The sequence below is a fragment of the Salmo salar genome, chromosome 18 (assembly GCF_965601325.2).
Source record: "Salmo salar chromosome 18, fSalSal1, whole genome shotgun sequence".
NCBI classification, from domain to species: Eukaryota; Metazoa; Chordata; class Actinopteri; order Salmoniformes; family Salmonidae; genus Salmo; species Salmo salar.
The window spans coordinates 26,497,056-26,617,500 of record NC_138308.1 but is presented as its reverse complement, the minus strand read 5'-3'; the positions used below and the strand labels follow the sequence as shown (position 1 = coordinate 26,617,500).

Here is a 120,445-nt window from a genome sequence, read left to right as displayed (position 1 = left end):
CTTCACAGTGGAATTCAGTGGACTGGTGAGGATCACAGCTTCACAGTGAAATTCAGTGAACTGGTGAGGATCACAGCTTCACAGTGAAATTCAGTGGACTGGTGAGGATCACAGCTTCACAGTGAAATTCAGTGGACTGATGAGGATCACAGCTTCACAGTGAAATTCAGTAGACTGGTGAGGATCACAGCTTCACAGTGAAATTCAGTGAACTGGTGAGGATCACAGCTTCATAGTGAAATTCAGTGGACTGGTGAGGATCACAGCTTCACAGTGGAATTCAGTAGACTGGTGAGGATCACAGCTTCACAGTGGAATTCAGTGGACTGTGAAGTACCTGTGAGCGATGCATCCACCAATGATTACCTCATGCCCTGAGCCCAATGACCAAAGCCTAGCTGAAGAAGGTATGATGTACAGCTGAGTGATGAAGATCCTGAAAGAACATGACAAAGAATGAATAGCCTACTTCATAAATAAAAAGTTATGCAATTTTAAAGTGAATATCTCATGCACTGTTAGCATAATACTACAAAGTCATACCTAGGAAAGCTCCGCCAACTTGGCTCTAATCAATCATTCCTTCAGACAGAAACAACTGGTGAGTATTGCTTCTTCCTACAAAACACCACCACAATACAGCATCGCACTGTAGTAACACCCTCTCCATGCCAACAACAGAACCCCCAATAGGCTATTACCTTCCTATTTCATCGAGTGACTAGCGCCTACACATATTTAAGCAGCAGTGTGTCTAGACAGTCTATAAGTGCAATAGCAGAAACCTTGGGACACATGGTATATACATGAGAGAGCTGACACTGTAAAAAATATATGAAGGGGAGAGGTAGTCCCAGAGGAGTGGAGGTCTCTTGCCTGACGCCAGAAGACTTTGAGATGAGTCAGCACGATCAGTAACTCAATAATGTTCCTCCTACCCTGATATTAAAGAGTGAAGCTACACTGCAGAAGCTTGACAGACAAAGCAATACCAAACTACACACACACACTAGTACATCACCACCATATCTGCTCTGCTTCCATGTGCTCACTATAGATGCTTGCGGTTAACTCCCTTAAATAGAAACTAGAGAATTGATAACATTTCTAACATGTCCATCTGGAATGTGTGAGATTCAAATGGATAAATGAAAAAGCAGGAACAGGAACTGGCACCACAGCAAAGAAAACCAAACCCATTTTTCAATGTGTCAATAACCAAGCGTCCTTTTCTAGACTTTGAACAGCCACAGAGGATGTGGGTGGTGAATAATTGGGACCTGGTATGTTAATATATAGTGTTCCCTTTATTTTTTTGAGCAGTATATATATATATATATATATATATATATATATATATATATATATGAAAATGTAAGCACTCACTATTGTAAGTCGCTCTGGATAAGAGTGTCTGCTAAATGTAAATAATTTGGTGGGTGCTTATTTTGGCCTAATATTATTTGCATATCCTAACTCCCCCTGAGACACCCTCGGAGAATGGGGTCATGGCCAGGGTCTGACATTATCAACGGCGACCCTGGAGCAATTAGGGATAAGTTCCTTGCTCAAGGGCACAGACAGATTTTTCACCTTGTCGGCTCTGGAATTCGATCTAGCAGCCTTTCAGTTACCGACCCAACGCTCTAACCGCTAGGCTACCTGCCACCCATCCACTAGCCTGGCTTAGAGTCAACCAGGCCCACCAGTCATACAGGTTGATAACTAGCAGCACTGAAGAACCAGGATGAACCTTAGCCAGGGCAGAGATAACAACTTAAGGCTGGATAGTAGGTCATCCAGAGCCTAGGAATAAGAAGTATGTGCTGAAGGTGGCTTCAAGTCAGGACCTCACTAAGATCTCAAGGGGTCTGTTGACCGGCAATTGACCTTTGATCTGAGAGAATGTCTTTGCACTCTGTTTCTAAAAACATTATCCAAGATCGTAAGACTGAGCTGTTCTTGTTTCAGTGGAGCAATTACTGGTGTTCCCTAATCAGCTAAAAAAGTGACAACAGAAAAAGAAAAGCAGAGTGTTTGCTGACATCTGGATCACTCTGATCTACTAGTCAAGAACTGTTGTCATTCACACTAAAGGCCAGCCATCCATCCAATCTCAACCCGTGATGAGAGTGAATGAGGTAGTAATCAAGTGGATCTCAAACTGACAAGGCTCTGCTCATGTCTACTCCAACACCAAAACAACGCCACAAGAATCATTGTTGTCCACACAAAGGGAAAATGCCAAGGCGTTTCCAGTTAACTGGGTTGATTGTGGGTGCTAAAGCCTCTCAACTCCCATTGAGAGACTTGCTAGAAAAGGGCAGGAGGAACAGTGGGGGCTTCTAATGGACACTGGGCTGAATATATATATAATGATTCATGAGGTTAACACAAAGGCAGGGAGGGCCAGGAAAAGCCTGATGACACCCACCCTAGAAGCACAACACCTTCATTGTTTCGTTGTGCTTGAGGCTACTGCTTCCAGCCTGCCATGGCCACTCGGAGAGTTGATGTTCTTAACGTTTTAGTAATTTATCAGATACTCTTATCCAGAGTGACTTACAGTAGTGAGTGCATACATTTTTGTACTGGTCCCCCGTGGGAACCGAACCCACAACCCTGGCGTTGCAAGTGCTGTGCTCTACACAAGACCACAAGCAGCTACTAAGGGTCTTAAGGCTCTTGGCTCTGTGACAGATCATTTTGAAAGACATTTTGAGAGGGCCTAGCAGGGCTTTCTCAAGGCTAATGACCTGTCGATAAACAATGGCCCTGTTTCAATGAGATGTTCAAGGGATGTTTATATTGGACGTTCCAAGGTAATGGACATTCTTTCTACCCAAGTAGGACTGTTAACCAAGCTTTGACCAGAGCCTCGGCCATCATCCTACTCTTCAATATGGTATTTAGCAAATATTTGTCTTACCTTTTAACTCTGGACTGGTGGATGTGAGCTCGTAAGTAAGCATTTCACTGTAAAGTCTAAACCTGTTGTGTTTGGCGCCTGTGAGCAATAACATTTGATTTGATGATGAGCATTGGGCTTATTGAAGTGAGACTGCGTAGTAAGCGTTTCACTGTTAGTTCACACATGTCCTTTACGAAGCATGTGATGAATAAAATTAGATTGTATTTCAGTTGCTACTATGAGACTTGCTGAGCTGTAGATGATTATAGGAAGACCAATGACGGAGACTTAGTCGTGGGAAATCCTCTCTTCACTGAGACTGTGATGCTTGATAACTCCCACACCTTCAACTCCAAGCATTCCAGCAGTTTATGTTGTGCATGCTGGATCTCGTACTACCTGATCATCATTCAGAGTGCCAAGACACACTGAGACGACCAATTATCTCTTCCAGCAGCAACGCCTTCAGCAGAAACACCAAATTATCATGGCTGAAATTCTTTGTTGCCCTCTATGTGAAGTACTAAGTGTGTTCCCTCTTTACTGCGAGGTTGGCAAAAAGTTGCGGGACAGATGTGCTGACTGCTAGATAAGCTTTCCATGCTAGAGGTATCACTACAGACCCTGGTTCGATTCCAGGCTGTATCACAACCGGCTGTGATTAGGAGACCCACAGGGCGGCGCACAATTGGCCCAACGTCGTCCGGGTTAGGGTTTGGCCGGGGTAGGCCATCATTGTAAATAAGAATTTGTTCTTAACTGACTTGCCTCTCACTCAACATCAACAAAACAAAGGAGATGATCGTGGACTTCAGGAAACAGCATAGGGTGCACCCTCCTATCCATATCAACGGGACAGCAGTGGAGAAGGTGGAAAGTTTGAAGTTTCTTGGCGTAAAAATGTTAAATAAAAAATACATGTAGGATATTAAGACCAAAGCCCCTCCCCTCTGCAATCATGGCGTATACCAGATCTTGTCAGCAGGAAGCCCCCCCTTCCTTCTGTCCATCAGATTAATTGGAAGTCTCTCATTACTTGAGCAGAATGGAAATGATTAACTCTGCTCTGAGATTACTCTCACATGCAAGAACATGATATGATCTAATGCAGCAAAAACCTCAGCTGAGCAGCAAAACAGATACACTACAGGTAGACAGCTTTTAAAGCTACTATAGTGGGGAAGTAACTCCTACTTTTGTGTCCATTTTAATACTGTTCGGAGCCTTCACAAAACTGAAGCCAAAATACATCCCGGCTCTTCATTAGTGAAAGCGCGAGACCCACATCAGTGTGTTTAGTTTCAGCTCTAAACCTTTGACTGTCTGCATGCAGCTCCCGCCCATTTATAGAATCCTCTGTGACATCTGGATGGAGGTCCCCGTCCCACATCACACCAACCACAGACATCTTCAAATATGTGTGTTTATACTTATTTTCCAATGTGTGTGTGTATGTGTTTATAGGGTAGTTTAAATTTAAGTGTGTGTGTGTGTGTGTGTGTGTGTGTGTGTGTGTGTGTGTGGCGTACGTACGTACGTACAAGGCAGTCTCCACTGAAACTTGTCTTGCTGACAAACCTCAGAGACAAATACGTCATTGATCCCAAATAGCTAGGAGGCACATGGCTTAAAGAGCTCAGCACAACGAACCAGACCTCAGCACCAGATGCACTCTATCATTTTTCCATTAGGGCTTCAGGGTTCACTGTACACTCACCTGGTAATAGGACTTGATCTGTCGGATCAGGATGGAGAGGTTTTGTATGCGCAGTGTTGAGTCATTGTTCACTTTCTTGTTGGTTCTTTGAACAGTGGCTTTAGGATTTCTATGGAGAAGAAACAGATGAGAATAACAGCAGAGATTAGACAAATCCATTTGGAACTGTAAACTGTCTGTCTGTCAGTCAGTCAGTCAAATGCTGCATTAGCAATACCGTGATAAGTCAGTAACCAGGTTTCCATCCAACCTTTTTACGCAAGTATACTGAACAAAAATCGAAAATGCAACAAGCAACAATTTCAAAGATTCTACTGAGTTACAGTTAATATAAGGAAATCAGTCAATTAAAATAAATTCATTAGGTCCTAATCTATGGATTTCACATGACTGGGAATACAGATATCCATCTGTTGGTCACAAATACCTTATAAGGAAGGTAGGGGCGTGGATCAGAAAACCAGTCAGTATCTGGTGTGACCACCATTTGCCACATCTCCTTCATACACGTCAATCCAGAGCATCCCAAACATGCCCAATGGGTGACATGTACAGTGAGTATTCAGGCCATAGAAGAACTGGGACATTTTCAGTTTCCAGGAATTGTGTACAGATCCTTGCGACATGTGGCCATTCATTATCATGCTGAAATATGAGGTGATGGTCGTGGATGAATTGCACGGTAATGGGCCTCAGGATCTCGTCACGCTATCTCTGTGCATTCAAATTGCCATCGATAAAATGCAATTGTGTTTCTTGTCCGTAGCTTATGCCTGCCCATAACATAACCGCACTGCCACCATTGGGCACTCTGTTCACAACATTGACATCAGCAAACCGCTCGCCCACACAACGCCATACACGTGGTCTGCAGTTGTGAAGCCGGTTAGACGTACTGCCAAATTCTCTAAAATGACGTTGGAGGCGGCTTATGGTAGAGAAATGAACATTACACTCTCTGGCAACAGCTCTGGTGGAAATTTCTGCAGTCAGCATGCCAATTGCATGCTCCCTCAAAACTTGAGACATCTGTAGCATTGTGTTGTGTGACAAAACTGCACATTTTAGAGTATCCTTTTGTCCCCAGCACAAGGTGCACCTGTGTAATGATAATGCTGTTTAATCAGTTTCTTAATATGCCACACCTGTCAGGCGGATGGATTATCTTGGCAAAGGAGAAATGCTCACTAACAGGGATGTAAACAAATTTGTGTAGAACTTTACAGAGAAAAAGCTTTTTGTGCATATGGAACATTTCTGGGATTTTTTATTTCAGCTCATGAAATATGGGACCAACATTTACATGTTGCGTTTATATTTTTTGTTCAGTGTACATGTCGGATAAAAAAAATTTCATGACAGGCCTGATGGAAACGGAACATTTTTCGGTAAAATTTACAAATGTTGACAATGTGGGATCATTATGTGTCGGTAAAATTAATTGTGCAATTAACTTTTTTTTTATGGCTTTTATGAGTAAATATTGATATAATAACCATTTTATCGAAGTAAACTTGGAGTCACGCGATGATGTGTGGTCCTCCCACTACGACTCAGTTTATTGGGCTCCAGATTAAATACATTATGATGAACTTCACATGGTGGGAAAAGTGCAAGGTGATGAGCTTGATGCTCCTTTCCAATAACCATTGAGGGTCTTATTCTGGTTACATGATAAATCGATGCTTGGCTTCCGTTTAAACAAAAAAAATCTCACTCTTTTGTCCACAATAATTTCATCATGTAGGCCTTACATGCGCTTTAGCCAGCTAGACCGCACGTACAAATACCAGAGTGGGCACAGTTGCTATATAATGCAAACATTTTTTTACCACAAACTGTATTTTTATGTGCACTACGTCATCACACAAGTCAGTTTAATGGAAACATCTCTGTTGGGAAAATGTGCATATGGTTTATATGCAGATTTGAGAATGTTCGCATGACAATCTGTTGCCAATTGGATGGTGTTTGAACATATAGCGTATAGCCGGCACAGGTTGTACCGGAACGATGACACACCTCGCACGGCGAGTGCAAGGAGCTGGCACAGGACGTACTGGGCTGTGAAGGCGTACTGGAGACTTGGTGCGTAGAGCCGGCACAAATTGTAACGGAACGATGACACACTTTGCACGGCGAGTGCGGGGAGCTGGCACAGGACGCACTGGACTGGGGACACGCACTTCAGGGCGAGTGCGTGTTTGAACATTGACATTTCTCATGGTTAGGTTGAGGACCCCAGTACTGATAGAGCTAGGTCTTAACTATGTTGTTCGTCTGTGACAGTTTGCCACAAAAACAACTTAACTTATTACTTTGAGTCAAGTGCGAGACTGTAAGGGTCCTGTGTGTAGCTGGTGTAGAGAGTCAGGCGCAGGACAGCAGATATGAGTAGAACAACACCAGGTCTGTAAGGGTCCTGTGTGTAGCTGGTGTAGAGAGTCAGGTGCAGGACAGCAGATATGAGTAGAACAACACCAGGTCTGTAAGGGTCCTGTGTGTAGCTGGTGTAGAGAGTCAGGCGCAGGACAGCAGATATGAGTAGAACAACACCAGGTCTGTAAGGGTCCTGTGTGTAGCTGGTGTAGAGAGTCAGGCGCAGGACAGCAGATATGAGTAGAACAACACCAGGTCTGTAAGGGTCCTGTGTGTAGCTGGTGTAGAGAGTCAGGCGCAGGACAGCAGATATGAGTTGAACAACACCAGGTCTGTAAGGGTCCTGTGTGTAGCTGGTGTAGAGAGTCAGGCGCAGGACAGCAGATATGAGTAGAACAACACCAGGTCTGTAAGGGTCCTGTGTGTAGCTGGTGTAGAGAGTCAGGCGCAGGACAGCAGATATGAGTAGAACAACACCAGGTCTGTAAGGGTCCTGTGTGTAGCTGGTGTAGAGAGTCAGGCGCAGGACAGCAGATATGAGTAGAACAACACCAGGTCGTAAGGGTCCTGTGTGTAGCTGGTGTAGAGAGTCAGGCGCAGGACAGCAGATATGAGTAATCAACGTACTTTACTCAAAAAGACAAATTTACAAAGTAACATCGCGAGCCCACAAAGACGGACCAAATTACAATAAACAATCACTCAAACACAACATGGGGAACAGAGGGTTAAATAATAAACAAGTAATTGGTTGAGTGAAGCCAGGTGTGTAAGACAAAGACAGAACAAATGGAAAATGAAAAGTGGATCGGCGGTGGCTAGAAAGCCGGCGACGTCGACCGCCCGAACAGGGAGAGGGACCGACTTCGGCGGAAGTCGTGACAGAGACTCAGAGGGAGACAGCGTTCTAGTTCAGTCAAGGAGCACTATTGGGATGTGTTACCCTAAGGGCTAGCAGTGTGACTGCTGATGTTATCAGGAGTGTCAACCTGTGTTAACAACAGACGTTCCAAACACACTGGCACGTTTCACACCCACAATAAGATACTGATCTTTCATAGTGAATAACTCAACTCAGCTTCATCATAATTAGGGTATCAAAATCCCTCGAGAGTGAAGTTAACAGTAACACCTTTACCTAGTTGGTTTCCAATTTACTAAGCTTTTACATGGGTATGGTTCTGATACTGTCCTCAATGCACATGGCCAAAAAAAACTAAAAAACACACACTTCAGGACAGTCGGTTTTTTCCTTGTGTGAGGAATGCATTACATTTCAACAATCTGCCTTAAAGGGTAGAAAGCATGAGTTCTTACTCACCAAAGTAAGTGTGGTCAAAGACTTAGTAATTTAGTTGTTGTCACAATCTGCTTAGCTATAGCTACAAACATAGTTATGTTTTAGCGTTTATACATATTTATTAACTTATTTCCGGATATCTTGTAAACTACCCACAATGCACTATTTCTCAATGTCATATGGAGAACCGGTGCTACCTAGCTAGTTCCAGCTGGCTAACGTTAGCTACTAGCCATGCTAGCATGCAATTACATTCCAAACCAAGGGTTGGCACTAGTGAGCTACTATGCACATCCACAAAGAAGAAACCACATAAATGAATGCGAAAAAATATATCTCCTCTTCTCCTGTACATTTGGTATTGGTAGTCAAGTGATCGTTGTAGTAGTTTTCCGTCATCATTCGTAGCTAGTGCAGTAATACCCACAAGGACAGGGTTATGACTCATTTGTGGCCAAAAAACGAGAAGCTAGCTTTGAAGTGGGACCGGTTGGTCTGGTTGGAGCAAGTAGACTGGTGTAAGGGAACCGTGTGCACGTCTACTGTATGCGTGCTTATTTCACCCCGGAGGACTTTGATGGCTTAGTATAACCAGTGGAAGGCAGGATTCGGAATGTGTCACGAACGTCGTTGGAAGCATACTCGGACCAAAGTGCAGCGTGATCTGGGTTCCACATGTTTATTAAATGAAACTCTCTAAAAAAACAATAAGAATAAACGAACACGTGAAGCTACGGAGTGCTCACAGGCAACTACACATAAACAAGATCCCACAAAACACAGTGGGGAAATGGCTGCCTAAATATGATCTCCAAATCAGAGACAACGCTAAACAGCTGCCTCTGATTGGGAACCATACCAGGCCAACAAAGAAATCCACACACAAGATTACCCACCCTAGTCACACCCCGACCTAACCAAAATAGAGAATAAAAAGGCTCTCTATGGTCAGGGCGTGACAGTACCCCCCCCCCCCCCCCCCCCCCCAAAGGTGCGGACTCCGGCCGCAAAACCTGACTCAATAGGGGAGGGTCCGGATGGGCATCTAGCGTCGGTGGCGGCTCCGGTGTGGGGCGAAGTACCCACTCCGCTCGCGGATCCGCCAGCATCGGTGGCGCCTCTGGTGTGGGACTTTGCCCCTGCCCAGACCCCGGGTCCGGCCATGGAGCCGGGTAGAACGCCGTGCCCGGACTGGGCCTCGGCGCAGAGGGCCCCGGCCATGGAGCTGGGTTGAACGCTGCACCCGGACTGGGCACCGGCGCCGAGGAAGGCTCCAGCAATGGAGCTGAGTTGGCCGCTGTGCCTGGACTGGACATAGGCGCAGAGGAAGGCTCCTGCCATGGAGCAGGACTGGACGCCATGCCTGGACTGGGCACCTGCGCAGAGGAAGGCTCCGGCCTAGGAGCTGGACTGGACACCGTGCCTGTACTGGGCATCGGCGCAGAGGAAGGCTCTGGCCTTGGAGCTGGACTGGACGCCGTGCCTGGACTGGGCACCTGCGCAGAGGAAGGCTCCGGCCTAGGAGCTGGACTGGACACCGTGCCTGTACTGGGCATCGGCGCAGAGGAAGGCTCTGGCCTTGGAGCTGGACTGGACGCCGTGCCTGGACTGGGCACCGGCACAGAGGGAGGCTCCTGCCATGGTGCAGGACTGGGCTCCGGCCTGTGGACCGTCGTAGGAGGTTCCGGACTGTGGACCGTCATAGGAGGTTCCGGACTGGGGACCGTCGCCGGAAGCCTGGTGCGTGGAGCTGGCACAGGTGGCAACGGACTGGTGACACGCACTTCAGGGCGAGTGCGAGGAGCAGGCACAGGACGTACCGGACTGTGAAGGCGCACTGGAGGCCTAGTGCGTGGGGCCGGTACAGGTGGCACCGGACTGGTGACACGCACTTCAGGGCGAGTGCGAGGAGCTGGCACAGGAGGTACTGGGCTGTGGAGGCGCACTGGAGAACTGGTGCGTATAGCCGGCACAGGTTGTACCGGAACGATGACACACCTCGCACGGCGAGTGCGAGGAGCTGGCACAGGACGTACTGGGCTGTGAAGGCGTACTGGAGACTTGGTGCGTAGAGCCGGCACAAATTGTAACGGAACGATGACACACTTTGCACGGCGAGTGCGGGGAGCTGGCACAGGACGCACTGGACTGGGGACACGCACTTCAGGGCGAGTGCGAGGAGGACACACAGGACGTACCGGACTGGGGAGGAGCACTGGAGGCCTGATGCGTGGGACCGGCACAAGTTGCACCGGACTGGTGACACGCTCCTCCAAAGGCCTGCGTTGCCGCATACTCCTAGCCAACTCCATTCTCCGGTATCCCACCTCGCACTGTTCCATCGACTCCCAGGTGGGCTCTGGTACTCTCCTTGGGTCGACCGACCACCTCTCTATCTCCTCCCAGGTTGTCACTGGCTCACTCCCCGGCTCACTCCCCGGCTCCGCCGACCACCCCGTGTGCCCCCCCAAAAAAATTGGGGCTGTCTTTTGGGTTTTCAATGTGGCCGCAAACCCCGGTGTCGTCGCTGTCCTCCCTTCTCTCCTTGCGTCTGCCGCCAAGGAAGGCTTTCGTCTCCTGCCAAGATTTCCTCCCAAGTCCAGGATGTCTTCTCCTCCTTGGTCTCCTCCCAAGCCCAGGATACCCTCTCCTCCTGGACACGCTGCTTGGTCCTGTAGTGGTGGGATCTTCTGTCACGAACGTCGTTGGAAGCATACTCGGACCAAAGCGCAGCGTGATCTGGGTTCCACATGTTTATTAAACGAAACTCAAAAAAAAAACAATAAAGAATAAACGAACACGTGAAGCTATGGAGTGCTCACAGGCAACTACACATAAACAAGATCCCACAAAACACAGTGGGGAAATGGCTGCCTAAATATGATCCCCAATCAGAGACAATGCTAAACAGCTGCCTCTGATTGGGAACCATACCAGGCCAACAAAGAAATACACACACTAGATTACCCACCCTAGTCACACCCGACCCAACCAAAATAGAGAATAAAAAGGCTCTCTATGGTCAGGGCGTGACAGAATGAGACTAGGTGATATGCCAAGCGTGAATGTGAAGCCTTTCTATCGACCTACCGGCACATTGCATGTGTCAGCAGTGATGGATATAAACCGGGTAAATTCAATGTGGATTTACCTCACTATATCGCTACTGGATTAACCGACTCTCCCTCGGCCGGTGAAATGGCCTCTCCCTCTGAAGGCCTCTCCTTTGCTCTTCTTTGGTAGCTAACTCAGCCGTCAATCGGTAAGTCTCTGCTCTCTCTACTTGTTGTTGTGTTCTGTGGGTTCCTGCCTGTGCTAGACTAGTTGTTCTCTGGCTTACTACTTAGCTATGTTGAACGTGGTGGTGCGCTAGCTAGGCTAGTTAGCTGGCTAGGCTAGCTAAAATAACAAATTTTAGCTGGCTGGCTTACTGGTTAAGATAACTGCCTATACCGGTAACATTATCTGATAACTGGTTAGATGGCATTATGTATTTCCAAAACACTGGTTTACTATAATGTGCCTGTTCGCTAGGTGTTGATAGCAACTGGCTGACTCACGCAGTGCTAATGTAATGTTAGCAGGCTAGCAGGGCTAACGTTAGCAGGCTGGTTGGTTAGCAACCTTGAAAGCAGATTTGTAACAAATTCATAAAGTATTTGCTTGTAAATTGGCTGAAAATGACACTGAAACCAGTAGTCATGTTAAACGTTATATGTTTGATGTTATTTTTGTTGGGTTTAAATTCTAGGGAATAGGCTGGCTTGCCAGGTCTTCCATAAAACATTTTCTGACATGGCTTTGGTATTGTTCGGAATTCAGATTTTATGTAATAACTTGAAAAATAGCAGTGTAACTTCGCATTGGGACTTTTGATGCATATACTAATGCAAATCCATACGTTACATGTGGTAACATTTATGCTACCTACCCTTTAAATAAATCAACAGCTTAGTAATCAATCATGCATTCTAAATAATTTTGTGACATTGTTTTTAAAACTACTAGATAACACAATTTGAGGTATTCATTGTGTAGCTACACTATATATACACACAAAAGTATGTGGAAACTATTTCAAATTAGTGAATTTGGCCATTTCAGCCACAACTGTTGCTGACAGGTGTATAACATCGAGCACACAGCCATGCACTCTCCATAGACAAACATTAGCAGTAGAATGGCCTTACTGAAGAGCTCAGTGGCTTTCAACGTGGCACCGTCATAGGATGCCACCTTTCCAACAAGTCAGTTTGTGAAATTTCTGCCCTGCTAGAGCTGTCCCAGTCAACTCTCAAGTGCTGTTATTGTGAAGTAAAAACGTCTAGAAGCAACAACGGCTCAGCCACAAAGTGATAGGCAACATCAGCTCACAGAACAGAACCGCCGAGTGCTGAAGCTCGTAGCACGTAAAAATTGTCTGTCCTCAGTTGCAACACTCACTATCGAGTTCCAAACTGCCTCTGGAAGCAACGTCAGCACAATAACTGTTTGTCGGGAGCTCCATGAAATTGGTATCCATGGCTGAGCAGCCTCACACAAGCCTAAGATCATCATGTGCAATGCCAAGTGTTGGCTAGAGTGGTGTAAAGCTCGCCGCCATTGGACTCTATGACTGTGGAAACGCGTTCTCTGGAGTGATGAATCACGCTTCACCATCTGGCAGTCCAACGAACAAATCTGGGTTTGGCGGATGCCAGGAGTTCGCTACCTGCCCCAATGCATAGTGCCAACTGTAAAGTTTGGTGGAGGAGGAATAATGGTCTGGGGCTTTTTTTCATGGTTTCATGGTTCGGGCTAGGCCCCTTAGTTCCAGTGAAGAGAAATCTTAACGCTAGGGTTGCAAAGGGTCGTAAACTTTCTGGGAAATTTCTGGAAATTTTCCATGGGAAGTTAAGCCTGGGAATTTTGGGAATTCTGCTTAAATTCATCAAAAAAGTTAGCTTATAATAGTGAACCTTTTTGTGGGATACACATAAGGCAATTCTAGGTCTTGTGGCATATTTTGGTTAAACTATCCCCAATTCAATAGAATTTCAACCCTCTGCATGCATAGTGCATTCTTCCATCACATGTGCAGTGCACTCTTCCATCACATGTACAGCTGATTCTCAAGATCTTGCACACTATTGAGATGCTATTGAGCCCACACTACTACACTGTCTGAGCCAAGGACTACATGCTTTCTGGTCAGTTTTGATCACAATACAGGGTGGGGTGAATATATTTTATGACATAAATGGTTTGTTGTTAACTAGTAAATAGTAGCCTACAGCAAAGTGTGTTTAAATCATTTCTAACTTGTTAACAATTTCTGCTAGTAGGTTTTTGCTACCATGTGGGTTTTAGCTTGCTTGAGCCTGCTAACTGAAGAGTGTTAATTAATCTGTTTCCATACATGTTTCATTTTAAAACATTTGTCTTACAAAGGAGTTGTTTAATCTAACCGCTTAACTATTTATATGTACATTTTTTAACTCATTTTTTTCTAATCTTTACAGGAAAATGCCACGGGCACTATCTGATGTGTGGAGACATTTCACTGCAGCTAATGTAGAAGGAAAAGCTGTGTACATTTGCAAATACTGTGCCAAATCATATGTGAAGAATGCAACAAAGATGCAGAATCATCTGGCCAAGTGCATAAAGTTCCCTCAGCGCTCACAACAAGCAACCTCTGACACCTTATCGATAGCAACAGCTCACGGTCCTCCTGGAATCAGAAGATTTTTTGACTCAATGGAGGAACGTTGTCAGAGAAATGCTGATGAATGTCTTGCTAGAGTTGTGTATGCAACTGGTTCACCTCTGATGCTCACAGGCGATGTGTATTGGAAGTAGAGGTCGACCGATTAATCGGCATGGCTGATTAATTAGGGCCAATTTCAAGTTTTCATAACAATCGGTAATTGGCATTTTTGGATGCCGATTATGGCCAATTACATTGCAATACACGAGGAGACTGCGTGGCAGGCTGATCACCTGTTACGCGAGTGCAGCAAGGAGCCAAGATAAGCTAGCATTAAACTTATCTTATAAAAAACAATCAATCTTAACATAATCACTAGTTAACAACACATGGTTGATGATATTACTAGTTTAACTAGCTTGTCCTGCATTGCATATAATCAATGCGGTGCCTGTTAATTTATCATCGAATCACAGCCTACTTCGCCAAACGGGTGATGATTTAACAAGCGCATTTGCGAAAAAAGCACAATTGTTGCACCAATGTACCTAACCATAAACATCAATGCCTTTCTTAAAATCAATACACAAGTATATTTTTTTAAACCTGCATATTTAGTTAAAATAAATTAATGTTAGCAGGCAATATTAACTAGGGAAATTGTGTCACTTCTCTTGCATTCTAAGCAAGCAGAATCAGGGTATATGCAGCAGTTTGGGCCGCCTGGCTCGTTGCAAACTGTGTGAAGACCATTTCTTCCTAACAAAGACCTTCATTAATTTTCCAGAATTGTACATAATTATGACATAACATTGAAGGTTGTGCAATGTAACAGCAATATTTAGACTTAGGGTTGCCACCCGTTCGATAAAATACGGAACGGTTCCATATTTCACTGAAAGAATAAACGTTTTGTTTTCAAAATGATCGTTTCCGGATTTGACCATATTAATGACCTAAGGCTCATATTTCTGTATGTTTCTTATATTATAATTAAGTCTATCATTTGATATTTGATAGAGCAGTCTGACTGAGTGGTGGTAGGCAGCAGCAAGCTTGTGCTGCCATCCTGTTAGAAGGTAACAGATAATTTTATTACAGTGGTTAAGATGGATTTTCATTGTGTTCCATGGCGTTATTCACCCCCTAGTGGAGCATTCTGGAATTTCTATTTATTTTATTTTTTTATTTCACCTTTATTTATCCAGGTAGGCTAGTTGAGAACAAGTTCTCATTTACAACTGCGACCTGGCCAAGATAAAGCAAAGCAGTGTGACACAGACAACAACACAGAGTTACACATGGGGTAAACAATAAACAAGCCAATAACACAATAAACAAGTCAATGACACAGTAGAAAAAAAAGAAAGTCTATATACAGTGTGTGCAAAAGGCCTGAGGAGGTAGACAACAAATAGGCCATAGGAGCGAATAATTACAATTTAGCAGATTAACACTGGAATGATAAATGAGCACATGATGATGTGGAAGTAGAAATATTGGTGTGCAAAAGAGCAGAAAAGCAAATAAAATAAAAACAGTATGGGGATGAGGTAGGTAGATTGGGTGGGCAATTTACAGATGGACTATGTACAGCTGCAGGAATCGGCCAGCAGCTCAGGTAGCTGATGTTTAAAGTTGGTGAGGGAAATAAAAGTCTCCAACTTCAGCGATTTTTTTTGTTGCCAAATGAGGTGTTGGCTTTGGGGATGATCAGTGAGGTATACCTGCTGGAACGTGTGCTACGGGTGGGTGTTGTTATCGTGACCAGTGAACTGAGATAAGGTGGAGCTTTACCTAGCATAGACTTATAGATGACCTGGAGCCAGTGGGTCTGGCGACGAATATGTAGCGAGGGCCAGCCGACTAGAGCATACAGGTCGCAGTGGTGGGTGGTATAAGGTGATTTGCTGTAACGTGACACTTCCTACGGCTCCCATAGGCTCTCAGAGCCCGGGAAAAAGCTGAATGATATCGAGGCAGCCCCAGGCTGAAACACATTATCGCGTTTGGATAGTGGCTGGTCAGAGTACTCTGAGTCTCAGGCTCGTGCACGAGGGCACGAGATGTTTTTATTTTCTCTCTCTTTGTACGTATACACGCTTTCCCGGTCGGAATATTATCGCTTTTTTATGAGAAAAATGGCATAAAAATTGATTTTAAACAGCGGTTGACATGCTTCGAAGTACGGTAATGGAATATTTAGAATTTTTGTTAGCACAGTGTCCAAGGAAGGGCCAGAAGTATACAGAATTATGTCGTCTGCGTAGAGGTGGATCAGGGAATCGCCCACAGCAAGAGCGACATCATTGATATATACAGAGAAAAGAGTCGGCCCGAGAATTGAACCCTGTGGTACCCCCATAGAGACTGCCAGAGGTCCGGACAACATGCCCTCCGATTTGACACTCACACTTAGAAAGACTGTACGCAAACAGGAAGTAGAGAATTCGTTCTGCACACATAGCAGCAGCTAAAAACAACGCTACGGTGCAGGTCTTTCAGTGTAGCTATTTCATGTCACGCTTCAGCCTCGGAAAATATTTGTTTGTAAGTTCGATTCAAGCATTTAGCTAGTGATGATAATCTTGTTATTGATAGAATTGCTTACATATCAATGTTGGTTGGTTGTATTTACTCACACAAATTGCAATGCCTTTCATGTATGCCGTCAGCTGTATTACTTTGCTTGTGCGTCATGTAAACGAATTGTAAAACATACAATACTGAAATTCTGTTACTGTTTCTGGTGTAATATGCTTTGTTATTCTACAGAGATGGTTGTACATTGGAGTAATGAAAGGAGTTAGCCAATTACTATATGAGTAACAATTAGCTATATAGTTTGGCGTCGTGCCAGATGCATGGTACCTTGGCACGTGGTTTGTATTTTCATGCAACCTCAACTTGAAAGGTATAATGTACAGCTACAGTATGTCGATGTGAATTACATACTAAAATATATTCTTTTCTGTATTTTGCAGTTTCACAACATAAAGGTTTTCAATATATTCATTCAAGAAAAGTCACGCCTTGGGAGTTTTATTGAAGACTTTTTGAAGATTTTTTGAAGATTTTTGTTAGCTATCTGTCTAGTTTTGCATGGGAACGCAATTCAAGGGCAGAATAAAGCTCGTAAACATTCATTCAAACAGCACTTTCCAACGATTGCCAGCAGCTCTTTGCTGCAATCGGTATCGGCGGTGAAAAATCATCGGTCAACTTCTAATTGGAAGAGATTTCTGAATGTTCTTTGCCCAGCATACACCCCTCCAACCAGACATGCTTTATCTACTCTTTTTCTGGATGCAGAGTTCAACAGAGTTCAAGTGAAGGTCAAGCAAATCATAGAGAAAGCAGACTGTATTGCAATCATTTCTGATGGGTGGTCGAATGTTCGTGGGCAAGGAATAATTAACTACATCATCTCCACCCCTCAACCAGTATTCTACAAGAGCACAGACACAAGGGACAACAGACACACTGGTCTCTACATTGCAGATGAGCTGAAGGCAGTCATCAATGATCTTTGATCACAGGAGGTATTTGCACTGGTGACAGACAATGCTGTGAAGATGAAGGCTGCTTGGTCTGTGGAGGAGTCCTACCCTTACATCACACCCATTGGCTGTGCTGCTTATGCATTGAATCTGCTCCTCAAGGACATCATGGCACTGAAAACAATAGATACTCTACAAGAGAGCCAAGGAAATGGTTAGGTATGTGAAGGGTCATCAAGTTATAGCAGCAATCTACCTCACCAAGCAAAGTGAGAAGAATAAGAGCACCACATTGAAGCTGCCCAGCAACACCCGTTGGGGTGGTGTTGTCATCATGTTTGACAGTCTCCTGGAGGGGAAGGAGTCTCTCCAAGAAATGGCCATATCACAGTCTGCCGATATGGACAGCTTCATCAAGAGGGTCTTCCTGGATGATGTATTTTGGGAGAGAGTGGTAAGCAGCCTGAAACTACTGAAACCTATAGCAGTAGCCATTGCACAGATTGAGGGAGACAATGCCATCCTGTCTGATGTTCAGACTCTGCTTGCAGATGTAAGAGAAGAAATCCTTACTGCCCTGCCCACTTCACTGTTGCTCCAAGCAGAGAAAACTGCAGTTCTGAAATACATCAAAAAGCATGAAGACTTCTGCCTGAAGCCCATACACGCCACAGCGTACATGTTGGACCCCAAGTATGCTGGCAAGAGCATCCTGTCTGGTGCAGAGATCAACAAGGCCTATGGTCTCATCACTACTGTGTCTCGCCACCTTGGCCTGGATGAGGGCAAGGTTCTTGGCAGTCTGGTGAAGTACACCTCTAAGCAAGGGCTTTGGGATGTAGATGCAATATGGCAGTCATGCCAACATATCTCATCAGCCAGCTGGTGGAAAGGACTTTGTGGATCTGAGGCTCTTTCCCCTGTTGCCTCCATCATCCTCCAAATCCCACCAACATCAGCCGCCTCAGAGCGCAATTGGTCCTTGTTTGGGAACACACACACCAAAGCACACAACAGGCTGACTGATACAAGGGTTGAAAAATTGGTGGCCATCAAAGGCTTTTTGAGCCTGACAACGAACCATCCTCAACAAGGTTGGAAAGTGACAGTGAAGATGAGGCCTCAGAGTCTGATGTTCAAGAGGTGGACATTGAGGATGTCCATGGAGAAGACATGGAGCCTGAGAGCAAGACAACCAAAACTTTAGTTTGTAGACTATCATTTTACAGATGTATGTTGAAAATGTTTTCGGGAGATGCGATGGATCATTGGGGATCATTCAATATTCCCTTTCTTTTGTTGTTCAGGGAAAACATCCCATGTGAAGAGTCAACTAATTAAAGTTAAATTCGTAACTAAATTGTTTTTTTTTTACATTTCTATTGGAAGGATTTAATCATTTTTAATTGTCTACTTATGATAAGGTAAAATGTTTATGTTTCTGTCTCCATATGTTATGGTAAATATATCCAATGCAAAAAACATCTACATTTAAATGGTATTAATATTAATTTGCATATATTTCCGTAAATTCCCATATATTCCCGTTAATTCCGACAGAAAGTTTCCACCTCTGAATATTCCCCAAAATGTGCAACCCTACTTAACACTACAGCATACAATGACATTCTAGACGATTCTGTGCTTCCAACTTTGTGCCAACAGTTTAGGGAAGGCCCTTTCCTGTTTCAGCATGACAAAGCCCCCGTGCACAAAGCGAGGTCCATATAGAAATGGTTTGTCAAGTTTGGTGTGGAAGAACTTGACTGCCCTGAACAAAGCCCTGACCTCAACCCCATCAAACACCTATGGGAAGAATTGGAACACCGACTGCGAGCCAGGCCTAATCGCCCAACATCAGTGCCCGACCTCACTAACGCTCGTGTGGCTGAATGGAAGCAAGTCCCCGCAGCAATGTTCCAACATCTAGTGGAAAGCCTTCCCAGAAGAGTGGAGGCTGTTATAGCAGCAAAGGTGTGACCAACTCCATATTAATGCCCATGATTTGGGAATGAGATGTTCGACGAGCAGGTGTACCTGAAATTCAATAAAGTGGTATTGAATTGAACGATTGAACACTAACAAGACATAAGCATAGAAATATACTGTAACCTCATCTTTCTTCACAGACCATATGACCTAACAAACCATCACAGTTGACCCAATTTCTGAGTCTCTCCTTTACTGCCTGTCAGTTCAGACCTGTGCTTTGATGATCATCAACCAAAGGTTTTGGACCAACATGGTTTACGAGCTGAGAGATTCAGACATGCAGGCCTCCTTCACAGGTCAGATGTCTCTGGATACTCTCCTCTGACCTCCTTTCTCACTGAAGCCCATCTGATGGTGCGACCATGCAGCGCTGCACTGTTCTACTGGTCTGGAGATCTTAAAGCTTTGCTGATAAAGACTATGCATGTCCCAATGTTGGAGGACGGCAACATTACTCTTTATGACAAAATCTCTCATTAGTCGCATGGCCATTTAACCCTTAATGGCATGGTCATTAAATCTATAGTAAACAGGGTTGTGTGTATACATGCGTGTGTGTTTGTGTGCATGTATGCGATCCAAACTTTTTGCATTGATGTCTAACACAACCTCATGTGTATATGGTTGATTTCAAATGAAGCTTGACACAATTTCTTCCCTCACCATTAACTCTGTTCTAGATAATTCCACGAAAGACCACTCTACTCAGTATGGGATAAAACGGCCTTTAAATGAGTCTCAGTCATAATACCCATGATGGAAAAAAGAGGCCCATTGCCAAGCAACTGCAAAATGTAATAAACGAGTTTCCAGCGTCTTCCTAAAATCCCGTGTTGCTAAGGATAAGCAGTAGGCCTAGACAAAAAATGAAAGGCCCAATTCATGAGACCAGGGAGCTATCATTGAACTATGAACTCAGCTAAATAAAAAATGACAACAATGATGATTTTTAATGAAAGCCACCATCCCTGAGAACTGACTTGTCTATACAGCGGATGTGTTGAGGCCTTTTGATCAGCTGTGCTCCCACACACACTGCCGCCTCAGACTTGCAAATCAGAAAGACAGGGTCCTCTTTAACAGTGCTCTGAATGGCACTGGCCACGTGACCCTGCCGCTCATTCAGAGCCCTCTAGAGGAACCCTGTGGGGGGTCGTCTTAACCCCTTAATTAAATAGCATGGCGGGAGCTGTAATCCTGTCAGGCCGAGCTCTGTCTGCACAGAGAGGAAGCTGGGGAATGAGGATGCTAATTTAGTAACTCACATCTCTCTACATCACAGGGCCAGAAACACAGCCAATTCAATGTGCCATGAAAACACAATCCCAATCCTGCCACGGCTTAGTTTTTTTTGGCTGAGGCCCCCCCACCCCCTCATTGGACAACATCACCCCCAGTGTTACTGGCTGCAGGCGCCTGAATAGGGCCCTTTGTGAGGTCGACAAAATCCAAATACTGTACCACACTGATTAAATAGGCGTTGAAAAACGGAGAGTCAAAGCACAAGTCAATAGTCAATGCAGAGCACAATACGGCCCGGGGGGGTCCGGCGTGTGCTGCGCTGGGGAGTAACCTACTTCTGACATGCTGCATCAGAGGGTAGAGCAAGGAACGGCTGCCCAGTGGGCCTCTCAGTCCAAACTAGGGTTGGGCGGTAGCCAGATTTTCATACCGTTACTGTACCATACCGGGGTATACCTTATTACAAGAAGTTCACACAAGGGGCGCTATTTCAACAACAAAAAATACACACCATTTAGGGAGCAGGGATCTTGACACAGGGGGGATTGCATGTCTCTTTTGTAACCAATAAACTTGATCTTGACATCTAGCCAGCTAGCAGGTTAGGAAACCAAATGCTTGGCTGGAGCCCTGAGCTGGGTATCATTTATTTGACACATCTTAGATTTCTTATAGTTATACTTAACTTATAGTTAAGCAGTGGCTTAGCCCCCAACAACAGTATTGAAAATGACTGAAAGGTTGCAAGTTCAAATCCCCGAGCTGACAAGGTACAAATCTGTTGTTCTGAACAAGGCAGTTAACCCACTGTTCTGAGGCCGTCATTGAAACTAAGAATTTGTTCTTAACTGACTTGCCCAGTTAAATAAAGGTAAATAAAATAAAAAAGGAGGAGTGATGGCTAACTAGTGGAATTCCCAGAGACTAATGTGGATGATGACTTTAGAACGAAGTCTCACTGTGGTTAGTGTGGTGGGACTGTGTTCAGCACCGGTATCATGGCCACCTACTGAAATAGACTCTCTACAGGAGAGCACATACATGGTATATAATCCAGGGAGAGGGAACAGCAGCAGTAGGTACTGTAGCTTGGCCTTATTTTTAAACGCTCTAATGGATAGTTTGTTCTCTATGGAGCTTTGTGTCATTGCTGTACATTTCCATTGGGCCTTTCCTATTCCTGTGAGTCTCTGCATGGCCTGGTTAAAGCAAAAGCCTTTCAAGATCACAACAGCTGTTTCCTGCATGTATGACTCACATGGCTTTTTACAGCTCAACATCCTCAATAGTCTAGTGACATCAGACATGTCCACTGTTTTGGTGACCCTTCAAAGACAGAACAAACAGCTCTGTTGTGTTCACACCAACCATAGGTAAAGAGATAGGGAGATATGTCTCAGTTCAGGCACATAGATGGTAAGTAGTCTAGGAAGAGAGGGAGATCTGTGGCAAATAACAGCCAAGCAAAATGGTGGAGGATGCAGCATCTTCTGTCTGACTGGATGGCTGTCTGTCTATCTATCTATCTGGCTGGCTGTATATCTGGCTGGCTGTCAGTAACCTACGACTGAAGCATTTGATCTCGAAGGATAAAGAACCCAGCTGTGGGGAATTCAGCAAATACACACCAGCCATCCAGCAAGAATACAAATGATACCCCTTCTACCGATGCAGGGGAGAGAACAAAAGCAGGAGGCGTGCTGCTCAGTGAAAACACAGGGAGAGAGCGTGCAGAGAGGCGTGTTGTGTCTGGTTCAGCAGTGTGCAGAGAGGTGGTGGTGCTGACGCTGTTTCATCTTATAACCCGTTTTTCCAGGTGAAACAAACCCCGTCGGGGTGTGAATTGGGGGGCTGCTGGAGATTTTAATCCTATCTGGATTAAGATAATGAAACTGTTGTCGTTCAACAGATATCTTATCGATCTCATCTTCCTCGAAACTGTGTTAAGTGGCCATGTCGGCTTGGGAGTGGGCCGCGCCGGTCAGTGCTTAACACCTGACGGAGGTGTTAAGAGAGGGGCTCAGGAACACAGGTAGGGTGGTTTCCTTACAAATGCTGCATGGCTTCAGGTGGAATTCACGTGTGTGTGTATGTCACACATGCTCAATAGTCTCATTGATCTTAGCTTCATGGACTTTGAGGTGATTGCATATGAACACTGAAATGGGAGATATTAATGCTAACAATATCACTTCCAGAATGAGGGGGATGTAGTATGGCCTTGATACATAAATCTAGCTTCAATGCTTCTAGCTCGGAATTGGCCACAATTTGACCTTGAGGTCAACCTTTGCAGACACTATGAACATGCAGCCAGTCACCTTATTCCAAATGTTGACCTAAACCATTGTAATTTATTATGCATGTACAACCAGAATTATTTTTTACCACTGTAATGAGAAGAGGGAAATGACCGTTTTCTGTCCAGTCTGTGCTCCTCCCAAACAGGTCGCTGAAGGGTGGTCTAATTGGCTGGGCAGTAGTGACTGAGGGGCAGAACAGAGACACCAGGCCATCTGTGCCTCCAACTAGCCGTTAGATTATCCAGCCGGGCTTCCTGGACAACTGACGTCTGCCTGCCTCCCTGTCAACAGCTTGCAGAGAGAGCTATTACAAAATAACATACTACTACATACAGCTGCTTAAATCATTTGGAGACCCAATCTGTGTACAGTACGTGATGAATCACACACATACATTATTCAACATGCTTCAAATGGTAGTCAGGCAAACTCAGAATTTGGACAACAAGGTCTAGAACTTGTTTTATGTTAATTTCATGCAGTACATGATGCATCCTCTACTAGAAAGATGTGCAAAGCTAAAAGTCTTCACAGCCCTGTGATAGAAGGATGATTGCTATATGCCTTGTAGAAGTGTATTTTTAAATGGATAGTTTTAATCCTCTCTCGATAATGGCTGCTCATGGAAAAGACTGAGCCCCTTTACGAGGCTATATTGATCCCAGGCAGGACGATATCAAGTATGCCTACCATTACGCCCACAATAACAGCACTCTGCAGGAGTTTCAACACAGACACAGGCAGTGAGAGAGTTGGCTTGTTTGGCGAAGCCATTAGCTTTGCAAACTTCTGGGCGGTTAATAATGCTCCCTGCTCCACATGTGTTCCGAATCCGGCATCATTGCAGACAACATCACATTTGGTAGCTATGACCTGTTGAACAGGCTGAAGCCATATGAGCTGAACCAAATCAACCAGTAGCCTGGTTAACATTAACTTCATCTACTCTCACAACAACTCTATTGTTGGACCACTGTAAGCCCTGCATTTTGATATGAGCCAATCAAATAAATCACAGAACATGCGGGACTAAAATAAGTTAATCCAGCAAAAGGTAAATGTTTACCAGTAAAAGATGATATTTAAAAGAGCCAATGTAAGATGAAACTGCTGTAACTAAACATGTAGCCTTCATAAACTGAGACAAAGACCTGATTCACAACAGCTTCTGACAACGTGCCCTCTGTGTGAGAGTCTTGCTGGGCAGACTAGTGCCAACAGCTGCCCAAAAATGTACTACACACACACACACACAAAGCTAAGATGAAGTGACTGGCCTGCCCCAACATCCTGCCGACCAACAAGCACAGCTGAACTACAGTTCATTAAAAATGAAGTGTTCTTGAGCTGAGAATCAACAATTCCAAATATGAGGCTTCGACTTGTTATATTGGCAATTGTAAACTAGCCCTACTAGTATGACGACTGGGGTAATGGAAATGAATACAGCACCAAATTTGCTGAAACAGACCCGAGTAGGGTTTGCAAGGTCATTGGCAACCCAGTAAGACTAGAGAGCCTAGGACAGTGTTGCCAAGGCAGCATGAGGCCAGATAGTAGTAGGCCTACCTGGAAACTGTGAGATAATTGGCACAGTAGAGCTTAGATCTGTTAATAGAATGCATGATAAGTAACAAGTTTACAGTGAGCAAGGAGAGAGTGCTCGACAATAACACAAAGGAAATTCATGTGATGTTTGCCTTCTGATTTTGAAGTCAAAGGGTGATAATGTCCATAATAATAAATAACTGTCAGATGAGGCACTGGTTAATTGGATTAGGGGTGTCATTGTTATTCTACTGGTATAGGATTAATACGCCAAAATTGACACTGTATCATGCACACCTAGCCCAGACAAAAGCATGGGTGGAAACCGCCTTCTTATTTATCGTGTGTGTCTGTGATCATGGCAGAGATTGACGGATTCCTCATTTTGAATCCTCCTCAAGGGGTCGTGGGTGATTGAGGCAGAATAGACGCCCTCCGTACAGTTCTAGCAGGGAAGAAGAGCACGCACCAGGGAGTCTTCCAGTAGGCTGCAGATGACACTTCACGTTCTGACATTTTTTGTGACTGACCGCTCGAGTGGAAGATAAACTGCTGCCGACTCGAGCCATCGATACAGAACTCGAGGTGGTGGAACTGACTGCATAAAAATACCTACAATTCACACTGATTTCATTCTGATTACACCTCATCCTTGCATCGTTGGATGACATATTTCACTAATGAAATGTGTCATTCTAAGGAATTAATAAAAACATTGTTTGAATTTAAGTCCTGAATTTGTATCAATAATCATTTGTGTGTGCATGGGTGTTTGCGTCCACTGTAACCTACAGTGCAGGGCGAACGTTGACCAATGGATCAGAGAAGCATGCGTGGCCATTCATTCATTGATTCATGTGAAGAGAGTACCCATAAAAGACAAATACACTACTACTTACATCTCAAGCATGATCTCGTTTAAATAAATGCCATCCACTAATTCAATGTATTCCGATAGTTTGGTGCCATCGTTTCCAGATGAATGCCCAGCCGCCTTAACCTGAAAAATAGGACAATACGCCAAATCTGTCAGCAAAACCAAATCACTTTTTAACTTAGCATTTATTTTGGATACCCATCTTAATTAGGTGACTCAAATTCCCTGAGAATAGTTAATTAGGGTGCCTTACCCAGGCGACCAAAGGCGTGAGCAGAAATTGCTCCAGCAACGGCGTAAAAACCTCGCTTCCCATTTCCTTGTGGTGGACAGCGACAATTCCAGAGAATATGAATTAAATTGTGTTTCTCCTTGTCGGGGAATTTTCTCAACGTCGCCTTTCACCCCTCTGAACACGACCTTAATTTAGACGCCGTTCATGTGCTTGATTTAATTAAACATACACTCATTTCGCCGATGAAGAACACATGTCCATAGACGTCTGGTTTTGCTGAAAAATGTAATTAATCCACAATTCTCGGACCAGCAGCTACCTTAGATTGTCTTGCTACTTGCTTACTAAAGGACAAGGAATTCATCAAAAAAACATTAAACCATTGAATCCCATCTAGTCTGTGCCTGTAAAGGCAGCTGACCTATCTACAACTAAATAATGTGCTAAACTAAGACATTAGACCTGTACTGGTCGGCTAATAATATAGAAAATGGTCCATGAAACAAAAATCTAACGTTGAAGGATGACGAAGCACAGAGCTATAAACATTAACTGGTTTCCTCCAATGGACGTCGAGTTAGAATATTTTGTAAAAAAAAAATATTATATATATATGCTTTTCCCATCACGTTCCTTTTAGTCTTGAAGGTTGCATTTTTCCCCGCATAAAGCCAACGATTGTTCCAATTCTATATATGGCAGAGATGTCTTTCTCCTATCACTTAGTCACTTGGCTGGAAAAGGGGAATAACGGCTGTATAACCTACTCCTGGGTGATCTGAGTCTACTGATGGAGCTCCGCTCTAGACGAAGTATCGCCCCCCTTGACTCCGTTTCCATTCCAGCCTCCTCGTTCACCCGTAGAGGACGTGTCTTCTTCCGCCAAAATCAAATGCGCTCAAGAAAATAGGGCGCAAGCACATTGTCAGATAGAACAATGAGCTAGTTAGTTCTTTGACGTTGTCATGGACATTTCCCCATCCACATGAAATGCACTATGTTGTATGTAGACATAGAGACTAGGTTATCAGGGCATAACCTCAAATGTATTATGTTAGGTTGATTCACATTTTATGTGTCAGCTTTGTCAGTGATTATAGGGAAAGTGAGTGTGTCACTAGGCCTATGCATTGTGTGCAGCCTATGTAGGTTATGGGTTGTACTCATATAATAAATGATCTCAAACAAGACTAGAAAAAGAATTAGCGTTAACACATAAAGACCAATAAGAATGTCCAGACAAGGAATGAAAGTAAAAAGAAATAGCTGCCAAGCAGTGACTGATTATTCATTGAACTGACAATGGTTGAAGGCATTTCAGTGACACCTTGTGGATATCATTCAAAATGTGTACAATGAGGAGGATAAATCTAAGGTTTGTTCCCATACATAACCTGCAACATGTAAGACTACATGCAATTCCCGCTGCAACTTCAAAAACAAAATCTAGGGACAGCACAGCAGCACACCATATGCAACTTCATGAACATATTCAATCTCTCCCTATCCCAGTCTGCTGTCCCCACTTGCTTCAATATGTCCACCATTGTTCCTGTACCCAAGAAAGCAAAGATAACTGAACTAAATGACTATTGCCCCGTAGCACTCACTTCAGTCATCATGAAGTGCTTTGAGAGGCTAGTTAAGGATCATATCACTTCTACCTTACCTGACACCCTAGACCCAATTCAATTTGCTTACCGCCCCAATAGATCCATAGACGATGCAATCGCCATCGCACTGCTCTATCCCATCTGGACAAGAGGAATACCTATGTAAGAATGCTGTTCATTGACTATAGGTCAGCTTTCAACACCATAGTACCTTCCAAACTCATCATTAAGCTCGGGGCCCTGGGTCTGAATCCCGCCCTGTGCAACTGGGTCCTGGACTTCATGACGGGCCGCCCCCAGGTGGTGAAGGTAGGAACCAACACCTCCACTTCGCTGATCCTCAACACATGGGGCCCTACAAGGGTGCGTGCTCAGCCCCCTGCTGTACTCCCTGTTCACCCATGACTGCGTGGCCACGCACGCCTCCAACTCAATCATCAAGTTTACAGACGACACAACAGTAGTAGGCCTGATCACCAACAATGACGAGACAGCCTACAGGGAGGAGGTGAGCCCCCTGGCGGAGTGGTGCCAGGAAAATAACCTCTCTCTCAACATCAACAAAATGAAGGAGATGATCGTGGACTTCAGTAAAGAGCTGCAAAATCTGGATCCCTACAAATCAGCTGGGCTAGACAATCTGGACCCTATCTTTCTAAAATTATCAGCTGAAATTGTTGCAACCCCTATTACTAGCCTGTTCAACCTCTCATTCGTATCGTCTGAGCTCCCCAAAGATTGGAAAGCTGCCGCGGTCATCCCCCTCTTCAAAGGGGGAGACACTCTAGACCCAAACTGTTATAGACCTATATCCATCCTGCCCTCCCTTTCTAAAATTTTTGAAAGCCAAGATAACAAACAAATCACCAACCTTTTTGATTCCCACTGTACCTTCTCCACTATGCAATCAGGTTTCCAAGCTGGTCATGGGTGCACCTCAGCCACGCTCAAGGTCCTAAACGATATCATAACCGCCATCGATAAAAGACAGTACTGTGCAGCCGTCTTCATCGACCTGGCCAAGGCTTTCGACTCTGTCAATCACCGCATTCTTATCGGCAGACTCAATAGCCTTGGTTTCTCAAATGACTGCCTCGCCTGTTTCACCAACTACTTCTCAGAGTTCAGTGTGTCAAATCGGAGGGCCTGTTGTCCAGACCTCTGGCAGTCTCTATGGGGGTGCCAAAGGGTTCAATTCTCTGGCCGACTCGTTTCTCTGTATACATCAATGATGTCGCTCTACTGCTGGTGATTCTCTGATCCACCTCTACGCAGACCGCAGATGACACCATTCTGTATACATCTGGCCCTTCTTTGGACACTGTGTTAACAAACCTCCAAACGAGCTTCAATGCCATACAACACTCCTTCCGTGGCCTCCAACTGCTTTTAAATGCTAGTAAAACTAAATGCATGCTCTTCAACCGATTGCTGCCCGCACCTGCCCGCCCGCCTAGCATCACTACTCTGAATATGTGGACAACTACAAATACCTAGGTGTCTGGTTAGACTGTAAACTCTCCTTCCAGATTCACATTAAGCATCTCCAATCCAAAATTAAATCTTGAATCGGCTTCCTACTTCACAACAAAGCATCCTTCACTCATGGTGCCAAACATACCCTCGTAAAACTGACTATCCTACCGATCCTTGACTTCGGCAATGTCATTTACAAAATAGCCTCCAACACTCTACTCAGCAAACTGGATGCTGTTACAGTGCCATCCATTTTGTCACCAAAGCCCCATATACTACTCACCACTACGACCTGTATGCTCTCGTTAGCTGGCCCTCACTACATATTCGTCGCCAAACCCACTGACTCCATGTCATCTATAAGTCTTTGCTAGGTAAAGCCCCACCTTATGTCAGCTAACTGGTCACCATAGCAACACCCACCTGTAGCACGCGCTCCAGCAGGTATATTTCACTGGTCATCCCCAAAGCCAACACTTCCTTTGGCCACCTTTCCTTCCAGTTCTCTGCTGCCAATGACTGGAATGAATTGCAAAAATCACTGAAGCTGGAGTCTTATATCTCCCTCACTAACTTTAAGCATCAGCTGTCAGAGCAGCTTACCGATTACTGTACCTGTACACAGCCAATCTGTAAATAGCACACCTAACTACCTCATCCCCATATTGTTATTTATCCTTTTGCTCTTTTGCACCCCAGTATCTCTACTTGCACATCATCATCTGCACATCTATCACTCCAGTGTTAATGCTTGTCACGCCCTGACCTGAGAGAGCCTTTTTATGTCTCTATTTAGGTTTGGTCAGGGTGTGATTTGGGTGGGCATTCTATGTCCTTTTTTCTATGTTTTTGTATTTCTTTGTTTTGGCCTGGTATGGCTCTCAATCAGGGACAACTGTACATCGTTGTCATTGATTGGGAGTCATACTTAGGCAGCATGTTTTCCTTTGGGGTTTTGTGGGTAGTTGTTTTCTGTCTTGTGTGTGTTCACCTGGCAGAACTGTTGGCTTTCGTTTTCTTGTTTGTTTTAAAGTGTTTCATTAAATATAATTATGACCACTTACCACGCTGCATCTTGGTCCCCTCTTCCAGACGATCGTTACAATGCTAAATTGTAATTATTTCGCCTCTATGGCCTATTTATTGCCTTATCTCCCTACTCTTCTACATTTGCACACACTGTACATAGATTTTTCTATTGTGTTATTGACTGTACGTTTGTTCATGTGTAACTCTGTGTTGTTGTTCTTGTCGCACTGGTTTGCTTTATCTTGGCCAGGTCGCAGTTGTAAATGAGAACTTGTTCTCACCTGGCCTACCTGGTTAAATAAAGGTGAAATAAAAAAAACTACAAAAATAGGGACCGCAGTGGAGAAGGTGAAAAGCTATAAGTTCCTCAGTGTACACATCACTGACAATCTGAAATGGTCCACCCACACAGACAGTGTGGGGAAGAAAGCACAACAGCGCCTCTTCAACCTCAGGAGGCTGAGGAAATTCAGCTTGGCCCCTAAGACCCTCACAAACTTTTACAGATGTATAATTGAGAGAATCCTGTCGGGCTGTATCACTGCCTTGTATGGCAACTGCACCCCCATAACTGCAGGGCTCTCTAGAGGGTGGTGCGGTCTGCCCAACGCATCACTGGGGGTACACAGCCTGCCCTCCAGGACACCTACAGCACCCGATGTCACAGGAAGGCCAATAAGATCATCAAGGACATCAACCACCCGAGCCACAGCCTGTTCACCCCGCTATCATCCAGAGGCGAGGTAAGTCCAGGTGCATCAAAGCTAGGACCGGGAGACTGAAAAACAGCTTCTATCTCAAGGCCATCAGACTGTTAAATAGCCATCATTAGCCGGTTACCACCCAGTTACTCAACCTTGCACTTTAGAGGCTACTGCATATGTAAAGGGTGTGTACTGGCGGCAGAGAAGTCAGGCGCAGGAGAGCAAAAACTGTGTTCCAACGGAGCAGTTTAATAATAAATACCACCGTAAAATAGAACAAACAAACAATGGGTAACAAAACCTGTCACACACCAGCATACATGCACAAGCACTTACAATAAACAATTCCGGACAAGGACATGGGGGGAACAGAGGGTTAAATACACAACATGTAATGATGGAATTGAAACCAGGTGTGTGGGAAGACAAAACAAATGGAAAATGAAAAGTAGATCGATGATGGCTAGAAGACCGGCGACGCCGACCGCCAAAACGCCGCCCGAACAAGGAGAGGCATCGACTTCGGCGGAAGTCTTGACAGTACCCCCCCCTTGACACTCGGCTCCAGCAGCGCGCCAACACCGGCCTCGGGGATGACCCGGAGGGCGAGGCGCAGGGCGATCCGGATGGAGACGGTGGAACTCCCGCAGCAGTGAAGGGTCCAACACATCCTCCACCGGAACCCAGCATCTCTCCTCCGGACCATACCCCTCCCAGTCCACGAGGTACTGAAGGCCCCTCGCATGATGCCTCGAATCCAGTATGAAACGAATGGAGCGGGCCAGCCACCACCGGCCTGAGGAGAAACATATGGAACGAGGGGTTAATACAGTAATCGGGGGGAAGCTGTAACCTGTAACTCACCTCGTTCAGTCTCCTCAGGACTTTAAATGGCCCCACAAACCGCGGACCCAGCTTCCGGCAGGGCAGGCGGAGGGGCAGGTTTCGGGTCGAGAGCCAGACCTGGTCCCCCGGTGCGAACACCGGGGCCTCACTGCAGTGACGGTCTGCGCCAATTTTCTGGCGCAGCACGGTGCGCTGAAGGTGAACATGGGCGGCGTCCCATGTTTCCTCCGCGTGCCGGAACCAGTCGTCCACCGCAGGAGCCTCAGTCTGACTCTGATGCCAAGGAGCCAGAACTGGCTGATACCCCAATACACACTGGAAGGGGGAAAGGTTAGTGGAGGAGTGGCGGAGCGAGTTCTGGGCCATCTCTGCCCAGGGCACGAACGCTGCCCACTCCCCCGGCCGGTCCTGGCAATAGGACCTCAGAAACCTACCCACATCCTGGTTAACTCTCTCCACATGCCCGTTACTCTCGGGGTGAAAACCCGAGGTAAGGCGGATCGAGACCCCCAGACGTTCCATGAACGCCCTCCAGACCCTCGAAGTGAACTGGGGACCCCGATCAGACACTATATCCTCAGGCACCCCATAGTGCCGGAAGACGTGCGTAAACAAGGCATCCGCAGTCTGTAGGGCCATAGGGAGACCGGGCAGAGGAAGGAGACGGCAGGACTTAGAGAAACGATCCACAACAACCAGGATCATAGCGTTTCCCTGTGATGGTGGAAGATCGGTCAGGAAATCGATCGCAATCATGGTTAGATTAAGACACTGTGAGATATGGGTCAGAGCTGGTATGAGATATCGCGCACCGGCTCTGCAGTGTCTTATAGCTGATTTATGGTTGATCAGGCAATGCTTGATCTGGCAATGCGGTCCGGAGGCTCAATACGGAGGGTGTGACACAATTTCGGAGCCTCCGGAGGCTTGCGGAGGCCAAATTGAGCCCCGCACGGCAATGCCGAGCACCTCCCAAATTTTGTAACAATGCTGAGGGCTCCGTATAACTTCCTTCACAACAGCTCTGCTCAACAGCTCTGCTCCGTGAAGCGCAAGATGTATGAATGCCCTGACTTCTGCAGAGGCCGTATTGCCTTAAATACTGTACGGCCAATGCAGACCCCGGATTGACCATTCAGAGTCTTTTAATCTAACCATGATTGTGTTCTGACCACAGTGCAGCTCAGTGTAAACAAGCGTAACGGTAGGGTAGGAATCTGCTGGCTACCCATCAACCATCATGACCAATTGACCAGATTTCAGTTGCACTTGGGGGAAACTACCATGCCAGTGTGCCTGAGATAGACATGGTCTGCCTTGAAACAATGAATAAAACTGATAGCAACACAGTCAAAATAAAATAGCTACATTCTAATCAGATAGTCTTTAATTATATATCTATATGTCATTGGCCAAAAACATAGAATACCATTTGTGCCTTGCCAGTGCACATATCATTCATTCTCAAACACACGCAACCCTTTCATTAACCTATTTGGAATGCACTGATTTGTAGGCCCCGGAAATTGATATTGGATTTTTATTTACATTGTTATCAACCTGTAATTACAAACCTAATAGTATGAACTGTGTCTGCAGTTAGGAGGCATACTTTGAGTCCAGCCCAAAGTCATTAGCCTCAAGAGATAAGCCTCAATCAACCTAACTGATTAATTAGTCTGTCTGAATAAATCAAGAGAGGGCAATGCCACCAAAAAGGCAATTTAAACACAATCAATGACATGGAAATGGTTACGTCTGATGGCTTAGCTAAAATAAATGTATAGAAGCACACCCCTTTCCCTGAAATAATTACTTGAGGTAATTCATCAGTCTGCTGGGATAACAAAGGAGAGCTTCTGAACTCATTTGAATAACTGTCACGGTGACTTCCTGTGAACACTATCTCGTTCCCCTGGATGTAGGCCTATGTTTATGCTTAAAAAGAGGACGTTGGGTAGATATTCTATGTGTTCTCTGGTTTGGGCAGGACTTTGGACTAAGACGGATGTTGTCATACCATTTTTGTAGGAGGGGATTCCGATTCAAATATGCAGCAGGCCAACCCACAGGCCAGACTGAACACATAGATTCTGAAACACTTACAGCTAATTCATACTCATTAAGTCCTCATGACTCATGTAATACACACCTACCACAATCTGAATACAATTAGGTTTTTATGTGGAATTAGTCATGGAGGTTCTTAGCGGAGCTCCATCTTTGTGTTTTTTAAAGGGAGAGCAATGTGTGTTTAGCATAGACATTTGTTTTGAAAATGGGATTGTTCTCATCTCTTTTATTCATCCGTTATTCATCATGTTTATGTGGTGTGTCACAGAGCAGACTAATTCATTATTGGTGTTGCAGCGGTGTTGGTGCAGTCATAGAGCGACAGAAGCATTCCTTATGCAGCTTAAACACAGGGAGGGAAAACAACTCAACAAATTCTTTCAACTTGGCTGGCAACTTTCTTAAAAACGCAGACCGCCCCTTTGGCTAAGAAAACTTAAACTCCAATGCCAGTGTACTCAAACAGAGCTGCAGCAGAGGTGCATGGAAAATATTCACATTCGAAATCTTGTTAATTTAGCCTAAAGCAAAGATTCCACTGACCAAGCAATGCCGCAATTCCAAAACGCCACGTTTTCTCTGAACACCATAGGCCTTTCAACAGCAGAGAGGGAGAGGCATTTATCCAGGACTCCCTGACCTTGTGTCTCCCTTACTGAAACTACAGGCCTCTCCCTCTCTTTTCTCAGTTTTTTCTTTTATTCTGTTTTTTCTCTTTCTCTCTCTCTCTTTTTCTCCAGAAGGAATGACTGTTGTTTCCTGTTAGTTATTTATGCTTCACCACAAACCTTTTAGACTCTTTAGCCAATATGGGAACGTGTACTGAAATGCATCACTATAAATGTTACTCTAACACAATGTCAAATGATTGACATATGCTTTCGGAATGACTGGCCTATTTAGAACATCCTGTGGGGCTAATATAGGAAATCAAACCTAATGCATCAAATCCCTCTTCTGGTGATATAAAGCCCCTGTGGCAAAGGTCAGCCTGATTACAACAAAAATACCAATACATTCCCTGCTGCTTTCCAACAAGACTACAGTATCAACAGCCCAATGTCAAAATAAATATGTCATGTTAGAGTTTCCTAAGAACTTTCAATGATACCTACTGCTCTGGTACACTGCCATGCACTTCAAGCCTCAGTAATCAAAATGACTGACTGTGCCCAGGAGCTAATGTCTTTTTGACAGGTGAGAAATGAGCAGGACCAAGGATAATCACCACCACACGTTGTCTGGTAAACTGGGGCAGGGATGAAATTATGTAGAAAATGAAATCTAATTCCATTATCGCTCAGCAAAATTGATATTGTACCCTTTGAATCTCAAGCTATTGTAGACAGGCTATGGCCAATGTAAAAGCATTTTTATACGTCATATTTTATTCTATCACCTCAATATATTCTAAATATTTGTGCCTCAGACTTCCTGTTGTAAACATATTTGCACAGTATTTTCACAGCCTGGTCTAATGTGTAATCCCTAAAACGCAGTAATGATTTCCTGTCAAACCCCCTTAAACCCAAATTTTCACTCCACTGGTGAAAATCTCATTGGAGTTACCAAAAATGAATCACTGTGGTATTATACAGCCTTTCGTCAATGCCTAGCTCCACCACAGTATGAGCACTAGCAATGGGTTCTCTCTCTTCAACCACCGGAGTCCTTGAGTGACCTACCCCCATGCAGATTTGGGGGAGTAGTCTAGGCTACAGAAGAGCATTCTACACTACACAAATGCTTTCCCAATGCTTGAGCATGCCTTTCCCAGCACAACTATGATTTGATTTCAGATATGAGGAAAGACACTTTCCAGTCCCTATAGACTGTTCATTGTGAGTTGTGATACAAAAGGTCATAGTAAAGAAGGTTCAATATCAAATAGATGTTAAATAGATTACCGGTCAATTAATAAAATATTTATTTACTTGTATTCTGGTCAAAGCACACACATAATTTAGAATTGCATTTCCAAGACTATCTGCTTTAAGAAACAAACCATGAAACAATTATTATCTAAGTGCAATCTGATGGCAACATTCAGTGATTGGTCCATAAGACACTAATGGTCCTTGCCTCTGGATACTGTAAGGACAGGAGATCTCAACCTGTCCAAATCCATAGCAACTGGATAAACCTAATAGAATCTCTGGGGGGAAAAAAACTGCACTAATCTGTTGCCATACCAACCACAGCCTGCCACCCAATCCTCAGCATGGCTGCTCACACTAATCTCCTTTTTATTATACGCAGGATGCCCTCCTGAGGTACAGCAAGGGGATCTTTTTGACACATGAGGCATAGCGTGTTGCAGTGTGAAATCTGAACCCCCCCCCAAAAATAAAACAAACTACACCAAATGTCCAGTAGCAAGCAGTAATAGTCTAGATAGAAGATATCCATATCTACTGAATTAGTCCCCCAAAGAAGGGAATAATTAAATTGTGTATAGTATATCAACAATTGTATATTTTTTCGTCAATTAGATTTTTTTCAACAATTATTAATTTTACCGATGTATACGTACTTCAAATTTCTAAATTGAAAGAAAAATCTGGGGCCCGTAGTTTTTCCTGATCTGGTAACCAAACCAGCTAAAAATCTGGACCTTAAATGTTATTAATCTGTTGTAAAAAGGTTTAATATGGGCTATGATGGGATCAGAATTTTTCTTATCAGGTCACATGGTTTAAAAAAACTCCTGGATGAAACCCCTGTCAAACTGCAACAACCTTGTACTTGTTCATATGAATTATATGTTAAAGAAGAACGATACACAGACACAGAGAAAGAAACACTCACAGGGCTGAGCTTGCTTCATGCAGGTTTGCATTGTGTAGGCTTGCCCTATGCAACTGTCGGCCGAATAAACCATTTACTCACAGTCTATGTCAGCTATTGTGTTTATTGACTAATTCCAGTTAATAATTTTGGATTTAAAAAGTCTAGCCTTGTCAACCCAAATTTGAATATAAATGAAATTTGATCCCATTCACATTTTATCACAAACAAATAGGCTATAAACACACAACATTACCGGTTAATTTACCCTTGCCAGTGGGACAGGGCACATAGTAGGTTCGACTATGCAGCTGCTGTAGTTAGTAGCCTACAGTCGATCAGACAGAAAAATAGTATTGTTTCCATGCAATACAGCATCCCAGCAAACAGACGTTCCCATTAGGTCCCTTAAGGGTTTTGGCACAACGTTATTGCACTGACGTTCTGAGAAAGTTGCGTGATGGTCCAAGAGAACGTTTTCTGGGGGATCTTTGTCAAGTTCCCTGTAAGTTCCCAGGACATCACTGAGAACCATGTCAGGACCTTTTTAGGAGGTTTTCTAGATTTTAACTTTACAAGTCCTTAGGACATTGCATGAGGGTCGCAAGGGAGCATTCTCTGGGGGACCTTTTTATAGTTCCCGGTTTGTCCCGTTTTTAGGACATTCTTGGAATGTTGTGTCACAGTCCCATGGAGGTTTTGTCTAGTTTCCAGTTCGTCCTGGGGACGTCCCTGAGGATGTTTTTAGGACATTCTTAGGACCTTGTGTCATGGTCCCCTGAAGGTCCCCTGAACGATCTAGGGACGTTGTGTCATGGTCTCCTGGAGTTTTTTTCTAGTTCCCGGTTTGTCCTGGGGATGTCCCAGAGGAAGTTTTTAGGACGTGTCATGGTCCCCTGGAGGATCAAATCAAATCAAATTGTATTTGTCACATTTGGGTAGAAGCTGCTAAGGATCATTTTGGTCCTAGACTTGGTGCTCCAGCACCACTGCCGTGCGGTAGCAGAGACATCAGTCTATGTCTGGGTGCCTAGAGTCTTTGACAATTGTTTGGACCTTCCTCTGACAGCACCTAGTAAATAGGTCCTGGATGTCAGGAAACTTGGCCCCAGTGATGTACTGGGCCGTACGCACTACCCTCTGTAGCGCCTTATGTTCAGTTGTCATAAGTTGTGATGCAACAGGTTAGGATGCTCTCGATGGTGCAACTGTAGAACTTTTTGAGGATCTGGGGACCCATGTCAAATAGTTTCAGTCTCCTGAGGGGGAAAAGGTGTTTTCGTGCCCTTTTCACAACTCTCTTGGTGTGTTTGGACCATGAAAACTTCAAACTCTCGGCCTGCTCCACTTCAGCCCCATCGATGTTAATGAAGGCCTGTTCAGACCTCGTTTTCCTAGAGTCCACGATCAGATCCTTTGTCTTGCCCACTTTGAGGGAGAGGTTGTTGTCCTGGCACCACACTGCCAGGTCTCTGACCTCCTCCCTATAGGCTGTCTCATCGTTGTCGGTGATCAGGCCTACCCCTTTTGTGTCGTCAGCAAACTTAATGATGGTGTTGGATTAGTGCTTGGCCACGCAGTCGTGGGTGAACAGGGAGTACAGGAGAGGACTAAGCACGCACCCCTGAGGAGCCCCAGTGTTGAGAATCAGCGTGGCAGATGTGTTGTTGCCTACCCTTACCACCTGGGGGCGGCCCGTCAGGAAGTCCAGATCCAGTTGCAGGGGGAGGTGTTTAGTCCCTCGGTCCTTAGCTTAGTCTTGAGCTTTGTGGGTACTATGGTTTTAAAAGCTGAGCTGTAGTGAATGAATAGCATTATCACATAGGTGTTCCTTTTGTCCATGTGGGGCAGTGTGGAGTGCGATTAATATTGCGTCATCTGTGGATCTGTTGGAGCGGTATGCGAATTGGAGTTTGGTTTCCGACATGATGGTGTTGATGTGAGCCATGACCAGCCTTCAAAGCACTTCATGGCTACCAACGTGAGTGCTACGGGGTGGTAATCATTTAGGCAGGTTGCCTTCGCTTTCTTGGGCACAGGGACTATGGTGGTTTGTTTGAAACATGTTGGTATTAGAGACTCGGTCAGGAAGAGGTTGAAAATGTCAGTGAAGACACTTGCCAGTTGCTTTGAGTACACATCCTGGTAATCCGTCTGGCCCCGCGGCTTTGTGAATGTTGACCTGTTTAAAGGTCTTGCTCACATTGGCTACAGAGAACGTGATCACACAGTCGTCCGGAACAGCTGGTGCTCTCATGCATGCTTCAGTGTTGCTTGCCTCAAAGCGAGCATAAAAGGCATTCAGCTCGTGTGGTAGGCTTGCGTCACTGAGCAGCTCGCAGCTGGGTTTCCCTTTGTAGTCCGGAATAGCTTTCAAGCCCTGCCACATCAGACAAGGGTCGGTGTAGTAGGATTCAATCTTAGTCCTGTATTGATGCTTTGCCTGTTTGATGGTTCGTCTGAGGACATAGCAGCATTTCTAATAAGAGTGTGGATTAGTGTCCCGCTCCTTGAAAGTGGCAGCTTTACGTTAACTCGGTATTGCCTGTAATCCATGGTTGCCGGTTGGGATACAGTTCAAGTCAGAAGTTTACATACACTTAGGTTGGAGTCATTAAAACTAATTTTTCAACCACTCCACAAATTTCTTGTTAACAAACTATAGTTTTGGCAAGTCGGTTAGGACATCTACTTTGTGAATGACACAAGTAATTCTTCCAAAAATTGTTCACAGACAGATTATTTCACTTATAACTCACTGTATCATAATTACAGCGGGTCAGAAGTTTAAATACATTAAATTGCCTGTGTCTTTAAACAGCTTGGAAAATTCCAGAAAACGATGCCATGGCTTTAGAAGCTTCTGATAGGCTAATTGACATAATTTGAGTCAATTGGAGGTGTACCTGTGGATGTATTTGAAGGCCTACCTTCAAACTCTGTGCCTCTTTGCTTGACATCATGGGAAAATCAAAGGAATCAGCCAAGACCTCAGAAAATAAATTGTAGACCTCCACAAGTCTGGTTAATCCCTGGGAGCAATTTCCAAACGCCTGAAGGTACCACGTTCATCTGTACAAACAATAGTATGCAAGTATAAACACCATGGGACCACGCAGCCGTCACATCGCTCAGGAAGGAGACGCGCTCTGTCTCCTAGAGATGAACGTACTTTGGTGTGAAAAGTGCAAATCAATCCCAGAACAACAGCAAAGGACCTTGTGAAGATGCTGGAGGAAACAGGTACAAAAGTATCTATATCCACAGTAAAAAGAGTCCTTTATCGACATAACCTGAAAGGCCGCTCAGCAGGGGTGTCACGCCCTGACCAGGTGAACTCGGGTATTTTGGTCAGGGTGTGTCATGTTGGGTATTTTTCCTTGGTTTGTTTTCTATGTTTGCGTTATAGCCTTTGTTAGCTCTATGTGGGTTATTTCTATGTTGGGTTCTGTCGATTCCCAATCAGAGACAGCTGTCGCTAGTTGTCTCTGATTGGGATCACATTTAAGTTCCTTTTTCCCCCACGCTGTTTGTGGGGTGTTGTCTCTTTGTTTTGAGCAGTTAACGTATCGGCATTTTTTTGGTTTTGTGTACGTGTTTATTTCAGTGTTAAGAATAAACATGTGTTCGCTCCCAGCTGCGCTTTGGTCCTCTTCCTCATCACCCGACGACGAACGTTACAGAACACCCCACCAAACAAGGACCAAGCAGCGGGAGGATAAGGAGCGCGAGAGATGGGCTCGCGAGGGGAAGGAGTTCTGGACCTGGGAGGAGATCATGTCGGGGAAAGGACCCTGGCGAAAGGATTCCCAGGTCGAGGAGGTAATGCCAGCCGGTGGATGGAGTCGCAGGCGGCGGTCGAGGAGGCCCGGAAGACACCCCCAAGAATTTTTTTTGGGGGGGCTAATGGGGTGGTCCGGAAGGGCAGAGGAAGAGCCCAGACCACTGCTCTCGTGGGGGATGACGGCGGAGGAGGAGACGGAGATGAGGCGGTTGATTGAGGACCTGCTGAGGGAAGATCTGGAGGAGGAGCCATGGGATGAGGAGTTGCGCGCTGTGTTGCCAGTGCGCCCGCACAGCCCGGTGCGTCCGGTGGACATGCCCAGCACATGCCGTGCTAGGATGGGCATCCAGCAAGGACGAGTGGCTAAACCGGCTCCACGCTTCAGTTCACCAGTGCGTGTTCACAGTCCTGTCTGGCCCGTTCCTGTTCCCCGCACCAAGCCCACGGTGCGTGTCCACAGTCCTGTCCGGCCCGTCCCTGCTCCCCGCACCAAGCCCACGGTGCGTGTCCACAGTCCGGCCCGGCCCGTCCCTGCTCCCCGCACCAAGTCAGTGGTGCGTGTCCACAGTCCTGTCCGGCCTGTCCCTGCTCCCCGCACCAAGCCCACGGTGCATGTCCACAGTCCTGTCCGGCCCGTCCCTGCTCCCCGCACCAAGTCAGTGGTGCGTGTCCCCAGTCCGGCCCGGCCCGTCCCTGCTCCCCGCACCAGGTCAGTGGTGCGTGTCCACAGTCCTGTCCGGCCCGTTCCTGTTCCCCGCACCAAGCCCACGGTGCGTGTCCATAGTCCTGTCCGGCCCGTTCCTGTTCCCCGCACCAAGCCCACGGTGCATGTCCACAGTCCTGTCCGGCCCATTCCTGTTCCCCGCACCAAGCCCACGGTGCGTGTCCACAGTCCTGTCTGGCCCGTCCCTGCTCCCCGCACCAAGCCCACGGTGCGTGTCCACAGTCCTGTCTGGCCCGTCCCTGCTCCCCGCACCAAGTCAGTGGTGCGTGTCCCCAGTCCGGCCCGGCCCGTTCCTGCTCCCCGCACCAAGCCAGTGGTGCGTGTTCCCAGTCCGGCCCGGCCCGTTCCTGCTGCCCGCACCAAGCCAGTGGTGCGTGTTCCCAGTCCGGCACGGCCCGTGTCCGGTCCACCGGTGCCCAATCCTGTTCCGGTCGACGGCTCCGCTCCGGAGCCTGAGCATGCCGCTCCACAGTGGTCCAGTCCGGGCCAGAGGGGTAGGGCTAAGGTGGAGGCGGGGGAAAGAACACGCCCGGGGCCAGAGCCTCCACCGAGGGTGAGGCGCCCACCCGGGTCCCCCCCCTAATAGACTTAAGTTTGGTGCGCCGGGAGTACGCACCGTTGGGGGGGGGGGGACTGTCACGCCCTGACCAGGTGAACTCGGGTATTTTGGTCAGGGTGTGTCATGTTGGGTATTTTTCCTTGGTTTGTTTTCTATGTTTGCGTTATAGCCTTTGTTAGCTCTATGTGGGTTATTTCTATGTTGGGTTCTGTCGATTCCCAATCAGAGACAGCTGTCGCTAGTTGTCTCTGATTGGGATCACATTTAAGTTCCTTTTTCCCCCACGCTGTTTGTGGGGTGTTGTCTCTTTGTTTTGAGCAGTTAACGTATCGGCATTTTTTTGGTTTTGTGTACGTGTTTATTTCAGTGTTAAGAATAAACATGTGTTCGCTCCCAGCTGCGCTTTGGTCCTCTTCCTCATCACCCGACGACGAACGTTACAAGGGGAGAAGCCATTGCTACAAAACCGCAATAAAAAAGCCAGACTACAATTTGCAACTGCACATGGGGACAAAGATCGTTTTTGGAGAAATGTTCTCTGGTCTGATAGAACTGTTTGGCCATAATGACCATCATTATGTTTGGAGGAAAAAGGGGGAAGCTTGCAAGCCGAAGAACACCATCCCAACCATGAAGCACGGGGGTGGCAGCATCATGTTGTGGGGGTGCTTTGCTACAGGAGGGACTGGTGCACTTCACAAAATAGATGGCATCATGAGGTAGGACAATTATGTGGATATATTGAAGCAACATCAAGATATCAGTCAGGAAGTTAAAGCTTGGTCGCAAATGGGTCTTCCAAATTGACAATGACCCCAAGAATATTCCAAAGTTGTGGCAAAATGGCTTAAGGAAAACAAAGTCAAGGTGTTGGAATGGGCATCACAAAGCCCTGACCTCAATCCTATAGAAAATTTGTGGGCGGAACTGAAAAAGTGTGTGCGAGCAAGGAGGCCTACAAACCTAACTCAGTTACACCAGCTCTGTCAGGAGAAATGGGCCAAAATTCACCCAACTTATTGTGGGAAGGTTGTGGAAGGCTACCTGAAACGTTTGACCCAAGTTAAACAATTTAAAAGCAATGCTACCAAATACTAATTGAGTGTATGTAAACTTCTGACCCACTGGGAATGTGATGAAAGAAATAAAAGCTGAAATAAATAATTCTCTCTACTATTATTCTGACATTTCACATTCTTAAAATAAGGTGCTGATCCTAACTGACCTAAGACAGGGAATTTTTACTAGGATTAATTGTCAGGAATTGTGAAAAACTGAGTTTAAATGTATTTGGCTAAGGTGTATTTAAACTTCCGACTTCAACTGTATGTAATTACGGTCACTGTGGGGACGACGTTGTTAATGCACTTATTGATGAAGCCGGTGACTGAGGTCGTATACTCCTCAATACCATTGGATGAATCCCAGAACAATGAATCCCGGAACAAAGACAAAGAGCTGTGACTGGATAACTTGTTCACCAATCAGGGATTTGATGCCAAGGGGTGGTGTGTAATGAAACAAGTGTGCCTTTTGGGGGGGAGGGGGGGGACTGACGCTTCCTTGAGACCGTAAGGTGACGTCCCCGGGACAAACCGGGAACTAGAGAAAAAACTCCTGGGGACCATGACACAACGTTCCAAGAACGTTCAAGGGACCATCATAACGGAGGAAAGTGTAGCCTTCAGCTTAGAGTGTTGTACCCGGGCCCGCGCCATCTGCAATTACCTTGAATCGGATTGGTCAAGACATGCACAGAGCCTGCAGCAGCACTCCAATGTGAAGGACAGAGAAATTGTTTGCGAGTTGACAAATCATGAGGCAAATAACTTTTTTAATTATGCACTTTGCCCTTCTCTCTTTGCATCAATGTATTATATTAAACTAAATCAAAAGTGGTGTGGCGGTGTCACACCAGATTGAAAAGTGCTGGGGCAAATGCCGCCTCACCACACGTTTTCTTGCTGCCCTGCCATAGTTAATACTTGGTGGAAGCCACAGGAGGTTGGTGGCACCTTAATTGGGGAGAACGGGCTTGTGTTAATGACTGGAGCGGAATATGTGGAATTGTATAAAATACATGATTTCGAGGTGTTTGATGCCAGTACATTTGCGACGTTATTATGAGTCGTTCTCCCCTAAGCAGCCTCCTGTGGTGGAAGCACCATTGGCAGTCATTACAGGTGTGAATCATTTTTAATAAGATGATTATTGTGGTGGCAGCATCATGTTATGGGTATGCTTGTTAACGGCAGGGGCTGGGGAGTTTGTTAGGATCAAAATAAATATAAAAGGAGAAACAGTTAAAAAGTTAGAGGAAAACCTGCCACAATCTTCTGAAAACCTAACTCTGTGATAGCTTTATTTTTCAGCAGAACAATTACAAGAATTCTAATGCCTTTTTACAAGAGGTGTTGAGTGTTCCTGAATGGTCTAGTAGTCACAGTCCTGACCTAAATCTTCTTGAAAATCAGTGACAAGCATTGAATATTGTCATCCATCAATGATCCCCAAACAAATTTTGACCCCAAAAAACATGGATATGTTGCCCAAAGAGTAGAGGTTGACCGATTATGATTTTTCAACGCCGATACCGATTATTGGAGGACCAAAAAAAGCCGATACCAATTAATTGGCTGATTTTTTATTTATTTTATTTGTAATAATGACAATTACAACAATACTGAATTAACACTTATTTTAACTTAAAATAATACATCAATAAAATCAATTTAGCCTCAAATAAATAATGAAACATGTTCAATTTGGTTTAAATAATGCAAAAACAAAGTGTTGGAGAAGAAAGTAAAAGTGCAATATGTGCCATGTAAGAAAGCTAACGTTTAAGTTCCTTGCTCAGAACATAAGAAAGCTGGTGGTTCCTTTTAACATGAGTCTTCAATATTCCCAGGTAAGCTGTTTTAGGTTGTAGTTATTATAGGAATTATAGGACTATTTCTCTCTATACGATTTGTATTTCATATACCTTTGACTATTGGATGTTCTTATAGGCACTTTAGTATTGCCAGTGTAACAGTATAGCTTCCGTCTCTCTCCTCGCTCCTACCTGGGCTCGAACCAGGAACACATCGACAACAGCCACCCTCGAAGCAGCGTTACCCATGTAGAGCAAGGGAAAAAACTACTCCAAGTCTCAGAGCGAGTGACGTTTGAAACGCTATTAGCGCACACCCGCTAACTAGCTAGCCATTTCATATTGGTTACACCAGCCTATTCTTGGGAGTTGACAGGCTTGAAGTCATAAACAGCGCAATGCATTGCGAAGGGTTGCTGGCGAAGGGCTGTTTGAATGAACGCTTACGAGCCTGCTGCTGTCTACCACCGCTCAGTCAGACTGCTCTATCAAATCATAGACTTAATTATAACATAATAACACACAGAAATACGAGCCTTAGGTCATTAATATGGTCGAATCCGGAAAATATCATCTCGAAAACAAAGCGTTTTTCCTGTCAGTGAAATACGGAACCGTTACGTATTTTATCTAACGGGTGGCATCCCTAAGTCTAAATATTCCTGTTACATTGCACAACCTTCAATGTTATGTCATAATTACGTAAAATTCTGGCAAATTAGTTCGCAACGAGCCAGGCGGCCCAAACTGTTGCATATACCCTGACTCTGCGTGCAATGAACGCAAAATGACACAATTTCACCTGGTTAATATTGCCTGCTAACCTGGATATCTTTTAGCTAAATATGCAGGTTTAAAAATATATACTTCTGTGTATTGATTTTAAGAAAGGCATTGATGTTTATGGTTAGGTACAGTTGTGCAACGATTGTGCTTTTTTCGCAAATGCGCTTTTGTTAAATCATTCCCCGTTTGGCAAAGTCGGCTGTCTTTGTTAGGAAGAAATAGTCTTCACAGTTCGCAATGAGCCAGGCGGCCCAAACTGCTGCATATACCCTGACTCTGTTTGCAAGAGAAGTGACACATTTTCCCTAGTTAAAAGAAATTCATGTTAGCAGGCAATATTAACTAAATATGTAGGTTTAAAAATATATACTTGTGTATTGATTTTAAGAAAGACATTGATGTTTATGGTTGGAGCAACGTGTACCTAAGTGATTATATGCAACGCAGGACAGGCTAGATAAACTAGTAATATCATCAACCATGTGTAGTTAACTAGTGATTATGATTGATTGATTGTTTTTTATAAGATAAGTTTAATGCTAGCTAGCAACTTACCTTGGCTTCTTACTGCATTCGCGTAACAGGCAGGCTCCGCGTGGAGTGCAATGTAAAGCAGGTGGTTAGAGCGTTGGACTAGTTAACCGAAAGGTTGCAAAATTGAATCCCCGAGCTGACAAGGTAAAAATCTGTCGTTCTGCCAAAGAACAAGGCAGTTAACTCACCGTTCCTAGGCCGTCATTGAAAATAAGAATGTGTTCTTAACTGACTTGGCCTAGTTAAATAAAGGTAAAAAAATAAAATTAAAATTAAAATCGGCCAAATCGGCGTCCAAAAATACCAATTTCCGATTGTTATGAAAACTTGAAATCGGCCCTAATTAATCGGCCATTCCGATTAATCGGTCGACCTCTACCTAAGAGTTGTGCAAAGTTAGTAGAATCTTATTCAAAATTATTCACAACTGTAATGACCACCATGAAGGTCATTATCATATAATTTGTTTATATAAAAATAATATTATTGATATTAGAAATTTGAATTATTGATGGACCCTCACCACCATTCACCACTGACAGTAAATAAATAATAATGATCTGTTGAATACTGCAAAACAGTGGTTGTCTAATTTTATTTTAAATCCAGGGAATTAAAATAGGTTTTCAAAGTGCAATAAAAAACAGACTGGTCACTCTACATAACCTTAGAACAAAATAGGGTATAGCCTAAATGCCTGGGTTGTATAACTGACTAATAACGGACTATAAAGCAGGTAAATATACAGTGTAAGGGACAACCATTATTTCCTGATGTAGAAGCTAATAGTACTGTGTTGACCAAAAAAACATAATCTTATCTTACAAGTCCTTCAACATATACTCACATTGTGATTTAGGCTACTACAGTACAATTACAGCATGGCTGGCAAGCCTAACATTGTACTACCACAGACTTCTGGTTTATCATACCTCATTATCCCTGTGTGCTTCCCAATGATATATAATTTCTTCTGCAGTGTGCACTCGTTTACTACTTCCCCAAAATGTAAAAGCATTGGATTGGTGGAGGCATGGGCTAGTGGGAGTTTCCACAATATTTCTTATACCAGTCATTTCCTTTCAAACCGGTGAAGGGAGTGCACACTTTGGGAGGAAGAAGAGATCATTGGGACATGACCCGGTGGGTATCGTGTTAATTGTGAGAACATGCGCCCTCTTGTGTTCACATTTTTAAACAGCACAGTACCAGAGATGGTTTATAATAATGTAGGCTATGTACCACTCAACAATCCACATTAAAGGGTACTATCTATCAATAGCTAGGTTTCCATCCAATTTGTGACAGATTTTCATGTGAATATGCTAAAATTATATGCGAATTTCCCCACCAGGAGATGTTTCCATCAAACTTATTTTTTTTGCGGATAAAGGCGCTGTGCGTGATGACGTTGTGCACATAACAATTACGTTTACTGTTAAATTCTCATGTACCGAATTACATTTGTGTTAAATGGGTTTCTATCGCATTTTCAACTCTACTGGTGGGTTTGTCACAAAAACTGTGCTATATAGTGCGGAGAAAAAAAATGTATTAAATGAAATGTATGCATTCACTAGTGTAAGTCGCTCTGGATAAGAGCGTCTGCTAAAATGGCTAAAATGTAAAATGTATATAGCCAATGAGCCCACATGCGCTCTAACAAACAGCTCGCAGATACAGTGCGTGTAGGATTTAGAACGTTATTAGTTGTATTGGTCAAATGGCAGCCAAGCATTAATCATCGTGTCACCAGAATAACACCTTCGATATTTATTGAAAAGGAGCATCCAGCTCATCACCTTGCACATTCACCAGCCTGTGAAGTTCATGCTATTTCATCTGTACCTAATAAACTGTATGCTTTCTCGAGTCTTAGTGTGACTCCAAGTTGACTTCAATATTTTATTTAACTAGGCAAATCAGTTAAGAACAAATTATTATTTACAATGACGGCCAACCAAGCGGCCTCCTGCGGGGACGGGGGCTGCGATTAAAAGTAAAAATATATAGGACAAAACACACATCATGACAAGAGAGACCTAAAGACAACAACATAGTAGCAGCACAAAACATGGTACAAACAATATTGGGCACAGACAACAGTACAAAGGCAATAAGGTAGAAACAACATTACATCATGCGAAGCTGCCACAAATGTCAGTAAGTGTCCATGATATGATAGTTATTCTATACATATTTGCGCATAAGGGCGTTTCCACCGCCATTTCTCACAATTTTACCGACACAAAAAGATCCTACCATGTCGAACGAACAAATTATCTGTCGGCATTTCATGCTTCAGATAATTAATGAGCATTGTTCACACTTGCAAGTTGAAGTGGCGGAAATCCTATTATTTTGCATATCCGATTCAATTATATTTTTATTGCATTCTGAACAACAAAGCACATTAAATCAGGTATTTCAAGCCACATTTCAAACCACATTCGTGGGTGGTTTTAAGTATACAAATCTGATTCGGGGCCATGTCCATACATTTGGGCACTTGTAACTTGCTGTTTGAACAGTCAGTATTCCAAAACGGATTTGATTATTAAGGCTTGCAGTGTGAACAAGGCTTAAATGGGTTGGAGCTGTAAAATGCTTGCGCCTCAACGCCTTCTTCGATGTTTAACGGCTGGCGGCATGCAATAAATGTTGCGTTACCGCCCCCTACTAGAATGGAGTATAACTCCCTTATACTTTGCTTTGAAAAGTTTTATTTTTTAAATACAACAAATACCCTCATATCTAACGCTACACTCACAAACATTTTTAAATAAATACCATACTCCACTATATAAATCTATTTAGTCCTACTTCAGGCCAACAGCCTCTTCTGATGTTAAGTCTCGCACACCCAAATACCTCTCTGAAGCTGCCACAACCTCTATTTTCTGCGACTTAAGTTCCATCCCTGCAGTACAGTTGATAACCATTGCTATAAATGGCAAAAATCCAATCTTGCTGAAACATATATCACTTGTTGGTTTATCCCTCTGTATTGGGTAATCACACCACCCTCAGGATCCCTCCCCCTTGACCCATCTTCCTCTACTTTCTTCACTGCCTCAGCATATCACAACTTCTGCTCTACTCTAACCCTGGAAACCTCAACCTGCCTCTCTCGCACGGGACATTTCTGATCCCCAGCCCCATGGGCACCTCTACAATTAACACATACCACTACTTTGCCCAATGCTACACATTCCTGTCTCTCATGCCCTTCTGCACACCTAGGAACCTCCCTCCTTCCTACTGCTGCCACATGCCCATTAGCTTGACACCTGTAACAACGTAATGTATTCGGCACAAAAGCCTGTACAGGATAACTTATATATCCTACCATCACTTTGTCAGGCAAAGACTCAACATCAAGACTCAAAAGAACAGACAATGACTCTTCTGTTTCACCACTCACTCCACCCTGTCTGCGTCACACCAAATGACGAGCATCACAAACACCGGGAATCTTCCCCTTCAGTTGGTCAACTTTCACATTTACCGCTACCCTTGTAAATCACTCCTTTCAATGGCGCCCTTTTCTTGAGAGCAAAACAATTCACATCTCTTACCCCCATTCGTTTAACAAGGAGCACCTGCTCCCTCTGTCCAGCAGAAACGCAAACAATTATCACAAGACCACTTCTGGTTACCCTCAACGATTCCACAGCACCTGACTCTTTTCACCCACCCTGAAACCACAAATGGATCAGCCAAAAGACAAGGGTCCACTTTTTCCAAAAACTTCACTCCTACTGTCAGACTCATCTTTATCCTGACCCTCAGTGCAAGCCCCAGGGTCCGAGTTCACCATACCTACCACCGCCGATACTTCGCCCTCATTCACTTCCATTTCTCGTCCTGTCTTCAACTCACTGTGCTTGCACTTTCTACCATTCTTTAACAAACCATCTCACTTTTTTTCTGCCATTTTTAACCGACTCAAGCTCACCCTCCTCCCTCTCTTTCTTAGACCTCCTCTGCCTCTCTTTTTCCCCTCCATTCCTCCTTCATATTCCAAGTTTGGCTCTCCTTATGATAATACTGCACTTCTCCTGACATACATCTTGTTCTTGTCTTCTCAAGGGACGCCATTTAACCGGCTGTCACAATCTCCGTACAATCAGCACGAACCCCTCGGGATGTAGCGCTCAACAGTGCATCCCACTTGTAAATCAGCTGCTTCATCATGATGTTCTTCTTCATCAATAGCAACCGCGACGCTTTTCCATTTCAAACAAGCGCGCCCTTTCTCTCGGATTCGCTTGCTCAGACCCTATGACCCCCGGTCATGCGTTCTATCGGCAAATCACAGATTGTCCTCCCAGTTGCAACGCCTTGTTTTGGAGATGCACAAATAATGTCCAATCAGATATGGTGGAACGTCTTTTGTCCAATCACAGGACACTATTTATTTGTGACGTACTTCCGTGCATGTGATGAACTGTCATGGCAGTAAAATTGTGTAAAGGCTTCATGTTCAATTGAAAAATCTATCTCATGGTAGCTTGTACTTGAATATGAAACATTTACTGAGGCTTGGGCCCACGCTGGCCAGACTAAATGTGCGGTTGTGCCACCAAAGTGTCTGGAACAGCCATGGAACGATACAAAAAGTGGGTGTGAACTTGGGTGAGAAGTAAGTATACGTCTGACTTAGCTAGCTAGCTAGCTACTAACATAACGTTACACAGTCACAGCCGGTCAAGCCTGTGGGCCAAGGCTTCAAGTTCATTATTCAACGCAGTGGTGTGCATAGTCTGAGTCAGATATATTTGTAAGACGGAATATGCAAAGAATATTTGTCCGAGTCCTCCTAAATCTGCGTTGCAGTTATGAGTGGTTAATTGACTCCCATCAATTCACTCTAACTTAAGATGTGTTCTGATTTTCCCTCTTTTGGAAGAAAACTTGAGATCTCAACAGGGAAACTTGCCAGATTTGCAGATGGGTCGGTTGTTGTGCAGGTATAAATCGTAAACATTTTTTGAGAGTTTGTAAGTGAATATGCACAAGATGCTCAGACCAGTTACTCAGATGAATTCCACCTCTTTTTCCAGCTTGGGGATACAACAGTGATGGTGACAGCTGTCAGCAAAACGAAACCGTCCCCCTCCCAATTTATGCCACTAGTGGTAAGTAATACTTAATTTTTATTGTAAGTGGGGTCATATCATTTTTTTCAATGCACTTCAAACATAATTAAAAGCTGCTTTTTGTCTTCCTTGTGGGATGGTTCATTGTGTGTGATAATCTCTTTAGTGTAGTAAGCTATAACATAGTGGTTTTAGGTCCCTTAGAGTGATTCAGGTCCCTTGGCTAGAATGGTGTGTTTTTGATTGACAGGTGGACTACAGACAGAAAGCAGCTGCTGCTGGTAGAATCCCCACTAACCACTTGCGGCGGGAGTTGGGCACCACTGAAAATGAGATTCTGACTAGTAGGCTAATAGGTGAGAAGATGATTCTAACTCCTTTGCCTTAATAACTCTTACTCCAGTTCTATATTAGATTTAGTGCAATTACCTTTAGCAGACTTAACTGTATCTGTTTTTTTATTGTCTCACCTCAGACAGGGCAATCAGACCCCTTTTTCCTGCTGGTTATTTCTATGACACTCAGGTGAGTCAGTATTTGTAGTTATTGTTGTACTTATGTAGGTTCATTACGGATATGTTTACACTGTTATTACAAGCTATGCTCTTGATTTTAGTCCTGCGGTGTATATTTTCAGATCCTGTGTAACCTGTTGGCAGTTGATGGTGTTAATGATCCAGATGTACTGGCTATCAATGGAGGTGAGGAGAGATTGTTTCTACAAGGAAATCATTCACATGATCTTTGTTTGACATCCAGTGATAACATTAACTATTTAACTTCCCTACAGCCTCTGCTGCCCTTACCCTTTCTGACATTCCCTGGAATGGGCCCATTGGTTAGTATCTCATAGACCTTTGTCCTTTTGTTTTTCTTCGCCTGTATGTGGCTTTTACTATATGATCTGTGTTTCGTGGATGTTTTAGGTGCAGTGCGCATTGGCCTGGTGGATGGCGAGTTCCTGGTGAACCCAACACGAAAGCAAATGGCTTCCAGCACTATCAATCTGATAGTGGCTGGAGCACCTCTCAGCCAAGTGGGTTAGTACTGTAGTCCAGCTATATCACACATCCCTTTTTCCTACAGGATCCTCTCTACCACCCCGAAAAAATGTTACATATTTTTTGTCTTAGTGATGATCGAGGCATCTGCTGAGAATGTGTTGCAGCAGGACTTCTGTCATGCAGTCAAGGTTGGCGTGAAGCACACACAGCAGATCATATTGGCTATTCAGCAGATGGCCAGAGAAGCGAAAGTGACCAAGCGCACCCCTCCCAAAATATTTTCTGCGCCCGAGGAAATGATTGAGCACACACGACAGTAAGACATATTTCTTTCTGACTTGAAATTTCTAAAAAAAATAATAATTATGGTTACATGACAGCACACGGTTTTGCTTTCAGATTGGCCTCTGAAAAGGTCTATGCTGTTTTCACGGACTTCACTCATGACAAGGTAAGTATTTATGTCTGGGTGTTTTTGCTATTGTATTTTGGTGGTGCTTTTTCATTCAATAAAATCAGTAACTTATTGTGTTTCAGATTTCCAGAGATGACGCCATTAACAAAGTGCGACTAGAAACCGAGGAACAAATAAAAGGTATGTGTTATTGCTATATACAGATGTAGGATCTTAATTTGAGCCAGTTTGCTACAGCAGGAAAATAATCCTGCAGAAACAGGAAATGTGAATTATAACTAATGGACATTTTTGTAGGGAAAGTGAGGTCCAATTTCAAAGTGGAAATTACAAACTTCAGAAGCATTTACTGAATTGCAGGAAAGTTGTCTTGCAACATGGTGACACAAATAAATGTTATGTTACGAGATGTTTGCAACATCCAAGGTCTTGTGTGTGTTCGTTTACTGTCTAACCGCCTACTTACAGTATGTCTGTTTTCTGTAGAGAAATATCCTCATGCAGAACCTTATGAGGTGATGGAATCCTTCAACATGGTGTCCAAAGAGGTCTTCCGTAATCTGGTTTTGAATGAATATAGGAGGTAAAAAATAATGCATGTCTCAGTAGTATTTAGAAAAGTGTCATTAATGTCATTAATAATGTCCTTGTTTTAAAGGTGTGATGGAAGAAACCTGACTTCATTAAGAAATATTTCCTGTGAGGCAGACATCTTTAAGCCCCTTCATGGGTCTGCACTTTTCCAGAGGGGACAGACACAGGTAGGGATCTGGCGTTATAAAGAAGTGCTCAGTGTAGGTGTGCTATTCATTTTGGGGACATTGGAAAGTTGAAGAGAGGAGAAATATATTTGCGGAGTCTGATTTGTTTTGGGTTGTTTTTCATTGTATCTAGCCTAGTTAGTAAAGCATTTTCTCTCTAGGTTCTGTGCTCTGTAACATTTGACTCCTTGGAGTCCAGTATTAAAACAGACATCATTACTACAGCATTAAGGTAAACTTATACATTATTAATTTACAGTCCTCTTGAATGAAAGTTTCAAGCAAGTGTTAAATGTAATATGTGTGTATATATAGGTTAGCTGAAACGAGTTGCTCTCTTTTAACAGTGGAGTCAAAGACAAGAATTTCATGCTTCACTATGAGGTGAGTATCACAATGTAAATAATAAGGATTCCAGTAGGATTTGCTTATTGGTTTGGTATTGAGGAACAAAATCTGCATGGGCTGAAATTAACTTTTTCTGTTTCAGTTTCCTCCTTACGCAACCAATGAGATTGGAAAGATGAGTGGAATGAACAGAAGAGAGCTTGGTCATGGTTAGTATATTGGTATGGATTAAAATATGCCCATGGGTAGTGTGTGGGTGGCATGCCTAAGTTCATGTGACTATTTCAATAATATTCTGTTTCCATGTTGACAGGGGCACTGGCGGAGAAGTCTTTGAGACCTGTCATCCCAAAAGACTTCCCTTTCACTATTAGAGTCACCTCTGAGGTTTTGGAGTCTAATGGTGAGTTCTGTGGATGACCTCCATTTTGCTTCTACATTTTTTTTTAGACCACTTCTTATTATAAGCTTAGTTGCCAAATCTTAGTCATTTCAATGATTGTATGATGAGCGCACTCTCGTTTTCTCAGGTTCCTCGTCGATGGCGTCAGCATGTGGAGGCAGTCTGGCTTTGATGGATGCTGGTACAATACTTAACGCTTTTACATTTTTGTTGATGATTCTTTCATTTACAGTGAAACATAGCACTTCTGTGTTCCAGGTGTGCCTATTACATCAGCTGTGGCAGGTGTAGCTATTGGACTCATCTCCAAGGCAAACCCAGAGAAGCCATCGGTAATCCAGGACTACCGAATACTGACTGATATTCTGGTACCCAATATTACTAGTATTTTTCTCACCATTCCTAAAGTGAACTACATTTTCTATGGAATACCACGTGTACTATAATCATAAGATCCCCTTTCTGTAGAACTGTTTTATTTGTGTTTTCTGTCACAACAGGGAATCGAGGATTACCTAGGAGACATGGACTTCAAACTGGCTGGAACAAATAAGGGTATCAATGCCTTACAGGTACTGTAGCTGAACATCCATTGGTTTCTCTCTGCTGTCGTATTTTGATGACTGTTTCTTTTTGCTATAAAGTATGCTTCTTCCTAGGCTGATGTGAAGATTCCAGGGTTACCTCTGAAACTTGTAATGGAGGCTATTCAACAAGCCACAGGTAACATGAAAGACATGCCCCATATCTAGCTATCTATTCATTCTCTAGAGAGATAAATATCGAAGTCACCACCCTCATTTCATTCTCATATCCTTACAGTTGCCAAGAGGGAGATTTTGGGCATCATGAACAATACCATTGCCAAGCCCAGGGCTAACAGAAAGGAGAATGGTCCGGTTGTCGGTAAGACTCTTGGTTGCTAGTCCTTTTTGATTCCCATTATTTATGTATTTTGCTTTCAAGGTATGTTTGGTGTCTGTTGTAGAAAATGTCAGAGTCCCAGTCTCCAGACGAGCACGCTTTGTTGGGCCAGGGGGCTATAACCTCCGCAGACTACAAGCTCAAACAGGTAACATTTACCCCAACACATTAGCGCTCTTCATCGCTGCATAGTGTATGGCTGGGTTCCCTGTTCCAAAGTGGGTTTTTTAAATACATTTTTTTCTCCACCTTTTTATTTAACCATGTAGGCTAGTTGAGAACAAGTTCTCATTTACAACTGCGACCTGAACAAAATAAAGCAAAGCAGTGCGACACAAACAACAACACAGAGTTACACATGGAATAAACAAACATAGTCAATAACACAATAAAGTCTATATACAGTATGTGCAGATGAGGTAAGATAAGGGAGGTAAGGCAATAAATAGGCGAGCGAGCCTCCTCGCTCGCACACGCTTTTTCAGATCTGCCCACAAAGGATTGAGGTCAGGGCTTTGTGATGGCCACTCCAATACCTTGACTTTGTTGTCCTTAAGCCATTTGCTACAACTTTGGAAGTATGCTTGGGGTCATTGTCCATTTGGAAGACCCATTTGCGACCAAGCTTTAACTTCCTGACTCATGTACTGATGTTGCTTCAATATATCCACATAATTTTCCTTCCTTATGATGCCATCTATTTTGTGAAGTGCACCAGTCCCTCCTGCAGCAAAGCACCTCCACAACATGATGCTGCCACCCCTATGCTTCACGGTTGGGATGGTGTTCTTCGGCTTGCAAGCATCCCCCTTTTTCCTCCAAACATAACGATGGTCATTATGGCCAAGCAGTTCTATTTTTGTTTCATCAGACCAGAGGATATTTCTCCAAAAAGTATGATATTTGTCCCCATGTGCAGTTGCAATCCGTAGTCTGGCTTTTTTATGGCGGTTTTGGAGCAGTGGCTTCTTCCTTGCTGTGAGCGGCCTTTCAGGTTATGTCGATATAGGACTCACTTTACTGTGGATATAGATACTTTTGTACCTGTTTCCTCCAGCATCTTCACAAGGTCCTTTGCTGTTGTTCTGGGATTGATTTACACTTTTCGCGCCAAAGTACGTTCATCTCTAGGCGACAGAAAGCGTCTCCTTCTTGAGCGGTATGACAGCTGCGTGGTCCCATGGTGTTTGTACTTGCGTACTATTGTTTGTACAGATGAACGTGGTACATTCAGTTATTTGGAAATTGCTCCCAAGGATGAACCAGACTTGTGGTCTACAATTTTTTTTTCTGAGGTCTTGGCTGATTTCATTTGATTTTCCCATGATGTCAAGCAAAGAGGCACTGCGTTTGAAGGTAGGCCTTGAAATACATCCACAGGTACACTTCCAATTGACTCAAATGATGTCAATTAGCCTATCAGAAGCTTCTAAAGCCATGACATCATTTTCTGGAATTTTCCAAGCTGTTTAAAGGCACAGTCAACTTAGTGTATGTAAACTTCTGACCCACTGGAATTGTGATTAAGTGAAATAATCTGTCTGTAAACAATTGTTGGAAAAATTACTTGTCATGCACAAAGTAGATGTCCTAACCGACTTGCCAAAACTACTATAGTTTAACAAGAAATTTGTGATGTGGTTGAAAAACGAGTTTTAATGACTCCAACTTGTGTATGTAAACTTCCGACTTCAACTGTGTGTGTATATATGCATGCATGCATGCATGCATACAATCTCACACACAGAGGGTACCAGTCAAAAGTTGACATACCTACTCATTCAAGTGTGATTATTTTATTTTTACTATTTTCTACATTGTAGAAGAATAGTGAAGACCTAAACTATGAAATAACACAAAAGTGTTAAACAAATCAAAATATATTTTAGATTCTTCAAAGTAGCAACCCTTTGCCTTGATGACAGCTTTGCACACTTTTGGCATTCTCTCAACCAGCTTCATGAGCTAGTCACCTGAAATGCATTTCAATTAACAGGTCTGCCTTTTTAAAAGTTAATTTGTGGAATTTCTTTCCTTAATGCGTTTGAGCCAATCAGTTGTGTTGGCGCCGAAGGAGATGGCTGCCATTTTACGATCCGTAACCTATTGTGTATGTTTTTTCGTGTTATTTGTAAGTTACTTTGTACGTAATGTTTCTTCCATCGTGTCTTATGACCGAAAAGAGCTTCTTGATATCTGGGCAGCGATTACTCACCCCGTACTGGAGGAATTCTTCAACGTGTCGAACAGGAAGGATTTACTTCGGACGACCGACAGGGCCCTCCTCCCCATCATTCGCAGGAAGAAAAGGAGATATCGTGGGCGACCGTCCGGGTGCCTTGTAAGGATCCGTCGCCGAGAGGGTAATCTACCTTTACCATCGGTCCTATTAGCCAATGTACAATCAATCAATAATAAAATGGATGAACTACGAGCACGTATATCCTACCAACGGGACATTAAAAACAGTAATAACTTATGTTTCACCGAGTCGTGGCTGAACAACGACATGATTAACATACAGCTGGCGGGTTTTAAGCTTTTTCGGCAGGATATGTATATTTGTAAACAACAGCTGGTGCGCAATCTAAGAAAGTATTGAGGTTTTGCTCGCCTGAGGTAGAGTTTCTCATGATAAGCTGTAGACCACACTATTTACCAAGAGATTTTACATCTATATTTTTCATAGCTGTCTATATACCACCGCAGACCGATGCTGGCACTAAGACCGCACTCAATGAGCTGTATACGGCCGTAAGCAAACGGGAAAACGCTCATCCAGGGGCAGCACTCCTTGTGGCCGGAGACTTTTTAATGCAGGGAAACTCATCTGTTCTACCTAATCTCTACCAGCATGTTAAATGTGTAACAAGAGGGAAAAAAACTCTAGACCACCTTTACTCCACACACAGACTCGTACAAAGCTCGCCCTCCATTTGGCATATCTGACCATAATTCTATCCTCCTGATTCCTGCTTACAAGCAAAGGTCAATAAGAAAGTGGTCAGATGAAGCAGATGCTAAGCTACAAGAACTGTTTTTCTAGCACAGACTGGAATATGTTCTGTGATTCTTCCGATGACATTGAGGAGTACACCACATTCAGTCACTGACTTCATCAATAAGTGCATCGACGACGTCGTCCCCACAGTGACTGTACGTACATACCCCAACCAGAATCCATGGATTACATGCAACATCTGCACTGAGCTAAAGGGTAGAGCTGCCGCTTTCAAGGAGCGGGACTCTAACCCAGAAGCTTATAAGAAATCCCGCTATGCCCTGAGACGAATCATCAAACAGGCAAAGCGTCAATACAGGGCTAAGATTGAATTGTACTACACCGGCTCTGACGCTCGTTGGATGTGGCAGGGCTTGCAAACTATTACAGACTACAAAGGGAAGCACAGCCGCGAGCTCCCTAATAACACAAACCTACCAGATGAGCTAAATTACTTCTATGCTCACTTTGAGGCAAGTAACACTGAAACATGCATGAGCGCACCAGATGTTCCGAATGACTGTGTGATGACGCTCTCCGTAGTAAGACCTTTAAACAGGTCAACATTCACAAAGCCGCAGGGCCAGATGGATTAGCAGGACGTGTACTCTGAGCATGCGCTGACCAACTGGCAAGTGTCTTCACTGACATTTTCAACCAGTCCCTGACTGAGTATGTAATACCAACATGTTTCAAGCAGACCACCATAGTCCATGTGCCCAAGAACACTAAGGTAACCTGCCTAAATGACTACCAACCCGTAGCCTTCACGTTTGTAGCCATGAAATGCCTTGAAAGGCTGGTCATGGCTCATATGAACACCATTATCCCAGAAACCCTAGACCCACTCCAATTTGCATACCGCCCTAACAGATCCAAAGATGACGCAATCTCTATTGCACTCAACATTGCCCTTTCCCACTCGGGCAAAAGGAACACCTATGTGAGAATGCTATTCATTCACTACAGCTCAGCGTTCAACACCAGGGTGCCCTCCAAGCTCATCACTAAGCTAAGGACCCTGGGACTAAACACCTCCCTCTGCAACTGGATCTTGGACTTCCTGACAGGCCGCCCCCAGGTGGTAAGGGTAGGGAACAACACATCTGCCACGCTGATCCTCAACACGGGGGCCCCTCAAGGGTGTTTCCTCAGTCCCCTCCTGTACTCCTTGTTCACTCATGACCGCATGGCCAGGCAAGACTCCAACACCATCATCAAGTTTGCAGATGACACAACAGTGGTAAGCCTGATCACCGACAACGGCGAGACAGCCTATAGGGAGGAGGTCAGAGACCTGGCCGTGTGGTGCCAGGACAACAACCTATCCCTCAACATGATCAAGACAAAGGAGATGATTGTGGACTACAGGAAAAAGAGGACCGAGCACGCCCCCATTCTCATCGACGGGGCTGTAGTGATACAGGTTGCGAGCTTCAAGTTCCTTGGTGTCCACATCACCAACAAACTATCATGGTCCAAACACACTAAGACAGTTGTGAAGAGGGCAAAACAAAGCCTATTCCAGGTCAGGAGACTGATAAGATTTGGCATGGGTCCTCAGATCCTCAAAAGGTTCTACAGCTGCACCATCGAGAGCATCCTCACTGGTTGCATCACTGCTTGGTATGGCAACTGCTCAGCCTCTGACCACAAGGCACTACAGAGGGTAGTGCGTACAGCCCAGTACATCACTGAGGACAAGCTTCCTGCCATCCAGGACCTCTATACCAGGCGGTGTCAGAGGAAGGCCCTAAAAATTGTCTGACTCCAGCCACCCAGTCACTGTTATCTCTGCTACGGCAAGCGGTACGGGAGCGCCTAGTCTAGGTCCAAAAGGCTTCTTAACAGCTTCTACCCCCAAGCCGTAAGACTCCTGAACAGCTAATCAAAGGGCTACCCAGACCCCTCTTTTACGCTGCTGCTACTCTGTTTATAATCTATGCATGGTCACTTTAACTCTACCTACATGTACATATTACCTTGACTACCCGGTGCCCCCGCACATTGACTCTGTACCGATACCCCCTGTATATAGCCTCGTTTGTTAATTGACTGCTGCTGTTCACTTATTTGTTGCTTTTATTTTCAATTTTTCTTCCTAACTTGAGGCATTGTTGGTTAAGGGCTTTAAGTAAGCATTTCACTGTAAGGTCTACACCTGTTGTAATCGGGAAATATGTGACAAATAACATTTGATTTTGTTGTGACAAGGTAGGATTAGTATACAGAAGATAGCCCTATTTGGTAAAATACCAAGTCCATATTATGGCAAGAACAGCTCAAATTAGCAAAGAGAAACGACAGCCCATCATTACTTTAAGACATGAAGGTCAGTCAATCCGGAAAATGTCAAGAACTTTGAAAGTTTCTTCAAGTGCAGTCGCAAAAACCATCAAGTGCTATGATGTAACTGGCTATCATGCGGAACGCTACAGGAAAGGAAGACCCAGAGTTACCTCTGCTGGGGAGGATACATTCATTAGGCTTACCAGCCTCAAATTGCAGCCCAAATAAATGCTTCACAGAGTTCAAGTAACAGACACATCTCAACATCAACTGTTCAGAGGAGACTGTGTGAACCAGGTCTTCATGGTCGAATTGCTGCAAAGAAACCACTACTAAAGGACACAAATCTGTCCTTTGGTCTGATGAGTCCAAATTTGAGGTTTTTTGTTCCTACCGCCGTGTCTTTGTGACACAGAGTAGGTGAATGGATTATCTCTGCATGTGTGGTTACCACCGTGAAGCACAGAGGAGGAAGTGTTATAGTGTGGGGCTGCTTTGCTGGTGACACTGTCAGTGATTTATTTAAAATTCAAGCTACACTTAAACCAGCATGGGTAACACAGCATTCTGCAGTGATACGCCATCCCATCATCGTCCCACTAAGTGGAATCATTTGTTTTTCAACAGGACAATGACCCAACACACCTCCAGGCTGTGGTAGGGCTATTTGACCAAGGAGAGTGGTGGAGCGCTGCATCAGATGACCTGGCCTGCACAATCACCCGACGTCAACCCAATTAAGATGGTTTGGGATGAGTTGGACTGCAGAGTGAAGGAAAAACAGCCAAAAAGTGCTTAGCATATGTGGGAACTCCTTCAAGACAGTTGGAAAAGTATTCCAGGTGAAGCTGGTTGAGAGAATGTCAAGAGTGTGCAAAGCTGTCATTAAGGCAAAGGCTGGCAACTTTGAAGAGTCTCATTTTGATTTGTTTAACTTTTTTTTTTTTGGTTACTACATGATTCCATATGTGTTTTCATAGTTTTGATGTCTTCTCTATTATTCTACAATGTAGAAAATAGTCAACATAAAGAACCCGTGAATGTGTACGTGTTAACTTTTGACTGTTTGTGTGTTTTATATATATAAAAGAAACGTCCCCTTTTCAGGATCCTGTCTTTCAAAGATAATTCGTAAAAATCCCCAAAACTTCACAGATCTTAATTATAAAGGGTTTAAACACTGTTTCCCATGCTTGTTCAATGAACCATAAACAATTATTGCACCTGTGGAACGGTCATTAAGACACTAACAGCTTACAGACGGTAGGCAATTAAAAATTTAGGACACTAAAGAGTCATTTCTACTGAATCTGAAAAACACCAAAAGAAAGATGCCCAGGGTCCCTGCTCATCTGCGAGACCGTGCCTTAAGCATGCTGCAAGGAGGCATGAGGACTGCCGATGTGGCCAGGGCAATAAGTTGCAATGTCCGTACTCTGAGACGCCTAAGACAGCGCTACAGGGAGACAGGATGGACAGCTGATCATCCTCGCAGTGGCAGACCACGTGTAACAACACCTGCACAGGATCAATACATCCGAACATCACACCTGTGGGATAGGTACAGGATGGCAACAACAACTGCCCGAGTTACACCAGGAACGCACAATCCCTCCATCAGTGCTCAGACTGTCTGCAATAGGCTGAGAGAGGCTGGACTGAGGGCTTGTAGGCCTGTTGTAAGTCAGGTCCTCACCAGACATCACCGGCAACAACGTTGCCTATGGGCACAAACCCACCGTTGCTGGACCAGACAGGACTGGCAAAAAGTGCTCTTCACTGATGAGTTGTGGTTTTGTCTCACCAGGCGTGATGGTCGGATTTGCGTTTATCGTCGAAGGAATGAGCGTTACACCGAGGCCTGTACTCTGGAGCGGGATCGATTTGGAGGTGGAGGGTCTGTCATGGTCTGGGGCAGTGTGTCACTGCATCATCGGACTGAGCTTGTTGTCATTGCAGGCAATCTCAACACTGTGCGTTACAGGGAAGACCTCCTCCTCCCTCATGTGGTACCCTTCCTGCAGGCTCATCCTGACGTGACCCTCCAGCATGACAATGCCACCAGCCATACTGCTTGTTCTGTGTGTGATTTCCTGCAAGGCAGGAATGTCAGTGTTCTGCCATGGCCAGCGACAAGCCTGGATCTCAATCCCATTGAGCACGTCTGGGAGCTGTTGGATTGGAGGGTGAGGGCTAGGGCCATTCCCCCCCAGAAATGTCCGGGAACCTGCAGGTGCCTTGGTGGAATAGTAGGGTGACATCTCACAGCAAGAACTGGCAAATCTGGTGTAGTCCATGAGGAGGAGATGCACTGCAGTACTTAATGCAGCTGGTGGCCACACCAGAAACTGACTGTTACTTTTGATTTTGACACCCCCTTTGTTCAGGGACACATTCCATGTCTGGAACTTGTTCAGTTTTTCTCAGTTGTTGAATCTTATGTTCATACAAATATTTGCACATGTTAAGTTTGCTGAAAATAAACGCAGTTGACAGTGAGAGGACGTTTCTTTTTTTTTGCTGAGATTGTTCAAAAGTTTGGGGTCACTTAGAAATGTCCTTGTTTTTGAAAGAAAAGCACATTTGTGTCCATTAAAATAACATAAAATTGATCATAAACAGTGTAGACATTGTTAATGTTGTAAATGAATGTGTGTATATATATATATATACATATATATATATATATATATATATATATATATATATATATATATACACACACACTTGTATACAAATGTAAGCAAGGTTTGAAATTATTGTTTTAGTCAAATGTTATGTCTGTTTGGACGACTTGTGGTCAATTTACTAATTATTTGCAATTATGTTCCGGCCCCCTGACCATCCACTCAAGAAAAAATCTGCCTGCTCCTGAATCTAGTTGATGATCCCTGGTGTATGGGGAAATGACAGGTTGTTGTGTGTGTGTGGTTGTTTTGTGTCATTGGATAGGTGTGACGATAAGCCAGGTGGATGAGGAGACCTTCTCTGTGTTTGCACCTACTCCTGGTGCCATGAATGAAGCCCAGGAGTTCATCACAGAAATCTGCAAAGATGACGTGAGTCCAACCTAGTCTAATTCTACTGTATTGCCTAATTTCTTACAATTCCTCATTTTTATTTACACCTCATTAAACATCATTGTACTATATCCTCCAAAAAGGCAGTACTTACCCACCTCATTACTGATATGTATCTGAGGATGTCTTTTTTTAAATATTTGTTTTCAGCAAGAGCAGCAGCTGGAGTTTGGTGCTGTTTACACTGCCACCATCATGGAAATAAGGTACACACTGCTGCGTTATTGGAGGCTGCCGTTTCATCTGTGATGCAGCTGCAGTCTAGTTTTTAAACATTTTGTTCCATTGATTTAAATATTGGATTGCTAAACAGGTAGCTAGCTTCATGACTTGCTGCACTTCTGTCTTCTTTCCTCCACAGGGACATTGGTGTCATGGTGAAGCTGTATCCCAATATGAGTGCTGTTCTGCTCCATAACTCTCAGCTGGACCACAAACGGGTAAGAGTCAAGTCCCAGAATACCATGCAGGGATTACAGGAACTTTAACATATATTATGTTTTACAGATGTTACCAGTTTGGAAAGGGCTGCATGTGTTGGCTTGTTTTCAGTTTTATTTACAATAAATTGTAATTTGTGTGATTTTTAATTTTTTTTTTTTTAAAGTAATCCATTAAACAATGTTTCAGCAAAAATTGTTGGCAGAGTGAAATAATTGTACACATTGAATTTGTCCAGATAAAACACCCAAGTGCTATTGGATTAGAGGTTGGACAACAGATTCAGGTATGTATTGCAGTCTTCTGACCTTCTTAATTTGCTTGACTTCTTGACTAATATTCTTTCTTTGATGGAACACTATCAACAGGTTAAATACTTTGGGCGAGACCCAACAGATGGAAGAATGAGGCTTTCAAGGAAGGTGTTACAATCTCCAGCAGCAACAGGTGTTAAGACACTGAGTGAGAAACAGAGCATCACCATGGGCACAGGGAATGGCCAAGCAACCAGCAACTCGTCTTGACTCCCCTTATCCTCCTAGACCCTGACCAACTGTCCAGTCTCCATCCACAGTCTCTACCCTGACTTCTCTGAACTACCATTTGTCATTTACTCACCAACATCCTCCAAGCACTGGTTGCTGTACTCTCATTCTCTGTTGGTTTCAGCAATGATATCAGCTTGGTGGCCATTGGATTTTGAGTTGTCAAATAACAATATGCTGTCAGTTTGTTTATCTATTTTATACAATGTGTAATAAATATGTAAACCAAACATTCCATTGTTTTACATTCACTTGACTTGAACCTGTGACTGCTTATGCCATATTCCAATATTCTACATACTCATTGTTAGTGCTACAATATTTAGTTGGCTGTTTAAATTGAAATCAACAGCATTCTTTTTCCTATATTGAAAGCAAAGCAGAGAGTAACAGGTCTGTATCCCACCAATGCTGTAATAGTTTCGATATTAACGCCATAACACTGGTTTCCGTAGCCCCTCAGAGGAGACCCCGCGGCGGTAGCTGTTTGATTGACGTAAGGGAAGAAAAAGATCGGATTACAAGATGGCGGTCTGTGGACGATAGTGAAGAGGCCGTCGTAGTTGTTTTCAACGGTGAATTTTACAGTTCGATAGATATCCTGCTTTCTGCGGTTAAAAAAAAAATCAGCCGTGTAATATGTTCATTAATTAGCACATTATTGTAAATCATACTCAGATGTATGTCTGGGACATGCGGGTAGAAACACGTTTGAAGCTCGGGGATAAGAACATAGCTAGGCAACTATTTTAAAGATAGTTCACCCTAACGTTAGTGTTGGCTTGCTAACGCGTTAGTTTTTCCTCAAGGTAACTATGTCGGATACTCGGCGGCGTGTGAAAGTATACACGCTGAATGAAGACCGACAGTGGGACGACAGGGGCACAGGACATGTCTCATCTACCTTTGTCGAACGACTGAAGGGAATATCATTATTAGTTCGGGCCGAATCCGACGGTGAGTTGCTAACTAGCATATCTTATTAGTAGACGATGGCTCGTCACGTTTGTTTTGTTAGTAGTTAGCCAGCTAGCTGGTAGCTAGCACAGGCCTCCCATTCAATAATTCCACATCGCTAGCTAGTTTGCGAACGATCACCTAACTAACCAACTAGTTAGCTAGATCAGTTGGCAATCTATTATTAGTTCACTAGCTACAAACGTAACTGCTGATGTCGACGTGTATGAGTTATTCTAGCCAACTACTGTAGCTAACTAAATCACTATATTGCTAATACTGTCTAATTAACGTTATGTAGCTTATGTTTTACGTTTACTTGTAACGGTATGGGCGATTGGACTTGAAGATAACTGATTTACGTTTAAATTACCGATGTAACGCTAGCATAACGTTAGCTAGCCAGTGCTTGCAATATAAATGTGGTTGAACTGACTTCCTTTGCAACTCTTTCCGTTTCAATACTTTTAAGGTTATATAATGAACATTGGTACATTAAAAGTAGTGTATCCAACTTGCTAGGTAACGAGATAGCCAGCCAACTAGCAACCAGGTCAAATAACTGTTGCACAGCTTGCTAGTTTAACGTTAACTAGGTAACGTTACTAGTAAACTCACTTGGCTAACTCGGTAGTAAATAAAGGGATAGTTGTTGGCCAGCCCAAAACAAATTGTCAGCTAATTTATGGCATGTTGTCTTTGTTTACATGCAGTTTGTCAGTAAAAGTGTAGTGTTCATGTTTCAGCAGTATCGTCAGTTACAACAGCCATCTTGTTGTTGATATTGAAGGCTTATTTGACGAACATTCACACCATGTTAATGAATTATTCAGTTTATTATATAGTTGGGAGCATTTAGACAGCAAATAATTATTTCAGGTATGGTAGTGGTTAGCTAACTAAATGTCCTCATGTCTTTTAGGCTCACTTCTTCTGGAGTCTAAAATCAGCCCAAATACTGCATATCAAAAACAACAAGTAAGTATTCTGACTCTATCGAGGCCTGCTGTGTATCTTCAGTGTACATTCAGTGTTTTATTTGTTCTGGGGAAGGTCCATTTATAAAGGTAGCCTATGTATCTAAATAATTGTGAATGTGTACAGTTGTGGTTAATTTGACAATGCAAATACTTGAAAATAGAATTGTCTGAACTTGATCATGAGAACTGTCTTTCCCCGCTCAGGATACCCTGATTGTGTGGTCTGAAGCAGAGAACTATGATCTGGCTCTGAGTTTTCAGGAAAAAGCTGGCTGTGATGAAATCTGGGAAAAGATTTGTCAGGTATTGTACGGTGTTTACTCTATATGGTTGTGTCAGTCCGTGTAAGGTTTATGAGTACTACTATGCTATTTATAGTCATTTTATGGCACCAGAAGCATACTTTTTAACTGCAGGAACAACATTTATAGAACATGTCACAACTGTTGGTGACACACACACAAGTAAAAACATGCCTTGTCTGGAGCAATTGATTGTACCATATTTGCTTGTTATTTGAAGCTCCAGCCCCCAATACTATGAATAACCATGTATGTGCATAGTAGGTCGCTGCTTCTTTAGAGGCCAGTAAACATACATTTCCTTTGTATGCCCATATAAGACTAAGCCAGTAGTATTTAATCATTTTAAATTATAGAATATCATGTTATAGAAGTTTGTCCTTTGCAATGGGGACTAGAGATCTTTTCTGTTGTTCTTACCTTTGGCCTGTGTCTAATTTCCACCCCAGGTGCAGGGGAAAGACCCTGCGCTGGAGATCACCCAGGACCCAATCGATGAGTCTGAGGAGGAGCGCTTCGAGGAGATGCCAGAGACCAGCCACCTGGTGGAGCTGCCTCCCTGCGAGCTGGCCCGGCTGGAGGAGATCGCTGACCTTGTGACTTCTGTTCTGTCCTCGCCCATCCGCCGGGAGAAACTGGCCCTGGCCCTTATGAGCGAAGGTTACATGAAGAAGCTGCTGCAGCTCTTCCAGGTGTGTGAAGACCTGGACAACCGGGAGGGCCTACATCATCTGTATGAGATTGTGCGCGGCGTGCTCTTTCTCAACAAGGCGGCTCTATTTGAGGTCATGTTCTCAGACGACTGCATCATGGACGTGGTGGGCTGCCTGGAGTACGACCCGGCGCTGGTGCAGCCCAAAAGGCACCGTGAGTTCCTCACCAAGACGGCCAAGTTCAAGGAGGTGATCCCCATCACGGACTCAGAGCTGCGGCAGAAGATCCACCAGACGTACCGTGTGCAGTATATCCAGGACATCATCCTTCCCACTCCTTCCGTCTTCGAGGAGAACTTCCTTTCCACCCTCACATCCTTCATTTTCTTCAACAAGGTGGAGATAGTCAGCATGCTGCAGGTGAGTCACTGCAAACCAACAGTGCCAAACAAGATTTTGCCATTCTTAACTACAAATGTAAGTATTTATTTATTTCACATTTTGCAGGATGAAATCTCGAGATGCACAACTCATTTGAGTGTCCAAAAAAAAACATACCTAGTAACAAGAATAAAATGGCAACTGTCTACTAATAAGTGAAATAATAATAATACAACATTTAAAAAAGTACACTAACAGCATAGGAACATTGTTGTACAACTACTACTGCTACAACTAATAAAAATACTGCAACAACTAATAAAATACTGCTACAACTACTAATACAACTAATAAACTAAGTACCTATAATATTTACAAATATCTTCACATGGTGATGTTTCTATTAGTGAAAAACACAAACGGTTTGTCCTTAACATTTGAAAAGGGGCTTTATATTCACTGATTTTAATGCCCTGTTTTCTATAGGTAAATTATTCCAATCAGTTGGGTCTTTGTATCTGAAAGATTTTACAACAACCATGATGTAGTGCGAGTCTTGTGAAGTTAGGTGTTCCTTATATACACAGTGCCAGTCAAAAGTTTGGACACACCTACTTATTCAAGGGTTTTTCTTTATTTTTACTATTTTCTACATTGTAGAATAAGTGAAGACATCAAAACTATGAAATAACACTTATGCAATCATGTAGTAACCAAAAAAAGTGTTAAACAAATCAAAACATTTTAGATTCTTCAAAGTAGCCACCCTTTGCCTTGATGACAGCTTTGCACACTCTTGGCATTTTCTCAACCAGCTTCATGAGGAATGCTTTTCCAACAGTCTTATAGGAGTTCCCACATGCTGACTACTTGTTGGTTGCTTTTCCTTCACTCTGCAGTCCAACTCATCCCAAACCATCTCAATTGGGTTGAGTTGGGTGATTGAGGAGGTAAGGTCATCTGAAGCAGCACTCCATCACCCTCCTCAGTCAAATAGCCCTACCACAGCCTGGATGTGTGTTAGGTCATTGTCCCGTTGAAAATAAGTTATAGTCCCACGAAGTGGAATCGTGATGGGATGGCATATCACTGCAGAATGCTGTGGTAGCCATGCTGGTTAAGTGTGCCTTGAATTCTCAATAAATCAGTGTCACTAGCAAAGCACCATCACACCACCACCTCCATGCTTCACGGTGGGAACCACACATGCAGAGATCATCCGTTCACCTACTCTGCGTCTCACAAAGACACGGCGTTTGGAACAAAATCTCAAATTTGGACTCATCAGACCAAGGACAGATTTCCACCGGTATAATGTCCATTGCTTGTGTTTGTTGGCCCAAGCAGGTCTCTTCTTCTTATTGGTGTCCTTTACTAGTGGTTTCTTTGCAGCAATTCGACAATGAAGGCCTGATTTCACGCAGTCTCCTCTGAACAGGGATGTTGATGTCTGTCTCTAGAACTCTGTGAAGCATCTATTTGGGCTGCCTTTTCTGAGGTTGGTAACTCCAATGAACTTATCCTCTGCAGCAGAGGTAACTCTGGGTCTTCCTTTTCTGTGGCGGTCCTCATGAGACCCAGTTTCATTATAGCGCTTGATTGTTTTTACGACTGCACTTGAAGAAACTTTTTTGCATTGACTGGCCTTCATGTCTTAAAGTAATGGACTTGGTATTTTACCAAATAGGCCTGTCTTCTGTATACCAGCCCTACCTTGTCACAACTGATAGGCTCAAACGCAGTAAGAAGGAAAGAAATTCCACAAATTTAACTTAACAAGGCACGTCTGTTAACCTCTCTGGGGTATGTGGGACGCTGCGGGACACACTTGCCAACAGCCAGTGAAATAGCAGGGCGCCAAATTCAAAACAAATCTCATAATTCAAATTTCTCAAACATACAACTATTATATCCCATTTTAAAGATACACTTCTCGTTAACCTCTTACATCTAGACATTCCGCTAGCGGAACACCTGCTCCAATATCCAATGATAGGCGTGGCGCGAATTACAAATTCCTCAAATACAAAAACTTCAATTTTTCAAGCATATGACTATTTTACAGCATTTTAAAGACAAGACTCTCCTTTATCTAACCACACTGTCCGATTTCAAAAAGGCTTTACAGCGAAAGCAAAACATTAGATTATGTCAGCAGAGTACCCAGCCAGAAATAATCAGACACCCATTTTTCAAGCTAGCATATAATGTCACAAAAAACAAAACCACAGCTAAATGCAGCACTAACCTTTTGATCTTCATCAGATGACAACCCTAGGACATTATGTTATACAATACATGCATGTTTTGTTCAATCAAGTTCATATTTATATCAAAAACCAGCTTTTTACATTAGCATGTGACGTTCAGAACTAGCATTCCCACCGAACACTTCCGGTGAATTTACTAAATTACTCACGATAAACGTTCACAAAAAAACATAATTATTTTAAGAATTATAGATACAGAACTCCTTTGTGCAATCGAGGTGTCCAATTTTAAAATAGCTTTTCGGTGAAAGCACATTTTGCAATATTCTGAGTACATAGCCCGGCATCACGGGCTAGCTATTTAGACACCCAGCAAGTTTAGCCTTCACCAAAGTCAGATTTACTATTAGAAAAGTTTGATTACCTTTGGTGTTCTTCGTCAGAATGCACTCCCAGGACTGCTACTTCAATAACAAATGTTGGTTTGGTTCAAAATAATCCATTGTTATATCCAAATAGCGGCGTTTTGTTCGTGCGTTCAAGACACTATCCGAAGTGTAAATAAGGGTCACGCGCATGACGCATTTCGTGACAAAAAATGTCTAAATATTCCATTACCGTACTTCGAAGCATGTCAACCGCTGTTTAAAATCAATTTTTATGCCATTTTTCTCGTAAAAAAGCGATAATATTCCGACCGGGAGCGGTGGTTTTCGTTCAAAGATAAAACATGGAGTCCACTCGTGCACGAGCCTGAGTCTCACAGTACTGTGACCAGCCACTATCCAAACGCGCTACTTTTTTTCAGCCAGAGCCTGCAAAGCCACGATTCAGCTTTTTGCCGCCTTCTGAGAGCCGTAGGAAGTGTCACGTAACAGCAGAGATCCCCTGTAATGGATAGAGATAATCAAGAAGGCCAAGAAATTGTCACAGGGCACTTCCTGCATGGAATCTTCTCAGGTTTTGGCCTGCCAAATGAGTTCTGTTATACTCACAGACACCATTCAAACAGTTTTAGAAACTTTGGAGTGTTTTCTATCCAAAGCTAATAATTATATGCATATTCTAGTTTCTGGGCAGGAGTAATAATCAGATTAAATCGGGTACGTTTTTTATCCGGCCGTGAAAATACTGCCCCCTAGCCATAACAGGTTAATCCAACCACACTGTCCGATTTCAAAAAGGCTTTACGGCGAAAGCATAACATTAGATTATGTTAGGACAGCGCCTAGACAAGAAAAACCACCCAGCCATTTTCCAAGCAAGGAGAAGCGTCACAAAAACCAGAAATACAGCTAAAATTAAGTCACTAACCTTTGATCTTCATCAGATGGCACTCATAGGACTTCATGTTACACAATACATGTATGTTTTGCTCGATACAGTTCATATTTATATCCAAAGATTTTACATTGGCGTGTAATGTTCAGAAATGTTTTGCCTCCCAAAACTTCCGGTGAATGAGCACATCAATTTACAGAAATACTCATCATAAACTTTGATTAAAGATAGAAGTGTTATGCACAGAATTATAGATACACTTCTCCTTAATGCAACCGCTGTCAGATTTCAAAAAAGGTTTACGGCGAAAGCAAATTTTGCAATAATCTGAGTACAGCGCTCAGATATCAAAACAAGCCATACAGATACCCGCCATTTTGGAGTCAACAGAAGTCACAAATAACATTAAATATTCACTTACCTTTGATCTTCATCGGAATGCCCTCCCCGGAATCCCAGTATACCAGATGTTCGTTTTGTACGATAAAGTTCCTCTATGTCCAAATACCTGCATTTAGTTTGCGCGTTCAGTCGAGTAATCCAAATCCACTGTGCTCGCGCAGTAAGTTCAGACGAAAAGTCAAAGTTATTACAGTTCGTAGAAACATGTCAAACGATGTATAGAATAAATCTTTAGGATGTTTTTATCATAAATCTTCCATAATATTCCAACCGGACGATTCCTCTGTCTTCAGAAATGAAAAGGAACACGCGTAACTCACGGGAGCGTGTGCGCGATTGAGCTCATGTAATTTTCTCAGTCATCTGACTCCATATACTCTTATTCTCTCCCCATTCACAGTAGAAGCATGAAACAACATTCTAAAGACTGTTGACATCTAGTGGAAGCCTTAGGAAGTGCAAAATGACCCCACAGACACTGTGTATTAGATAGGCAATCACTTAAAACTACAAACCTCAATTTCCACACTTCCTGGTTGGATTTTGTCTCGGGTTTTTGCCTGCCATATGAATTCTGTTATACTCACAGACATCATTCAAACAGTTTTAGAAACTTCAGTGTTTTCTATCCAGATCTACTAATACTATGCATATCCTACCTTCTGGGCCTGAGTAGCAGGCAGTTTACTATGGGCACGCTTTTCATCCGGACGTCAAAATACTGCCCCCTACCCAAGAGAGGTTAATTTAAATGCATTCCAGGTGATTAGCTCATGAAGCTGGTTGAGAGAATGCCAAGAGTGTGCAAAGGGTGGCTACTTTGAAGAATCTATTTTGATGTAACACTTTTTTTTGGTTAATACATGATTCCATGTGTGTGGTTTCATAGTTTTGATGTCTTCACTTATCCTACAATGTAGAAAATAGTACAAATAAAGACAGCATTGAAATGAGTAGGTGTGTCCAAACTTTTGACTGGTACTGTATATACGTTGAAATTTTAGTTGGTATATTTACAAGAAATTGGTACCTATGCAGTGTTATCTTAACTAATGCCTCTTCAGCTCTGATGATCTCAGTTTAACAGTTGTGACATTTTGGTGTATGAAATAAAGCACAAGCACTAAATTTAACTGGCTACATATACCAAACTTTCACACCATTGTCAATGTACATAATGTTGTGACTGAGTGTCTCTTGGTGCTTTTATTTTCTTGTGAAATTTGCCCCATCTGAAGAGAAATTGTAATCCGTACATGTGATATTCTGCTGTTGTAAACAACCTGGAATGGATCAACTTTATGAATAGGGATGCACTGATATGACATTTTTGGCCAATATTTTCCTTGCCCCAAAAAAATCGATGCAGATATTAATTTATTTGCGCCCTTTTAAGCATTCTAGTACAGTTAAATAGTTGAAACACACACACACACTGACATTTACGCATGTCCCCATTTACCAGTAAAACTTAAACCTATTTCTTTCACTTACTTGCTGTGCTGTTTCGTTGTTCATTTGTTCAGTCTCAACCATTTCATCATTACATGTCAACAGTGAAGTTTCACTTTCTTACTCGGTGCGCACTGTCACTGTGTCCGTTTCCGTCTTGTCCAGCTGTGTCTAACATTTCATGTAAACCCTGTTTCTTGTCTGCATCGAAGTAGCGGTCCTTGTACCTAGCATCGAGCATGGTGATGACACCGTAGAGGCTCAGAGAGAATGCCACCGACTTGATTGTTAACAGCCTCTACTACAGTACTTTTCCAAGTTAACCCAACGGTCTGTGTTGGCGTTTTTGTTGAGCAGGTGTTTCAATGCCATGACAGGGTATCACGTCTGCTGCAGATGCAGTTGAGCTTATTTCTCGAGTCAGTTGTTCGAATGGAGCTAAGAGTGTTCATGTTTAAAACATATTCTGAAATGCCATTGAAATGGCAGCAGCGGAATGAGAACCAGCACATTCTTGAGCATGCAATACGGCTTTCCTCAGTACGAAATCCTCGTCGACCCACTGTGCTGACTCAATGCTCATGGGGCTGACGTCGCTGGTCCAAATGTCAGTCGTGAAGCAAATAGCAGTGACGCCCATAACAAGTTGCTCATGGAAGTGAGTTTCAACAATACTGTGTAACTCCGGAAGGGCAAAATCGGAAAAATAGCGCGTACTTGGTAGTACCGGTGCTCGACCAGTCGGCGAAAGCCAACATCACCCACAGAGAACAGTTGATTGTCAAGGGCAATATGTGGCTCAGTTGGTAGAGCATGGTGTTTGCGACGCCAGGGTTGTGGGTTCGATTCCCACGGGGGGCCAGTACAATTTTATTTAATTTTTTTTAAATGCATGAAATGAAATGTATGCATTCACTACTGTAAGTCACTCTGGATAAGAGCATCTGCTAAATAACTAAAATGTAAATGCAATGAATTCCTTTATCTTGGCTTTAATGGATTTCGCCTTAGTTGTCTCTCTGAAATTCTCTTACTCTTTCAAATGACTGCGCGATCCACATAGCAGACATTGTGGGCTAGGTTAGGAATGCTGTGTTGCATGTGTAGTGCAATATTTTTCATGGCGTCATAACGTCATCTACCTACGGTTATAGGTATGCAAGTCAGCTTTTACATCGGTTTTGCACGTTGGGCTGATGTTGGCATTTTTAGCTAATATCAACTGATTCCGATATGCTTACTGTTTCTATATTTTTTTTAAAATATTGTGCATCCCTACTTATCAATGTATTTTATTTTACTTAAATAGAATGTCATGAAACGTTATAAAATACTCATGCCACTTTGTTGTCTTCAGTATTGTAAATCGATGCTTGTTACTTTAAGGATTAGTTCTCGATCAAACTGTTTGTCTTTGGCTCTGATGTTAGTGAACAGGTTTGTAGTTGATGGGTAATCTTCAATTTAAGAAGGGAATCTGTGAAGCCAACATACCAGTAAGCCCTGAAGTATGTCTTGGTTCTCACATTGGTAACAACGATAAGGTTGTGGCGTGATTATTTTTTACTTCCCTTGGCAGTATAATTATACATGTTTAGAAGCTCAAGAGGGACTTGGCCTTGTCTGTTGACCCCTGTAATACATTTGGGTTCAGGCCTAGTGCTTTTTAACATGACCTCTCACCACAAAACCTCTACAGACCACAGAGATCTGAGATGTAGTTGAGTATGTTAACTTTATATCCCTGCCTTACACTACAGGAGGATGAGAAGTTCCTCACTGAAGTCTTTGCACAGCTAACGGATGAAGCCACAGAGGATGGTAAAAGGAGGGAACTAGTAAGTTTAATGATTAACTCTATTTATTAAATGCTGAGTATTTGTATGCTTCTATGTCATGAATGTTTCAGTACTGTCCTGTGTTTTCCTTCCTCTTCACAGGTGAACTTCTTCAAAGAATTTTGTGCTTTTTCACAAACCTTGCAACCACAAAATAGAGATGCTTTCTTCAAGACTCTGGCGAATCTAGGCATTCTTCCTGCTCTTGAAATAGTCATGGTATGAATTTTTACATTTACATTTAAGTCATTTAGCAGTATGTACATTTTAAATGTCTTCTTTTTGCATATTTAACCTAGACATTTGTTTGTGTTTGATGTGGCAACATTCTCTCAATCGCTTGAATGTGAAATCTCATCTCAACTTTAAAGGCTGCATCTTGCCAGCATATGTCAAAATAAGTGGAATGAATTTAAATGTACCAGAGTGTCTCTTAAAGGGATGCTTCAGGATTTGGGTATAAAGCTCTTTATCTACTTCCCCAAAGACAGATTAATTTGTGGGTACCAATTTTGTCTCTCCGTACAGTTTGAAGGGAGTTGATAACTAGCGTTAGCGCTATGATTGGAAGTCTATGGTAATCGCTAGCATGCCATTAAATTCCATAGACTTTGAGTCATTGCGCTACAGCTAGTTAGCATTGGCTCGCAAAACTACCTCTAACATCATTCACACTGGATGCATACAAAAAAAATGTATCCGTGAGTTATCTGACTGGGGATGTAGATAAAGGGATTCATTGCCTAAATCCTGAAGAATCCCTTTAATCCTGAATTTAGGAAGGTCTAGAAAGTTAGTCCAGATTGCACCAAGACTCCTGAGCCCCTAAAGAAACACGTGGATGGAGCTGAATTCGCTATTAGTTTGAGCTCACTGTGTGTACCCAATGTGTGACTAGTGTGTCTCTGTCTCCACAGGGGATGGACGACCTGCAAGTGAGGGCTGCAGCCACAGACATATTCTCATACCTGGTGGAGTTCAGCCCCTCCATGGTCCGAGAGTTTGTTATGCAGGAGCCACAGCAGACTGATGATGTAAGTATATCATATAGCTAGCCCTACGTGATACTAGTGGGCCAATTTCTCAAATTTCTCAGACACATGTAGGTGCCATATGGAGCTGTGATTATGTAAATGAAATGTTAATTTATAAAATGTACATTGAACTGTTTCTTATAGTAGGTGTTTACTGTTAACCCAAGCATAGCTTTTCTGAGCATTTAGATTGGATGAGTCTGAATTCTCTAGGGTGTTCTAGGTTTCCTGTACTTGACGCTACTCACAGTTCCCCTCTATGTTCATTAGGATGTGCTGCTGATCAACGTGGTGATAAAGCAGATGATCTGTGACTCGGACCCTGAGCTGGGGGGTGCTGTGCAGCTGATGGGGCTCCTACGCACACTGATTGACCCAGAGAACATGCTGACACCCACCAATGTAAGACCATGTCCAAATAGACACGCACTCTGTCACAACACTGGGAGTAATGATTATTATGCAAGAAAACAGAACAGCTAGCTATACCTCATGAGTTGTTGTAAAGATGAATGAAAGCCTTTACTTTGAATCCCGTCAGAAAACGGAGAAGACCGAGTTCCTCAGCTTCTTCTACAAGTACTGCATGCAGGTCCTAACAGCCCCTCTATTGGCCAACACTGTAGACGAGAAGAAGTCTAAAGGTGAGGAGGGGGATGCTTTTTTGTATTTTAACTTGTGATTATAGATCTAAATGGTCCGTGCTATCCGGAATCCTTGGGACGTCCCTACCTCATTAAAGTGTTAAGGCAAGGTTTAGCTTAGGGACGTCCCAAGGATCCCGGATAGCACTGATAATATATGCATTGTGTGTATGGACTCTGGTCTTTCGTAGAATTTGGTGTGTTTAGGTCCAGCTCTATGTGGATATGCATATCTTTTTGGTGGGCAGGCCAAGATGTCTTGGTTTGGATCTGTTTACATGCACCTTTTCCGTTTGTATGACTGATATTCATTGTTTTTGTCTCTCAGCTCTGCAAGAGGGGTCCACCAAGATCAACCCAGTGTGTCCTGGTATTTAACCATACATTATCACAATCGTAATTCTCATTTGACTAAGAGTGTCTCTCCCTATTGTAAATGCATGCCCTGTCTTCCAGATAATTTCCAGACAGCTCAACTCCTGGCTTTGATTCTGGAGCTGCTGACATTCTGTGTTGAGCACCACACGTACCACATAAAGACATACATCATGAACAAGGACCTGCTACGACGAATCCTGGTGCTAATGAACTCTAAACACACCTTCCTGGCGCTGTGTGAGTCACCGGGGAAACACTACAGAGGAACATGGGTTTTAGAATATGGGGAGCACCAAGCGTTGACATGACACACAGAATGTTTTCAGTAGAGTGAATTCGTGTTTTCATGATTTGATTAATGAAGCACGTCAAGCTGGAACCCAGACCTTTGGACCCTTGGCTCCTGGGTATAATCCATTGATAAATCCACAACCTAAAATGTACTGCAAGTAATTGCTGGAATGGAGTTTCCTCAGCCTCTTTTCAAAGTGGTGATTGTACTGATTTTAACAGGTGCTCTACGCTTCATGAGGAGGATAATCGGGCAGAAAGATGAGTACTACAACCGCTATATTATCAAAGGGAACCTGTTTGAGCCAGTCATCAACACTCTGCTGGACAATGGAACTAGATACAACCTCCTAAACTCGGCCATCATCGAACTCTTTGAGTTCATCAAAGTAGTAAGCCCACATTTACCCTTAACATGTCTGGTTACCATTTTACCACATGCACACACTCTCATGACATCTATCTCTACAGGAGGATGTCAAGTCCCTGATAGCACACATCATAGACAACTACTACAAAGCACTTGAATCCATTGAATACGTTCAGACGTTCAAGGGCCTGAAGGGCAGATATGAGCAGGAGAAGGACCGACAGACCCTGAGGCTCAACAGGTCAGTGTTTTGTCATCTCCCACAGACATGGACAACTGGAATGGCGTTAAAGTGGAACATTTGATTTGTTTGATTCAGCCAAAGAGGATAACTTGGAATATAATAGCAGTTGGTTTGTGTTGAGCAAAGTAACTTAAGCAGTGTTTTAAATGCAATGCTTTTAAAGCAATGTTTCATTGTCAAGTAACTTATATTTTTGTTATTTATATAAAGCCTGTTAAAATTAGTCTTGACTGTATCGAAGCAGATATCGTAGGGATGCCCGAACGCTGGACGAGGATGAGGAAATGTGGTTCCATGAAGATGAGGATGATGACGAAGGAGAGGCTGTTGAGAAAAGCAGGCCAGAAGAAGAGTTCCCGGAGAGCTACGGAAAGTATATGGAAGCAAAAAAAGGTAAGTGCCGCCACTCTGCTCAGTGTGTTCAACCCCACAACTTGTGGAATGGTATGTTCACAATATGTATTTCCATCTCTTTGCAGTTAAAGAGAGTGACGACAAAGAGAACTTCCCAAAGCAGACCCCAACTGGCAGCTTTAAGTTTACCTTCTCTCATTCTGCAGGGGCTGCCAACGGTGCCAACGGCAAGCCAGCTGCCTCGCACGCCGCCGCAGCCAGTCCCAACGGCTCCCCAGCAAAGTCGGACGCGCCACCCGGCACCCTGGTAGTCAAGGTGAGCTTTCCCTGTCAACTGCCATTCTAATTGCCAAGGTGAGCCATATCCTCTTTCTACCTGTCAATCTGTAGTAAAAAGCCCCATTTGCCTGCCACCCCAGTAGTAAAAATTATCAAACCCAGGGTTGAGTCACTTGAGTTCTAATGTGACCTGTGTTCTCGTTGACAGACTGCGATGGTCGGCCTTGTAGACTATCCTGACGACGAAGACGAGGAGGAAGAAGACGAAGAGCAGTCGCCACGGAAACGTCCCCGTCTGGGCTCCTAAGCCAGTGAAGTCGTCTGGTCTTGGTCAGCTGTGCCACAGTCACAGTCCACTGGACAGAGACCACTCCCACCTTCCTACCCTGCCCCCCTGCTCCTACGTCCCCATATCTGGCCTGTGGACCAGAGAGGTTGAACAGTGCCACGGTTTCCCTGTTGGTCCGGCAGGGACGCAGCACTTCACCCAAACCTCAGCCGCTCTACAGAAGGGGGAGCAGGTGCTAATGGGAGAGCCAGTCAGGCTAGCAGGACTAGCCGCTTAGTAATGGAAGCTTGATTGGCTGACCCTACAGAACTGTTCCTTTGGGTTGGGTGGAGGGAACTAGGCAAAAAGAGGGGGTAAGTAACAACAAAAAACGAACCTACAGAAAACAAAACTTTCTTAGTTCTGAGGAGCAGGACTCAACCGTCGAAGCTGGGGCTGCATTGCCGAGGCTCACACATAACTAGCCAGGAATCCTGTATTAATGAGTTTTAAAAGTACTGTACAGTTTTTTTTTTTTTTCATATGCCCCTTAAGTGATTTTAAGGGGAGAGCTATACCTGCCAGTGTATTTTATTTTTTTTGCTGCACAAATGGTGGGACCACTGTTCACCCTTAATTACATTCATTGTAGAAAGCAAGAGTTGCAATGCTGGTATTAAATTGCAGTAAAGTCATTTTTGCAGCCCACTGAGAATGTCTGAAGTTTGTGTATTCAGTGGCTGTGACTCCCTTTCAACGGAGGTACCAGATGTGTTTGTTCAGAGAAGTCTGTTTTCCAGCAGGTATGTATATCTTGTTTTAAAAGAACACAAACCCTTCTCAGTGGTACATACTACCGGTGATCCAGTTCAGTACTCCTGATGGGTTGAGTTGATAGCACACTTCCTTTGGGTCAGAACATATTTCAATTCTAAATTGCAGCAGTGGTGGCTAGACCAGCTACTGCCATTTATATAGACCAGGGATGCCCCCTCACCCCCATGTTTGTTGTTGTTGAACAGTGTGGGTCTCAATTTACTTTTGGGTTAGAATAGTAGAATACACTAGGTGCAATTTTGTTGCATCAGTAGTTTCTCTTCTGACAGTCACTCAATTAGCAAATTAGTCTAGGCCATCTATCTAAACTTGTGGTCATGGTTGAATTACCTACCGGGTGCCCCCATTAATATATCTGATGATCAACTGCAAACGCATCCACCCTTTTACAAAATGTGTAGAATAGCATGAAATTAAAACTTCATTCTCTGTCAAGATGGGGGCTGCTAAATTGTTTTGCTCGTAAGGTGGGTGGGGGGGGGGTGCAACAATTTTGCTTCGGCACCCAAAGGGCTAGGGCCTACTCTGACTGCATCTGTGGGTATGGATGTGTGTAAGCAGATCTGTGAGCCGTTGCGGCCCCTACCCCCATCTATTGCCTATCCCTGATAGACATTCCTATTGACAGATATAGTTTGAGATGTCAGGAAGAGGTGGAAAGCATTTGTCGGAGTACGTACAGCAGCTGTGAATGCCCAAATGTAACCATTTCAAATGTCTGTTTGTTTTCTCCCTGAAAAATGTGTACAAAGTGCATTTACTACCACTATCTCCATTCTAAAGTTTTGTATACAGTTGATACGTTTTCAGATTAAATGTGACCCTGGCATTAAAGTTGTGGATCTAGCTTTATTTTACTCTGAAAACTAGTTGGATTTAACCTGCAATCTTTCTGAATTGTTAATGCTACAACCATTACATTTTGTTATATACAGTAAACTTTCTCATTTGGTTTGAGTGCTGAAAATTTCCAAATGCCTATTCACTCTTATCCAGTAGGTTTGCCTCTGAGGTACCCATGCTTGTAGATCTAAACAGGATGTACAAGTTAATTGCTTCTTTCCATGCTAACCATCTGTCGCAGATCAGTAGGTTTATCACACAAGATCTCTGGCAGAAAGTGTATAAAATAATAGGATTTATTAAACAGCATACATGATCTTACATAATATTAATGCACCACTGATTCTAACTATATCAAGATCCATTTTAATACACCTTTCCTTTCGCCCCTTCTCAAGCACAGTCCTGCTCAGTTTCCAGGTCCATTTTGACTACAATTAAACTCTGGGGGGATATATTGCAGTTGCGTTTACTTCTTGATGACTTCCTCTTTCAGTTTTTCTGCCAGATGTTTTCTTTTCTGTAACTTCTTTTTATCTTCGACAGAGATCTCCTTTGAAGGGAAAACCAAGAAAGTGTATCAAATGTTGAACAGTAGAACCACTAAAACTTAAGTCACAAATCTGCTACAGCAAGGGCTTTATTCACGCCGAAGTTCAGCCTGATTTAAAAGCGATGTTAGTGGAGACTGCATTCACGGTAAATGCTGCATATGCCAGCTCAATTGGAAATTACCTTTGCGCAATATGAAATCTCAAGCTTCAGCGATCTAGACTGAATAGAGCCCTAAGAGTAGAAGCACACGGGGCAGCAGCGCTACAAAGTGGAGACAGTCGTCACTCCAACCCAGATCACCTTGGGTTTATGTCCCCCAATGAGAGAGCTCGCAGGCTGTGAGGCCAATTGACCATCTCTTCCTGTACGCTACTAGCACCACCCCTGTTCATTTTGGGAACATAGTCCTTTGATTGGCAAGGCAGCAAAAGAAGAGGGGAATAAAGAGCAGGTACAAATCAACACTTAAAAAAGGGAATAATGTGAACAGACAAAATCAGGGGAAACCAAGAGAGAAGATTGCATTTGAAACTCACTAAAAACATGACACAGGCAGACTAGTTGACCCCAGGTTCTTTGCTAGCAGAGTTCTACTTGAATTTGCAGTCATCAGCCGAGGTGTGGTGCATTGTTATCTACCACTAATGAAAGCTGTTACCGGTGTGCTGGGAGTGGGTGCAGGGTGGGCTGAGGGTTCCTCTGGTGTGGCAGGTTTGGGTCTCTGCTCTCTCTTCATGGCCTGAAGTTTGTCCCTCTGCTGCCTCAGGTACAGCGCCCTCTGCTGGAGTTGCACCTGCTGCTCTGCTGACAACTCCTGAACACACAGAAACACAATCCATCAGTCTTCTCATGTTTCCTTTATGATCCGTTGCCTATTCAGAGTGCATGACTTATGGTTAATGTCACATGACCTGGATTTAAAGCTTTTTCATCAAACCCCTTTTCTTTTTATGTCTGATGCTTCAGCACCATCCTCAAAATGTAAATTGTCTAATTCTCATTTCTGAGAAAGCCTTAATGTTAAAATCTATGTCATGTGACATGATTAACCAAAACACAAAGCCCTATGTATGCAGTAGGAGAGTCTCACTGTGAACGGCTTGGAGATGCCAGCCTCCTTGCGTGCCTCCTCTATCCAGCCCTCTACTGCCTGGCTGCTGCCCTTCTCCCTGGAGACAGCCGGAAGCTCTGTGCCCTTCACTGGAACCCTCACAGCAGGAAGGACTCGTGGCTCTGCACTGCCCCGCTCTGCATCAACACATAACCCTCCATTAGTCACACAACCTCTGAAGTACACTACCTGACCAAAAGTATGTGGACACCTGCTCGTCGAACATCTCATTCCAAAATCGTGGGCGTTAATATGGAGTTGGTCCCCACTTTGCTGCTATAAGACTCCACTCTTCTGTGAAGGCTTTCCACTAGATGTTGGAATTTGCTTCCATTCAGCCACAAGAGCATTAGTGAGGTCGGGCACTGGTGTTGGGCGATTAAACCTGGCTCGCAGTCAGTGTTACAATTCATCCCAAAGGTGTCAGGGCTCTGTGCAGGCCAGTCAAGTTCTTCCACACCAATCTCAAACCATTTCTATATGGACCTCACTTTGTGCACGGGGGCATTGTCATGCTGAAACAGGAAAGGGCCTTCATCACAAAGTTGGAAGCACAGAATCGTCTAGAATGTCGGTGTATGCTGTAGCGTTAAGATTTCCCTTCACTGGAACTAAGGGGCCTAGCCCGAACCATGAAAAACGGCCCCAGACCATTTTTCCTCCACCAAAATGTACAGTTGGCACTATGCATTCTCCTGGCATCCGTCAACCCCAGATTTGTCCATCGGACTGCCAGATGGTGAAGCGTGATTCATCACTCCAGAGAACATGGGTCCAATGGCGGCGAGCTTTACGCCACTCCAGCCGACACTTGGCTTTGCGCATGGTGATCTTAGGCTTGTGTGCAGCTGCTCTGCCATGGAATCCCATTTCATGAAGCTCCTGACGAACATTTCTTGTGCTGATGTTGCTTCCAGAGGCAGTTTGGAACTCTGTAGTGAGTGTTGCAACCGAGGACAGAAGATTTTTTACACGCTACGCGGTCCCGTTCTGTGAGCTTGTGTGGCCTACCACTTTGCGGCTGAGCCGTTGTTGCTCCTAGACGTTTCCACTTCACAATAACAGCACTTACTGTTGACCGGGGCAGCTCTAACAGGGCAAAAACTTAATGAACTGACTTGTTGGAAAGGTGGCATCCTATGAAGGTGCCATGTTGAAAGTCACTGAGCTCTTCAGTAAGGCCATTCTACTGACAATGTTTGTCTATGGAGTTTGCATGGCTGTGTGCTCGATTTTTATATACCTGTCAGCAACGGATGTGGCTGAATCCACTAATTTGAAGGAACATGTAGTGTATATGAACCTTTTAGCATTCATGTGCTATATCTACACTACAGGAAATGCTTCAAGGGGAACAGACTAGTGTATACTATAAACTGAGGGCACAGAGTAAATCCAGTGAACTGTAGGGAGGGCAGGAGAAGGGATGGTACCGAGACATCACTACAGACTAGGAATAGAGCAGATGTACTGAGAACATGAAACAGAGAAGGCTGTTTCAAGCACCAAAGTATATGGAGGGGAAACAGTCAGTTAACAGTATTGGAGACAATGTAACAGTTATTACCTGATGCCAACTTAGAAGGGGCAGATGTGCTGGTATTGGCTGGACTCATCTGCCCACTACCTCCAGCAGCCTTCAGCTCCCCTCTCTGAGGAGATGTACTGTTCACCTATAGGAAAGGCATAGGGCAGCCATGTCATTGCATCTAGCGGTTCCAGTTATAATGCCACACTGATGTTCAAGTTGTACAGCTAACATTTATGGGCGACCACAACAGACTACAGGTCTAACATAGTACAGTGCACACAGTCTGCTATTGCACTACTAGGAGAGTTACCGTTGCGTTGCCATTGACCAGAGGGACAGAGGGCTGGTGGCTACCACTGTCCCACACCTTCGCCTCAGCCTTGGGCTGAGCATGTGCAACATACAAGAGGGTTGTCACACACCCCACTTTAGGTTAATATACAGGCTAAAAAAACATATTGTAATGATAATGCGGCAAAAACAGTGTTACAAGTCAAACCTTTGGTTAATAATGTGAGTCCATGTCCTAGAACAGGGCTGGATATCTGCCAGATCATGTACTGCTCTGCATTAGTTGATTGAAGACTGTCTAGTAACATGATATGTAGGGACTGTAAGCTGCTGCACTCATCACTTCCCCTTCTTTCGTGTTGCTGCTAAACTACATAGCTCAGAAGAATACTATGGCTCTGAATACATGAAATAGGAACCATTTATCACATTCTACAGACAGCCAGGCAGATAAAAAGCTATGTTCAGTATTTTTGTATTACAACACTCTGATGGGTCAGTATTAGGTTCATAACTCACCTTGGTCTGTTGAATGGAGGTGGGTCTCTGGATGCTGACTGCCTCTAGAACTGGCCTATCAGAGCAGCTTCTGTACGTGGAGCCTATCTCCTCCACTGCCTGCAGTCGCTGAGCCATCTCTAGGTCATAGTCCTCCTTTGACCTCCTGTACAAACACACATCGGGGAGATATGTTTACTAGCGGTAGATTCAGTAGATAGTCGTTTAACTCGGATGATAAGAGTGAGGTTACTTTACGTCAAACACCACCATGGTTTTATAGGGTTGTACTAGTGTGTTTCAACGTGTTACTTGTAGTTGAATACAAAGCGGTCTTAAATAACACAGCCATTATTGAGAGACTATAAAATAAATAAATACCGAGCTATATTTTATGCAAAATAAAATGTTATTGTACCAATACAATTTCTCAGAGAAAAGATTGTTTAAAAAGTACAACTTTTTTTCTCTCCCAAAAGATGGGGTTCAAAATTATTGGCACCCGTTTTCAATACTTCACCTTGTGAGGATAACGGCACTGAGCCTTTTTATTAAATGTTTTATGAGATTGGAGAACACTTAGACCATTCCTCCATAAAGATTTTCTTTCCCAGATTCTTGATATCCTTCGTATGCGCTTCAATTCAAACCACAGGTTTTTTGACGGGGTTCAAGTTATTGTCTTGCTGGAAGGTCTACTGCAACCAAGTTTCAGCCTCCTTGCAGAGGCAACCAGGTTTTTGGCAAAGATTTCCTGCTACTGGGTAAAGCAGGACGCACAGGATGTACTGCTAACACCCGACAAGGCCAACATCCCCGTTATTGGCAAGAGAAAGAGACGCGGGTACAGAGGACAGAGCGGGGTGCCTCGTAAGGATCCGCAGAAGGCGAGTGGGAAAGCTGCCGTTACCGTCAATATTACTCGCCAACTTCCCTGTGGCTCAGCTGGTAGAGCATCGTGTGTGCAACGCCAGGGTTGTGGGTTCGATTCCCACGGGGGGCCAGTACAATTTTTTATTTTATAATAATAATAAAATAAAAATGCATGAAATGAAATGTATGCATTCACTACTGTAAGTCGCTCTGGATAAGAGCGTCTGCTAAATGACTAAAATGTAAATGTAAACGTACAATTGGACATTAAATTAGACGAGGTACGATCACTAATATCCTACAACGGGACATCAAAAACCGTAACATCTTATGTTTCACGGACTCGTGGCTGAATGATGACATGGATATTCAGCTAGCAGGATATACGCTGCACCGGCTTGATAGCACACTCCGGTAAGACGAGGGGGGGGGGGCAGTCTGTGCATATTTGTAAACAACAGCTGATGCATGAAATCTAAGGAAGTCTCTAGATTTTGCTCGCCTGAAGTAGAGTATCTTCTGATAAACTGTGGACCACACTATTTGCCAAGAGAGTTTATCTATACTTTTTGTGGCTGTTTATTTACCACCACAGACAGATGCTGGCACTAAGACCGCACTCAGTCAGCTGTATAAGGAAATAAGCAAAACAGGAAACCCCTCACCCAGAGAAGGCACTCCTAGTGGCCAGAGACTTTAATGCAGGGAAACGTAAATCAGTTTAACCTAATATCTAGAAACATGTTAAATGTGTAACCAGAGGGAAAAAAATTCTAGATCACCTGTACTCCACACACAGAGACTCGTACAAAGCTCTCCCTCGCCCTCCATTTGGTAAATTTGACCACAATTCTATCCTTCTGATTCCTGCTTACAAGCAAAAATTAAAGCAGGAAGCACCAGTGACTCGGTCTATAAAAAAAACTGGTCAGATGAAGCAGATGCTAAACTATAGATGCTAAACTACGGGATTCTTCCGAATGCATTGAGGAGTACAAAACATCAGTCACTGGCTTTATCAATAAGTGCATCGAGGACGTTGTCCCCACAGTGACTGTACATACATATCCCAACCAGAAGCCATGGATTACAAACAACATTCGCACTGAGCAAAAGGGCAGAGCTGCCACTTTCAAGGTGCGGGACTCTAACCCGGAAGCTTAAGAAATCCTGCTATGCCCTCCGACGAACCATCAAACAGGCAAAGCGCCAATACAGGGCTAAGAATGAATCATACTACACCGTCTCCGACGCGTGTCTTATGTGGCGGGGCTTGCAAACTATTACAGACTACAAAGGGAAGCACAGCCGCGAGCTGCCCAGTGACACAAGCCTAACATGAGCTAAATCCCTTCTATGCTCGCTTCGAGGCAAGTAACACTGAAACATGCATGAGAGCATCAGCTGTTCCGGTCGAATGTGTGATCACGCTCTCCGAAGCCGACATGAGTAAGACCTTTAAACAGTTCAACATTCACAAGGCCGTGGGGCCAGACGGATCACCAGGACGTGTGCTGCGGGCATGTGCTGACCAACTGGCAGGTGTCTTCAATGACATTTCCAACATGTCCCTGATTGAGTCTGTAATACCAACATGTTTCAAGCAGACCACCATAGTCCCTGTGCCCAAAAACACTAAGGCAACCTGCCTAAATGAATACAGACCCGTAGCACTCACGTCCGTAGCCATGAGGTGCTTGGAAAGGCTGGTAATGGCTCACATCAACACCATTATTCCAGAAACCCTAGATCCACTACAATTTGCATACCGCCCAAACAGATCCACAGATGATGCAATCTCTATTGCACTCCACACTGCCCTTTCCCACCTGGACTAAAGGAACACCTACATGAGAATGCTATTCATTGACTACAGCTCAGCGTTCAACACCATAGTACCCTCAAAGCTCATCACTAAGCTAAGGATCCTGGGACTAAACACCTCCCTCTGCAACTGGATCCTGGACTTCCTGACGGGTCGCCCCCAGGTGGTGAGGGTAGGTAGCAACACATCTGCCACGCTGATCCTCAACACTGGAGCCCCTCAGGGGTGAGTGCTCAGTCCCCTCCTGTACTCCGTGTTCACCCACGACTGCGTGGCCAGGTATGACTCCAACACCATCATCAAGTTTGCAGATGACACAACAGTGGTAGGCCTGATCACCGACAATGATGAGACAGCCTATAGGGAGGAGGTCAGAGACCTGGCGGTGCCAGAATAACAACCTATCCCTCAACATGACCAAGACTAAGGAGATGATTGTGGACTACAGGAAAAGGAGGACCGAGCACTCCCCCATTCTCATTGACGGGGCAGCAGGGGAGCAGGTTGAGAGCTTCAAGTTCCTTGGTGTCCACATCCCCAACAAACTAGAATGGTCCAAACACACCAAGACAGTCGTGAAGAGGGCACGACAAAGCCTATTCCCCCTTAGGAAACTAAAAAGATTTGGTATGGGTCATCAGATCCTCAAAAGGTTCTACAGCTGCACGATCGAGAGCATCCTGACTGGTTGCATCCCTGCCTGGTACGGCAACTGATCGGCCTCCGACCGCAAGGCACTACAGAGGGTAGAGCGTACGGCCCAGTACATCACTGGGGCTAAGCTGCCTGCCATCCAGGACCTCTACACCAGGCGGTGTCAGAGGAAGGCCCTAAAAATTGTCAAAGACCCCAGTCAGACTGTTCTCTCTACTACCGCATGGCAAGCGGTACCAGAGTGCCAAGTCTAGGACCAAAAGGCTTCTCAACAGCTTTTACCCCCAAGCCATAAGACTCCTGAACAGGTAATCAAATGGCTACCCGGACTATTTGCATTGTGTCTACCCCCCAACCCCTCTTTTACGCTGCTGCTACTCTCTGTTTATCATCTATGCATAGTCACTTTAACCATACCTACATGTACATACTACCTCAATTAGTCCGACAAACCGGGGCCCACGCACATTGGCTAGCCGGACTATCTGAATTGTGTCCCGCCACCCACCACCCGCCAACCCCTCTTTACCTCTACTGCTACTATCTGTTTATCATATATGCATAGTCACTTTAACCATACCTACATGGACATATTACCTCAATTAGCCCGACTAACTGGTGCCTGTATGAAGACTCGCTACTATTATTTTTCTATGTCTTTTTACCGTTTTTTTATCTCTTTACTTATCTATTGTTCATCTAATACCTATTTTTTACTTAAAAGCACTGTTGGTTAGAGCCTGTAAGTAAGCATTTCACTGTAAGGTCTACACCTGTTGTATTCGGCGCACGTGACAAACTTTGATTTGATTTATTTTGACACCAAACCTAACACTGGTGATATTGAAAAAAGGTGTGGCAATCATTTTGACCTCTCTCTTTTTGAGAGAAAGAAATATGACTTGTTAAACAAAATCTATATCTGAGCAATTGTATTAGCATACAACATTGCCATTTGCACACACTATATAGACTTTCTTTTTTCTATTGTGTTATTGACTGTGCACTTGTTTATTCCACGTGTAACTCTGTGTTGTTGTTTGTGTCGCACTGCTTTGCTTTATCTTGCCCAGGTCGCAGTTGTAAATGAGAACTTGTTCTCAACTAGCCTACCTGGTTAAATAAAGGTGAAATAAAAAAATATATAGCTCAGTATTTGTATTATTTATTTTATACTGTCTTTTTTGCTCATATTTATCAAGGGTGTCAATAATTCTGGACCTGACAGTACATTAACCTACAGCGCATTTGGAAAGTATTCAGATCCCTTGACTTTTTCCACATTTTGTTACGTTACAGCCTTATTCCAAAATGTATTAAATAGTTTGTTCCCCCTTATCAATCTACACACACTACCCCATAATGACAAAGCAAAAACAGGTTTTTAGAAATGTTTGCAAATGTATTAAAATTTAAAAACGGAAAATGTCAATGGTCTTAATACTTTCCGAATTCACTTTACATAGTACTGTATTATGAGTGGTATAAAGACACTAGCAGGCCCAGAGCTGGCATGAGTCCAAGTAGAAATCAGCGTGGGACTGATTTATTCATCACGCTCCTGCCGCACCTTTTCATACTGCACCCGCTGGCTTCCTGTCCAACTCCCACCCGCAAGAACTGTTCCTGTTATTTTAGGCGTATGTGACTCAGGTCACTTGTTAAGGATGGGCCCAGCAATTTTACGCCCTATAAGCAATATCAAAATGTACAAAAATAACCTAAAAAATAGGTTAAATGACCAGAAATTCTCACGTGGCCCATTATATTAGAAAACATTTTTTGGGGGTCCGCGCTACAGACAGGCGGTTGTATTGGTCCTCTAATACAGGACTAGTAAAGGCCCAGTGCACTACTTTTGTGAATAAATAGCATTTCCCCCCCATTAATATACACTTATTTTTCAGGGGCTGCTGCAGAAACCTCAGCACCTCCACTTCCCACAACTTGCTGCCACTCACCATGAAAATCTCTTAATTTAATTGATTAGCAACTTAATTCAAATAGGATGACACTTTCCATCACACAGGATTTTAAGACCACACAAATAATGCAACATTTTCAATGATCATAGCTGAGAACGTTACATAACATGAGAGCATTGTGGGCTAAGTGGTCTCCATGCACTGTGCTATAAAATAGGCCTAACTCTGCATGAACTAGGGATCTTATATCTTATTCATCCCTTACATTTGTGTGTATAAGGTAGTTGTTGTGAATTTGTTAGATTACTTGTTAGATATAACTGCGTTATCGGAACTTTCGCGACACTCGCATTAACATCTGCATGTGACCAATAACATTTGATTTGATCTAATGCCCCGATTATACCAAAGCCTGAAGATGCATCACATAGATGTATAACAAGTCCCTCTGACACATCAAATAGACTTCAACTAGACAATCAAGACCAAAGAATGGTGGGTGTGGCCAGCCCTAAGACAAAAGGATAAAATTACATTTTCTCCATTGCCAAGGAGTGTAAACCCCTCAATATTAGTGTAACACTAAGGAGCTTAGTTCCCATGGACACACAGCTGTGCTGCACTTGGCTTAGCTTCAAATGCAGAAATCCCAATTAGAGGTTGACCAATTATGATTTTTCAACGCCGATACCGATTATTGGAGGACCAAAAAATGCCGATATCAATTAATCGGACGATTTTTTAATTTTTTATTTGTAATAATGACAATTACAACAATACTGAATTAACACTTATTTTAACTTAATATAATAGATAAATACTATCAATTTAGCCTCATAAATAATGAAATATGTTCAATTTGGTTTAAATAATGCAAAAACAAAGCGTTGGAGAAGAAAGTAAAAGTGCAATATGTGCCATGTAAAAAAGCTAACGTTTAAGTTCCTTGCTCAGAACATATGAAAGCTGGTGGTTCCTTTTAACATGAGTCTTCAATATTCCCAGGTAAGAAGTTTTAGGTTGTAGTTATTATGGGAATTATAGGACTATTTCTCTCTACACGATTTGTATTTCATATACCTTTGACTATTGGATGTTCTTATAGGCACTTCAGTATTGCCAGTGTAACAGTATAGCTTCCGTCCCTCTCCTCGCTCCTACCTGGGCTCGAACCAGGAACACATCGACAACAGCCACCCTCGAAGCAGCGTTACCCATGCAGAGCAAGGTGAACAACTACTCCAAGTCTCAGAGCGAGTGACGTTTGAAACGCTATTAGCGCGCACCCGGCTAACTAGCTAGCCATTTCACATCGGTTACACCAGCCTAATCTTGGGAGTTGATAGGCTTGAAGTCATAAACAGCGCAATGCTTGAAGAATTGCGAAGGGCTGCTGGCAAAACGCACGAAAGTACTGTTTGAATGAATGCTTACGAGCCTGCTGGTGCCTACCACCGCTCAGTCAGACTGCTCTATCAAATATCAAATCATAGACTTAATTATAATATAATAAACACACAGAAATACGAGCCTTAGGTCATTAATATGGTCGAATCCGGAAACTATCATCTCGAAAACAAAACGTTTATTTTTTCAGTGAAATACGGAACCGTTCCGTATTTTATCTAACGGGTGGCATCCCTAAGTCTAAATATTCCTGTTACATTGCAAAACCTTCAATGTTATGTCATAATTACGTAAAATTCTGGCAAATTAGTTCGCAACGAGCCAGGCGGCCCAAACTGTTGCATATACCCTGACTCTGCGTGCAATGAACGTAAGAGAACTGACACAATTTCACCTGGTTAATATTGCCTGCTAACCTGGATTTCTTTTAGCTAAATATGCAGGTTTAAAAATATATACTTCTGTGTATTGATTTTAAGAAAGGCATTGATGTTTATGGTTAGGTACTGTCGTGCAACGACTGCGATTTTTTCGCAAATGCGCTTTTGTTAAATCATCCCCCGTTTGGCGAAGTTGGCTGTCTTTGTTAGGAAGAAATAGTCTTCACAGTTCGCAACGAGCCAGGCGGCCCAAACTGCTGCATATACCCTGACTCTGTTGCAGAGGTGACACATTTTTCCTAGTTAAAAGAAATTAATGTTAGCAGGCAATATTAACTAAATATGCAGGTTTAAAAATATATACTTGTGTATTGATTTTAAGAAAGACATTGATGTTTATGGTTAGGTACACGTTGGAGCAACGGCAGTCCTTTTTCGCGAATGCGCACCGTCTTCCCTGTGGCTCAGTTGGTAGAGCATGGTGTTTGCAACGCCAGCATGGGGTGTGCAACGCCAGGGTTGTGGGTTCGATTCCCACGGGGGGCCAATGTATGCATTCACTACTGTAAGTTGCTCTGGATAAGAGCGTCTGCTAAATGACTAAAATGTAAAAAAATGTAAATATGCAATGCAGGACAGGCTAGATAAACTAGTAATATCATCAACCATGTGTAGTTAACTAGTGATTATGATTGATTGATTGTTTTTTATAAGATAAGTTTAATGCTAGCTAGCAACTTACCTTGGCTTCTTACTGCATTCGCGTAACAGGCAGGCTTCTTGTGGAATGCAATGTAAAGCAGGTGGTTAGAGCGTTGGACTAGTTAACCATAAGGTTGCAAGATTGAATCCCCGAGCTGACAAGGTAAAAATCTGTCGTTCTGCCCCTGAAGAAGGCAGTTAACCCACTGTTCCTAGGCCGTCATTGAAAATAAGAATGTTCTTAACTGATAAATAAATAAATACAAAAATAAATAGGCAAATCGGTGGCCAAAAATACCGATTACCAATTGTTATGAAAACTTGAAATCGGCCCTAATTAATCGGCCATTCCGATTAATCAGTCGACCTCTAATCCCAATAGAGCTAGAGCGGCTACAAGGAAGTTATAATCTTGATTCACTCACTGATTTACTACACAGCCATCTACCACCAAGCATGCCGACACAGACACAAAAATAGTGAGTGTACACTAACAGCTTCTACCCCCAAGCCATAAGACTGCTGAACAATTAATCAAACGGCACCCGAACTATTTGCATTGACACCGCCCCCACCTTTGTTTTTACACTGCTGCTACTCACTGTTTATCTATGCATAGTCACTTTACCCCTACCTACATGTAACAACTAACCTGTACCCCCGCACACTGATTTGATACCGGGGGTACCAGTACCGAGTCAAACTTTATTTGTCACATGCGCCAAATACAACAAGTGTAGACCTTACCGTTAAATGCTAACTTACAAGCCCTTAACCAACAGTGCAGTTCAAGAAGAGTTAAGAAAATAATGACAAAATAAACTAAAGTAAAAAATAATAAAAAGTAACACAATAACGAGGCTATATACAGGGGGTACCGGTACCGAGTCAGTGTGCGGGGGTTGAGGTTAGAAGTAATTTGTACATGTAGATAGGGGTGAAGTGACTATGCATACATAATAAACAGCGTCATAGCAGCAGTGTACAAAACAAATGGAGGGGGGGGGTCAATGTAATAGTCCGGTGGCCATTTGATGAATTGTTCAGCAGTCTGGATTGCAGGAATCTTGGCCCCAGTGATGTACTGGGCTGTACGCACTACCCTCTGTAGCACCTTGCGTTCAGTTGCCATACCAGGCGGTGATGCAACCGGTCAGGATGATCTCGATGGTGCAGCTGTAGAACTTTTTGAGGATCTGGGGACCCGTGCTAAATCTTTTCAGTCTCCTGAGGGGGAAAAGGTTTTGTCGTGCCCTCTTCATGTGTTTGGACCATGATAGATCGTTGGTGATGTGGACACCAAGGAACTTGAAACTCTCAACCCGATCACTACAGCCCCGTTGATGTTAATGGGGGCCTGTTCGTCCCACCTTTTCCTGTAGTCCACAATCATCTCCTTAGTCTTGGTTACGTTGAGGGATAGGTTGTTATTCTGGCACCACCCGGCCAGGTCTCTGACCTCCTCCCTATAGGCTGTCTCATCGTTGTCGGTGATCAGGCCTACCACTGTTGTGTCGTCTGTAAACTTAATGATGGTGTTGGAGTCGTGCCTGGCCATGCAGTCGTAGGTGAACAGGGAGTACAGGAGGGGACTGAGCATCCACCCCTGTGGAGCTCCAGTGTTGAGGATCAGCGTGGCAGATGTGTTGCTACCTACCCTCACCACCTGGGGGAGGCCCATCAGGAAGTCCAGGATCCAGTTGCAGAGGGAGGTGTTTAGTCCCAGGATCCTTAGCTTAGTGATGAGCTTTGAGGGTACTATGGTGTAGAACGCTGAGCTGTAGTCAATGAATAGCATTCTCACATAAGTGTTCCTTTTGTCCAGGTGGGAAAGGGCAGTGTGGAGTGCAATAGATTGCACCATCTGTGGATCTGTTTGGGCAGTATTCAAATTGGAGTGGGTCTAGGGTTTCTGGGATAATGGTGTTGATGTGAGCCATTACCAATCTTTCAAAGCACTTAGCCTTCAGCTCGATGTGGATGTTGCCTGTAATCCATGGCTTCTGGTTGGGATATGTACGTACGATCACTGTGGGGACGACGTCGTCAATGCACTTATTGATGAAGCCGATGACTGAGGTGGTATACTCCTCAATGCCATTGGATGAATCCCGGAACATATTCCAGTCGGTGCTAGCAAAACAGTACTGTAGCATAGCATCCGCGTCATCTGACCACTTCCGTATTGAGCGAGTCACTGGTACTTCCTGCTTTAGTTTTTGCTTGCAAGCAGGAATCAAGAGGATAGAATTATGGTCAGATTTGCCAAATGGAGGGCGTGGGAGAGTTTTGTATGCATCTCTGTGTGTGGAGAAAGGTGGTAGAGTTTTTTTCCCCTCTGGTTGCACATGTGACATGCTGGTAAAAATGTGGTAAAACTGATTTAAGTTTGCCTGCATTAAAGTCCCCGGCCACAAGGAGAGCCACTTCTGGGTGAGCATTTTCTTGTTTGCTTATGGCCTTATAGAGTTGGCGGAGTGCGGTCTTAGTGTCTGCATCGGTCTGTGGTGGTAAATAGACGGCTATGAATAATATACCATGTATATAGCCTCATTGTTATTTTATTGTTCCTTTTTTTGGGGTGGGGGGTGGGTTTATTAGGAGCTGGAGTTTTTCCTGGTCTAATAATGTGCTCAGGCAAAACTACGGGCCCTACGTGTGCGCCAATGACTAAAGGAAACGACACAACAAAGCCTACATCATTGATGAGAACCTGATGAAAACCCTATTCTTATAAAATGACAGTGCATGTATGAGGGCTGGTGTAATGGCCCCAGTTCTGAGTCTCTTACTTCAGAACCTCCTGTATAATCTTCATCTCCTGCTGCTCCAGTTCACTCATCACGTCTGCTCCATCTGTGAGACACTCAGGCAGGGCACCTATGCACAAAGGAGGGGAGCATTAGAACAAACGGTTTTGGACTGGTGTAGGCTCAGAGGTGCCATTGTGCCAAGTGTGTGTGTGTGTGGGCACACCTGCATGATGGAGTAGTGTGTAAGCTGGTACAGTAGGCAAGCATTAGGATTGCAAAAAAATCCAGTAACTTTCCCAAATCAGGAGGGAACACGCAAGAAATCCGGAACCCTACAATCAAGACTTCTGGAAAATCTGAATATGTTGGGAAAGTTACCAGATTTCTTCAACCCTAATTAGGAGTTGTGTGACAACAGTGAAAAGGTGTACCGTTTCTCTCTTTAATGACCTGCAGCGCCTGGAGTTGGAGCTCCATGTTCTTCTGCACCATGAGAGACCTGAACATCTGGAAGTCGTCTGTGGCCAGGACGGGCTGGAATACAGTCTGTACAAATGGTACAGTTAATAATAAGCATGAATACTGTTCTACATCTGCTAACCATCTTGCCAAGTCCAATGAATTATTCAAATTTGTACTTGTTTCTTTGGGTTCTCTGCCTCTGGGTTGTGCAACCTTGGCAGTTGGCACTGTAATTGAAACTAGGTCAGCTCTGAATTCTCTTCCTCTCTCTGTCTCTGTCCCGAGGCCTACATTATGTGCCTCCTGGTAACTTAAATCACAACCGAGGTCTTTTTCTGGCCCAGGTATGTCCCAGAGTGCACCGCTGGCTCTGAGACTAAGTAACACTCTCCATCAGAAATAGCTGTTCCTGTATCTTACTAACCCGATTTAGGCCTGGCCCACTAATCTGGTCATAGATCAGGTCTACCTGAGCTCCGGTATGTTTAACGGTCTCAGGTTCACAACACCAGCAGATGGAGGAGAAACAGAATGCATCATTGTGTACCTGAACTATTTCCTATTATGTATTTTTATGCAGGGCCATGCATTCTTTGACCATGGAGTTGAACATGATGGAGCATGCTCCTCAGTCCATGACGGAAGGACGCATTTCAAGAAGATCTAGGCTGCAAGTTATCTTGAATGTTTTTTCATGAGAGCACACCCAATCCTATCACATTTCCCCACTCTGACAGTTCATATTCCCTACCATTAGAAGGTAAAGGGTCGGGAAAGGTGTGGATTAGGCTCAATGGTGATAAGTCCTCAGATTCAGACCTCAGGGAAATGCTTCAGCAAGGTAATTAAGTAGTATCACAAAACAGTCGGCATGGAGACAGCAGGTAACAGCATGAGCAGAACTGAAAGGAGCTTGCCTTCAAGTCATTAATATGTAGCCTACCTTTCTTCAAAGGTAGTTCAATCTGTACCTTCCTTGTTCTTGATTGCTTGCCATGCAACCGAAGTGGCCTGGTCAAGCATACTGACCACTGTGGCCTGGTCAAGCAGACTGACTGCTGCGCTCAGCTTGTTCCACCAGGCTACAACCGAAGTGGCCTGGTCAAGCAGACTGATCGATGTGCTCAGCTTGTTCCACCAGGCTACAACCGAAGTGGCCTGGTCAAGCAGACTGATCGATGTGCTCAGCTTGTTCCACCAGGCTACAACCGAAGTGGCCTGGTCAAGCAGACTGATCGATGTGCTCTGCTTGTTCCACCAGGCTACAACCGAAGGCCCATTTCATAAAATCAGTAAACAGGTCTCCAGGATAAGTGAGTATTCTTGCACAAAAAGAAACACTGTAAACATTGTTTGTTTATCTACACACATCAAATGTGCATAACCTAGGCCTACTTGTAGTGCAAGAAAAATAGTTTGGGATTTACCCCAGAAACCTGGTAATTGAGTTTGATTGGATAGGGCCCAAAGTTAAATTGTAACAATATCACAGTCCCTGTAGAAACCCATCCCATAGTAAGCTACCTCATTGGAGTTGTTCAACTCTGGCACTGTCCACTCCTCCTTCCTCACCTGCACTGTGCAATAATTATTCCAAATGACTTGGTTAGCTTCCAGTTCAGTTCATCCCTGTGAGCAGACCTGAACCTTGTAGCCCTTGGCTTCATCAAAAGGCAACTAGGCCTTTGGGATGTCAAAGAGCTCATCTCTACTGTCAGAGACGTCAGGTAGCCTACTGTGTGTAACATTACATTACTTGATGAGTCATCACAAATTAACTCCATCACATACAGGAGTCATTACATTGATGGTGCATTAAATGAATTGTCCTGAGATGGAGGCCATTGAATTCTGCCCGGATACAACATATCATTCAGGATGGCCAGAGTCCAAAAAAAGAGACCAATAGCTGGCAAGTTTCCAGCAACCATTAGACGTCATCATCATAATACAAATCCCCTAGATATGTCATCACGGCAGGCATGATGAAGCAAGTGACAGATCAGAGTGGCATTGACATGCTGTTATTTTTAGGGACAGCCTTTAATGCTGTATCCAGAGAGAGCTCTTGGCCTGGCCCAAACATAGACCTAGGTATTTTCAGAGCAATGGTTTACATTTTCCTTCCACTGACTTGTGTAAAGCACTGAAGGATATGTAAGAAAAATATCTAGAGGTTCTGTTATCTCAACCCATTTGCATTGTAAAGGTCTACGTAGCTGGCATAATTTGTGGCAGCATATGGGAAAGATGATCGAGCTTACCTGTAAGGTTTTGGACTTAGCTAAAGGAGAGGAGCATGCCTCCAAAAACTGCTGCTCATCGATGCCAACCTCTTGCATGTAGGTTTCTAACAACTTCTCCACCTGGAAATAAATGTAGCTAGTTGCATCACTGTTTTCCAGAGACAAAACATTTGATGTTAAGACACTGACAAACTATTCATGACTAACTCAGCCATTCCACATCTTGATTCAGGTCTAATTCATGGAATTGTAGACCCTTCCAGAATATGTCTATCTAAGATACATGTGTAACGTTAAATCGTCATAATAAGAAACCCAATGCATAATAATGTTGCAGGCCATTCTAAAGACTGTAGCTAGCTACTCACCAAATGCTTGTACTCCTGATGGATTTCTGTATAAGTCAATTTATTTTCATCTTCGTCATCAAAAACTGAAAGAAAATGCAAAATTGGTCAACTATGTAAACTTGCATGCATAATATCTGAATTAAACAAGTAGGGTGACACTGCTTATTGACATACATTCCTAATTTACATTTTAGTCATTTAGCAGACGCTCTTACCCAAAGCGACTTACAAGAGCAAATAGGGGCACAGAGAGATGTTTCTCCTAGTCGGCTTGGGGATTTGAACCAGCGACCTTTTGGTTAGTGGCCCAACGCTCTTGACCACTAGGCTACCTGATTTGCAGCTGTGCATTTTTAATCCGGTATCATCAAGCAATAGCAACAAAAATCTTAACTACATTTTTCAAGTGTACCTAGCTAGCTAACAAATTACAATAGTTATAGTAGCCAGCTTCTGTCTTCCATAATATCCGGTGATCACCTGGCACTGGGAGGTTTGGCTACTCAGGTGATGATTATTTTGGTCAAGCACTGTTGCATGTACTAGTGGCCTAAATAAAGGAACGTAACAAGCGCGAGCCAGATCGATTAGCTACCAACTGGACACACTGGTTTAATCAACATTGTTTCAATTGTAATTTGTCGACTTATTGTGACGTGGAATCTGCATGGAAAATACATTGGATTTGAAAAAGTCAACCACCAGTACTGTTTTCATCTAAATTCAACCAGGGTTGTAAACGTTGAAATTATGGTATAACTTCAACTTAAATACATTGACTTAAAGATACAGTCCAGGATCTTAAGCACAACAAATTCATAACATATCATACAAAATTGCAACAATGTAAAATATCATATGGAATGGATAACGTAGTACACATAAAAACAGGGACCCATTTTGACTTGAGAGCACCACTTTCAAAACGACTGGCTGAAATTATACAAAAGTTCTGGAGCATCACTTTAACCTGACTAACCTGATGTTGTTACATCAATCTAATTTCAACACAGTACCAGTCAAATAGTAATTACAATAGTGAAGACATCAAAATTCTGAAATAACACGTAGTAGCCAAAAAAGTGTTGAACAAATCAAAATATATTTTATATTTGAGATTCTTCAAAGTAGCAACCATTTGCCTTTGACAGCTTTGCACACTCTTGGCATTCTCTCAACCAGCTTCACCTGGAATGCTTTTCCAACAGTCTTGAAGGAGTTCCCCCATATACTGAGCACTTGTTGGCTGCTTTTCCGTCACTCAATTCATCCCAAACCATCTCAATTGGGTTGAGGTCAGGTGATTGTGGAGGCCAGGTCATCTGATGCAGCACTCCATCACTCTCCTTCTTGATCAAATAGCCTGGAGGTGTGTTGGGTCATTGTGCTGTTAAAAAACAAATGATAGTCCCACTAAGCCCAAACCAGATGGGATTGCGTATCACTGCAGACTGCTGTGGTAGCCATGCTGGTTACGTGTGCCTTGAATTCTAAATAAATCACAGTGTCCCCAGCAAAACACCCCCTACACCATCACACCTCCTCCTCCATCCTTCACGGTGGGAACCACACATGCAGAGATCATCCGTTCACCTACTCTGTGTCTCACAAAGACACGGCGGTTGGAACCAAAAATCTAAAATTTGGACTCATCAGACCAAAGGACACATTTCCACCGGTCTAAATGTCCATTGCTTTTGTTTCTTGGCCCAAGCAAGTCTCTTATTATTATTGGTGTCCTTTAGTAGTGGTTTCTATTCGACCATGAAAGCCTGATGCACACAGTCTCCTCTGGACAGTTGGTGTTGAGATGTGTCTGTTACTTTAACTCTGAAGCATTTATTTGGGCTGCAATTTCTGAGGCCGGTAACTCGAATGAACTTATCCTCTGCAGCGGAGCTAACTCTGGGTCTTTCTTTCCTGTGGCGGTCCTCGTGAGAGCCAGTTTCATCATAGCACTTGATGATTTTTGCGACTGCACTTGAAAAAACGTTCAAAGTTCTTCACATTTTCCAGATTGATGGACCTTCATGTCTTAAAATAATGATGGATTGTCATTTCTCTTTGCTTATTTGAGCTGTTATTGACATAATATCTGGCTTGCAGTGAAAACACGCCCCCCTCAGAGAGAGAGACAGCTAAATGGGAGCTCTCACATCTTTCAACATGTTTTTTACAAAAGGATAGATTTGGATTTTACGGCAGGTACATATGCATGATGCTACTCTCCACAGCATGGCCTTCGCTCCAGATCAAAACTCCAAACCTACAACCTAATTTTGACCAAAATTAACCAGAGAGATTACTGCTTCCAAGGTTTTCTTTTTCCAAGCTATACAGAGGGTGCTCTTGCAAACAAACAGCAGAGACCTGAGGACACTATTCCAACCTGGAACTGAGCTCCCAGGCTTGAAAGGACAGACCAGATACAAATTCAACTAGCACTAAGGTGTGAAGTAAAAGGGCTTTTGGCCCAACAAGTGTCAGGAGTCTTTGAAGCATCCTCTGAAGCCCCCTCCTGCTGTTCAAAGACCATTAACTGGCATTTTCTTCAAGAAATCTGCCTCCAGAAATAAAAGCTTCTTCCAAGAGGGTGTGACACACACCTACTCCCATTGCCTGCTGCTTGGATTCCACCTGGCGATCTGTTCACCGTCTGCCCTGGCCTGTCTCCCCCTGTCTGGTACAGGTACCCCCGCCACACTCCCCCCTCTCTCCCAAGCTTTCGCTGGCCTCCAGCACACACGCACTGTTGGGGCGAGTGACTCTGAACTTACAATGGCTAGCCCCAAGTCGATATATACTTTATTTGTTTCTTGTGCATCTTGCTCTTTTTCTCATTGCCTCTGCATGCTTTGTTGACTACAAACTGTATTTACCTAACCGTGGGACAGACTGTTTGTTCCCACACTCGGGACTCTGACTCTATTGGTTACACGGACTTTTGGCCTCCCATCCTATTCTAACCACCTCTCGCCGGCTTTGTATTCATGTTACCTGATGAAATTGCTATACAATAAGATCTTGTTGCCATCTGATGCACATTGAGAAGTCATAAATCAGCACTGCAAAGCTCTCCCTGTACTATGCCGTGCCTTGATTGTATTACTGTTGACGATATCTGGAAATGTGCATGTACAGTCGTGGACAAAAGTTTTGAGAATGACACAAATATTAATTTCCACAACGTTTGCTGCTTCTGTGTCTTTAGATATTTGTGTTAGATGTTACTATGGAATACTGAAGTATAATTACAAGCATTTCATAAGTGTCAAAGGCTTTTATTGACAATTACATGAAGTTGATGCAAAGAGTCAATATTTGCAGTGTTGACCCTTCTTTTTCAAGACCTCTGCAATCCAACCTGGCATGCTGTCAATTAACTTCTGGGCCACATCCTGACTGATGGCAGCCCATTCTTGCATAATCAATGCTTGGAGTTTGTCAGAATTTGTGGATTTTTGTTTGTCCACCCGCCTCTTGAGGATTGACCACAAGTTCTCAATGGGATTAATGTCTGGGGAATATCCTGGCCATGGACCCAAAATATTGATGTTTTGTTTCCCGAGCCACTTAGTTATCACTTTTGCCTTATGGCAAGGTGCTCCATCATGCTGGAAAAGGCATTGTTCGTCACCAAACCCTACACAGCTGAATCAACTTTAGGAGATGGTCCTGGCGCTTGCTGGACTTTCTTTGGCACCCTGAAGCCTTCTTCACAACAATTGAACCGCTCTCCTGGAAGTTCTTGATGATCCGATAAATGGTTGATTTAGGTGCAATCTTACTCTCAGCAATATTCTTGCCTGTGAAGCCCTTTTTGTGCAAAGCAATGATGACGGCACGCGTTTCCTTGCAGGTAACCATGGTTGACAGAGGAAGAACAATGAATCCAAGCACCACCCTCCTTTTGAAGCTTCCAGTCTGTTATTCGAACTCAATCAGCATGACAGTGTGATCTCTAGCCTTGTCCTCGTCAACACTCACACCTGTGTTAATGAGAGAATCACTGACATGATGTCAGCGGGTCCTTTTGTGGCAGGGCTGAAATGTTTTTGGGGGATTCAGTTTATTTGCATGGCAAAGAGGGACTTTGCAATTAATTGCATTTCATCTGATCACTCTTCATAACATTCTGGAGTATATGCAAATTGCCATCATACAAACCGAGGCAGCAGACTTTGTGAAAATTAATATTTGTGTCATTCTCACAACTTTTGGCCACGACTGTACACCCTGGCCCAGCTACTGTTGCTAGCCCCAATTCTGACTTGTGCTCTGATATCTGCTTCACTGATTTCTGCTCTCGTAAAAGCCTGGGTTTTCTGCTCCTTAACAGTAGAAATGTATTACCCAAAATGGATCAATTGAAAGTGTGGGTTCACAGCTCCAATCCAGATTTGTTGGTCATTACTGAGACGTGGTTAAGGAACAGTGTTTTGAATACTGATGTTAACCTTTCTGATTATAACCTTTTTCGGCAAGACAAATCTTCCAAAGGTGGGGGAGTGGCAATCTTTACCAAGGATCACCTTCAGTGCTCGGTTGTCTCCACCAAGTCTGTCCCTGAACAATTTGATTTGCTGGATTTAAGTATTCAACTTTCAAATAGCTCTTTGTTGACTGTTGCTGGGTGCTATCGTCCTTCATCAGCACCGGCCTGTACCCTACCTGCCCTAAGCTATCCCCTGGCCCCTTACACTAAGTTAGGAATTGTCCTGCAAGGTCACCTAAACTGGGACATGCTTAAACCACCTGACCAAGTCCTAAAGCAATGAGACTCCCTAAATATTTCTCAGATTATCACCAATCCCACAAGGTATGACTCCAAACACCCAGAAAAGGCCACTCTCCTCGATGTTATCCTCACAAATAATCCTGATAGGTATCAGTCTGGTGTTTTCTGTAATGACCTTAGTGATCACTGTTTTACAGCCTGTGTTCGTAATGGCTGCTCAGTGAAACGACCTGTCCTGATTTGTCATAGAAGCTTGCTAAAAAACTTGAATGAGCAAGCCTTCCTTCATAAACTGGCCTCTGTAAAATGGGATAGAATCAGCTTGGTCCCCTCTGTCAAAGACGCTTGGATATTCTTTTTTGATATTTTCAGTGGTATTGTTAACAAACGCCCCCATGAAGAAAATGAGAATGAAAAAGAGGTTCAGCCCCTGGTTCGACCGTGATCTTGCAGAATTACTCCACCTCAAGAATTGCATTTGGCGCAAGGCTCGGCACACGCATACTTAGGCTGACTGGCTATCGTTCAGGCAAATGAGAAATAAGTGCACTCAGGCTATCCGGAAGGCCAAAGTTAGTTACTTTAAGGAGAAGTTATCTTTCTGTGGGTCTAACCCCAAGAAGTTCTGGAGAACAGTCAAAGACCTGGAGAATAAACCTCCTCCTCACAGCTACCCATGTTCCTTGATGTTGATGATGTGGTTGTTAGTGACAAGAAGCACATGGCTGAGCTCTTTAAATCACTACTTACATTACATTACATTACATTTAAGTCATTTAGCAGACGCTCTTATCCAGAGCGACTTACAAATTGGTGCATTCACCTTATGATATCCAGTGGAACAACCACTTTACAATAGTGCATCTAAATATTTTAAGGGGGGGGGGGGGGGGGTTAGAAGGATTACTTTATCCTATCCTAGGTATTCCTTAAAGAGGTGGGGTTTCAGGTGTCTCCGGAAGGTGGTGATTGACTCCGCTGTCCTGGCGTTGTGAGGGAGCTTGTTCCACCATTGGGGTGCCAGAGCAGCGAACAGTTTTGACTGGGCTGAGCGGGAACTGTGCTTCCTCAGAGGTAGGGGGGCCAGCAGGCCAGAGGTGGATGAACGCAGTGCCCTTGTTTGGGTGTAGGGCCTGATCAGAGCCTGAAGGTATGGAGGTGCCGTTCCCTTCACAGCTCCGTAGGCAATCACCATGGTCTTGTAGCGGATGCGAGCTTCAACTGGAAGCCAGTGGAGAGAGCAGAGGAGCGGGGTGACGTGAGAGAACTTGGGAAGGTTGAACACCAGACGGGCTGCGGCGTTCTGGATGAGTTGTAGGGGTTTAACCTCTCTGGGCTAGGCGGGACGAATTCGTCCCACCTACGTAACAGCCAGTTGAATCCTGTGGCGCGATTTTCAAAACCTTTGAAATGCTATTACTTCAATTTCTCAAACATGACTATTTTACAGCTATTTAAAGACAAGACTCTCGTTAATCTAACCACACTGTCCGATTTCAAAAAGGCTTTACAATGAAAGCAAAACATTAGATTATGTCAGCAGAGTACCAAGCCAGAAACAATCAGACACCCATTTTTCAAGCTAGCATATAATGTCACAAAAACCCAGAAGACAGCTAAATGCAGCACTAACCTTTGATGATCTTCATCAGATGACAACCCTAGGACATTATGTTATACAATACATGCATGTTTTGTTCAATCAAGTTCATATTTATATCAAAAAACAGCTTTTTACATTAGCATGTGACGTTCAGAACTAGCATACCCCCCGCAAACTTCCGGCGAATTCACTAACAATTTATTAAATTACTCACGATAAAAGTTCACAAAAAGCATAACAATTATTTTAAGAATTATAGATACAGAACTCCTCTATGCACTCGATATGTCCGATTTTAAAATAGCTTTTTGGTGAAAGCACATTTTGCAATATTCTAAGTACATAGCCCAGGCATCACGGGCTAGCTATTTAGACACCCGGCAAGTTTAGCACTCATCAATATCAGGTTTACTATTATAAAAGTTTGATTACCTTTTGTTGTCTTCGTCAGAATGCACTCCCAGGACTGCTACTTCAATAACAAATGTTGGTTTGGTCCAAAATAATCCATCGTTATATCCGAATAGCGGCGTTTTGTTCGTGCATCCCAGACACTATCTGAAATGGTAAATCAGGGTCGTGCGCATGGCGCAATTCGTGACAAAAAAAAAAAAAAAAAGAAATATTCCATTACCGTACTTCGAAGCATGTCAACCGCTGTTTAAAATCCATTTTTATGCAATTTTTCTCGTAAAAAAGCGATAATATTCCGACCGGGAATGTCCATTTAGCTAAACAGAGGAAAGTAAACAAAGCTTTCGGTCGACGCGGGCACGAGCCTGAGTCTCACAGTACTATAACCAGCCACTACCCAAACGCGCTACTTTTTTTCAGCCAGAGCCTGCAAAGCCACGATTCAGCTTTTTACCGCCTTCTGAGACCCTATGGCAGCCGTAGGAAGTGTCACGGGACAGCTAAGATCCTCACTCTTCAATAAACAGAGACAAGAAGAACGACACCTTGTCAGACAGGCCACTTCCTGCATGAAACCTTCTCAGTTTTTTGCCTGCCAAATGAGTTCTGTTATACTCACAGACACCATTCAAACAGTTTTAGAAACTTTAGGGTGTTTTCTATCCATATGTAATAAGTATATGCATATTCTAGTTACTGGGTAGGAGTGGTAACCAGATTAAATCGGGTACGTTTTTTATCCGGCGGTGTAAATACTGCCCCCTAGCCCTAACAGGTTAATGGCACAGGCAGGGAGCCCAGCCAACAGCGAGTTGCAGTAATCCAGACGGGAGATGACAAGTGCCTGTGTTAGGACCTGCGTCGCTTCCTGTGTGAGGCAGGGTCGTACTCTGCGAATGTTGTAGAGCATGAACCTACAGGATCGGGTCACCGCCTTGATGTTAGTGGAGAACAACAGGGTGTTGTCCAGGATCACGCCAAGGTTCTTAGCACTCTGGGAGGAGGACACAAGGGAGTTGTCAACCGTGATGGCGAGATCATGGAACGGGCAGTCCTTCCCCGGGAGGAAGAGCAGCTCCGTCTTGTCGAGGTTCAGCTTGAGGTGGTGATCCGTCATCCACACTGATATGTCTGACAGACATGCAGAGATGCGATTCGCCGCCTGATTATCAGAAGGGGGAAAGGAGAAGATTAATTGTGTGTCGTCTGCATAGCAATGATAGGAGAGACCATGTGAGGATATGACAGAGCCAAGTGACTTGGTGTATAGCGAGAATAGGAGAGGGCCTAGAACAGAGCCCTGGGGGACACCAGTGGTGAGAGCGCATGGTGCGGAGACAGATTCTCGCCACGCCACCTGGTAGGAGCGACCTGTCAGGTAGGACGCAATCCAAGCGTGGGCCGCGCCGGAGATGCCCAACTCGGAGAGGGTGGAGAGGAGGATCTGATGGTTCACAGTATCAAAGGCAGCAGATAGGTCTAGAAGGATGAGAGCAGAGGAGAGAGAGTTAGCTTTAGCAGTGCGGAGAGCCTCCGTGACACAGAGAAGAGCAGTCTCAGTTGAATGCCCAGTCTTGAAACCTGACTGATTAGGATCAAGAAGGTCATTCTGAGAGAGATAGCAGGAGAGCTGGCCAAGGACGGCACGTTCAAGAGTTTTGGAGAGAAAAGAAAGAAGGGATACTGGTCTGTAGTTGTTGACATCGGAGGGATCGAGTGTAGGTTTTTTCAGAAGGGGTGCAACTCTCGCTCTCTTGAAGACGGAAGGGACGTAGCCAGCGGTCAAGGATGAGTTGATGAGCGAGGTGAGAAGGTCTCCGGAAATGGTCTGGAGAAGAGAGGAGGGGATAGGGTCAAGTGGGCAGGTTGTTGGGCGGCTGGCCGTCACAAGACGCGAGATTTCATCTGGAGAGAGAGGGGAGAAAGAGGTCAAAGCACAGGGTAGGGCAGTGTGAGCAGGACCAGCGGTGTCGTTTGACTTAGCAAACGAGGATCGGATATCGTCAACCTTCTTTTCAAAATGGTTGACGAAGTCATCCGCAGAGAGGGAGGAGGGGGGGGGGGGAGGGGGAGGAGGATTCAGGAGGGAGGAGAAGGTAGCAAAGAGCTTCCTAGGGTTAGAGGCAGATGCTTGGAATTTAGAGTGGTAGAAAGTGGCTTTAGCAGCAGAGACAGAAGAGGAGAATGTAGAGAGGAGGGAGTGAAAGGATGCCAGGTCCGCAGGGAGGCGAGTTTTCCTCCATTTCCGCTCGGCTGCCCGGAGCCCTGTTCTGTGAGCTCGTAGTGAGTCGTCGAGCCACGGAGCAGGAGGGGAGGACCGAGCCGGCCTGGAGGATAGGGGACAGAGAAAATCAAAGGCTGCAGAAAGGGAGGAGAGGAGGGTTGAGGAGGCAGAATCAGGAGATAGGTTGGAGAAGGTTTGAGCAGAGGGAAGAGATGATAGGATGGAAGAGGAGAGAGTAGCGGGAGAGAGAGAGCGAAGGTTGGGACGGCACAATACCATCCGAGTAGGGGCAGAGTGAGAAGTGTTGGATGAGAGCAAGAGGGAAAAGGATACAAGGTAGTGGTCGGAGATTTGGAGGGGAGTTGCAATGAGATTAGTGGAAGAACAGCATCTAGTAAAGATGAGGTCAAGCGTATTGCCTGCCTTGTGAGTAGGGGGGAAGGTGAGAGGGTGAGGTCAAAAGAGGAGAGGAGTGGAAAGAAGGAGGCAGAGAGGAATGAGTCAAAGGTAGACGTGGGGAGGTTAAAGTCACCCAGAACTGTGAGAGGTGAGCCATCCTCAGGAAAGGAACTTATCAAGGCGTCAAGCTCATTGATGAACTCTCCAAGGGAACCTGGAAGGCGACAAATGATAAGGATGTTAAGCTTGAAAGGGCTGGTAACTGTGACTGCATGGAATTCAAATGAGGAGATAGACAGATGGGTCAGGGGAGAAAGAGAGAATGTCCACTTGGGAGAGATGAGGATTCCAGTGCCACCACCCCGCTGGCTCGATGCTCTAGGGGTATGCGAGAACACGTGGGCAGACGAAGAGAGAGCAGTAGGAGTAGCAGTGTTATCTGTGGTAATCCATGTTTCCGTCAGCGCCAGGAAGTCTAGGGACTGGAGGGTAGCATAGGCTGAGATGAACTCAGCCTTGTTGGCTGCACACCGGCAGTTCCAGAGGCTGCCGGAGACCTGGAACTCCACGTGGGTCGTGCGCACTGGGACCACCAGGTTAGAGTGGCAGCGGCCACGCGGTTTACTTCATTAGTAGTTTGCAGTGATACATCCATAACCTGAGCGGAAACCAGATTGCATACCAGAGAGAATACTATAGACATCAAGAAAGCCAGTCAGTTGATTATTGACAAGTTTTTCCAACACTTTTGATAAACAGGGCAAAATAGAAATAGGCCTGTAACAGTAGGATCAGCTTGATCTCCTCCTTTTAAGTAAAGGATGAACTGTGGCTGCCTTCCAAGCAATGGGAACCTCCCCAGAAAGGAGAGACAGGCTTTGCTATGATAGGGGCAGCAACCTTAAAGAAGAAATGGTTTAGACCCTCTGACCCAGATGTTTTACTGACAGCAGTAGATGAACCTCCTTCTTATTAATTCTTCCACTCCCAAAGACCCAGCTGAGCCAGCCTCCACTGTTATTGTGAACAGCAGGGGTCTCGGGCTCAGCCACCGGCCGGCTGCCAGTCTGGCTCTGAGGGTTGGCATCGGAGTGTTCCGGCTTGGTGATGGACATCATAGCAGGATGCTCAACATATTTAAGTCGAACATCTGTAATAAGTGGGAGAAGTCAGGCCACTCTGCTCATGTCACCACACAGAACAATTACTAGCTGACAGGTAGAACGTCTCGCTCTGATACTCTGTTACAACCCAATCTTAACCTACACGCAGTCACAGGGATTACTGGGAGGTTACTCCAGGACTCTGCGATCGCATCGTTTTGGTTGCAAAATCAACAATTCCCTGCATATTATGTGAGGGCTTACAAATTTGACCAATCATCAAACTATTTCTGCATAAAATAGTCACGTCATCACAATATTACCGCATAGAACTGACCCATTACCACAGTACAAAAAGAGGGCTCGCAATTTCAACCAATCACCGCACATTTACTGCATAATATGGTTCAATCAAGCCAGACGTCAACACAGTTTTTTCCCTTGTCAGCGCATTTTTGCAACAAATTGGACAAAACAATTGCATATTGCTATGTAAAATGTCATAATTGTCGCTGCAAAATCTAGCATATTTATCAGCTAATATAAAAAAAATCCATACGAAATCCTGGAGATATTCACCAGAGTATGTAAATGTATACACTCACTACTGTAAGTCACTCTGGATAAGAGCGTCTGCTAAATGACTAAAATGTAAATGTAATGTTTTTTTGGGGTCAAGTTTAAGGAGCTCCTTTAGCACCTCGGACTCAGTGACTGGCTGCAGGAAGAAACTTTGTAACGGGGCAAGGGAAAAAGAGGGAGAAGCATTGGGGATAGTCGCATTAGAAGGGATGGAAGATGAGGAAATGTTGGATGGGCAAGGAGGCATGGCTGAGTCAAATAGGAATCCTAACTAGGCAAGTCAGTTAAGAACACATTCTTATTTTCAATGACGGTCTAGGAACGGTGGGTTAACTGCCTTGTTCAGGGGCAGAACGACAGATTTTTACCTTGTCAGCTCGGGGATTCGATCTTGCAACCTTCCGGTTACTAGTCCAACGCTCTAACCACCTGCCTTACATTGCACTCCACGAGGACCCTGCGTGGCAGGCTGACTACCTGTTACGCGAGTGCAGCAAAAAGCCGAGGTAAGTTGCTAGCTAGCATTAAACTTACCTTATAAAAAACAATCAACCTTAACATAATCACTAGTTAACTACACATGGTTGACGATATTACTAGTTTATCTAGCGTGTCCTGCGTTGCATATAATCGATGCGGTGCCTGTTAATTTCTCATCGAATCACAGCCTACTTCTCCAAACGGGTGATGATTTAACAAGTGCATTCGCGAAAAAAGCACTGTCGTTGCACCAATGTGTACCTAACCATAAACATCAATGCCTTTCTTTAAAATCAATACACAAGTATATATTTTTAAACCTGCATATTTAGTTAATATTGCCTGCTAACATGACTTTGTTATAACTAGGGAAATTGTGTCACTTCTCTTGCGTTCCGTGCAAGCAGTCAGGGTATATGCAGCAGTTTGGGCCGCCTGGCTCATTGCGAACTGTGTGAACACCATTTATTCCTAACAAAGACCGTAATTAATTTGCCAGAATTGTACATAATTATGACATAACATTGAAGGTTGTACAATGTAACAGCAATATTTAGACTTAGGGATGCCACCCGTTAGATAAAATACGGAACGGTTCCGTATTTCACTGAAAGAATAAACGCTTTGTTTTCGAAATGATCGTTTCCGGATTTGACCATATTAATGACCTAAGGCTCGTATTTCTGTGTGTTATTATGTTATAATTAAGTCTATGATTTGATAATTGATAGAGCAGTCTGACTGAGCGGTGGTAGGCAGCAGCAGGCTTGTAAGCATTCATTCAAACAGCACTTTCGTGCGTTTGCCAGCAGCTCTTCGTTGTGCTTCAAGCATTGAGCTGTTTATGACTTCAAGCCTATCAACTCCCAAGATTATGCTGGTGTAACCGATGTGAAATGGCTAGCTAGTTAGCGGGGTGTACGCTAATAGCGTTTCAATCGGTGACGGCACTCGCTCTGAGACCTTGAAGTAGTTGTTCCCCTTGCTCTGCAAGGGCCGCGGCATTTGTGGAGCAATGGATAACGATGCTTCGAGGGTGGCTGTTTTCGATGACATGCTATCAACCTAAATAAAAAGGTATATTGAAATAAAATGTGAAGCCACAGTCCAACGACTTCTGCCTGAACAATAGGATGTCCACCCATTCTGCCCAGAGTAAAAACGCGCTTTGGTGCTGTAATTTCACATCCTCATTATGTGGTGGGCCGTAGCAAGCCATCTCCTTTAGTTACTGAGGTGATTGATCTCTGTCGAGGGAGGTGCTGGTTTTCACATATTGTGTAGACAGCTGGTGATGAGGGGTAATACACTTCAGTGAGAACAAGTCTACCATACAGATGCCTACCTTTATGTACCCTGCTTAGCTTTGGAAACAAGTTGTGTTCATTTCAACGGAGCTACACGATATATATAAAAGTATGTGGCCACCTCTTCAATTTAGTGGATTCAGCCACACCTGTTGCTGACAGGTGTTTAACCTCTATGGGCTAGGCGGGACGAATTCGTCCCACCTACGTAACAGCCACTTGAAGCCTGTGGCGCGATTTTCAAAACCTTAAAAATCCTATTACTTCAATTTCTCAAACATATGACTATTTTACAGCTATTTAAAGACAAGACTCTCGTTAATCTAACCACACTGTCCGATTTCAAAAAGGCTTTACAACGAAAGCAAAACATTAGATTATGTCAGCAGAGTACCAAGCCAGAAATAATCAGACACCCATTTTTCAAGCTAGCATATAATGTCACAAAAACCCAGAAGACAGCTAAATGCAGCACTCACCTTTGATGATCTTCATCAGATGACAACCCTAGGACATTATGTTATACAATACATGCATGTTTTGTTCAATCAAGTTCATATTTATATCAAAAACCAGCTTTTTACATTAGCATGTGACGTTCAGAACTAGCATACCCCCCGCAAACTTCCGGGGAATTCGCTAACATTTTACTAAATTAATCACGATAAACGTTCACAAAAAGCATAACAATTATTTTAAGAATTATAGATACAGACCTCCTCTATGCACTCGATATGTCCGATTTTAAAATAGCTTTTTGGTGAAAGCACATTTTGCAATATTCTAAGTACATAGCCCAGGCATCACGGGCTAGCTATTTAGACACCCGGCAAGTTTAGCACTCACCATAATCATATTTACTATTATAAAAGTTTGATTACCTTTTGTTGTCTTCGTCAGAATGCACTCCCAGGACTGCTACTTCAATAACAAATGTTGGTTTGGTCCAAAATAATCCATCGTTATATCCGAATAGCGGCGTTTTGTTCGTGCGTTCCAGACACTATCCGAAATGGTAAAGAAGGGTCACGCACATGGCGCAATTCGTGACAAAAAAATTATAAATATTCCATTACCGTACTTCGAAGCATGTCAACCGCTGTTTAAAATCAATTTTTACGACATTTTTCTCGTAGAAAAGCGATAATATTCCGACAGGGAATCTCCTTTTCGGCAAACAGAGGAAAAAAATCACAAAGGCGGGGGCGGTCGGGTCATGCGCCTAAGCCCAGAGTCCCTTGATCGGCCACTTGAGAAAGGCGATAATGTGTTTCAGCCTGGGGCTGGGATGACGACATTCAGGTTTTTCCCGGGCTCTGAGCGCCTATGGACGACGTAGGAAGTGTCACGTTAGAGCAGAGATCCTTAGTAAAAGATAGAGATGGAAAAGAAGTTCAAGAAATGGTCAGACAGGCCACTTCCTGTAAAGGAATCTCTCAGGTTTTGACCTGCCATTTGAGTTCTGTTATACTCACAGACACCATTCAAACAGTTTTAGAAACTTTAGGGTGTTTTCTATCCATATGTAATAAGTATATGCATATTCTAGTTACTGGGTAGGAGTGGTAACCAGATTAAATCGGGTATGTTTTTTATCCAGCCGTGTCAATACTGCCCCCTAGCCCTAACAGGATAACATCGCGCACACAGCCATGCGATCTCCAAAGACAAACATTGGCCTTACTGAAGAGCTCAGTGACTTTCAACGTGGCATTGTCATAGGATGCCAACAAGTCAGTTCGTCAAATTTCTGCCCTGCTAGAACTGCCCTGGTCAACTGTAAGTGCTGTTATTGTGAAGTGGAAACATCTAGGAGCAACATGGCTGGGCCGCGAAGTGGTAGGCCACACAAGCTCACAGAACGGGATCGGAGAGTGCTGAAGCGCGTAACGCGTAAAATCGTCTGTCCTCGGTTGCAACACTCACTACCGAGATCCAAACTGCCTCTGGAAGCTACTTCTGCACAACAACTGTTCGTCAGGAGCTTCATGAAATGGGTTTCCATGGCCAAGCAGCTGAAAACAAGTCTAAGATCACCATGCGCAATGCCAAGCGTCGGCTGGATTGGTGTAAAGATCGCTCCCATTGGACTCTGGAGCAGTGGAAACGCGTTCTCTGGAGTGATGAATCAAACTTCACCATCTGGCAGTCCAACGGACGAATCTGGGTTTGGCGGCTGCCAGGGGAACGCTACCTGCCCCAATGTATAGTGCGGTGGAGGAGGAGAAATGGTCTCGGGCTGTTTTTCATGGTTCCAGCTAGGCCCATTAGTTCCAGTGAAGGGAAATCTTAACGCTACAGCATACAATGACATTCTAGTTGATTCTGCGCTTCCAACGTTGTGGAAGGCCCTTTCCTGTTTCAGCATGACAATGCCCCCTCCCCCCCATGCACAAAGCAAGGTCGATACAGAAATGGTTTGTCGAGATCGGTGTGGTAGAACTTGACTGGCCTGCCCAAAGCCCTGATCTCAACTCCATCGAACACATTTGGGATGAATTGGAACGCCAACTGCGAGTCAGGCCTAATCACCCAACGTTAGTACCCGACCTCACTAATGCTCGTGGCTGAATGGAAGCAAGTCCCCGCAGCAATGTTCCAACAATTAGTGGAAAGCTTTCCCAGAATAGTGGAGTCTGTTATAGCAGAAAATGGGGGACCAACTTCATATTAATGCCCATGATTTTGGAATGAGATGTTCGACGAGCAGGTCTCCACATACTTTTGACCAAATAGTGTAGCTAACGCAGAGTAGATTCTCCATAGGACGTTGAGAATTAGTACATTGTGGGTAGTTTAAGATATCTGAAAATAAGTGAATAAATATGTGAAAAGGCTAAAACATAACTATGTTTGTAGTTATAAGTAACCCGATCGTGACTACAACTAAGTTACTAAGTCTTTGACCACACTGTGTTGTTACTTTGAGTAAAAACTAGGGATGCACGATATATCGTGGAAAATATCGGAATCGGCCGATGTCTAGTTTAATGCCCGATGTGCAAAACCGATGTCAAAGCTGTAAAATGTTGCGCTATACGTGCAACACAGCATTCCTAAACTAGCCCACAATGTCTGCTGTGTGGATTGAGCAGTCAAGTCAAACAGTTATTTATTTATTTTTTTTAACTTTTATTTAACTAGGCAAGTCAGTTGTGAGTAAATCATTATTTACAATGACGGCCTAGGAACAACTGCCTTGTTCAGGGGCAGAATGACAGATTTTTTACCTTGTCAGCTCGGGGATTCGGTCTAGCAACCTTTCAGTTACTGGCCCACTAGGCTACCTGCCACCCCCAAACAACCGTTCTCTGTCGTGGGTGATGTTGGCTTTTGCTGACTGGTCGAGCACCAGTTAACACTACCAAGTGCGCTATTTATCCGATGTTGCCCTACCGGAGTTACACAGTAATAGCCTCACTGCAATTAGCTTCACAACATACATACTATGGAACGCCTTTTGGGTCTATGCTTGTCAAAAATGATACAGTATCACTGCCAAAGCTGTACAAAAAAGTCAGCAAACAAGCAAACACCGGCCACGAACGATGTGTTTACAATACCACGTCGGTAATAAAGCATCATTTGTTCGACCGCAACATCTGGGGTAGCTAGCTTTAGCTTGGTACCTAGCTAGCACCAATACAACCAGCTTGAAAGCAATGACCAGTAGAAACTGCAGTCATTTTCATTATTCTTAGCAATGATTTAGGAATCCTTGTGAGTAAGTATTAGCAAGGTTGCCACTTGTTGTTCACCTATTGAAATTGAATTTCAGCTCATGAAAATAAACAGCTAGCCAGCTACTTAACCCTGTTGCCCAAAGCTAACGTTATAAGCAGCCAGCTAGCTTCATCTGGCTAGTGAGGCTCGACCTGACCGGGTTATGTGTTGTGAAGCTAGCCACAATAAGAATTAGGCACAATAGTGGAATTTGCGGTTTGCCTTCAAAATAAAATATGTCATTGGCAGTGATGCAAATGAATACAAATAGTATAATTCTGCAATAATTTTATTTTGAAGGCTAACCGCAAGTCCACTATTGTGGCTAGCTTCACATAGATGGGTACGACCACCATTAATCAAATAAGAACTGTCTTATGAATTAGGGTTATTTTAGATGTTGATACCTAGCTATATAGTTAGCTAGCTAACTATAGCTACTGAAACAGATGTTTTGCTATGTTTTTGGGGAAGAACATTGTTTGCATCCATGAGCTAGCAAGCTTTTTTTTTTAATGGCCAGCACTGTAGGTGCTCGAGACAACTTTAGCAGCATCATAGGATACATATCGATGAATCTTTGTGACATATGAAATACGAGTGATAGTGTAATCAATGTGTAATAACTACGTAAGAAATTAATTAACGCGTTAAATTATTATGTGACATACAGTCATATTCAGGTCCTGTTTGGTCAGCAAACTTATTTGACACATCAAATAGTGTTATTTGACACTCAAATAGCCTTACCTCCCTTATCCTACCTCATTTGCACACACTGTATATAGACTTTTTCTATTGTATTATTGACTATATTTGTTTATTCCATGTGTAACTCTGTGTTGTTGTTTGTATCGCACTGCTTTGCTTTATCTTGGCCAGGTCACAGTTGTAAATGAGAACTTGTTCTCAACTAGCCTACCTGGTTAAATAAAGGTGATAATTTTTTTTTTTATAGTATATTTTTTGACACGCAAAGACCCAAACGGCATTCCATAGAAATCCTGGTTGAGAACGAAACGACTGAACAACGAAACAGCACAGCAAGAAAGTGATAGAAATAGGTTTTGATTATGTTTTACTGGTAACGGGGACATACGTAAATGCCAACAAAATAACTTTTTGGTCAGTGTGGTGTGTGTAACCTTTATTTAACTAGGCAGGTCAGTTAAGAACAAATTCTTATTTACAATGACGGCCTACACCGGCCAAACCCGGACGACGCTGGGCCAATTGTGCGCCGCCCTATGGGACTCCCAATCACGGCCGGATGTGATACAGCCTGGATTCGAACCAGGGACTGTAGTGACGCCTCTTGCACTGAGACGCAGTGCCTTAGACCGCTGCGTCCATGTGTGTGTGTGTGTGTGTGTTAACTATTTAACTGTACTAGAATGCTTAAAAGGCCTCTAAAATGTTTTATATCTGTTATCGGTATCGGTTCGTTTGGCAAGGAAAATATCGGTATCGGCCAAAAATGTCACATCGGTGCATCACTAGTAAAAACTCACGCTTCCTACCCTTTAACGTGCCAATTAAAACACTTTGACATGTTAATGTGGTGTATCATGTCAAAACATTGAGACATTGAACAGCTTCCATACTCATTTGCGTAGACTACCTAAATAACATTAACAGTTGAATGTAACTCCTAACTTGAGGTTGGGTTTATGTAGTCTACACTTACATCTAATTTACCAAACAAAGAACACCATAATTTCAGCTTGTAGATAGGTATACCATCATTCATCCATGGTTGATTGGATCTTTGGAAGTAGTCAGCTACCATTACATTAGCTTTAAAAAAAAAAAAACTTTAGGCGGCATTCTGCCTTCTCCCTACAGTTTCCAGCCATTAACTTCCCCTACAGGCTACCTCATGTGAACTACAATCCCTATGCTGTGGTTTAACCTTAAGAAATGTCAATAGTACCGGTAGTTGCTTGCAATACGGCTTTTGAAACATATGGCCCTTATCTTTCATCAGCGAGAAACAATCTTTCAAATTTTAAATATACTTACTGTAGCAGTTTTGCACAGATCTATACTGCTATGGGAGCCTCCATCCGACAAAACTACACTGTAGCAGTTACAGATCCATACAGCTTATGCTAGACAGGTAAACTAGCACAGGTGGTGACCTCTTGTCTTCAGTAAACACGCGCTGTAACATGGATATGGCTGTGTGGGAACATTAACCCTAACAATGTGTGTATCAATGTAACCTTTTGTTTTTAGAAAATTATTTCTCGCTGTTATGAAATATGATCCTTATATTTACAAAACAGTACGGCAAGCGATGCGTGTTAGCTTTCAAAAAGCCCCCATAAAGAAGATACTATCATCAATAGGGCTAAAGCAGTTGGCGTCTATGAATGGGGTACCATTACATTAGCCCTATAAATAACATGCCAAATTCATGATATTAACAATACTTTTACCTCTAAGTCAATGTATTTAAGTTCAACCCTAATGTCAATGTTTACAACGCTTTTTGAAATTAGATGAAAACAGTACTGGTTTATGACTTTTTCTAATCCAATGAATTTTTCACGTTGATTCCATGTCACAACACGTTGACCAATTAAGTTGATTCAACCAGTGTGTGCGCCAGTATCTGTACGTTAACGTCCAGAAAGCCCCGATTCCCCACTGTAAGCGTTATAATGTAAATTCGTTGATCACCAAATATGGAGTTTCGCTGAGCAAGTATGTTAATTTACTCCCGGTATGTACTTCCAAAAAAGGTCAAAATTAAATTCACAAATTACTGTCACGATCAGGTCGGAAGAATACAACAGTTCAATCCTAGCTTGTACATTTTTATTTCGATTTTTTTTGGAAGTACATACCGGAAGTAAATGCAGATAGTTGATCTGCGAAACTCAATATTTGGTGATCAACAAACGTATTTTGACATTCTAATGCTGATCTGGTGAATTGTGCGTTTGAATCGGAACTTTCTGGGCGTTCGAGTGGTCTCTACGCACATATATACTGTTTCACCCAGTGGATAACTTAACCAGCTAGTTTATTTGCTTCAAGTATTAACTAAGCTATAATAAGACATGTTGGATGAATGTCGCTCAAACATGTGAAGCACTGACGCATGCCAAACAACGTAAACAACTGAGCTGGAAAATCACTGCTCCCTTTCGCCAACAAAAACATTACGCGCTTGAAGCTAGCTAATAGCTAGTTAGCTACAGTAAAAGTTTTAGCTAGCAAATTCCACCTAGAATTTAGCTAGCTGGCTGTTATTCAGCTTGCTAGCTAGCTCACTCGAGCCGGGGTGCCAAGGATGATTCCAGCATGTGTAATCCTGGTCCTGAAAACCGTTTATAATAATTTTCTTTATCGTAAAACGTATAAAAACAAAATGGCCATTCTTACCTGTACATTTGTTTTCCAAGAAGTCAGTGTATGGAATGACCCATTCAGGACTTCCCAAATATCCAGCGATGCTCTCCACAACCCACTCGCTGTCCTCAGCCATGTTGGCTAAAAACACACTATAGTGCTCTTCAGGCAAAGAAGGTTAGTCTTGAAATTTAACAAAATGCACAACTGAAGTGTAAGTATGTATACATTTGTTGAGATCTAGCTAACAAGCTAGTCCATTTATTGTTATTATCCCTCTCCGTAGCTGCAGAAAATCTGAAAATGCGCACTCATGAATTTCGAAGTGGTCGAATGGGTTGACACCTAATCGGTCCCTATGGTAACCGATTACATCAGTGTTTAGCGTTCTACAAATTGAACAGCCCATCGGGTGTGTGGCAGTGTGGTAACCTAGTAAGTGTTTTATTCTTTGTGATCCTTTGAATGCACAATACTAATAATCCCTGATATTTCTCTGTAAACTACCTACATTACCTGAATAGTGATGTAGTCTTGATTTAGGCTACAATGCCGGTATATTGGCGCTGTTGTGTAGGGCGAAGTTTCCGTGTGCTAGTTGAAGATACCCCTCTATGCCTGAATAGGGTGATAGTGTGCATAGCCAAGAGACTGGCAATCTAGTTTCATGATTGAGAGCCCCACACCCTTGTCACCCGGGCGCTGTGATAAATCAAACCCCACTCTTGAGATAGGATTAATTCGTTCACAGGTTAAACCACCACAGTTTAAATCCCACGTAATCTGAAATGGATAGTCACTAAAGCGCGTAGACCTACCTGAATTTGGATAGTTACCGGGGTTTGGACTGGATGTGTACAGTAGCCTCTGAATAAAACCACAATACATACATAGATTTTTTTTTATTAAGAGTAAACATTAAATGTATCAATTCGATATAGGCATCAATGTTATACAATAAATATACACTCCTTTTGTATTTTGAAATATATATTGTTAAAATAAGGCTGTCTATTGTACTTTAGTCCTACAGTTCATAAAGGCAGGGCATGCAACAGTGGGCATGCCAAAATTAAGCAAAAAAGTATGTTGTATTATGCATAAGAACATATTTGTAAGGCATAACTTACTCTGCTTATTTGTACATTTGGAAACAGAGATGGTGTAATGTACACTGAACAAAAATATAAACGCAACATAAAGTGTTGGTCCCATGTTTCATGAGCTGAAGTTTTCCATACGCACAAAAAGCTTATTTCTCAAATTTTGGGCACAAATTTGTTTGCATCCCTGTAAGTGACTATTTCTCATTTGTCAAGATAATCCATCCACCTGACAGGTGTGGCATATCAAGAAGCTGATTAAATATAATGATCATTATAGGTGCACCTTGTGCTGAGGACAATAAAAGGCCACTCTAAAATGTGCAGTTTTATCACACAACAATATGCCACAAATGTGTCAAGTTTTGAGGGAACATGCAGTTGGGATGGTGACTTCAGGAATGTTCACCAGAGCTGTTGCCAGAGAATTTAATGTTAATTTCTCTACCATAAGCAGCCCTCCAATGTCATTTTATAGAATTTGGCAGTACGTCCAACATGCCTCAAAACCGGAGACCACATGTATGGCATCATGTTGGGGCGGCAGGGTAGCCTAGTGGTTAGAGCGTTGGGCTAGTAACCGAAAGGTTGCGAGTTTGAATCCCCGAGCTGACAAGGTACAAATCTGTCGTTCTGCCCCTGAACAAGGCAGTTAACCCACTGTTCCTAGGCCGTCATTGAAAATAAGAATTTGTTCTTAACTGACTTCCTAGTTAAATAAAAGGTAAAAAATGTTGGTGAGCGGTTTTCTGATGTCAATGTTGTGAACAGAGTCCCCCATGTTGGGGTTATGGTATGAGCAGGCATAAGCTATGGACAACGAACACAATTGCATTTTATCGATGGCAATTTGAATGCACAGAGATACCGTGACGAGATCCTGAGGCCCATTGTCGTGCCGTTTATCTGCCGCCATTACCTCATATTTCAGCATGATAATGCATGTCACAAGAATCTCTACACAATTCCTGGAAGCTGAAAATGTCCCAGTTCTTCCATGGCCTGAATACTCGCCAGACATGTCACCCATTGAGCATGTTTGGGATGCTCTGGATCGACGTGTACGACAGCGTGTTCCAGTTCCCGACAATATCCAGGAACTTCGCACAGCCATTAGAGGGGTGGGACAACTTTCCACATGCCACAATCAACAGCCTGATCAACTCTATGTGAAGGAGATGTGTCTTACTGCATAAGCCAAATGGTGGTCACACTAGGTACTGACTGGTTTTCTGATCCTATCATCTTTTTTAAGGTATCTGTGACCAACAGATGCATATCTGTATTCCCAGTCATATGAAATCCATAGATTAGGGCCTAATGAATTTATTTAAATTGACTGATTTCTGTATATGAACTGTAACTCAGTAAAATTACATGTTGCGTTTTATATTTTTGTTCAGTATATAATTAACTGTTGGCACATATTGTCCTCCAGAGGGCAGTCATTGTACTGTAATAGTATCGAAATGAATGGTCATGTTTGAGAGCATCAAAACCGTAATGTATTATGGGTCAATTGTGACTGACTGATCTACAAATAATGAGCCGTTATTTACGATGCAAGGTGATTTGTAGAACAGTCAGTCGGCAGTCGCCTGCACTGTCGGCTGCAATGTCGAACCAGCCCAATCCATGTCTTCAACACAGGAGGTTGGTGACACCTTAATTGGGGAGGACGGGCTCGTGGTAATGGCTGGAATGGAATCAGTGGAATGGTATCAAATACATCAAACACATGGTTTCATGCCATTCCATTTACTCCGTTCCTGCCATTATTATGAGCCGTCTTCCCCTCAGCAGCCTCTACTGGTCTTCCGTGTGTTGTGATGCAATGTGCTTTTAAATGAACTGTAAATCACCTTGACCACAGTGGTATCCTTCAAGCTCTTATTACAATATTACAATCATGCCTTTTAAATGAATTAATTTACCATTCAGTAGTAGCGTATGACATGTTTGCCTACTGTGGATGTACAAATCTAATCTAACATTTTGAAAAACTACACAGGAGACTATTCTAATAAAATGTAGGCTGTCTGTCTAATGCGC

General features: G+C 43.6%; 4 protein-coding genes across 12 annotated transcripts in view; 2 read left to right on the top strand and 2 right to left on the bottom strand.

Annotated features, from left to right (window-relative positions):
- LOC106577115 (girdin) overlaps positions 1-26,539 on the bottom strand; it is a 102,992-nt gene extending 76,453 nt beyond the window's left edge. For 2 of the 6 annotated variants that reach the window (XM_045700961.2, XM_045700965.2), the window contains exons 1-3: positions 25,712-26,538; positions 25,481-25,581; positions 4,629-4,737 (exon numbers count right to left, since the gene is read on the bottom strand). In XM_045700961.2, coding sequence (XP_045556917.2) covers positions 4,629-4,737; positions 25,481-25,581; positions 25,712-25,774 — 273 coding nt within the window. In that variant the 5' untranslated portion in view covers positions 25,775-26,538. Of the gene's footprint in view, positions 1-4,628; positions 4,738-25,480; positions 25,582-25,711 lie in introns of all 6 variants that reach the window. The other 4 variants (XM_045700966.2, XM_045700967.2, XM_045700963.2 and 1 more) reach the window with 3 other exon arrangements.
- A 23,377-nt stretch (positions 26,540-49,916) lies between these two features.
- Positions 49,917-64,026, top strand: pnpt1 (polyribonucleotide nucleotidyltransferase 1). The gene is made up of 28 exons (XM_014154865.3): positions 49,917-50,128; positions 50,396-50,456; positions 50,550-50,624; positions 50,836-50,941; positions 51,061-51,110; positions 51,223-51,286; positions 51,376-51,423; positions 51,512-51,625; positions 51,719-51,905; positions 51,989-52,040; positions 52,127-52,184; positions 52,491-52,587; positions 52,663-52,765; positions 52,927-52,997; positions 53,113-53,149; positions 53,256-53,322; positions 53,427-53,516; positions 53,644-53,697; positions 53,775-53,884; positions 54,017-54,088; positions 54,176-54,239; positions 54,339-54,422; positions 54,505-54,588; positions 62,683-62,789; positions 62,961-63,016; positions 63,172-63,250; positions 63,490-63,537; positions 63,620-64,026. Exons 1-28 carry the CDS (start codon positions 50,010-50,012, stop codon positions 63,773-63,775), a joined length of 2,313 nt encoding a protein of 770 aa, XP_014010340.2. The 5' UTR covers positions 49,917-50,009; the 3' UTR covers positions 63,776-64,026.
- A 261-nt stretch (positions 64,027-64,287) lies between these two features.
- Positions 64,288-79,785, top strand: ppp4r3b (protein phosphatase 4, regulatory subunit 3B). Of its 4 annotated transcripts, XM_014154867.3 has the most exons (17): positions 64,288-64,371; positions 64,606-64,753; positions 65,676-65,731; positions 65,938-66,036; positions 66,485-67,108; positions 74,175-74,252; positions 74,355-74,471; positions 75,170-75,286; positions 75,557-75,688; positions 75,828-75,930; positions 76,259-76,300; positions 76,387-76,545; positions 76,822-76,991; positions 77,071-77,210; positions 77,458-77,606; positions 77,693-77,883; positions 78,055-79,785. In XM_014154867.3, exons 2-17 carry the CDS (start codon positions 64,612-64,614, stop codon positions 78,151-78,153), a joined length of 2,418 nt encoding a protein of 805 aa, XP_014010342.1. In that variant the 5' UTR covers positions 64,288-64,371; positions 64,606-64,611; the 3' UTR covers positions 78,154-79,785. The 4 variants fall into 4 exon arrangements, with proteins under 4 accessions (XP_014010342.1, XP_014010343.1, XP_014010344.1 ...); XM_014154868.3 differs by having other exon boundaries at positions 64,293-64,753; positions 77,693-77,921; XM_014154869.3 differs by having other exon boundaries at positions 64,294-64,753; positions 77,774-77,883.
- A 289-nt stretch (positions 79,786-80,074) lies between these two features.
- On the bottom strand, positions 80,075-117,659 carry cfap36 (cilia and flagella associated protein 36). Its single transcript, XM_014154871.3, has 10 exons — positions 117,324-117,659; positions 97,376-97,440; positions 97,026-97,127; positions 94,731-94,845; positions 94,339-94,426; positions 83,802-83,946; positions 83,028-83,133; positions 81,440-81,597; positions 81,008-81,163; positions 80,075-80,347 (listed from the first exon to the last, which is right to left on the bottom strand). Exons 1-10 carry the CDS (start codon positions 117,424-117,426, stop codon positions 80,264-80,266), a joined length of 1,122 nt encoding a protein of 373 aa, XP_014010346.1. The 5' UTR covers positions 117,427-117,659; the 3' UTR covers positions 80,075-80,263.
- Between the last annotated feature and the right edge of the window lie 2,786 nt (positions 117,660-120,445).

What these genes read in the sequence shown, in the direction of transcription:
- cfap36 (XM_014154871.3), bottom strand. Translation starts at nt 117,426, where the DNA reads ATGGCTGAGGACAGCGAGTGGGTTGTGGAGAGCATCGCTGGATATTTG. An exon ending in CCCTTCTAAGTTGGCATCAG is followed by an intron (nt 81,598 to 83,027) that starts GTAATAACTGTT and finishes GTGTTGATGCAG; the next exon opens with AGCGGGGCAGTGCAGAGCCA. An exon ending in GCATCTCCAAGCCGTTCACA is followed by an intron (nt 81,164 to 81,439) that starts GTGAGACTCTCC and finishes CTGTGTGTTCAG; the next exon opens with GAGTTGTCAGCAGAGCAGCA.
- ppp4r3b (XM_014154867.3), top strand. Translation starts at nt 64,612, where the DNA reads ATGTCGGATACTCGGCGGCGTGTGAAAGTATACACGCTGAATGAAGAC. An exon ending in AGACGAGAAGAAGTCTAAAG is followed by an intron (nt 75,931 to 76,258) that starts GTGAGGAGGGGG and finishes TTTGTCTCTCAG; the next exon opens with CTCTGCAAGAGGGGTCCACC. An exon ending in ACACACCTTCCTGGCGCTGT is followed by an intron (nt 76,546 to 76,821) that starts GTGAGTCACCGG and finishes TGATTTTAACAG; the next exon opens with GTGCTCTACGCTTCATGAGG.
- pnpt1 (XM_014154865.3), top strand. Translation starts at nt 50,010, where the DNA reads ATGAAACATTTACTGAGGCTTGGGCCCACGCTGGCCAGACTAAATGTG. An exon ending in GTTTTGAATGAATATAGGAG is followed by an intron (nt 52,588 to 52,662) that starts GTAAAAAATAAT and finishes CTTGTTTTAAAG; the next exon opens with GTGTGATGGAAGAAACCTGA. An exon ending in TCCAGAGGGGACAGACACAG is followed by an intron (nt 52,766 to 52,926) that starts GTAGGGATCTGG and finishes TTTTCTCTCTAG; the next exon opens with GTTCTGTGCTCTGTAACATT.